The sequence below is a fragment of the Anguilla rostrata genome, chromosome 1 (assembly GCF_018555375.3).
Source record: "Anguilla rostrata isolate EN2019 chromosome 1, ASM1855537v3, whole genome shotgun sequence".
Lineage (NCBI taxonomy): Eukaryota > Metazoa > Chordata > Actinopteri > Anguilliformes > Anguillidae > Anguilla > Anguilla rostrata.
Genome location: NC_057933.1, coordinates 10887219 through 11009114, shown reverse-complemented (window position 1 = coordinate 11009114; position 121896 = coordinate 10887219). Strand labels below are relative to the sequence as shown.

Sequence of the window (121896 nt, the reverse complement as noted above, 5' to 3'; positions counted from 1 at the left end):
TCTCCAACCCCGTGAAACATAAAAGGCAATCATATTTAAATTCTGCAAATTTACTCTCATCCTATTTAAGAATGAATAAGGTGACTAATACCTCACAGTAACTGCAATTCATTTTTGATGATGATGTTCATGAAGGCTTTTAAAACAGTCTATCTGGGGACATGATCAGAAATATGGACAACAGTAGGCTACTTACTTCTTGCTTAAAGCTCTGGGGGCCACTAGAGAAATGAGTATGGTGGGCTGTACAATCAATGACTGTTACCCCGCACATTTCCAGGACCATGGAGCAGGACTAATGATCTAAAGTCCCAGAGCAGCAGAAAACAAATGTTGCATAGTGCAGAGGCTAAACAAATGAATGAATAAATAAATAAATAAAGACGACTGCTTTAAGCTATTGGTCCACTGTTGCCATTTATTGTAGGGCGTGCCAACCAGCAGTTACCACTGGGAATGTCAAGGAACGACCCTACAGAAAATCATCACCAAAGACAGACATTTTTTCTTCCCAATCAAATGTTTTTCAGACTCTTTTTTTGCATATAAACAAAACGGGTATTAACGGTAGGTAAAACAGTTTTACGGTTATTGGTTGCAGAGAGCCATGGATCCTCTTCTTTTCATAATAAGATTTCCATCTTTCCCCACCAAATTCCCAGCATTTGCACTGGGGGAAGGATTCCCGGCGTGGTTTACGTTACGCAATGACGTACGCGTAGCAACCAGCATGGCGACGGGTAAAGCTTTTTACTGCAGTGTAATATAAGCGGATAGGCTTTTGCGATAGCAATTACGGTTTTTCCAAGCATTTTAAAAGTCAGGAGTAACTAGGCAGTGCAACGAAGTAAAAGTGTGTCAGTTTATAGCTATACGCCATAATGATTTACAGTTCAAACTAAATAAATACTAAAATGATTAGCTCCGTTTACGATTATCTTGCTCGCTGGCTAACATAGAAGAGCATGGGATATATGAAACTCATGGACGCAAGGAAAGGTAACTTAAGCGTTTGTCCCCGACATAGACCATCGCTGCAATGTCCTCCCTTTGCAAAGTTAGCTAGGTAGCTAATTAATTTAGACTTGTCCGATAGCAGATTATCTAGCATTCTATAGCTAGCAGACAGACTGTGAGATTACGCTAGCTAGCTAATGATAGCCGTATAGACTAAATTAGCTCATTTGCTGAACTCCTATCGTCAGCTATCTTGACTGGCTATCTAGTCTTAGTTATCGAGCTAATGTAACGCTAGTTAGCTACTTAGCCACATCATAATACTTCGATAGCCTAGCACTAATGCAATTGTGGGCTCCATTAAAGTTAATATTTGCCTTTGTTTATTTTAGCTATGGTTAACTATATTTGTTTGTTTGTTTTAGTGAACGCGTCACCTGTCTCACGATACAGTCTGGCTGGGCCATTCAAGGGACATCTGAGCTTTAAAAGCAGCCGTAAGTAACTCGGCTCTAGCTCTTTACCTTGTTGTCATTTATTAAAGCTCTCTGTACTACCGGCTCGTAAATACAATCAGATACGCTGTCACAAGCAGAGATATGGGGGCGTTAAAATGTCATTTCCATAGATAATGTAAATATTTTTTGGGAAAAAAATATTTTTGGAAAAAAAGAGTAAATTGTACATTGTTTATGTGCTTCAGCTTACTGCCCCGGATCTTCAAGCAAGCTTACGAGCCAGTACATAATCGAAGATCATATGGTATCCCATTACAAAAAGGTGTTCTCGGCCAAAGGTAAGAAAATATTCAATCTCAGTGGAGTGCTGAATTAAGTGTTTTATTAACTGTGTGTATGCCCATACTACAGTTCTGTCCAATTGTGAAAAGTATTGACACTTTTGTAGAAATGTCCAGTAAAATGTAGTGGAATATCAATTGAAATCATAAAGGAGACTGTATATTGGCAGAAATCTCAAGCTCTGCTGATTTATGTAGTATATAGAGATACTAGTAAGCCATTTTGTCTATTGATGGTAATATATTTCATGTGTCATATTTTGTTAATTTTTCAGCTGCTGTGGACTCAACGGTGCCTAAAAGCTTGCTAAGCAGTGTGAAATGTATGTCAATCTCATTTAATATTCACAACAGATTTAAAACTGATTACTATTAATAGCATACCTTTCTCAGTTGTAATTCAGCCAGATATGTTTTTCCAGACTTGACTGAAATACAATCATTAATGTTTGTTTCTTGCCATTCATCTTGAGTGGTTTAATTAATGAAAGAGGAAACTAAATGACAGGAACATTTAGGGAAATCAGTGTTTGCTCCTTTCCCACACCAACACATTTTCATGTATATTACTTTTATGAATTGTAAAATATCTCGGTAGGTTTTAATTGTAATTGTACAATAATGTCATACGGTACTTAAAATATTCTGTGATAGTAGCATGAGAATTTCAAGTGTGATGTTTATTATAATGTAAAATAGTTGCCGAGTGTTATTCCACAATACTATGTTATACCTGAAGCACATGGGCACTTGGTTTATTTATTTATATAGCACCTTTCAAGCAAAAAACACTAGGTGCATTTAATTAATAGGCTAAGACCCTTGTTATGGCCTACAGCTCTTTAGCTGTTTTTTTATTGTTGTAGGTATATTTTAATTGATGTGTAATACAATACAGATAAGACTTTATGATAATTTGTTTACATCTAACAGACACTGACCAGCAGAGACGAGAGAGGTTAAAGAAGGATATTGATCGGAATGAGAGACGGTCTCATTCAGTCCAGTCACTGTCCCAGAAGAGCGTCAGGTCCGATACCAGACCCTCCTCAACTGAAGTCATCCAGGCAAGGGTTCACACCAGTTCTCAGGCTGCTCCACAGCAGCAAGTTTTCTTCTGTCATTTTAGATTGTGATTTGTAAAAACCTAGGTCTATTTTGCTTATTCAAACTATAATTGGCACATCCCCAGCACATTCCTACTTTCCCATGTAGCTTTCAAATTAATAATGTATTTGCCCTTTTGTGATTCCACAGTACCCTAACTTAAAACATTGTATTTAAGTTTTGTAAATATTAAATTTGAAACAGCTGTAGTTAAAACACCACCTCAAATCTCAGTCACATACTTTTTGTTGTGTTGTAACATCTTAAATTCTCACCATTTAAAACAAAAAAGTACTTAACTGAAAATAACTGAAATATAGGCTATTCAAATAGCGTATGAATGCCTAAATCACAGTTTCCTTTTCTTTCACTACAGAGTCATGCGTCTGTGCACAGAGGCCAGGACGTTTATCCTTGTCTGGGAAGCCCCGTGACGTCCACCCCAAGGCTCAACTCCTCTTTCCGCACCAAACACAGCGCCTATCCCTCCCAGATGGACCAGCTGTGGAGCCCACCGCACCGGTACCGCTCTGCCTCCGAGCTCAGCTACAGGAGCCCCAACGCCCACAGGCAGCTCTCCGCCCGCTCCTGCTTCACCTCCAGCAGCCACAACGGATACAAGTCCTTCCAGGATCCGGTTCAGAAGACCTACAGCGGTGACCTTCTGCAGAAGCACTCTCATCATTTCACCGAAGATAAGCCCTTCACGCCCCGGATGCTGAAAACTGAGAGCAAGTCCTTTCTGTCTCAGTACCGCTTCTACACCCCTCCCCGGGGGAAACAGACAGACCCAAAGCTGACTCATCAGGACACATTCCATGGAAGGTGCGTTGGAAGAATGATTCATATTAACTCACTTGCAGTGGTCGCAAGGTTACTGATATGTACTTCCATAGAAACAAGCAGATTAGAATCCTTTCAAGTAATTAAATCTGATTATACAAATTTGCTTCAAGAATATTTGGCCTATATGTATAAAAATAAAAACATTATTGGAATTTGAAAGCACACACATTCTATTAGGCTGCAACATAATTTGCACAAAAAATCATATTTTTTTATTTCTATTTTTCATGTAGCACACACTTCATGGGAGGTTCACCAGAAGAGGAATGGGACCTACCCCAGGCAAGTTTGATTATGAAATAACTGATCAAAAAACCCTGTGTCCAAAATTTTAATCCACATTTGAAATGTACTTACCCTTATTACCTCCACTTGGGAGTCCCACTTTAATTGATGCAACACCAACAGAGGTAGGAAGGATCATAGGAAGCTCATTACCCATTTCAGTTGTTTGTTATTACCATGGAGACATCCTGGCAGTAAATTATGGCATGGTTTTGCTTCAGTGTAATTTCAGGTATACCTTAGGATTTAGGCCAGCTGGACACATGCTGGTTTGATAATTAATGTAATTATTTTTTGCTTTCTAAGCAGCTATATCTGACAAAGCGAGGGAACTGTAAATATCATTGTCAGATGTGACTAGCAAGCTTACATGGCTAAAGTACAGATATGGAATCGCAAGTATTGTTGCTAGTTAGCTGACAAAGGTGGAGCTAATAATAGCATTAGATAATATGTCTAACTATGTTTTTTTTTAAATTTATGAATAAAAGGCTCTGGGCTGCTGTAGACTAATTGTGTCACCTTATTGATGGATTGGGCTTGTACCAAAAATAGCTATGTCTGTTGACTCTCAGGGATTTTATCCTTCTGAAGTTTAAGTGAGGTTTGTGAGGGTAGAGCGAATACTGAACTGAGGCTCAGCCAATGGTCCGTACCAATCTATAAATGTTGTCTGGAGTTTTTTCCCTCCCCTAATTGGGCCATCTTAAGTGCAATCTAAATCTGTGCTTGAAGGGAAAAAAGACAAGAGGAAGTCCATATCATGTTCAGTGGAAAGAAGTTTAATGGCTTGGAAAGTGAAATATTTATCAGCTGTACTCCTTGAGGTCGGATTGGCTGAGATTGCAGAAAGATGATGGGATTGTTCTACGAAATGGATGAGAGATTGAACAGATGGGGCATTTAGTGTGGAGTGTAGCACTATTGGACATACAGGAGCTGTTTGAACAAAAAATACCTGTGAAATGTCGTACAGTGATGGACATCGAAAATAAGCTGGGCAGACAGAACTACAGATGAACTGCTGAGATGGGGTGGGATGGAGAACTGATTGGACAGTTTTCAAGATGAAAAATGACCATGGATCAGATGTCACATGAAGGAGAAATAGTGAAAGAAGTGACCAGATAAAGCGGTTTATGAAATGATGGTTTAAGAAATGACTGGGGTTCTTACAGAATGGTGGTTCTTTTTTAAGCTAAGAGGACCAATTTAATTTAAGTGCCTGCCGAGTGCCTGTCATTGCAGATTAGAAACGGGAGGTACTGAATTTGTTAGTGACAGAACTGTATTAAACAGGGCATTTGAAATCAACTGTGGTGAAAGAAAAAAAATTATACCACCACTGTCCCCCAAAGGAGGGGTAACTTTGTTGTGTCACAATATATATTCAGTTACAAAAGCATAGGTGCATTGATGTCCCCCGGTGTACCCCCCCTCCCCCCCCCCCACTCGGGGGAAAAAAAAAAAAAGAAAACTCTTATCCCAACCTCAGGTTTCCTTAAAGAATTAATTTTGAGTGATTTCTGTGCCCAGGAAATTAGTAATGAGCATGAATGGTCAGATGAGGAGTCTCACAGTTTGAACCATTCTGACGTCGGGCTTCAAGTCAAGGAACAGAAGACCAGAAGGAGGAGCAGTGATCTCCACTCTTCATCTTGGTACTATTTGGTTATATCAGTTGCAAATCAACATCCTGTCATGTACACTGAAGTTCCCATTTATTGTTACTTGATATGTACAATATTTACAATGAAAACATTATTACATGTAGTGATGAAGTGTTGATTATGAAGCAGATTATAATGTACGTTTTGTAGCTTGAGAGTTCTATTACATTGCATTTAAAAAAATATATATATTTCTGTTTTACGTTTTATGATTAAACTAATATGTAAGATCCGTGTGATCCCGCCACCTATGTCTTTACCTGTCACCTCTCACCTGTGACCTTATACTGTAGGTCACCCAAAACCCAAGACAAAAACCGCACACTTCATCCTTGTAGCTAAACTCAAAACAATAATAACAAGACACACAAAATGGCTCCTACAACTTAATATTGGATTTTATCTTTTGAAGGGTTTCGCCAGATGGAATGAAGTCCCCTGTGATGAAGAAAGTGACTGCAGAGTGAGAATGCACCGTTTTTTCAATGCAGTGGCTAAATGAGTCCTGTATTCTTGCATAGCTACATGCAAATCATTTCTGTTATGCTGACCAATAGCATATCATTCAAAATCTTCAGAATAAGATTTGTATTACATTCTTGACTTTCTGAAATATGAATATTCTATAAATCAGTGTTTTTACTGTAGATTGATGTATATTGTGTTCTTTCACAATGGTCTGTAAAAGTAATGCCCCTCCCCCCCATTTTTTAAGGGAAGAAGAGCTGATGTACCTTGAATTTATTGCAGATGTGACCAATGACATCTTATCAAGGGGACTGTATTCTGACAGGTATCTGAACTTGCATCTAACTTGCATCTAGTTATTTTTGAGAGTGCTTTCCAACTGCTAACTTTCTGATGCTTGGTTATATACTTTTTATCTCGTCTTACCTGCATAAATGTTCTAATGGGTTTACAGATAGGTGGGTAGACGACAGCTTTTTTAAAGCTGTCTCTGAATTTAAATGATGAAGAATATAAGATAACCTTTCAACAGTTGCAGATACTAGCATAACCAGGAACTTGGCCAGCTGTCAGTTTGGTGATATTGTTGTATCCTGTTGATTTCCATTGCCGCAGGGTTTTGGAGCGTGTGTTTGCTCGTCAGATGGAGATGAATAAGCATCGACTAGATAAGGTAGGTACCGTTCCAAATTTAGCAATGCAGTACCTGTGCAGGCAAATTGCGGTTGTAATTAGATGATGCTGTCTTATTTAGTGTCTATTAAGGGATTGCATTCTGTTAGCAATCGCATTTGGATTTAATTTTGTACCCTTGGCTTATTATCCTTGAGTAATGGAAGTAGACATTAAGTAAGGATAGTCACCTATTACATTATTCGTGTGTTTGGTATGGTAGACAAACACAGTTCATAAACTTGCTGTCCTAAATTTAAAAAATATAGGTAAATTTTAATTATAATGTATATGTGTAACATACTGTGGACAGAAAATGCCTTTTTATTTTGCCTTTTCATTTTTTGTTTTACAGAATATACGCATATAAGAGCACATATATCCAGAACAATGTTTCGTTTGAATTTTTAAAAATGAGATTTAAAATGATGTTCGTTATTTGTGTACGATTTAAGGTACACTGAATCAAGGATTTTCACCTTATTTTTCAATAAAGGACAAAATGCGCCACCTTCTGGAAGTTCTTCGCAAAGACCTTGCAAGTCCTTCTGATTCTGTCACAAACTGCACAGAGCTTGGAGAAAAAGGAGGAAGTTATCTACCCCCCAGTTTCCTGTCAAGTCTGGGAAATGATTCCATCTCTGAAACCAAAGATAGTAGTGTCATTGCATGCACTGTGTTTCACAAGGACTGTGGAGAAGTGGTGAATTCAATTGACTCATCTCCCCCTCCTGTATCAGAGAACTGTGCTTGGAATAAAGATTTACCAGGACATAAAGGAGCAGAAGACTCTGAAGAGTCTAGTCCTTACTCAAACTGTGAACAGACACATCTGCCCGACTCTGAGAATAACGAAGAAAGTGTCCCAGACAATCTTGAACAATCAAAAGAGGTAGTGGACTTGGAAAGAAATTTGGCAGAGTCCTTATGCATGTCTGAAGATATCAAGGACAAGCATAAAGCTGACCTTACAGAACACTTTCTCAGCGATGAGGAGTTCTAATTCCTCTCATTTTAGGTCAGGCCACCATTTTGTGATATCCGTCATCTAATAAAATGGACAGTATTTTAAATGTGCTTTTTTTTCTTTTTTTTTACCTCCAAGTCTGAAATGCCCTTTTTTAAAAAATTTTTTTTAATTTTTTTATTTTTTTACCTCCAAGTCTTACCAGATATTCCCTGTCAAAACTAAATGTGTTGAATAGCAGTAGGTTTGTGTTGTTTCACTCTTACGTGATGCCATGTTTTCTTGATCGGCCTAATCTTTCAGTGTGATGCATTTGGACCAATCAGATCACTGCATGTTTTATGGAAAGAGTAAGACACGCCCAAACTTCCCTTACTATGGAACCTGCACTCAACTGATTTGTGATCAGAGGAAAAGACACACCGTGTATTGACATTATAAGTTAATATATCTTAGTTAAATGGCCGTAGCTGTGAGGATAAATGGTTGAATAGCTGTTGTATAAACTGTTAAAAACTGTGTAGCAAGCATAGGGTGGTTTAATTCCTACTTGTCCTCCCAGTTTCCTCAGATGTGATCAGATTTTTAAATTTATTTTTCTACCCTCTACCCATATATGAAGTTCCTGTGAAAGTTACAGCTGTTACAACCGATGTGCATTCCCATGATTTAAAACAAAAAACAAAACAAAAAAAAAACATTCAATTTTAAGTTGCAGGTTTAGCTGTTTTCAGTATTTTTTAAAATAGATTTTCTCTAACATGCCGTTTCTTTATACTTTAAATATCTGATGTGGAACATGTCAGGTTATGTTCTTGTAATCCATGTGGCGAACGTTTAAAAGAACTTTGTTTTTCTTCAGTTGCATGGAAAATGATGGAAGACTTGGAGTTGAGTATTTCAGTTATGTACCTGTAGGTTTATGTTTTGCGTTTCACTTTGTGAGCTTTGTGATACAAGTAGTTTTTGAAGTTTCAAATTATTTTGTAATGACAACATATTCCAGGTGATTCTTGTAGGTAAACAGTAGTGAATACTGCCTAGAAGGTTTGAGACTAAGTTCTTGCAATGCTGGCTATATAATGGAGTAGACTGTCACAAAAATGAATGTGAGCTAATGACCAATGATCGGATCAATTTCAGCCTGGGGACTACCGGTGCTGGATATGTCTGAAATGTCATTTACTGTTTTGCTATGGTTTGCTGTATTTATACATATTATTTATATGTAGGCTAATTTTTAGCCATTGTAGTTCTGACTGTTTACACATAGTACTTGAAAATGTAATATTCTGGAAAGCATTTATTATTTATTTTATGACACTGCAAATACCTATAGTTTTCCTTCTATTTCAATGAAATAAATTGTTTATTCTGTAACCTTATTTGGTTGTCTGTCTGAAAGAATATACGGGTGATTGTTAGTTCTGATACATGTAACAATATGCGATGCACTTTTCTGAATTTTGAATCAATTGATGAAGATTAAGGAGATGAAAGAGGATGACACACGCGTTCGACCAGGAACAATAATGAATTGACAACAGCAGAAACAAAATAATGCTTTCAATAAATATTAGATCTTATATTCAGGACGATTCAGCAGATTATAAGTGTTTACCATTTGGCTGCTGAAGTTCTATGTGGCATATTATTATTATTATTATTATTATCATCATCAATAATAATAAACGTTTACGTTTCAGTAGAACTTTAAAAAATGTGCGTGTGTGTAAATATATATTTAATCGCGAGACTTCGTGCGGTCTAAAATTCTGCTCCCCTCTCGGCAGTGGATGAGACAGCTGTCTCATTCCTGGCATTTTCGCTGCCTGGCATTCCAGCTGTCTGATGTAATGGACTCAAACCCGGTGGTGTTTTGTGTATCACGCCGTAAGCAAAACATTATTTAAAAAAACCTCCAAAAGTATTCGTTCAAATGAAATGATCCGAGCTGGATATGCGCTTAAATTAAATTCCCATTGTTCTTTACACAGCGCACGATTCAGACTGCTTTGTTTTGAAAATACCGGTCTGCTGTTAGTGGACGAATATTTATTGAGACAGACAAGGGGAAAATAGATCCGCGGATGTATACGAAGGCTGGTCATTTGCCTGTCGACAGGAAGTGAAGCGTGTTTTTAGTGTGACCTGTGCGGATTACAGCATGCCTAGTCTACTGTAGAAAGATACATTGAAGTTGACTAGCGAAAATTCAAAATAGGTAGCTAATTCAAAATTTGTTTGTGGGGAATTGTGTGTTGTGCAGAATGCGTGTGGTTTACAAACAGGCAAATTTCTTTGGAGAGGATAATATCAACAGGTAGGTAGAATATAGTGAAAATGCACTTTTTGATGCTTCTGCAGCCAGCTCCGGAAAGACCGATGTTGTCGTCGGCTAGCTAAATTATGCCCCCAGTGTAATTCAACATTAAACTGTAAACTAATGGTGTGATATTGTTCGTGTTTGACTTAAGAGACGCGGACTTTGCTAGTTAGTATGGAAGTTTAAACAACTTGTTGCTCATAATTAGCTTGTTGTTAGCTAGCTAACCTGTCGAATTTAGTCGTGAAATTAGCCTGAATTCGCTTCGTCAACTTTGTTAAATTCGCAGTCGTAGGCTTTCTGGCTGTATTTTTTGGCTGGTTAGTGAGCTCAGCTCGTGCTACGTGCTCTTGCTAGTTAGCTAAATTATCACGAGTTAGAACGTTGTAAAATCGCAGCCAGTTATGTCGCGAGCTAGATAATATTAACTGGTTTCTGATTTTATTTTGTTCGATAGGTAACATTAGGGAGGTACCACTAGCTTGTCAGCAATGTATTATCTGCTCAGCTATCAACATTAGCTAGTGCTATATAACGTTAATCAGATACTACAGTTGGTAGAAAGTATCTACCGTTAGTTGCGATAACTGTACAGTGTGATTTGTTTGCAAGCAAGTTTCACTTTAGACTGTCTAGCTGATGATGGTTTAGCTACGTTATCTTCACAAACTAGACTACCCGAAGTTTGCTAGCTGTCTTTAAATCACTGTTTCTCATTGATTTTAAGTGGCTAGCTTTTTGCTAACGTTGTTTTTCTGCCATCCTTGAGACGTGATGACAGAAGGCAGATGGATAGCTGCGTTAGTTGGCTACTTGCGTGATAGGATTAAATTTGATAGCTGGCTAGATTGGCTAGTTAACTAGACTAGCTGATTTATTGCAGATTGCAACGGCAAGCCAATGCCATGTTATTTATTTGGATATTGCTTTGGCGAACATTAACTAGCTAGCCAGATATCCTTAGTCAGCTAACGTTTGGGAAGCACAGTTGTCAATTTAGCTAGACTAGCTTAACTACTCTACTTAACATTATCAGAAAGTATTTAACGTTTTTAAAGACAACCAAGTGACGTATAAATTAATTATTGTTAGTACAAGATGCTGAAATTAGTAACGTTATATTTTGTCGGTTAACAAGTGAACGTTACTGTATAGCTAACACTTTTGACGCTGCTGAGCTTTAACTTCAGGCAAGATGGGAGCGTTGATCACCCGGCCATGTCACGTCCAGTTATTTGTTTAGCAAAAATGTTGAGATTCTACTCCGTCTCTGACTCAAAAATACTAACGCACTTTGCTAGCCATCTTTCCCACCTGCCACGGTAAAAGTTTGTGCCATTCTTTTTCTGGTCTTCGGCCCATGCGCACCGTACCTTAATTAGCCAACTTGCCTGTTTTTGTTATTATCTGAAAGCAATTTAGCAAGCCACTAATTTAATACTTCATATTTTAAACGAAATGTTATACCATTAGCTGGGTTTCAATATCAATCATTGTACTAGGACATATAAACACTTCATGAAAGCATTGATATAGCCTTTTAAGAAAAACAAGACCAGGTTAAAACCTAGTATATGGCTGGACCTAACACACGTGATCCGGCGACATAACTCGGCCGACCAGTGGTGTAACTTCATCAAGCACTCAGTCAGTCAGTCACAGACATTCGCGTTTCAGTAATCAGTAATTTCAGTAAGATCAGTAATCTAGGCAAGACTAGAGTTGTGAAGACGGCTCTTGTTGTCATTTGTCATTCATTTTTGGCGTTTGGCATAAATCCCCAAATTTACACACATCCAGTAGTGGAGGCCTGACACATGGTGGACATCCAAATTGTAAAATGTACTTTGAACCATGTTGCATGTTCAAACTCTTATCTTAATTCAATGTTCTCTTTAGGAACACATGCATCTGCTGTGTGGAATTCTGAATATCCAGTCACATGTTACTGGGTTAGGTTTTAGAAAACACGGGGACAGATATTTCTGGTCAACGGAGGGACGTCAGCAGACAGAGAGTGAACAATGCCCTTACCATTTGGATTGAAACTAAAGAGAACACGAAGGTACACGGTCTCCAGCAAAAGCTGCCTTGTTACGCGCATCCAGCTGCTCAACGGCGAATTTGTTGAGTTCACACTTTCTGTGGAGAGCGTCGGTCAGGAATGTCTGGAAGCTGTTGCTCAGAGACTAGAGCTACGAGAGGTATGTATTGGCCACTGAGGCACGCGACCCTTGCTTGCGCTTACCTATCGGTGAAACTGACTTCTTTGTGTACCTTCACATCCTTCTGCCACAGCAGCAGTCTGTATTACACAAGCCAGCATTGTCATTTGAGCAATTAAGTGTCACTGGTTTCAGCCACTGGCATACCGCATGCCCTTAGTCATGCGGTGACACTATGTGCCAGCTATGAACTCGAGGAACGGCCAGCGCAGTTGTGCAGGTCTGCATTGTGTTAAGCTCATTGCAGTGATTCAGTTTTGTTGACCAGTGTATTTTCCACTCCATCAGAACAAGGTACCTTATTTTATCTTGCGATTGTGAGGAGACTGTATGGTTCAAAAATGACTTTGGTGTTTATTAAAGACTTAAATGTGATCTTTTTACTTTTTTTAGCTTCTTAACTGTAAATCATCATCCTAGAGGAGCCTACTGTTCACCCCTCAAGTAATGCCAGTGACTGAGAGTGTGTGTAGTTGTCCTTGTAATCCTGTATTCTTCATGTTACTCTAATTGGTGTTGAACTATAAATGAAGCTGTAAATCTGGCAGGGAGGCCTGAGGGTCTAGATAGTTGCGCTGCTAATACACCAGGAATAATAAGTCAGGGATTCAAAAACGATTCCTCTGCCATAAGCAAGCTGCATCTGTTACCGTGAAGTAATATTTTTGTTGGTAATCTGTATTATCAAACTAAATTTTTCCAAGAGGGGACAAAAATGAATACAATGTTAAATCTGCTTTATAAACAATTTATTCCAAAGTGTCAGTGGTAAAGTTGGACATAACAATTAGAGCCATACTCCAACAACAGTCTTTCTTCAGTTTGACTTTTTATTTAGAATTTACTAGTATTCTATTTGTCAAAAAGACTGTTTTGATAGCTTTGTGGTTATGTTATGCTGTTACTTGGCTCTTAAGGAAAGGTCCGTTGCATCACTGCAGTTGAATGTTAAATATAATGGGAAAATATGCAGACACAACCATCAGCAGTATAATTTAAAGGTAATTGTACGATATTTGGCTGCTGAAAGTCAGGATAGAACCTTGAAAGGGGAATATTTACTCCTCAGGACATCCCTTAAATGTCTCTTAAGAAGTTCTGCTGATTGACAGAGAAAGTGGAAAACACCTGATAAGTAGCTATTTTAGAGGGAGGTGTGCTTCCATTGACCTGGTTTCACATGCTTCTATTCCCTGTTTTCATAAAGAAGCCACAGGTTGTCCCATTGCACTGACAAAGAAATTGTTACTGAAAATGAAATTGTTTGTCATCCAGGTGACATATTTCAGTCTCTGGTACTTCAACAAGCAAAACCAACAGAGATGGATTGACTTGGAAAAGCCGCTGAAAAAACAGCTGGACAAATATGGCTTGGAGCCCACGGTTTACTTCGGAGTAGTGTTTTATGTGCCAAGTGTGGGCCAGTTACAGCAGGAGATAACAAGGTGAGCTCCACTTGGTTAAAATATTCTTGGTGAAACTAGTTTCTGTGTTGCCCTGAATGTTGGTACGTACAAAGAGGAGAATCAGTTCTGCATGGTCATCCCAGTCTCACCAAGCAGTGACAAACCTTTAGAAAATCTTCCTGTAAAATGTTACTACATGATTTAGTGATTTGTGTTGTTGAATTCCTCCCAGCATGTAGCCTATATAATCTTACATAATCTTACAGGTTTGCATCTTTCATCTGAGCAAAGTAACTACACTGACCTCCTTTTCCTCTTCCTCCTCCTGCAGATACCAGTATTACCTTCAGCTGAAGAAAGATATCTTGGAAGGCCGAATACCTTGCTCCATAGAGCAGGCCATACGGCTGGCTGCCTTAGCTGTGCAAGGTAGCGTGATCTGGGACAGTAAAACATTTCAGATGAGCACATTTTGTCTGGGGAGTGGAGATTGATCACCAGCTCAGAGGCAGCGACACACCATGCTGCATGGTTATATGTTTCTCACTGCTCAGATGGCTTGTCAAAGTAAATTCTGTACTTTGGCCCTGCTGTATTGATCCCGAAGATGTTAACTGTGTACAAACAGGTCTCTTTTATATATGCTCCACCACAGTACGTCTTCTGAAGCCGCTTGTGCCACTTGTAGGAAGGATATATGCATAATGGAAGGAACCATTACTACATAGTGCATAATGGTACGGGTAGCATGTAGGTTTCATGTGTACTACAAGACGTGCTTTACAGAGCTGTAACTCTGGTGCGCATTAACTCTGGTGCGCAGTGGTATGGTCGTATGGTAACACGTGTGTATCCAGCATGCTACAGTACACACTTTACGGAGCTGTAACACTAGTGCCCGCGCTGAGCAAATTGAGATTCAAGCCATGACATTTCCAACCAGCCTTTGCTAAGGAAAAGAATCTCAAACACTGCTGGCAAAGATATATCTGGCAGCAAAAGTTACTGGCCTGGTGTTAACATAGCAGAGGAACTGAGATCACTCGCTATTGCAACCAGGTCCAAACTGCCGCTTGACGTGAATCACATGTCGGGGTAAAGAATGCCGCAGTTATAGTCAAGCTAAAATGGTGTTTTGTGCCATTCGCTTTGGGTGCATTATGTAAGGTTGCTTTCGGCTGTTTAGTCTGAAGATGTAGCCGCATCTATTTTTGCTCGTTGGCAGGATTGCCTATGCTGGTTTTAGTACACGGTTAGGTCAATAGTTGGAATGCCCAACATAGCTGTTAACATTTCCGATGGCAGTTTGAAATTGCTGTTAGCATTGGACCGCTGCAGTTTCAAACCGTGAATCGATTCCGTACAGTAGCAGTCTCACCATTGCTAAAATTAGCCTGTAGTGGTTGTCCAGAAAGTCTCTTGACATTCTAAGATTTCCGTTTCACTTTTAAGTTGGTGTTCCTTAATTGTATAAGCACATGTAACCTTGGATGAATTGATTTGAGGAGGATTGCAAAATCAAGAAGTGTTTTATCCTCAGATTGTTGCATATATGCCACCTTGGCGCATTCTGAAACTGAAAGAGTGGAGTTTGAATGTAAGGCAAGATTTATTGATGTCTCTGTGGTTAATTTGGCTGTTTATCTCATTTCCTATTAATTGTCTGGCTGGACTCTTAAAGAGCGTAAACTCTATTGAAATGAGTAGAGTACACCCCCACTCCCTCACTTAGGTGATACACAATCTTTACAACCAGGCATAATTGTCTCATTAATTGGGCTTTGATAGCAGTGCCATAAAAATATTGATACTTTGTAAAACATTCTGTTGTTTAAAATTGGAATGCTTTTTAAATTGAAAATATTTACTCTGATGCTTTTTTTCTTCCCCAGCTGATTTTGGTGACTTCAATCGCTATGAATCCCAGGAATTTCTGCAAAAGTTTGTGTTGTTTCCTATTGTAAGTGTTTTACCTATATGGTTAAGGAAGCATAATTGGATTAAATAAAATTTGCCATGTTTTTACATTTTTGCAAATGCATGTGTCACGATGCCCATGCTGTCCTGTTTTTCATTGCTCTGAAGGGATGGATCCAAGATGAAAGAGTGCTGGAAGAAGCCACTCAGAAAGTGGCCTTGCTCTATCAGAAGTACAGGTAAGAACATAGAACATGGCAGATCCGCTGAAGTGTAGATTTACCGTTCGTGTTTTTCCACATGTGGGTGGAACCCTCTGATCTGGCTTTAAGCAGTAATTCATCTATTGGAACTAATGCAGTAAAGATGCTCACACGATGCCATCATCTGTTTCGGTTTATAGTTTTGAGGAGTCTTTTGATGAATTGTCAGCGGTGATTTATATAGAACAGATAAAAGCGGAATCGCTGAACCTGGCTCATAGCCTTTCAAGTGCTTACCGCCTGCACCGAGAGCCATTTATCACTGATCAGAACCTACGACTTCAATATGATGCGGGACTGAAAATATCTGCCAGCCTTGGCACAGACACGTCTGTAAATTGTTTATATTATTCTTGTCCAAACAAAGAACAAAGGAAAGTAGCTCACTATGTTTTTTTTAAAAAAACGAATCGCTTTGTAGTAAGTTGAATCATTTTGGTGCAAGGTTGAACAGTATTGTGGATTGTGTAATAACAGAGCGCACTAAAATCTCAGTTCCCCTTTTTATCAGTATCGGGTGCGATATAGGACGATGACGTGTATGGTCCAGTGTGCGAGACAGGAACCCTGTGTTATGTTCTCATGCAGAGGCCTGCCAGCCCCAGAGGCTGAAATGCTGTACATGCAGGAGGTGGAGAAGATGGAAGGCTATGGCCAGGAGAGTTATCAAGCCAAGGTGAGAAGAGACCCAGTCAAACCACGCTAACAGCTTGACGCGGGTGGACTAGAGTTATTTCATTTTGTATTATTTTACTGTGCGTGGGGTTCACAAAAAGCAAACAAATAAAAACCAAAGGCATCATGTCCCATATTTTTTTTTTTTTAAAGCACTCAACCTGATTTTAATGTAAAGTTTAAAACTGTAGACTGAAAAAAAGTTAAAAAATCATACCTGTGGTCAGAAATGGGAAATTTGAATGCCAGCATAAGCTAATGTGAACATCATATAATTTACAATTTAAGTTGGAGTTAAAGAGTTTATTTTTATAGTCTGTTTAACAAAATCACAAATGTGTTCCTTTTACTTGTACATTTTACTTTCTAGTAACTCAGAGTGTGTTATGTTCAATGTGTTTTGTCCGTTGCTGTTGCCAGAAGTCTTTAGGGTTGCAGTGCTTTGTATGGACACACTAGTAAAGCAGACCTACTGTATCAGTACTGAACAGACCTTTCCATTCCTCAGTAATTTGGTGTTCTTGCTTAACAGTCCCTTACAGGACTAACTCAACTCCCCACTGTGGCATTTTCACACAGTTCACAAAGACTGTGCCCATAGTCATTTTTAAAATATGGTCTATGGAAAGCTATATCTCCACATAAAGCAGCTTGCTTGGTACGCACACACACTGAATATCTTGTGCTTTGGCAGTGGAGTTGTGTCATACTCGGCTTGTGTATGGCAGACCTTCTGCATGAATAGCTCTTTTGTTGACTGAAAACAGATCATTTTTACTTGTCTCACATATGCTCTTCATATGGCTAATTCACAAAGTCTGTTATATCCGATTGTCTTTGTCGGATATTTAAAGGCACAGTTCACTCAAAAATGGAATAAAGCTATGTTTCCATGGTGCTATCTATCCATCCAGATAGTTTTGCTGAGATTTTTGAAGTTTTCTAGATATCTGACACAACGGACCTCAGTGGGCAAAGCTTTTGTGGCAAAAAGTTTCATTCGAAAAACTCAACTGCAACATCTCTTTCCATATATAATGACATGGTTAAACACAAACATTGACAGCTGTTGTTGTTCATGGTTTCATTGAAAACTACTTTCTACTGAAATACACCAACTGTGCATATCTGTACTCTGTCTCAACTAAAGCACACCAATTTTCTGGAGTGCAGTGTCAACATTGTTAATACAATGCTGAAACGATGTTTTAAAACAATGAGGTCTGTGGATGTTTGAGTAACTGTCATTATATTTGGAAAGAGAAGTTTCTGTTGATTTTTTCAAATGTTAATTTTTGGCACTCTGAGTGCCTCGAATGTTGGCCCTATTGAGGTTTGTGCTATATGGGTGAGCTGCAGGGGATACCCAGAAAACTCATCAAATCTCAGTGAAGCGATCTGGATGGGTAGATAGCACTCCAGATGAACTTTATTGATTTAAACGTTATTATGTGATGTCATCAAATTGCCTGATGTTTATTTTTTACAATGCCTAACTCATCTGTTGAATTATATTGTACAGTGCATAACTGAATTTGTTTTTAGGCATTTTTGGTATCATGCCACAAGGTCTCTCCCAAAAGATTCTGAGGAAATATCGTATTCATTCATAATGTATTCATTTTATGTTTTTTAACGCCGCAAATAGTTTTGCAATTTGGCTATCATCAGTAGCTTTTTTTCAGATGCATTAGCACTTAGAATCAAGAAACATTAAGGGTGGAGGCACTCAGTATTTGATACTTGCCATTTAAGCAGATTCAGTGAGAGCATCATGCTTTTAATGCCCCTGCCAATTTGACCTGCCATCTAAATAATCAGATCAGCTCAAATGGTACATGGGCCTAGCTAATGCAAAGCAGAAATACCTGGATTGCATTATGGACAGTAATGTTATTAGAGCTGCTAAAGAACAGTAAAGGCTTCCAGCGAGCTGATGTAACGAACAGGGGAAATGCAACAGCTGATGTGGCGTGTCGTGCTTTCTCTTCACTGCAACAGGACAGCCAAGGCACTGATGTGCTCATCGGGGCATGTCTGGATGGGATCTTTGTGAAGCACAAAAACGGCAGGCCTCCCGTTATATTTAGGTGAGAACGTAAGGAACGGGAGCTCAGAACGGAAAAGAAACAGCCCGGCAATACGATATGCTTCTAAATGCGTGGGTCTCCATAAAGATGGGGACGTGTTATTTGTTGCACAGTTTATTTTCGCGCTTAATTAAAACTTTGGCCCTACCTGCTTAAAGGTCTGTGTGATGGGCTGCCATTAAAGGCTCGCAGCCTCTGTCACTCATTTCATTCAGCTTCACCGTATGTCCTTATAAGCCACTACCGCTGTTATATTAGGATGTGTGAAGGACGTCCACATTCGCAGTGTTTATTAAAAGGCTTGCATGGAGGTTTTCATGTCATATTATGTATTTCTAGCCTGTCTGTAATTGCAGTGTCTAAAATTGTAACCACATTTACCATCTTTTTTCCCTGTTTTAATTGGCTGTGTAGGTGGAATGACATTAACAACATGACTCACAATAAGTCTTTCTTTGCTCTGGAGCTGGCGAACAAAGAAGACACCATTCAGTTCCAGACTGTAAGTCTCCCGACTGCCACACGACACACATGCTTTCTCATCATTTATGTTTAAAAAATTATTTTAAACATAAATATATATTTTGATTTATTTATTTGTTTTCTTGAAATGAAGGCTGTGCATATTCATGTGTTAACTTGGTTTTTTTTTTAATGGCGTCATTAGAAGTTGCAGATGGTAGTTCCTTGTTTTGAGCCTCCTAGGCTGGTACAGTTCGATTTTGTTTGTCAAGTGGGAGTGAGTAATCGCCAGCTACAGGAACAATAAAAAGTGATGGTGGCAAGCCCTTGAAGGTTCAGCACATCTTAGACAGATTAACATGGCCCGCTTGTTACAGCAGGACCTTGCGAATGGCTTTTCTCACTTTTGGGTGACATGGCAGCTACAGAAGAGGGGTGCGATACTTTCACCTATAAAACAAAAATGCTGTTTAGGAACTGAAAGAATGTTTCATTAAGATTTGATAATATTTTGATGTGTTAAACCAGAGAGTGTCATACAGGGTCATGTTATGCAGGTTTTGTTGGATGTGTCTGTGAGGCTGCTGATGGATTTCCCCCTGGTTGGATAGAATTCATAATGCGCTGGGATATGGCATCAACCTGAGTGATTGTGCTGAAAGGAAAAAGCCATTTGGAATTGAATGCAGTTGATAAAAAATAGATGAAAAGAAGAAAGATTGCCCATTGCCCGAACTAGGAGTTTTTATGTCTCAGATAAAAATATTAAAAAATATTTGTTGCCATTTTCCCTTTCACGGGTTTATGTGTGTCACTACACTGTTTTTGCTTTCGAGAAATAAAATGAATAGGCAAAATAAGAATAAGCAAAATGAGGAAGAATGTGTTAAATTAATTTTTGTGTTTAGCTACAACTCATTGATTGTAGTACAAGGCCTGGTGAATTACACATAAAAGTAAAGAGCCGATATTTTCACTATCAAACCACAATGATAATGTGACTTGTGTGGTGTGAATTTAACAGCTGCGCCTGAAAGGCAACCAAATTGTGTCCATTTTAAATGTTTTTTTTTTTTTGCTTTTTTTGTTCAGGAGGACATGGAAACATCCAAATACGTGTGCCGGATGTGCCTGGCCCGGCACAAGTTTTATAAGATAAACAAAAGCAGTCTGTAAGTGTCCCCGCGCCCCGTTTCGCGCCCGTGTCTTTCGCCCGTGTCGCCGCTGTTCCTCTCGGCTCTCCTCACTCCTGTCCCTTTCCTGTCTCCAGAGAGGAGAGCGAAGCCCCGCCTTCTGAGAGCTCCCAGAAGTCTATTCTCACTCTTTCCTTTCCTCGCTTTCCAATGCTTTCACGTCCTTCTCTGCCTTCTATCAAGGGGTGAGCAAACACTCTCTTTCCATGGCCACCTAGCCTTGTGTTTCCATTCTTTAACTTTGTGGGTGTCACCAGTCCTGCTCACTGTACTGTACGTTCACTGAAATGTCCCTGTGCAGCCAGTGATCATTTTTTCTGAGGTAGAATATTTATAAAAAGCTTTTCTCAGTTTAGTCAAAGGTAAGTATGCAATAAAAATGGAGACTGAAGTGGACAGTTCCACCATAAGCCATTGCATGTATGTAAATTGAACCTGGTACCTACAGACCTAGGAGTTTCCCTGATGGTGACATTAGCATGAAACTGAGTGTTTATTATTAAGAAGTTACATACATTACAGATAAGGCCTGTCTTTGCTAATGGTGATGGGAAAAGAACAATAATATTTTATTTCAATATATATATATATTTCAATTCATACTGGAATGAAAAAAGAATAAAATAAGCCTGACTGCACCTCGTCTTGAATTCTTGAACAAAAGGCTTGGTTCATTTTTTTTTGTTTACTGGAAATAATAAAGTGCAGTGTGGTTACTCTTCTGGACAGATGTAGAATCAACCCAATATTTGTGTTCATAAATGCCAGCTTTTACTCAGAAATATGGACTCTACTGTCTTGTATTCTATTAATAATGATTTTAAATTGTGAAGTCACACAATTCAGTGGTAACCATGAAAGTAGTAAGAGTGTTTTTATATAGATCTGAATAAAGGCAGTTGATCTCAGGAGAGTTCTCTTTGGGGCTTCTGTCAGCCTAACTCCCAGTTATCTTTACCTACAGGAGATCCTGACTGTACAGTACAGAGAACAAGAGCCATTCATTTTCATTTCTAATGTTTTCTCTAGCCAAACTCAGGCTGCTGCCGTCAACCCTGTGAGACGAAGATCATCCACCAGGCTTTCTCTGGTAAATGCCCATTTTTTCTTTACAATTAAGCGCACAGATTGACAGACTTTAGAATTTCTGAAATTAGCGTACAATAAAACACTGGAGCAGAACAGCTAATTACTTGTCTGTTGATATATTTTTAGTCCTTACGGTGTTACTTAATTGTGCTCATTATGTTTGATGCAATCATTTTGTATTCATGTGACCCTGCAATAGCAGTAGCAAAGATGTTCTCTAAACAACCCCCATTCTCCCCAATTTTCAAAGAGACCACAATAACAAGGTAATGTTCTATTTAAATATACAATTGAAATGTACTGTTATGTAATACTGTGTTCTGTTTCCCCCTCCCCCCAGCCAAAACCTCAAGCGTACATGATGGGTCCCCCACAGATGCATTACAATGGCCATTACACTGAACCATACACGTCATCCCAAGGTAGAGACACGTTTTAGATGTGGATTTTTAATAAGTGTGAAGAGGGTTTTAAACTCCCCCAATACAGAATCTCCATTCCTGAAGATGTCCTGCCATTGTTTGCTTTTATATTTACAGTAAATTTAGCCTGGAGAAGTAAGCACTGGCCCTTATCCTCACCTCTCGTTTTTTTTGCTTACAGACAACCTTTACATGAACAATCAGAACGGCTACTACTACCACTCGCAGACCAGCCTGGACCGCTCGCCGCACGAGTACAACGGAAGGATCCGGAACGGCAGCGTGTACAGCGCCCAGAGCACCAGCTCGCTCAACAACCCGCAGCACTACCTGCAGCCGTCGCCCATGTCGTCCAACCCCAGCATCACGGGCAGCGACATCATGCGGGCCGACTACGTGCCCTCGCACCGCCACAGCGCGCTCATCCCGCCCTCGTACCGCGCCACGCCCGACTACGAGACGGTGATGCGGCAGAAGACCCGGGGCGGCCCGCCGGCCGAGCGGCAGAGCCACTCCATGCGCAACCTGAACATCGGCAGCTCGTACGCCTACAGCCGGCCCGACCCGCTGGTGTACAGCCAGCCCGAGATCCGCCAGCACGGCCAGCCGGGCCACTACCCCTTCCACCTCAACTACAGCTTCCACAGCCCCTCGCCCTACCCGTACCCGGGCGAGCGCCGGCCCGTGGTGGGCGCCGTCAGCGTGCCCGAGCTCACCAACGTGCAGCTGCAGGCGCAGGAGTACCCCGCGCCCAACATCATGCGGACCCAGGTGTACCGGCCGCCGCCGCCCTACCCGTACCCGCGGCCCGCCAACAGCACGCCGGACCTGTCGCGCCACCTGTACGTGAGCAGCAGCAACCCGGACCTGATCACGCGGCGCGTGCACCACTCGGTGCAGACCTTCCAGGAGGACAGCCTGCCCGTGGCGCACTCGCTGCAGGAGGTGAGCGAGCCGCTGGTCACCGCCCGCCACACGCGCATGCAGAAGCGCAACAGCATCGAGATCGCCGGCCTGGCCTACGGCCTGGAGGGCGTCAAGCTGAAGGAGAGGACGGCGTCGGCCTCGGCCGCCGAGGCCCCGCCCCCCCGCGCCGCCGCCGCCGCCCCGCGCTCGGGCTCCCAGCTGGACGTCTTCCTGGAGAGGACCAAGGCGGGCGAGGAGGCGGGCGGCAGCGGGGAGGACCTGCGCTACGGGCACAAGAAGTCGCTGTCGGACGCCACCATGCTGGTGCACAGCAGCGGCGAGGACGAGGAGCCGGAGGACGAGAGCGGGAGGCACACGCCGCGCTCCCAGGACGCCCCCGCCGAGGCCCTGCCCGCCTACCCCTACGGCCCCGCCCTGGACCCCGCCCTGGCCAGCGCCCTCACCTACCAGCCGCACCTGCTGCTCCGCGAGCAGGAGACGGACTGGGTGCTGGTGGACGGGCGGCCCCAGAGGAGGGAGGGGAACGCCATGGCGCCCTCCGTCTCCGAGAGCAACCTGAGCGGCCCCGTCCGGCCCAGGCCCAAGAGGGACCCCAACAAGAAGAGGCCCGTTTCAGACGGGCCCCCTGGCAAGAGGAACCCGCTGGAGGGCCTCCCTCCTACAGGGGTGAGTCACTGTGTTCATGTGCTCCGTAAGGTTCTGCTGCTATTCCAAATATTCGACAGCTACAAATGACATGTAAATACCTTCACTCAGAATGGAATGTTCAGAGTAAGCCAAGCGCAGGCATTCTAGTGGAAGATATGCTGTTTTCATATACACCTCTGTTGAGTAGCGCAAAATACGGTGTGAAGGCCTAATTCTGAATTCTAAACTGAGCTAAATTCTGAGCTCTAGAATCACATGCGCAAACTGCGGTTCAACCAGAACATTGTGGCTTTTGTAAAGAGCTGTGAATGGAACAAAATATTTATGTGTATTCAGGATACTGATTTCAAAGGCCCACATTTGGAATTCTACAATATTCCAAATAGGCTGTGCTCGTAAACAGTTACTGGTGCGTTATTCTGGCTGTGAGGGTCCTCTGTGTTCTGGCTCACATGATCCGATCACATTGGGTTAGTTTTAACACATTATACTGGGCTCTACCTCCGGGTGGTTTTCCCCCGAGCAGCAATACTCTCCTGTGGTAGAAAAATTGAGGTGAGCAGTGAAAATGTAACAGAACAAGAAATGACGGAGGATATACATTCAAAGACTGAATTATTATGCTTTCTTGGACGTTGAATTAATCTCCACAAATGCTTGAATTACCGGTTCGTCGTGGTTTTAGGACTCGTCATTCACGTATTCATACTTGGCTGTTTGTTTGCTCGGGATGCTGAAGTGCTGAGCCTTTCTTGGAGAGGTGAGCGGCTGGGCTGAGTAAGCCTGTGGCGTGCGGCTCATTGCAGTGAGTCACGCTGAGTGCGTCTGAGGAGACGGGGGAAGAGTGGCGGTGTGTTCGTCAGCGCGGACACACCCCTGTGTTAGCGTTCTCTGTGGATACCGGCTCGTCCGACCCGCCGTTTAACTTTCGTTCCTCGCTGACAACATGAGATCTGAGCAGATTTCTTTTAGTCAGCGCCACACAGCGGGAAACTTCTAGAAATTCTGGGAAGCCTCAGTACTCAGGAGTCCAGCGGTAACGCCGTGGGTGTCGAGGCGTCGCGGCGCTCGACATGGCGTTCGGGCCGGCGCGATAAGCCCGCGGCGCGGCAGACGGTATCAGGCTGAGGGATCGGCGTCTCCGTTTCCGCGTGGCTGATCCTGGGGCCCGTGGGCGCGGGCGCTGGAATGCGGTCGGGCCACCCCGGCCCGACCGGGCGCATTCCAGGCGCTCTCCTGCGCCGCGCTCCTGACGCCGGCTCTCATCCTCCACCACGCCAGGGCATGAAGAAGGGAACGCGGCCAGACTTCAAGAAGATGGGCCCGCTCAAGGTGGCGGCGCTCAACGGCCTGGCGCACTCCAGGATGCCCATGCACGACGAGGGCAAGGACGAGCCCGAGCAGGCCTCCAACGACGAGAGGGTGGGTGCGCCGCCGCCGCCGCGGCCGCCGCTGCCGTTTCACAGGCTGCTGCGCTGGGCTAGGCGCTAGCAGCCTGGCGTGTGTTAGACGGTGTATGTCACATTTGCTACAGTCGTTACAACACTTTTCCGACTTGATCGTGCTTTACAGATCATTTACTTTCTTTGACTTAAATGAATTGAACAATATTTGGAAGTTGTTTACTTGAATGTAGGCTAATTCACCGTATTTGACTTTAACCAGTGTTTCATGTGACGACATGTAAGAAGTGAAAGTGCTACTTACAGCAGTTATTTAAAGAATTTGTGCATGATAGATGTCTTTAAAGGGTAACTTTTGTCTTTTTCAACCCATTTTTATGAACTATTTCCACCATGCAGGTCGGTAACGATAGTCATTTTGTCACACCTTTGGTGGAATTGTGGTCACCTTGAGACCTGCTCCACACTGCTTTGCAGTGCAGTCGAATGGAGCCACCAAACAATCCTGTAAATACTCATTGCATTTCCTGCCTCAAAATAACTACATAGCCTGAAGGGAACTTTCAATTAAGTCATTTTCCGTCAGTTCATTACCAGGGATTTGACAGACTTGACAGATTTGATTATCTGTTGACAGACTACTTTTTTTAGCGGAAGCATACATTGTTCTCAGTGAGAGCTACGGCAGACAGAGAAGCCTCCTCAGTATTGTTGTAGTACAGTAGCCATTCAGCCATATTTGACGTTGTGGTGTTAGCTATCGTATTGAACATGTATACCAACACGCCCCACTGTGTGCATGGTTACAGCCTGCAAGTAAGGAAATGTTTCTATAGTGCAAAAAAATCATTAAAAATACTGTAATAATAAAGTTTTAAGTAATAAGTGTTCACAGTTATCTATTAGATGCATTTGTAAATGTTAAGCAAGCTTATATTTGGTGGAAAGCCACATTTAGAAGGCATTTCAAGGCTTGTTTGTGTAACTGAATTGCTACGCAGACTGGAGCAGTTTTCAGGGTGAGCTAAGCTCCACAAAGAACAATGTGACAAGATAACTATCAATACCGATCAGCAGGGTGTAATTAGTTTGGAAAAATGGGCCCAAGTCCAAAAAAAAAGAAACCTTCTATTTATGTTCCTTTGTGTCTTTGGGAGAATAAGTTAACACAAAACTGTCCAACCGGAACGCGACCGCTTTAAGTGGATATGCAGAGCGATCCGTTCACGCGCGGTCTGACCGTGTCTCAGTGTAAGGTCCTGGAGCAGCGGCTGGAGCAGGGCATGGTGTTCACCGAGTACGAGCAGCTGCCCAAGCGGCGGCCCGACGGGGACTGCTCCACCGCCCTGCTCCCCGAGAGCGGCGAGAGGAACCGCTTCCTGGACGTCCTGCCCTACGACGACACGCGCGTGGAGCTGGTGCCCACCAAGGAGAACAACACGGGCTACATCAACGCCTCGCACGTCAGGGTAGGCTGGAGCTCTCTGAGCTCTCTGAGCTCTCTGTGTGCTGAGGGGCGCTCCTGTCAGGAGACGGCTAAATGGGAAACGTGTGCGGTACTGGACATGCTGTGCGGTGTTAAGCACAGCACTTATGTGTTCAGTACAGAGGGATGGGAAACCCACAGTGTTAGAGAATGGAGCATTCAGGCCACATTAAACGGTGTCCTTCTGCACTGGTTAATTAGCAACTGGAGTGAGGATTCCTGGCTGTTGAGATAAGGAGTTCCTGACATTTTTGCTCTCCTCTGTGTAAATATTAAAGTAATATGTATTACCTGAGTTTTAGAGACAATGGTCTCACTTGGACTGTTTTAGCATTTTTTATCTTCAGACTATAGGATAGGTTAAATTTAAAGGTTTTATTGCACACTGAAAAACTGACAGGAATCATTTTTTATGTATGTATTTTTCATTTTATTCAAGTCATTTATTTATTATTTTATTGATCTTAAATGTGACTCAGTTTTATACAGAACATGAGTAAGTGCCGCTCAGTGTTTGTGGTTGGCCTTTAATGGTGTGTAAACAGCAGGGGGAAGCTGCTGTCCCTGTTCAGGACAGACTGCACAGTGTCCCTTCCTCCCGTTTTCCAGGTCACTGTGGGCGGGGAGGAGTGGAGCTACATCGCCACCCAGGGGCCACTCAGCAACACCTGCCAGGACTTCTGGCAGATGGTGTGGGAACAGGGCGTGGCCATCATCGCCATGGTTACTGCTGAGGAGGTACGCACCGTTTCCTGTACACTCACTTCCGAGCTTGTGAGACAAAGTGCCCAGAAGGAGCCCCTTCCTGCCGCCTCTCTCACCGCCGTTACTCCACATGCCTGTTCACAATGGACACTGCGATAAGATGGCTGGTGTACAACTACCAGAACTACTTGCTGAATGCTGGTTTTGATCATGCATGCAGTGTGCTCAGAAACGGTCAGATGGTTACAGTTAAGCGCATGGTGAGCTGCTAAGTCGCTCAGCTACATCCGTACTCTATAGCACTGGTTCAGGTTTACTTTTGTAGCATCGGAATATTAGTGTTAGTATCTTTCAGGGATCAATCAAATACACGTAGTAGCAGAGGCTAGTGGATTACAGACTCTGTATTTCACTAGCCTATTACAGGGCCCACCTCATACACTCCCGTGACCCATTTTGGGTTTTCTGCCGCCTGTTTATATTGTATCTTGGAAAAGCCCAGCTGTTGTTTAAAGCCCTCTTGTCCTGTAGGAGGAAGGGAGGGATGATAGCCCTTGTGTGACCGCTCCTCTGTGTTAAACGCTCTTGCCCTGCAGGAGGGGGGCAGGGAGAAGAGCTTCCGCTACTGGCCCCGCCTGGGCTCGCGGCACAACACGGTCACGTACGGCCGCTTCAAGATCACCACGCGCTTCCGCACGGACTCGGGCTGCTACGCCACCACGGGCCTGAAGATCAAGCACCTGCTGACGGGGCAGGAGCGCACCGTCTGGCACCTGCAGTACACCGACTGGCCCGACCACGGCTGCCCTGAGGACTTCAAGGGCTTCCTGGGTAAGCGCGCCTCGCCCAGAGCCCCCCCGGCCTCTTCCTGTGCTCTGATGAAGAGAGATGAACGCTGGTCACATGACCCAGTGTTACAATCACAGCAATGTGGGCTTTCTGTTAAAAGCAGTGAAGAGCCGTCTGTAGTTCTTCTTAGAAAGGTGGATTGCCCTCAGAGTAATTGGGGAATGGAAATTAACACCGCCCTCTCTGACACTGTAATTAGGGGCTTCCTTCTGTGCAATTTCACACTCCGGAGGATTTGCTTTAAAATGATTTCTGTTTCGAAGTTGTGTTTTTTGTCGGAATGGAAGTCACCGTTGCTGTAACTTTGCGTTGCAGCGTACCTGGAGGAGATCCAGTCCGTGAGGAGGCACACGAACAGCACCACAGACCCAAAGATCAACAACCTGCCGGTTCTGGTCCACTGCAGTGCCGGAGTGGGTCGCACCGGAGTGGTGATCCTGTCGGAAATCATGATCGCTTGTTTGGAACATAACGAGGTATTGGCGCGTCTGTCGTTACGATCTTGCGTACACGATGTTATAAAAGAGCCAGGAAGAGAGTCGCAAAGAAGTGCTGTCACACACATACCGTACATAATGTTTTCATTTCAGTCTGTGGCTGTTGTTTATTGTACAGTAGAGTTTTCACAGCAACATTGTGTGGTGGCAAGGAACCATGGACAGGCTCATTTTTAGTAGTGGATAAATAGTGTACGCTGATTAGCTGATATATGTAATCTCAACAATTGACTGTTGTCTGCTGTATCCAAAAAACAAAGATTGCCCACACACTGGTTTTAGCTACCAATCGTGATTTATTTTCATCCTGTAAACCTGGGAACTGTCTGTTGTAGCCTTTAATGCCTCTCTCTCTCTCTCTCTGTGTGGCAGATGCTGGACGTCCCGACGGCTCTGAACATGCTACGGCAGCAGCGCATGATGATGGTGCAGACCATTTCACAGTACACCTTCGTTTACAAAGTGCTCATTCAGTTCCTGAAAAACTCCAGACTCATATGAGCCTGTCATTTACGCAGGCACGTTTGGCCTGAGCTGAGGACCTGAGGCGTGTGTGTGTGTGTGTGTGTGTGTGTGTGTGTGTGTGAGAGACACAGTCAGCTGTGGTCCCTGCTTCCCCGCCTGCCACCAGATCACCTATCCTCTGCTTGTGTGACTCTGAGACAGTGGTGGGCAACGGTGGATCAGTGGTGCTGGTCTTTTTACAGCCAATAGCCCACTGAATCGTATTAAGTATTAGCGGAAGGAATAGACCTGGAAGGAGAATAAGGCCTAAATGAAGGAACTGCAGCGCGCTAGCTAGCGAACACATCACCAATGTGTTACCTCTCGACAGTGTTATATAGAAATTTTGCTGTGGGGTTTTACACTAAAAGCTTATTTTACAAATCCATGAAATATCCCAGCACTTTTTCTTTGGCTGTACATAGCAACGAATGTTTTTAAAGCCGCTCGTATACGATCAATGTGTAACACTATCGATCGCGGCACTGTTTTTATTACTGGTATTTTTGTAGATTTCTTTTTTTCAGTTTTAGCTACGAGGAAACGCGTGAGCAAAAGTAGGTCATCGGGGAGAAGGAATGGAATGGAATGATGATGAAGATAAATGTTCGAGTGAAGAAGGGTGTGGCAGTTTCTTTCAGAAGTATGCAGTGTGCACTGAATCTGAGAAATATAGGATAGTAACACTAAAAAAAGACTTTGGGTTTATGTTATCTACATCTTTATATATATTTTCAGTTTTCTGTTTAACAGGAAGAAATTCAATTATTCCTTTAAATTATGGGAAATTATTATTGGAGCAATACACTGATGTCTGAAGATATGAATAAAATGTCACTGTTATAGTTTTGGATCTGTTCTTAGATGACTGATTAAGGTCATTTATGATTAGACCCTATATTTATTAGGTCAGAACTAATGCCAATCTATATTCATGGTGCAGTGAAGGTGAAGTTATACCACCAGCAATTAAAAGTGACTCATGAAAAAAGGATTGTTATGAGGATTTAGTCACAGGTAAGCCTTTTTTATCTGGGATCCAATCTCCAATCAATCAAGATTTATTGCTATTTGTTAAATATGACCATTAACATTGAAAAATAAGATGTGTTTTTTTACTTAAAGAACCAAAAATAATGGACATCTTGAATATTAGAAAGGGGCTAAATTCAGAACTAAGTGATAACTTCCTAGGCTGGTTTTAAAGTCCTTCAGGACGAACTGACTGTTCACTGTGTAGTGAATTCAGCCCAAAATACCAAACAAAATGTAGCTTGTACAAACATAGTATTTTTGATAGCCTGCTTTCATCTTTAAAAAGACAGATGCTACAACTCGCATTAAGGGAATCCATGATCGAACTAACAGAGTCCACTTTTTTGTAATGGCTTTTATGGTATTAAATTACACAGAGACAGCAGGTCCATCTGTTGGTGTAGTAGGGGTAGGGATAACTCTGGAGTCCTTTCCATGTATTTGCCAAAGAACTGAGCTTTTAATCACACTTCTATTGCCATTGTTCAGGGATTCAGAAAATGTGTGCAATGGATTAATGGCAATATAAAATACACTTCCTTAGTGCTGCATATCAGTGTTTACCTTGGAATCAAGCTAACCTTTATCACGTCAGGTGAAATGTGTCATGATTTTACCCAATATGGTATCACCGCTTGTGTTTCTCTGACGCCAAATGATTGGTCCAGCCTTTGTTTAGTCACGGCGATGTTTGTGCTCTGAAAGTGTAATGGGCTGATTGGGTTTTCATGCTTTGTACACACAGTGCAGGGTTTCTCTCACATATACCCTACATTCCATTGTTGTCTTATCGGTGCGTTGTTAGCAGTCCAGCAGCATAGCTCTACACTAAACACGAGATTAAACTATTTAGAGGTTTTCAAAAGGAGAAAATGTTTCCTTCCTCATTGGCATCACCAAAAACAGACTGCACAGATACTTTTGATTTACAACCGTGCATTAGTGGAAGCAAGTTTAAAGAAGCATCAAATTAGTTGGATCTGTTACGGAGTGCAAATACCTTGTAAATCAAAGCCATTTTCCAACAAAAGTGCTACAGTTTTATTGGTAGTCTTGTACAAATAATGTACTGAACACACTTCAACAGTGAACGGTATGGTATGTTTTTTTCATTTTCATGAAAGTGCCTTTTTTCTAGATTTGTTTTATGAAGGAAATCAGACAGAAGTACTTGTTGTGGATGACAATCCTTTTAAATGTTTTACGAGAGATGTTTTGTCTCTCTTTGATACCATATACACAGGGGTGCTCTAAGGTTTAAACTAACGTAATGAGATGCATTTAAATGACTCTTGTACATAAGTGCTTTTGGCAGCGTTAAGAGCACAGTTAGGGACAGTTTGTTGGGCACATTTTTATAAGGTCCTGTACACGGCCACACCTGGCGCGAGTGCTCAGTGCTGGGCTTATTTGTGCTGAGTAGGGGCTCGTCGCAGGTTAACAGCAGTGAATGCGTGTCTGAGTCTAATGACTCAATTCTGCATCTGTGACACCGTGTCCTGGACGGGACTGTCGTTCTCACTCCAGTGACACTTTTAGATCTCCTGCTGTACGGGGAGGGACACATCCTGCTGTTGAAAGACAGAAATACTACAGTCACAGTAACTTGTTCCCAAAGCTACTACAAAGGGTCAGCTTCATGACACGCTTCGCACGGCTACTATTTCTGCATGTTTTGTTCAAAACTACAGAGATCTGTTTAAAAGGCTATGGAGTCACTACTGTTCGGTTTCTGGTGAAGGATGAACAATGCGTTGAACCAAAACCCTGGTAGGCCCAGTGGTTTCAGTATGTAGGCTCTGACAAGCCTCACAGTACAGATGGCTCTGAATGTTAAAGTGGTGAAGGAGACCAGTTTACTCCTCAGAATGGACATATGAACAATGAAGGATAATGGCGTCTCCTAAAAGAAACTGAAATAATTTAAGGTATGTCCTGGGCAAACCATACAGATGGAAGGAATTCAAATTGTGGATAAAATGTACGCCATAAAAATGACTGAACTGGAAAAAGGCATAGTGACGATGAGAACTATGAAATAACATAATAATCTGGGTCAGAAAGAAGGAAAATGGGACTGGCAAAGCTGCTTTTGGTTTTCATTTTACTTGCAGATGCTGGTTATATTGTTTCCAAGTCTTATAACGGTGGTTTATCTGAGCGGTGGGGGGAACAGGGCCGGAGAACATACAAACTGGCCCCGCCTCCTCAGGTCTGCAGATCTGCTGTATATCCACTCTTACAGTGTTCTAATCTTATACTGTACAATTTGTAAAATCTCTTCAGCTTTAAAGCTTAATGAAAATATTTGTAAAGCAATGTACAAATTGTATCTAATAAGCAAAAATGTATTCCATTGTAAAAAAAAAAAAACTGTTTAGAGGAATCTTTTTCTGCCATGAATAAAATATTGGAAATTCAGTGGGTTTTTTGTGCATTTGATTTTGCAATTGGACAAGGAAAACAGTATGCCTATTATTTTACCTTTTATGCCCTCTGCTGGAGAAGAGTGGAATAGCCTTCTTGATGGCTTATTAATAACAGACTACCAAGAAGGGGGGGGGGGGGGTTCATTTTGAATTTCTTGAATCCTCAATGCTTCAATTTAAATAGTCATGTACTGGCATATCAATGGTAACATGAGCAACAAATAAATTAAAATCCATATAGCTGAGGTCATAAGTAAACTGCATTTTCCATTAAAAAAGAAATCTGCCCAAACCTTTGAAAAATATTTAAGTACCTGTTTTTATTTGAGACTAATAGTTAACTAATAGTTCTAAAAAAGAGCCATGTTTTAAAAAAACAATAATTAAAAATAGAATTCCACATCCTGTGAAATGTACTTTCATAACTGGACAAAGTAAGCATGCCATTATCTTAAAAAAAATGTGAAGCCTAAATGATCAAAATGTGTCAGGATGTTTGTCATTAGAGTAGTCCCAATTTATTCACTCTGTAACTTCACACAAAACTCATCTAAAAACTCAAAAAGTTTAAATACTGAAAAAGGAATTCATGATTTGCAACTTTCATCATTAGTCTATGAACTACACACCAAAGGAAGCCCTAACTTCCTGCCCCTACAGAGGCAGCAATCTCAGTTGTCCTCTACTGAGACAAAGTGTAATACTCATTTCCGATTCCATGTTCAAAATGGAAAAAAAAACTGCTTCAATAATAATCTCCCCCCTTCCCCTTATAATATCCACTTCCTCCCCCTCCCTGGTGGCCCCACCCACCTTTCCCCCCTCCCTGGTGGCCCCACCCACCTTTCCCTCCTCCGTCGTTGCCCCATCCACCTTTCCCCCCTCCCTCTCGACCCCCCCAGCCACCCTTCCCACCACCCCCACCTCCTCGTCCACCCCCTCGTCCACCCCACCCGCCGCCTCTCCCTCCTCCTTCCTGCCTCTTCTGCCATGGGGGCATCTCGGGGGGAGGGGCTTCGATTTCCGATGGGCGTCCACCTCGATCGGGCACCCTGCCCATTAGGATCTGTGAGAGGAGAGCATGCAGTTCAGACCTCCATTCAACATCAGTATGAGCCGTGCCCAGGACAGGAATCCAAGGTACCAGAGAAGTTAAGACACTGACTATGCTACTAATACACAATGTCTCGCGTCTACAGCAGGGTTTCCTACCTTGTTAATAGCACAGGTGGTCTTCTCCCGACTTGAGCCACTGCTCGTTTTCACAACATTGCAAATGTCCTCTCTGGCAGCAAGCAGGTGTTCAAGGCTTACTGATGTCTTAATTTTCAATGAATGTCTCTTTGGCTGATAGACTTTAGCCATACTGTCTATCTGGTCCTAACAACAACAGAAAAAGGCCATAACACACCACATCAAAATTATTGATATACAAGACACATACAGTGATTAATCACAGAGTGAGTGACAGACATTTATAGGCATTTAGCAGATGCTGTCTAGAGCGACAGACAACTTTTACATTGCATTTACATTGTACCCATTTAGACAGCTGGATATATACTGAAGCAATACAGGTTAAGTACCTTGCTCAATTTGGTACAACTCAGGACAACAGCTCTCTTCGTGTACATGTAACTATAGAGACGATACATATAGCTACACTACTATGTGTCGTCTCCACGGATACATGAAGAGAGCTGTTGTCCTAAGTGATGGACTTGACAGAGAGAAATGGAGAGTTCAAAGAGAAATAATTTGCTTACGCACCATAGTGGCCTAAACACAGCGCAAAACGGTTGTGATGAAAAGCAAAAAAAAAAAAAAGTTAAAATGTCATAAAAAGGGAGACGCTGCAGAACTAAGGGAAAAAAAACAGCCACAGATGGAAAGCTTAAGTGGACCGTCTGATGCAAGTGGGCACAGGCAAACCACAGAACAATGTGGAACGAAGTCATAATTCACCCACCAACCACTGGTGCTCATCATAGTAGTGAGATACATGTAGTGAGATAACAATATGCCGTGAACCACGGGTGGTCTTCGGAGTAGTGAGACACATATAGTGACATAGCAGCACATCACGTAGCCCATGCTACGCCGCACGCAGTGCCACGCACTGCACACGAATCTCACCCAGGAAGCCCTGTGATCCCCGGGGCTCGCCTACCTTGGCTCTCTCTGACCAGCTGAAGGACTGAACGGTGACGTCCAGGCGCTTGATTAGCATCCTCCTTCGGCACTCGTACTCGGCAGACAGAACCGTGTTGATCTTCTCCAGCTCCGCCTGTTAACTCACAAAAGCAAAACGCGCAGAAGATGGTGTGATGCACGAGAACTTTCGGAAGGTAAATCATTACACAAGTGTAAACCATGAGATATGACAAAAAGGCTAATTTAGCCTAGTCCTCTACATGGCTCATATGCATGCTTAATGAAAAAAACCTTTCAACTACACATTGTATATGCTCACCCACTGTTCGCCACCGATGGAGGACTTCAACACTGGCTTGCCTATGTGCTCCTTTGGAATTCTTTCAAGAATATTACTTATCTATAACAGTAAGACCAGATTGTACACCATTAGCAGCAGGCCAAAATTCATGCTTGTAAAGCAGTTGAACTTCTGTGTAACAATTGGCCATTAACACCTGTGACTGATTGTATCTTGTAATGTGCAATGTACTGAAATCTTGTCCAGCGAACAAGAACACACACAATTACTATAATGAGTGCCCCTCTATTCTGTGGACACACCAATTCTCTGTTATTTTATGTATTATACTTCCTGCCTTGTTTCGTCTCAATCTTTATTCTGTTAGGCTTTACGTCCCCTATCTTGGCCAACTCTCAATTGCAAAAAAAATACAAAATCTTAGATACAATCATAGTAAAATGCAAGTTTATACACATTACTACCTAATGCAATGCAAAGTTGGCAGAAACTCACCTTGGTTTCAATGGTGGAAAATAACTGGGCTGGATCCAGACATTCTGATTCAGATAGACCGAGTACTCTGCAGATGAGCCTGAGATCTGGAGAGGCTGTGTTCTGTTCCACGCTGGTGCTCTCTTGAACTGACTTGGTCTGCATTACCTGTGCAGCCTGCAGCTCTGAACTTAAAAACACTGAAGAAATCAAAACACAAAGGCATGACTGAAACAACTGGAGTCTACAGCATGCAAGTCGCATATCATTAATGTAAATTAAGAACGAGTCATTTTCTGATATCAAAATTTACAGGGCAGTTATGAACATTAACTGATCTGTAAAAGATTTCAAGCATATCAATCAATCAATCAATCAATCAAATTTTATTTATATAGCGTATTTTACAACAGTTGTCACAATACGCTTTACAGACAGCCCTAGCCTAAACCCCCACAGGAGCAAGCCTAGGCAACAGTGGCAAGAAAACTCCCTGTGGCAGATGGGAGAAACCTGAAGGACCAGCTCAAGGGGAACATCCTCCTTGTCGGCCCGGTGCGACTGGTGACCAGCTGTCAGCCGTTATGCAAGATTATAAGTGATGTGGCTCAGATGATGGGTGGGGCCAGGTGGCGGTGATGGGGAACAGCAGGTGGCGGCAGATGTGGGCAGGGTGGAGGCAATGACGAAGGAGGGGCTGGATCGCAGAGGTGGGGGAGACCAGACGACTCTCGAAGCACTGATAACTCACCAAACAATTTCTATTAACATATTCACTGCCTCCAGCAATTATAAACAATCTGAAACCTAGGTTTGTATTAAGAAAATGAAATTGTATTAAAATTACCTGAGTATAAGAAATATATTTATGTTTACAAATTATATGCCATATGTAAACAATTTTTGAAGGGTATTCTGAATAGCTTTCATTATGTATGACATCTAGACTCACAGATCAGTTTTAGACAGTCATCTTTATTTTTTAGTCTCTGTTGCACATCCCCCGAGACTAGAGTTGCATATGGGCAGGACAGCTCTTTCAGCAACCCGCTAATCTCAAACTGAAGTCCATCAATGTCACCTGGGAAACGACAAAAAATAGTATTATAATACTACGACAATAATAATAATAAGAATAATACATTTGCCGCGTGTGTTTCGGCGTGTGTGACACACTGACACCGAAATACAAGTTTAGAAAGAAATAGTACTGCATTACCTGGGTCGGCAGACAGATTTTCTTCTAAGCAGCACAAGCGTTTCAGTCGAGAAGTTAACCATACGCACAGATCTATATACTCGGGTGAAGACAAACCGCCTTCGGATGCTTTTACAAGGACTTCTTCATTCAGCAAAGGCCCATTATACCTGTACACAGTGGAAGTCGTTTATTTGTAGCAAGGTATACTGAAAACAAAGTAGCTAACCAACAGTAGGAAAAAATCTAGCAACTAGAACTCACTGTGGACCATCATGTGCAAAGAACTAGCTAGCACACGGCTTTATTATTTTTGTTATGATAATCGTAATAAGTGTCCGTTAGCATTCTTGCTTACCCGAGCTGTTCCAAAATGTCCAGGATATCGTACTCCATTGTGGAAATGAGCTGTGGAAACACAAGTCTACGTCGATCTCATGTTATAGATGAAGGTAAATGCCTTCCATTTTTATACAAGCTGCTGAGCTGCAGTAAGTGGCGTGTGTGTAACTGGAAATTGAGTCCTAAGTGGAGTCAGAATACTAACTGATAGTTCCAAGGCAAACCGCTTGCGAAACGTAATGCAGGTGATACGGGTTCGTTAAATCCGCAAAAAATGATTCATTTAAATATCAAATTGATTCTTTGATCATTCATGGTGTTTGTGCTACTGTACAATCCAGTGGCTTTTTTCATATTCGCAGCGAGCAGTTTTGTCTATGCTATACACAAATTCAATAGGACTCTGCTATTTACTGCGAACGCGTATTTTAAGGCAACTGAATAGCCTTATCAAAGCCTGCTCTGAAAGTAAGTCTGCATAATAATAATAATAATAATAATAATAATAATAATAAATAAATAAAAGTCATACCACCTGCAGCCATACCACCGTGCACCCTGCTCCTGCCAAACGGCTGAAGGTAAGTAAGTGAGGTCTCCCATTCGTTGAAGTTGGTGGGCCAGTAGGTATTCCATCTGGCCAAATGATCCCCAGTGCCCCAGTGTAGCGATGGGGACACTTTGCTGTAGGACAGTGATTCTCAACCTTTTTGCCCCCAGGGCCCCCCGTGTCCATGGAAATATTCCAGGACTTGAGGTAAGTCACTGTACAATTCTTGTGAAGTGTGAGAAAAGCATACATGTATAAAAAGTGCTGTAATGTCTACACAGTGAAACCAAAATGTTTAAAAATTCCCTTTAATAAAAGCTGAGAATCTGCACTTTAACCATTTGAATTGATTACAAATCTAAAATTGTGGAGTAGAGATATGAATTGTTTGATTACAAATCTAAAATGGAAGCCAAAAAGCCAAGCGTTATGATCTCACTGTACATAATCAGTGTGCTCGTTCCAGTAGATGCTTTTTAAAGGCCCCACTCCTGTTCTTGAACTAGGAGAAAAAACAGCTTCCTACTTCATCCCATGCAGTCAAAACATCCTCAAACATGAAACAATTGTCCTGTTACACAACTTCAAAGCTCTTTTTCAGGACGTTATCACTGAAGTGCAACTTCTTTTACATAGTCAATGGGCTCTATTATTTGCAGTGTTGCTTGCATGTGTGTCAAATTATAAGTTCTATTTTTACTGTGTGTGTATCTTAACAATCTTGTTTTAAATGTACTACAAAGTTACTAACTTGGCCAGGTCTCCTTCAGAAAAGAGACTTTCAATCTCAAAGGACTTTCTGGTTATATAAAGGCTAAATAAAAAAGGGGTAAGCATTCCCAATACTCACATCATTTTTCATGGTAGCAGATTGTTATATGTCCTACCAAACACGTTTGATTGCTTGTTACATACCCAACAAGTAATTGTTGTCTTTACACTTCAGTTCCAATTCAGACTATTTCAATGTTCTTGTCTTAAAGTGTGTGCGTTGGACATGGTCACAGTAAATGTTGTGCAGCAAAGTATCCTTGAACTGGTCCAGTGCAGATCATTCAGCTGGTTTTGGAGACAGTAGGGAATGCTCATCTGCTGCAGTTATTTGGTGCTATAGTCTCCCATACTTTCCCCTTAAATTTTAGCCTTCCTACCTTAGGCTTACATTCGCTTACAGTACACTTTGAACTTAACTCTGAGAAAATGACTTAAGTATTTGGTTATTTTTGAATATCTACTAGACATACTCAGGAAAACAGATTAAAACTCACCATTTTATTATGATAATGTTATTTGATATGTCAATTACAAGTGTATGATGTAACATAAAAACAGTTACAAACATATATATGCATATTTACATTATATACTTAAGAAAAGTAACAAGCTACATCTGTATATGTATAAAGAAAATACAACTACGACATGAGTTATTGAACTACAAATTGTACATCATATGCTTGGTATTTTTAAACAATAATAAAAATACCTAAAATGTATATAAACAAATATAACCAGAACAAGAGCTGTTAAGGTTTAAATGGAAACTATAATAGATGTGAGGCACTTTTTTGAGGTCATCAGGGTGTGAAGCAAATGGCACTAAGAAACCAATAGATGTACAGTATGAAAAACAGGCAGTGTTTACAGAAGAATTATTGGAGTACCATTTATACTGCAGTTTCAAACACAAATGTTTTTCACTATTTAGAACTAATCACATTAAAGTTACATCAAGCGCTGTAAGAATAAAAAGCCTACATATATCAGTGCATCGAAGCATCGGAGAATTTAAGTAACCACTCAGCTGCTGGGAAATGTAACTTTTTTACAATACATTGAATAAACATGTTTATATAGGCATTCCAAAGTTATGCACAGTTATCTAGATTAAAAAATAAAATACTAGCAGCAAAGTGGTTAAGAACTGAAGTCTTACATATGCTAGTTAACAGATACTGTAGGTTAAAAAAAAAAATAAAGCAGACACATGTTGCGTATAAAATACAGTACATGACAAGGTGTTGCCCTGTGCTGGTTAATACAGAAACATGTTAGTTCAGTATTTTCCAAAATATATATACAAATTTTCCTATATTTTGCTTCTCAGCCAGCAAGTTTTAATCAGGTTCATCCAACCTTGGTTCAGCTTGCAATATGCAAAGCAATCAAATGACAAGATGGGTGGGGGAGGGGGTGGGGGAAGAGGACACGAAACGAAACGAAAAGGCGTGTGCACACAAAACTAAGACATTTGCTCCAGATCCTTGTTTTACACTGTATGAGAACTAGGTAATGTATTAACAGTCTTCTGTAACCTTTTCTTAACTCAATAGAATTAGTGATTGTTTCTAGCAGCTTTAGATATCAAACTTTTAAGATAAGTGGACTGTCACTAATGTACCGCATTAGCTGTCTCTATCCTTCTTTTTGCAATACAAAACTAGAAAGAAACTCTTTATTAAAAGCTCAATAGTCATTCCATCATGTACCCCCTCTACTTTTCAATGTGAAATAATACTCAAAGGTGACTTATATACATGATGCTGTCAAAGCTACAGTATATACTGACAGCAGTGATAAATACAGATCTATTTTTAAATTCAGAACGGGATTATTACCATTATTTAAATATAGTGTTACTTATTTACAAATGGTTTGAGTTTGGTACCTGGGCTAACATCTATATAACATATTAAAGTGTCATATCAGTGACTCAGTGTGGACAGAAGTCTAAGTATTTCTCAAGGTAAAATTGCATAGAAAGTAAAATAAAATAAAGACACTCATGCAGAGTGAGTTTTGGAAGTCATATTTTGGATGTTTTCTTATCCATGCTTCACACATACCCTGTGACAGGGCTAATTTCCTGCATAGACAGGAAGTGGGAGGGAATTTACCATGGCAAGGTATAGTTCTCTACGATACAGGACTTTTTAAACCTGATGGTTACAGGCCCAAATGATACGCTAAACGTTCAGTTGACGTGTGCTTGTGAGGCTAATATGCACCGGTTAAATTGACATTTAATTAAACCACTGCTAAACAAGGCTGGCGAATGTAAATTAGCATTCACATGTTAATTTAACATTACTATGAAATAGTACATGACAGCATATGTGTGTAGATACATGTGTATTTATAAATATACATATGCAAAAAACATGTACATACCAGTTTATATGCACATGTATACAGTTATATGTCTAAATATATTCATCTATTCACAAGGACCCCCAGACTGATCTAGGGAATCTATAGGGAGCTGTGAGAGGACACTCAAAAGGACTCAAAACAGTTTTGATTGGACAATAATTGTGGAATGTTTTAGCTTGTGACCCTAATATTATACAGCCGAGAGGACATAGCCATGCAAAACAAATTACTACTGTGTATTAATTTTCATTTGAATATATTAATTACTCGTATTCACTTCTGTATAACATAATATATATGCTCTAGAGTAAGTTATTTTGGACAGGGGCATCTGCAAAATAGCGAACACACACACACACACACACACACACACACACATACTGTATACACACTCACACAACCATATGGAGAGAGAGAGAGAGAGAGAGAGAGCACATAAATACGCACGTTAGCACATGTGCTGTGATTCATACAACACAATTATACACTAAAAAGGAGCAAACAAATGTATTTGGTGACTATGCTGGAACCAAAGTTTGGAAACCAGTGCTTTTAAAGTGGGATTTTCATTTCCATTACCTGGAGTATTTGAATGACCAACCAAAAGCAAAGAAATATTACAATGGGAGAGAGTGTCCAATTACTAACTTAAGTGCCTCATTGCATAGGGGTACCAAATACCCCAAAATGAATTTAAAAAACTTGCTGGTTGAGCAAAATGTCAGCTTTCAGTTTCCAGATAAGACTAGTCACAAAGAAAAATCATTTCCATGGGAAGTGGACTCAGAGGACTGCTATTATCACTAAAGTGGAATACCTGGAATTTTGCTGTCTTGGTCTCATGTTAGGTAAATCAATAAACTAATGTGGTAAACAAGAGTCCTTGTGTCGATTTTTCCCAAAAACGGGCGGAAAGCAACGTTTTACCTTCTTGCTTCTGCTTACAGAATGTATCCCTTTATCTTGGAATGCAACAACATGGTCCAAATCTCACGACCAAAAATAAAGGGAGGTTTAACGTTTAAATGTTCATTCATGAATTTTGGATGGCAATTTCTAACGGTACCTTCAAAAATTATGCTGTTATTTTTATTTATTTTTTTCGCATTCAATGAAAAAAAGAAAAAAAAAACATACACATCCACCACAGAATTATACACCTCAGCACTGTTAAGCAACAATTATAATGCTCACTGTTAATTTACCATTAGAATCAATGAAGGTTACCTTTTAAGGGAAAAAAAAATATCTAGTGCACTTTTTTTCTAATAATTACACTGTCAGAAAACGCTCGAGTCAAGAAGGCCACGGTCACCCAACTGCAAATTCACAAAAGAAAAGCATGAACATATCCCTTTTAGCATACTCATACAGCACACTCTCTGTACGCATCTTTTTGTATTCGTATCGTTTTTTTAAAATCTGCTTCCTGTACAAAAGACAAAATTCCTTCACAAAGTTACGCACTGTGTGTACGAGAGTCCGGTACGGTGGCCTGGATGTTTCATTTTAAATGTGTTTTTTATTTAATTTTTTTGAAACTTTGCGTTGTTTTAGTATCTCTGTGCCGTCCCTCGACGCCTCTCCTGTCGCTAAGCTGCGCGGCGTGTCGCCGGCGAGGCGGGCGGGTAAAGCGCAGAGCCTGCGCCGCCGCCGCGCCCAGCTCTGCGCAAAAACAAGACGCGGCCGCCTGGGTGGGCGGCGGGTGAGGAAAAAGAGGAAGCCGTCGGCGCGGCGCCGGCCCGCCGCCCGCGTCTCAGCCGTTCGCCTTGTGCTTGCCGCCGCAGCAGCGGCAGGCCTCGCCGCAGTGGTGGCAGGCGCGCAGCGGCAGGTAGCAGCACATGCAGGGCGCGATGAAGGACAGCGCCACCAGCGCCAGCCAGCGCAGGCAGAACTGCTCGTCGCCGGTGTCGCAGGAGCACGGGTCCGAGAAGTCGCCCTCCGAGTCGGACATGCAGTGGTAGAGCATGCTCTCGGCGCACAGCATGCAGCTGACTTTGTAGATGCACTGCTTGATGGGGTCGGGCGCGTCCTGGCACTGGCCCCGCCGGTTGTCCTCGTGGTTGAACATCTCGCGGCAGTAGATGCAGCGGGAGCGCTCGCCGTCCTCCCGCCGCCGCCGCGACTTCTTGCCCTTGAGCAGCGGCGACGGCTGGGTCTTGATGGAGTCCTTGCCGGCGTGGCCCTCGGGGCCCTCGGGGTACAGGTACTCGCACTTCTTGGAGTCCAGCTTGGAGAAGGGGGCCGTGAAGTCCACCTCCTCGCGCTCCGGGTCCTGCTTCCACATGACGGGGTGCCGGTAGTCCTCGTACCCTCGGATGAGGACGTCCTTGCGGGGGTTGATCCGCACGATCTCCTCCTCGTCCATGTGAAAGCTCACGTGGCGCGTCGACTTGAAGGATACCTGACGGACGAAAACGCGGAACGGGGAATGAGAAACGTTCACTCGCTGACGCAAACTATGCTTTAAATCGGAAAAGGAAACCAGCAACCGGCTTTTCTTTATCAGTGATTTATCTGCAAATGAATCACTTGGGCGCGTAACCGTGGTGATTTTTGAATCACGCACTTGTCTCTGTGAAACCACAAGCTTCCCTTTGTGCAGATAACTCTGTACGTGTTTGATAACAAACTTAAATCAGTCAGAAAGAGACGTATGTGGGAGGTGGAGGTTTCAGAACAGCAGCCATATTAATCACCACGGCTGCCAGAAGCCAATCATTAACATCAGTGAAAGATGTGCCTCTCCTCCTATTGGTGCTCCCTCAGCCAGAGTGTGGTCATGAATGTGGGAGAAAGCCATTGGCTAACAGGATTGCAGGTGATTAAGCTACAAGGCCTCCAATTGCACTTTCCCATGTTGTCTATGAAAACTGGACATGTATGCTGTGCACATGCATGATGTCAGTTCTAACACACTTTCTCCAGTGTACCTGCATGGACATCCTTAAAGGCAAAATTTGAATTTAGGTTTTGTGGCATACTTTGATTTGATGAGCTTGAATCAAACCTCAGCCTCCCCCTCGCAGTCCTGACGTATGGACCCACGTATTAAAAAAAAACATATTGAAGACTGTATAATAGCTATATTCTGGGTGTCTGGAGTGGAAAAGACTGTTATTTCTTTATAATAGCGGGGGAAGAAACGCCAGACCAACCGAAGCAGAGATGACTGTTTACTGCGTATACCTGAGAAAGGCTACGCTAAATGAAAAGACGACCTTGCACCGATGTAAAGATGAAAACAGAAATGCGAATGGTTCCGGATAAGTAGGAGGAGGGACAGTTCAGACGGGAGTACGCACTTGTGTGTTTGGGTGTGCTCTAAACACTACTGTCTGACACCTCTAATTTTTTACTTCTGCTCAGAATTTTACGACACTTTCCTGGCGTCAGAACAGTTGGCTTTTTAAAGATGAAATCTGTGAGGATTTGTACGCTAACTTGCTGATGATGTGAAAGCTAGGCGCCAGCGTGAAAATAGGGAAGTGTAAAAGTTTGCTGGTCGGTATCTGCTTAGCTGGTTGCTAGGCCATCAACAGCCACTGGATCTGCCCTAGATTGACACAGAAGCAGCACGTGCACGCGAGACATATCTCCAGACCCTCCAGTAACCAAGACACCCAGCTAAATGATCAGCTATAAGAGGAGCATTTACACTGCTGATAATGTTTCCACCAATAAGGAAAGGAAAACCCGTTTTGAAAAATGCTCAGATTTCTCGATAATATGGTTGCTACGGTAGCTCGATTTACTGAAATTCACCATTCCTTACGTTTAATATCAGAAATCAAAATCTTTATCTAAACATCATTTCCCACACCACACCAGTGTCGTCGGTGCGCCTGATGAGTATGGCTCGTGTTGGGGCGCGGGAGCGCGGCGGGGGGGCTGACCTGGGGGGGCACGTAGCGGCGGTTGGCGGTGGGGAACTCGTCGAAGGGCTGGGCGCGCACGTAGCAGCCCCGGCAGGGCTCCGAGCTCACCACGCCGCTCGGCGGGGAGAAGGGCTCCTTCATGGCCGTGCAAATGGAGGGAGGCTCGGGGTTCACCTGCACGGGGGAAAGAAGGCGGGAAACGAACCGCTGTTACACAAGACACGGTTCCAGCTCAGCTGCCATTTTCTCTAGTGCCTGTGAGTGAAAGGTAGAAATGACACTGATATTTTTTTTTTTTTACATTTCAATCACATTTTTAACCATGGTATGACTGACTGTGCCACCACCATTAGCCCTGGTAATAAAGCTTGCAACCCACAGATTCTGTTCCTACTGTGATGAGGATTTTGAGGACTGAATGCATGTTCTCCCTGCACATCCATTACAATGCCAGGTTAGAGGCCATGATGTGGTGGCTTTTTTATCCACCAGGGGGCGACTGCGATCCATGTTTCATGAGCCTCTTAATGACTCACACGCCTTCTGTTCAGAACACTAGGTTCCTATCTCCAAACTGATTCCCAGAGGCATTTTTATTGGTGTAGGAACTACAAACATGGGCCTAACAAACACTGAAGCTCTACTCCACTAGTGTCACGTGCCAAAGCAGGAATTCAGTGTTTTAAGATATGAGCATTCCGGTCCCTTTTCATAAAATACTCATTGGCAAATATCTTGCTTTTAAATTATGCAAACTCTCAAAAACCTGCCAACAAACATTCCAGCAAACGCACATCAGGGTCACTCCATATGAAATCTGACCTATTTCTTCACACCAGGGTCATTCCATATGAAAACCAACCTATTTCTATCCATCTCAGTTTCTCTTAAAATTTGGAATATATTTCTACTGTTAAAATAAGCCCAGCTAATGTTCTGCACTGGCACTGAATTTCTTTTTTTTTGAGAGAGAGAGATTAAAATACACTAGTCATTTTTCAAAGGGTTAGAATAACACCTCTCCAAAATAGTTTTTAACAAAAACCGAGATTCTACTTTTTCTCAGCTCTTGCAACGTGTTACAAAACCTTAATCAGGAAATTCATTTTTCAAAAATCCCATCTGTGTGCAGCCTACATGTTTTGTTGATACATCAATGCATATGAACAATCTAGAAGTCACTGTACGAAATACAGTACGGATCCTTTCAGTAAATCTGAGGGTTCTGCAGCCGTTTCACACAGGAAGCCAGGCTGTTCCGAGCCCATCTCGGCGCTAGCGCTGCGTGCGCTACATGTGCTGATTCAGACCGGACACAGGCGAAGGTGCCATGAAACGCACTAAATAAAGCGCTGTGAATCAGCCTCGCAGGGCCCCAGTCACGACCCAGGCCGCGGTGTCAGGAGTGGGCAGGCCCAGGCTCATCCGGCTGCACCGGGGGGGGGGGGGGGGCAGCACCCATTCACACGTGCCATTTAACCGCGAGCACACAGGCGGCAGCGCCCGCGTCACTCAGCATCACAAACGCTGACCAGCGAACGGCACGGAAACGCTCACAGAAATTACAGAGGCTCTAGTCTTTACTGCTGAAACTGTAGCACACGTTTATGCCACATGTACACAGGGCTCATGCAGACATGAACGTATGATTAAGCACATACACACCGTTCTAATCACTCACTCACACGCACACACAAACGCTCACGTACAAACTCACACACATGCATACACACGCACACACACAAACGCTTGCACAGTATTCTCACACACCCACACTCAAACGCTCTCACACACACACACAAATGCTCTCACTCTCTCTCACACACACACACACACGCGCGCACACACACGCACTCGCCGCCCACGTCCGAGCTCCTCTACCCACAGTGTGTGGAGGCCACTGCTGGCGCTGGTTAGCCGGTGCCGTGTGTAAAGTAACCCACGCCAGTGTTTTAATGCACAACGGAAATCTGGTTAGCTCCCAGCTGCTGCTACAGTAATTACTGTCCTACGGTTGCTAAGAGATGCTTCCTTTGACTTTTTTTTCACCCTCTCTCTGTTTTTTCCTCTCTCCCCCCTCAGACTGCCGAAGCAGTCGCGAGTGCGCGAGCATCGAGGCTGAAACCAGCTCCAGCTGGCCCGACGCAGCCCAAACTTAAAAGCCAGATGACAGCTGTGGGGGGAAAATGGGAGCCAGACGAGCGCTCCCTCTATGCCGCTCGCTCGCTCGTTCGCTCGCTCTTCCGCTCCGCGCCGTCTGAGATTACGGGGCCGTTCCGATCCCGCCCAGTGGCGTGAGGGGAGACGGACGCTCCGGCCACGACCGGGCGATCCGGCCCCTAGCCCCCTTCCCCTTCCCCACGCCCAGCGCCCGGGGGCCGAGCTCTGTGCTGGAGCGGAGCTCAGCCAATGAGCAGCCTGCAAGCGCTCAGACCGCCTCACATCCCCGCTCATTAAGAAAAAACAGGCTGCAGGAATCCACTGAGGATGGAGACCTTTACACAGAGGAGTGATCCAGAGCTTTCCCCCCGGGGGGGTCTGACGCTATACCGAGCGCCGGTATTCTGGCGCGTTCGCCACGAAGCGGCGCTAGCGTTAGCGCCTTTAACCGGCGAACGCGGAACGCGGCGGCGCACGTGTGCCCATGGCACACGCGCCGGGTCCCGCTCGCAGGTAGAGCGCGGCGGAAGGGGCGCGCGGGGTGGAGAGGAGAGGAGAGGATTACCCTCCTGCCCGTTCAGCCATGCTAGAGAGCGGTCACAGGAGCACAAGAAAGAAGAGCTCTTCTGCTCAGTGCACAGATCTGCCCATTAGAAAAGCAGCTGTTGCCTGGGTCTCCAATAATTCTACAGTCGCGCTCATCCATCTGCCTCCTGTTGCTAGGGAGTGTTTTTTTTTTCCTCTTCGTGCACTTAAAAAGGGTTTCATTCCAAATGGGAAAAAGCAGCTCGCTTTTCAGTATTAATACAGACACTGCTTACAGCAGGATGTTTTCATTTCTCTTGTGGATTCTTTCTTTTTTTTTTTTGTTGGACAAGACTTCCTTTCCTGTGCACAAACCCCCCTAGGGGGGTATTTACAAGCGAGCCTGCTCCAAAGCTCGGTTACAGCTAAAATGGCTGCAGTCACATAAGGAGAGATGACTACATTTCCCAGCAGCCCCATATCTTCCTGGCAATTCCATTCTCCCTAGATTTCAAGGGCTTCCCCAACCATATTCCCTGCGGTCAGCCCATTACATTTCTCCTTTATGTAGATTTCTCTTTGATATCCATTCAGCTTGTTTAAACTAAGTGGTTTGAAAACTACGCAGGACAGTACATAAACCAAGGTCTGTCCAATAAAATCTTAAGGGCCTAACAACAGATGTAGCCTAGGCAGCCACGTGTAGTCTTTCAGAGCAAGAGCCCTGTGACAAGAAAGGACATCTGCATTTAAGCACGTAAGCACCGGAATGGAGAAGTAGCACGCCCAGGAGAGAAACGTGTATGTGAATCTGCACAAGGCGAAGGTAGAGGCAGGGTCTGGGGTGGGGGCGGGGCTGCGGTGGGGTGAGGACAGGGGCGGGGCTAAGCGGGGCGTCTGGGGGATTAGGTGCAGCCTACAGGAAGACTGCGGTCTGCTGTCTGGAGGGATTGGAAGTGGGTGCTGAACCCCAGGGCAGGATGTGGTCGGCAGGGTACACAGCGACCGCCATGCCCTATCAGACACAAGCAACTGCAGGGCTGTGGGCCCAGCCTGGGACTCTACAGCCGGGGGGTGTGTCTTAACAGAGCAGGAGACGAGACTAAAACCAGGACTTCATCTGCAAATACCTGCATCCATATTTTCAACAATGCGCACTGTTTGCCAAATGAAACGGGTAAACAAAAAATTCCAAGCTGATGATTTGTAAAAAAATCGAATAAGTATACAAATAAAAACAACTCGTATCAACAGGAAATGTCAATTTAACAATGGTCTTGTGTCCAGACGAGGAAATGTAGCAAATGAAAACCGCCAATTTAGTTGATCAGATTTCATAATGTTTTAAAATAAGATCTGAGGGTGATTACTGGAAATGCAATGACTTTTCACCCTGCACGACCAAGCTTCTCTATCCTGAACAAATGTCAACATCTGAAAAAAAATATTTACATAGTTAGCTCCATAATGTTTAGGACAAAGACTTTTTTCTTGATTTGGCTCTCCACAATCTCCACAAGATTTGCAATCAAGCAATTCACATGTGGGTAAAGTAAACACCCGCAGGTTTTATTAAAGGATACTGTTACATACGTTTCGGTTTCAACGTAGAAATAACAGCACTTTTTATAGAGCTCACTGTACACACACGCGCACACACACGTACGCGGACACACACACATGCGCACACACGCACACATAAGAAATGAGTAAAACTGAAACTAGAATGGTTCTACTTATTAAAAATAAATGTGATTCTTGTGCCTGAGAGCAAGGGCCTCTGCATGATATAAGACAGTTCAAATTCACATACATTTTCCTCTGAAAGTGCAAGCCATTCCCCGTGTGTAACTATTTAGCCCATTGATTTTAAGACATCAGAAGTCAAAATCTAACTAACATCTGGGAATGGAATAGAAGCTTCTCCCACAAAATATGAATATTGAGCAGAACATATCTTGCATATGAAGGCTTTAACGTGAGAACAAAGGTGCCATTCATTTTTATAAGCTTTCCAGCACAACAGGTAGAGTAGCATTCAACTGCATTTTCATCATACAAGAGCCATTTTCTACCCAACATATGATGGATAAAAACCCATTTTACTCCTAGCCTTTTTTTCCCCGATTATGTGACAGTGCCAGACCTCTGGCAACAGCACGGGCCTTCATGCACTCCTGATACACCTGCCCAACACAGCTCTTCTGCTCTGCGCTCCGATTGGCCAGGTGGTCATGACTCGCCAAAAACTAGCCAATCGACACAGGGCCTGAGCCAGGCCTGAGCCCGAGCGTCACGGCGACCGGGCGGATTTCCCGTTCTGTGCTCTGGACGCGGCGCGCGGGACACGCCTGTCGCCACGGCGACAATGGGCGGGAGCGCAAGAGGGGACCGCGCGTCTGGATTACAGGAAGAAGGCGTTGTGTTTCGCCACACCCTGGGTCAATGCGCCCGCCGCTGAATGGGCCTACAGTGAGCAGCGCTCCGCACCTCCTCTCATCACACAGCCTCCATTTCACTCACCTGCAATCCATCTTCAGCAACCTCAGGCTCGCTGTACGACGGACAGCCTTAAACGGAAAGAGAAGAGGAAAGAAAATCAAACACCTTTCCCGGTGTGCACATTAGCTTTGCACAGGACGCACGCATGTGCACGCGCGCGCGCACACACACACAAACACACGTGCACACACGCACAAACACACGTGCACACGCACAAACACACACTCACGCGCGCACACACTCACACGCACACACACAAACACACACACACACACACTCACACTCACGGGCACGCGCACACACACTCACACACAACGTGTGCTTCATCACACGCCACCTCTTCAAAAGGAAGCCTATCAACATGACTAATGGATTGCACAAGCACACATACATTAAAATGGCTGCCACAGAGGTGATTAATCAAAACACTTGAGCACAGGAGGCGGATCAGCTCCTGCTTCAGCCCCAGATAACTTTCATTCTGAAGGCTGATGAATTTGTGCTGCTTTTCCATTCGTCAAATGCTCCGCTTAAATATTTACCACACGGCTCTATTTTTATTACATACCAGATTTCTCCTGCCGTCAAATATCAACCTTTTCGCACATTTGTTTAAATCATTAACAAAATTCCCTCAAACCAAAAATCACAAATCCTCTTAGAACTTTCCCCATGTGTGTAATCCGATTGGTTCACACCCATCCCCGCACACAGCCTGCTCGTTCTGGCATTTATAGCCTGTGCCGGCCTGCCTCAAACAGGCAGGCAGGCAGGCAGGCTGTGTGACTACGCGAATGCAAGGCCACGGTTCTGGTGGAACCATGTACCCAGTCGCCATGGCAACGCAGAACTGCAAAGTCGATGTATTGCGGTCCGGCGGCGGAGAGCCGTGGTGGAATACTGAGGGGCCGCGAGCATGTCGCTACGTGACGTCGCGCCGCTAGAGAGCCCGGACGGACGGACGGACGGACGCACGGGACCCGGAGCTCCGTAATGAATAAATTGCTAAACGGCTTGATGTGAGAGGAGCGCAAACGGCCCCGCCCGGCAGACTGATCCACGTCTGCGCTTCTCCCCCGCCGCTCGGCCAATAGCGGAGTAATCATTACAGCGTGCTGTCATTCACAACCCCGCCGCTCATTAGAACTAGCAAAACTTTACCCGCTATCAGGTCCCGCAGTCCCGCAGTCCCTCTGGTCCAACGTACTGAGGATATGGAGGCCGGGTGTTTTATGACAGCGAGTTGCTGAACAGGCTCCTTTTAATTGCAGGCCTGTGACCTTTGGCATTTTACCGGAAATTGGTTAAAGGAACAAACCCAACCTAACCAGGCTTGTTCCGGCGCCGCCCAGCCCCACCCTTCCCCGCCCCGCCCATCTCATCCCCGCCCCTGGGCCGGTGACCCGCGCGAGACGGGGCGGCGCCCGCAGAAAGCCGACACCGCCTCCATCGGGCCGCCCGCGGAGACTGGAGGTAAACAAGAGGGCCGGGGGCGGGCCAACGATCGGGGGAAACGCCGGCGCTAATCGGCGCGCGGGATCAGCGGCGGGATCAGCGGCAGGTCAGCCGTTACCGCGATCAGACAACACAGGCGCGGGGAAGGCGGAAGTCTGACGGAGTTACCCGCAGCAGGACGCGCCATTCATGCGTGCTCCCTGGGAAACGCCGCCGCCGCCGCGCGCTAAGCGACTGTACGTACTGGTTCCAGCCGTGCGGAGTCAGAGAAATTTTAATCTGGGGATGCAAATGCTAATTGCTGGCTCGGAGTCTCCATGCAAATGCGAGGGGGCAAATCTTCCTGGCTCGGCACGTAGGCGGACGCCTGCGTGATCTGATAAGCCGGACAGTTTCCGCTGGCGATCGCCACAAACGCCGCGCTCAATAGCAGAACCGCCGCGCTGGCGGAAGGGGGAGGGGGGGCGGGGGTTAGGGACCGTACCTTGGCTGATGTCCTCGATGGCTCGGCGGATGCCGCGGTCGAAGGCCCTGGCGTCCGCAGGACTCTGGAACGTCAGGCCGAACTTCTTGTCGTTGATCCTCCAGTGGTGAAATATGGGGTTCACCTTGTTGTACACCAGATCCTTCTTTAGAACACACTCCAGCACAACCTGAGGGGGCCAAAGAGGACTGTCGTTAAGGCTAAAGCCATCGCCGTCGGCAACCGCTCCGTATCCCTCGGTTTTGGGGGGTGGGGGGGGTGGTCCCTCCTCGGCTAGGTTTGCATGCGCGCCAGGAGAAGGACGTCAGTCTCCCGCGTACGCCAGCGCGGTTTTTCCCACACGTCGCAGTGAGAGCGTGGGGGTTACCTCCAGTTCAAACGCGCCTTTCCCTAAGCCCCACCACGACAGGGGAGAGCAAGTCATTTCCATGTCTGTTAGATACATGCAAACTCAGTGCACTCTTCTCAACTCCATTCTGTGTGAACCTGTCGATCACCTTAACCTGTGCCTTCTGCGTGCCACCTATCCCTCGCATGCTGGTACCAGTGTTACAGTGTTTCTGCCTGTGTGCTAAAGAAATATATTCATCACCGTATTGCAATTTTTTGAAGTTTCATCTCTTAAGATTTAAGTTGGATTTATTTGTATTATTCTGACAGAGCAGAATGTCTCTAGATCCTAGATCCCCTGGTAGACACAGAAATCTACCACAGGTTTTCACAAAACTTGGTGCAATTCAGTAATGGACATCTAAATATTTGAAATCATTGAAATGATATTAAACAATTTAATATTCTTTATAATATTGTGTATTATATTATGGCATTCTTTTTGAATACATTTTATAAAAATATTTATTTTCTTGAATAAATATTTTGAGTTTCATTCAAAATACAACTTGACATGGCACCTAGTACATTCCTAAAATATTACCGCAATTTTCAAATAACATGACATGAATCCAGCATACCAACCAACAGTAATATACCCTGTGTACTACTGACTGAAAATAAATAATATTGGTCCTATTAATAGTTGAGTTATAGAGCTGGGAAGAGACCAATAAGTCTTCCAGATGGGACTTGTACTGGCAAAAATACATAAGTTAAGCAAAATAAATACAAATTTACACAAATTCAAAAAAAAAAAAAAAATTCTATTTCAATATTGTTCTATTAAACAGAGGTAAAGTTGAGAAACTAGGCGTACACAAGCGCAGAGCAGTTTTCTGGAAGCCCATTATTAAATGGGCTCTTTGACTGAGCTCCAGAGCTGCCTCTCTGCAGATTAAATGAAATGAGAGATGAGCATTACGGGCTATGTGCCTCTGAGGGAAGTCCAGGGCCGCTCGCACCGCGTAGAAAAGGACTCGCTCAATCACAGCGCTTCAAACTCAAAGTCAGCGTTCAACGCAACTCGCCTGTTTGCGTCTCACCGCGGGAGTGACCTAAACACGGTGGGGGGGGCATTCTGCGGTGTAAACGGCCCCTGTCGGTGTTCAGTGCACAACTTACAGGCAAGCAGATGACCATAGATAGCGCCACGGTTATCGCTAGCTGTTCATAATTGTGCAACTGAATTAATAATAGAAACGGTGGGTTAGACGTTAAGACTGATGCGTGGAAGGAGGGGAGAAAAAGTCTCTGTTGCGGTGAACCTCTTGCCTTACGAAAGCAAAGACTGCGTATCTCTCACCAAAAACAGCCTGCAAATGGAACCTTATCCTGCGCGTGTACACATACCCAAACATTCTTCAGTCACAATAAAGAAAGCCTAACTTCCTGTTGAGCTCCCATACTTCCCTGGGGCAAAATGGGGGAGGGGGGATATAGCAGTGAGTCCTGTGTGTGTGTGTGTGTGTGTGTGTGTGTGTGTACGCTAGAGTGTGTGTGTAGGTGTGTGTGTATGCGTGGTGTGTCAGTGTGGTGTGGGTAGGTGTGTGTGTAGGTGTGTGTGTATGCGTGTGTGTCCATGCGTGTGTGTGTGTGTACGCTAGAGTGTGTGTGTAGGTGTGTGTGTATGCGTGTGTGTGTGTGTGTGTGTCCATGCATGTGTGCGTGTGTGTGTGTGTCTGTCCATGCGTGCGTGCATGTGAGGCTGCTGCTTTTTTATACCTCTCAAAACAAACAGAAACTGGCCCACTCGCAATCACCCGGGCCCTACTCCAGATGCTGTTAACGACTGCTTGTCAAACATCAGATCAGCATTACCCGAAAAGACTGACCATAACAATTACAAAAGAGCGCGCGGATCGGGGGGTTCCATTTTGTATGTTTTCAAAAGACACTGCGGTTCTAATCTACGCTGTGTGCAATACTTATCTGAATAGGGCTCCACTATTGATCAGTCTGACACGGGAACAATCAAAGCTGGCCAACACGCTTGTCTTCTGCTTCTCAAATATTGTGGGGAAAAATGCCAACTGCTAAACAGTGAATACAATAAACGTGTAGCTACCATGCAGTGAATTTAAGGAAACTTTTCATTGTGTTTGCAAACATGCTATCTAGAACAACAGTTGCACAGTAAAACAGGATAGGACTTCCAAGCTCCCTAGGTTTAGGTGTGCTACACTTTCAAATAACTAAACACAACCAAACATCACTGTCAATCAAAAAGACGGGAAAACGAATATTCACAGCAGGCTGACGCCATTCATTTTTTCAAATCTGAAGCACAGCCATGACCATATTTTTTTAAACGTGTATCACTTTAATTTCTGACAGCCAACAACCGGTCGCCGTTCCGGTGCGTGTGTTTACAGGAGCGAGTGTGTGTGTGTGTGTGTGTGTGTGGGACCGCGCCGGTATGTGTGCGCGTTTTGGGTGTTCCTCCTGAGAGAGGCGCAAGGGTTAAGCCCCCGTGTTTACCCAGCCCGACAGGCGACGGGAGGAGGAGGCCGCTGGCCTGATTGTCGGAGCGAGACTGAGTGGAGCCGGAGCGGGTAAGGTGAGCGCGGGCCCGGGAGAGGAGGAAGTATCGCCGTTACGAGGAAGGACGACACTCAACACCGCATTCCGCACGGCGGCGAGAGCGGGCGAGCGGGCGAGCGGGAGGGAGCGGGAGGCAGCGAGCGAGAGGGACGATGATGAATGGAATTCCAATTGAATCCAAACAGAATCGGGGGTTTTGGGTTGCTCCCCGGCCCCTTTTGTGCCGCGCGGCCGTCCCGGCCTGTTCCAAACAGATCCGTTACCATGACGAGGCCGTCTCGCGGTGACAGGGCCGAGGGGAGGGCAGCTCAACACTGAGGGAACGCGTACCGGTAGCGGCTCAACATTACACAGACACAGAATGTCCTTCTTTCTTCAGCAAAAGAAGAAAAAAAAAAACACTACTGGCACCAATAACTGAATAAAAAACCGTCATATATGATTTCCTTTAATACATTTATGCTGAAATCATTTGCACTGCGTAACAAAAAAAGGGAGTCTGAGACACGCACAGAGAAGTCAGATACAATAATTAAAAAGCCCACCGAAAGACAGTCATTCGGGGACAACGCACCGTTAGCAATTGCACGGCTCAGTAGTTAGCGTCATACAGACGGACAATTGAACAGGAAATGAATAGAACCGGGAAAAGAAGAGAAAAGGCTGTATGGAAAAAAAAAAAAAGGTACAGATAAAGACGAAAAACCACTCCTAAGATTTATTTTATCTGACAATTGGAAAAAAAACGCTGCAGCCAATTAAAATTCAAGTTGGTATTAAAAAGAAAGGCGCATCTGTGGCTATATTCGGTAAGAGCTGACTCACCAGTACAGTTTGTACTGTACCACCGCGCGTATGGCTGGTGGCTCTAGGATACTGCAATCGCAGTCTCCCTCCCTCCCGGCCTTTATCGCTACAGAGCCGAGAAAGTTACACGCGGCCTCGCTTCTCCAGGGTCCAGAAGTCGCCGATGACGGACGTGCCGGGGCATTCTAGCCAACCGTAGCACTCCAACCATGACCGGGGGCTGTCACATGACGGACACTTAAAGCCCACATTAGCACGGAAAAAGAGCTTTTAGATTTCTCCCCCCTCCCTCCCACCTCACATCTCTGTGACTGTTCCTTAAAGGCACACTAAGCGATGCTCTGCCGAGGACACAGGCTAAAAGAGTCGAGCCCAGAGAAACCTCTCCAGTTCCACGCACCGATCCCCGCTCCGCGCCTGGAGGTGAACTACCGTTTAAATGGGGCACAGTTACTTTTCTTTCCAACTGTACAAAATCTTCTCGTAATGCAAGCAGGAAATCCAAGTGATTCTCCCTCCCATCAATCCATCTCAAGAACGTGGAATAGCCTGTGTTAACAAGAACTTCAATCTGAGGCATGCAGCCATCGTAGCATTTCAGGAGTTTGTGTTTCTCTTTCCATGAGCAGACTAAGGAAATGCAACTGCAATCCCATACATAACTGACGTATCAAAAAAAATTAAAATAGGTGGTTAGTTTGGAGGGGATGTAGGTTAAATAACAACAAACCTTGAAATCACACTGTAGCCCACAGAATAGGCTACATCTGGCCCTATATACCAAGCACTATGCTTCTCATCCCTTGACCTCTACAGTATAAAAATAATCTCTGTTGGCCTGAGACTGATGGCTAATTGTGACTGTGTTTAATGATCTACAGTATCACGCATAAGACTTGGGTTTTACTCCACAATACTCTCTCCCTGCACTGCACTGGCCAACCGGCTATGGGAAGACCATAAACCACATTTTCACTTGTAATTGTGAAATGTTACTACATTAAATAACATTTTTTTAAATGTATATTATATTTAAAATGTCTACACTAGACTCACTCAAAATGTACATTTTAAATGCATTTCAGTCTACCTGAAGAGCGTAATGTACAACACAGTGAATGGAATAGAAACACCAACATAATTATATTTTCTACATTAATTTTCAATGACATCATCAGTCACCAAGGCCAGTCAAACGACAGCGGTTTATTTTTAGATTTCGGTCTTTGCGATAAAATTAATCTGATTCAGACGCAGCGTGCGCCAACTCAGCCATGTCGACCGTGCTTTAAAAACGCTATCTATCCGAGGAGGATGACAAGAGAGACGTTCAAGAAAGAGGAAGTAGGAACATGGACTCAATACGAAGATTCCGCATCCAGAAAAAAGTGGGGGGGAAAGAAAAGAAAATGTACACCTCACAGAAAAAGTCCCATATTGCTCAGTAAGGCATCTGTGTTTTAGAGTTGTTTGACTGGATTCCATCCCATCGCAATCCATGCCACTGCTTAAAAAGTGCCTGTGACTGTCTTACTTTTATCCATCTGCTCCACACCAACAAACCCACATACTTCTGTGAGAGCAAATGCACCCACATTCCCTGTGTGTGTGTGTGTGCGTGCGTGCGTGTGTGAACATTCAGTCCTTCCCAGTGATGCCGTGATTCATCATGCAGTGCGGTACTATTCCGAGCTACCTGCACAACAGGAAGACCAAACAGACCCATGTTTTTTGGGAAGAGAAAAACAGGATGACAAACACCGATGAGCTCATCTGGCGACCCTTTTCCGCGCGGATGCGCGGGAGCCCGCGTGACACTCGTGACAGGAAGGGATTGTGGGATTTCGGCGGTCCGGTCCACTTACCGATTTGTCTTTGAGCCGCTCCCCCTGGATGAGGAAGTCGGGGCACCCGCCGTCGTCCTGCCGGCTGACTTTGTAGACGGTGACGCAGCTGAGGCCTCCCCCGCCCAAGGGCAGCCATCCCCCGCTGGAGTCATCCCGAGTCATGACCACTGCTCTCACGCGCGCGTAACTGTCACTGCGGAGACGGGGAGAGAGAGCGACCGCGTTACTGCCACCACCCAGGACCCAGGACCACCACCACACATACACATACATTACTAATGTGGTGCCACTGCGGAGAGGGGGAGAGAGAGCGACCGCGTTACTGCCACCACCCAGCACTACCACCACACATACACATACACTACTACTGCGGTGCCACAGCAGGGAGGGGCAGAGAGAGCGACCGCGTTACTGCCACCACCCAGAACCCAGGACCACCACCACACATACACATACATTACTACTGCGGTACCACTGCAGAGAGGGGGGTGAGGACCGCGTCACGGCCATGAACAAGGACCATAACCACACATACAAATACATTACATACATTACTACCGCGGTGCCACTGCAGAGGGAGATCAGCGCTAACGACAGGCCGCATCACCACCACAACCCAGGACCCAGGACCCAGGTCCAGCACTACTGACCGGCCACATCACCACACACACACATACATTACTACTGCGGTGCCATGGTCTATCAAAGAAAACAGACAATCTAACAGTCAATACATACAATCATTTTGCAAACTACATTCTCATGAGATTAACACTGGGCTCTGTTTGTCCACGAGAAGCCATCACTGGCCGTTTTACATAAAACATCTTTTCCCCTGATATTTTTAAGATGAAAGTCACAACTCAAGGTCACTGCAGGCAAGCAGAAGTTGGCTTGGTTGCCGTGCCACTTGGTTGTGAATGAACGCACTCTGGAGCAGTCTCCTATGACTCTGTCCTTAACCCCTGAGCCAGAGAGAGGACGGGGGGCTACAGGATGAGATGGCACCATTTCAGCTTCAAAGTGAAGTCCGCTGTTGCACAAAGAGTACCTGCAGTTCTTATTTCATTCACTATCCAAAAATAAAAGCAAAAACAAATCAATCAACCGTGGCCTAAGGTCACAAAACTGCACATAATACAGCGTATAAGGAGGCATCTTGTTCTGAGGAGAACATTTCATAGTTAATGTTAGCGTTTGCAAACCATAAGGCACCAAGTAACAATTTTGTAACAAGAACAGCTAAACCAGCCAACATTTTCTTCAGCACCTGCGAGGATAAGCCAACTCACAACATCATTTTGTTTCGGGCACTTAATAAACAATCTTCAGCTTGACTGTAAAGATCAATAAATGTTCACTCTTCATGGTGCGAAGGCTGCTCCTTCCCCTTTCTCACTGTGAGAATGGGAGTTACAGGAGCAGGAATATGCCACATCAACCAAAAGAATGCAGGACAGACTCACATCTACACGCCCATCTGCACTGCAACAATGGTTATTCATAAAGGTCATTTCAAATTTGCTTTCATTTAAAACAAACCGAAAACAAAAACAGATATAAAGAATCGCAGGCCGATTGCATCAGCCTGGATGAAGAAGGACCCCACCCACCAACAGCGTTGCATAACAGCAAAGATTCATGTACACGGTCCGTGCCTTTAAACGCCCATTAATATCGCTGCTTTATTACCTCCTCAAAAATACCTGACGAGCACAAAATGGCAGACATCACACAGTAATGTCCAAAACTTTGACCTACAGGTAGTTAACTTCAGTCGCTCCCGATTATCGCCCGCAATCTAGCGAGGGCTTGATTAAAAATCGCATTCCGATCTGAAACCGGAAATTACAAAGGTCGAAGTTTGACGAAGGCAGCCCTTTATGGATCCTTCTAGTAACATATTAAGCAAAGAGGAAGATGGAGCAAAGGTGAGGGGGAAATGGATCGCAGAAAAAGGTCTCCCTCGATTGCCCCCCCCCCCCTTCCTCAGCCGGCTCAGTGCATTAACCCATTACCAAAGGAAAGGGTTCTCAAAAGCACCAATTCCCACAGCACTCCGCCGTGGCTTCTGAATGCCCCCTTTCCCATGGTCACTGCACCTAACTCAGCCCAGCACACAGTCTGCTTTGTTAAACACCTCTTAATAGAAGAAACACATGCTTTCATTTATCTTTAAAGCGCACACGTATTCCGTAACCCTTTTTACCAGGGCTGAGACACGGTACCCCCCCCCCCCCCCCCCCAGACCAAGCACTCCCCAGCACGGATGGGCATGCTATCGGGGTCACCTCCACATTATTTCATATGAATATTTGAGAGCGGTTGGCTGTAGCTAAAAGCCGGAGGTGGGTGCGCTCTTAAAGGTACAGAGCGCCTGAGCAGCCGACTGCCCTGCGTGAAGAGGAGGTCCGAGAACACCACCGATGATGAACATTTCTATGCAATGAGCGTTTCCTACATGATGGAAAAAAAAAAAAAAAAACAATAACATTCACCAGGTTACACTCTACTTCTGACAAACCACTGTAGAGAACGACTGTAGAGAACATAGTATGGCAAAACCCATACTTATCTGCTGTAAACAATTTCACAATGAACCAAATTCATCAAATTAATATAGTGATTAGAAATACATCATTAAAACAAATAATTAACTTTGCAAATATACCATACCATTTTATAACTGATGTGAAATTAAGGTAATATACAAGGAAATAGCAAAAACTAAATGATCTCTTCATAAGGCAAGGAAACACAGCAGCTTCCACCGTGTGGATTTGGAAAGCAAAAAACAGAAATACTTGTAATCCATCTCCACCTCTAATGACAGTTTTTACCATTTTCATTACTTACACATACCATCAAAAAAATCGAACTAAAAAATACTACATTTCAAAATATGCATCAACTTAAATAATACCCTTAGGTAATCTCCTTTATTTTTTGGGATTTCAGTCCCAATCAAAAAATAAGGTGACTAGAGGGCTCTGCTACAAACTGAATGAGCGAACATTATGCATTGTCACAACAACTGGCAAATGCTTTACAACCAATAAAGAAATCCAAAATCATTTACCTGAGCCTGTAGAGATAATGTCATAAACTAAAATAAACTCTCTATTTCATGAAATTCCCCATCAATGCAGAATGAGCTCCATGGTTAACTTTCCCACACCCAATTCTCTGATGTTGCTGGAAATGGCAATCGTGAAGCACGTTCCTATTTTAATTACGCCGTTGTGTGTGGGCTCCAGGACGGCTCATCCCGTTCAGGCTGTTCCAGCAGGTGGATGAGCTCGGTGGCCTGGTACAGCATTCAGACTGAGCCGCTACGGAACCGCCCATGGCTCCGGCCTTGGAGAGGGGCGCGTCGTGCCTCGCCGCGCTCCGACGACCCCCTCTGCCCAATCGGGGGGGTGCGCAGGCTGCCTGTAACGGGCCACACCTGCGAGCCAAACTCCTCCTAGTGTCTGTGAGAGCGTGGCTGTAAGCCTGCAGCTGCTGGGCATTAGCCTGCGTTTCAGTGGAGCCAGTGCTCTCTACAGGTTACACTGATGAGCGGGAACACACACACTCAAACATCCCATACTGGGAGGAAAGGAAAATGGGTAAAACCTTTTAAATTCATCAAATTTATTTGAAACAATGAGCATGTGTCCACCGAGCATATCTCCTGCCCGCCATCAATCAGAACTGTACACTCAAACACTTCCCTTTGCAACTCAACATTTCTTTGACAACTCAAACATGCAGAGTCACACCGCATCACACGCAGTTATTTAAATGCAGTTCACCTTTAAAAATTCTTTTTTTTTTTTTTTTTTTTTTTTTAAACGCAGTTATTATCCCAGCACCTTGTAGTCTAATGAGCAGCCTCGCTCGTGTCCTGGGAAAATTTGTTTAGTCAAACAAAATGCATCGTATACATTAATACAAGGGGTTATGATATTTGTAAATTAAGCAGGCCATTTGAAAAGCAAACCTCTCTGTTCCGTACAAGGCTAATTTGAAGGCAAATCGGACGATGCCTACGCACTTAAAATGACAGGCTTGACAGCACTGTTTTGATACTTTTGTCTCCACCTCACGCTGGTGGCCCCTAGCATCATACAAATAGGTGGTGAGTTCCACAGCCAGGAACTAAAGGATACTGCTAAGGGAGCACACGCCTTGCCTATCAGGCAGGACTGCTACGCCGTCCTTCAGGTTACAGGATTGCGCTCTCATAGACCCAGATGGGCATATCCCATTTCTAACAGAGAGGGGGGAGGGGAGTTCTGCTGCCATGTTCAACCCCAGCAACCTCACCCTACCTGATGACAACTATTACCACAATATTTAAGATGACAAACACAACAGTACCATTAGACAGAGTATGAATTTTGTCCATGTTCACTGAGGACACGGTAGTGTTTAGGCCACTCTTGAGTATGCAATGCAGTTCACCTTTGGTACAAGGATAACACAGATGCATGTGTGAAATGTCACATTGAGTCTGTAATGTACATCTATTACTAGCTTGGTACTAGCTTGGAGCATATTTTTCAGTATTCTGATAAAGATTAATCGGTTCCTTTATCAAAAGTAGGATGGTGTGACAATACATTATGCAGTATATTGTTTTTTCAAGCAAGGTTATGCTTGAGAAAAGAAAAAAAAGATGTGAAACCACAGAACACTGCGTCAACCATTTTAAAACTGCAGAGGCCTCTGGTTTCGATGCTAGCATTTGGCATGTACCCTTTCGCATGGGAACAGGGTTGCGCTCTCTCACATCCTGTCCTAGAGAAGGAAGGCAGGTCCCACTTCCACATCCTCACCCCAAACCGCCCCACCCCCCCCACCCCCCACCCAGCCGACACCAAGGAACCGTGCGCGCGCGGGTCAGCAGTTAAAAAGACAGAGCTCTGTTATCAGGCCCTGTGGTGGGCAGTAAAGCTAGGCGCTAAGCGCTAAACGCTGGCTGTTCCCAGCAGGGACACGGCCTGAGGTATGGTAATGGTGAGCCCGCCTGCTCTCCCCTCTCCCCCCCCGCAGACGGGGTCCGAAAGGAAGCGCCCGTCAGGCGGCGGCCCCGTGGCCCCGCGGCCCCCGCGCAGGGACAGAAGGCGGGCGTCGGCCTCGTTCAGCCGTGACCGAAGCGGGCTGACCAGGGCCTGACCCCGGCACAGCGGCCCCACCACGGCCGCTCTCCATTTACCCCGACCCGCGCCGCGCCGCAGCGTATAAATCACCGCGGAGCAGCGGAGCGGGGGCCCGGGGGCCCGGCTACAGCCCGCGCGCCGGCCTCACGCTCCATTTACAAGGGCCGAAAAATGAACTGCCTTCATGAACTTTCTACAGAGGTAAGTAAGAGGGGGGAAAAGGTTCCCCAACCATGGTTATTCCATCCCACTCTATCGTCTCTCTCCAAAGCGGTGTGGGAACCATGGACTAATCCACAGGCTCAACTTTCTTTTTCATGTTAAGTTTTCATGTTCATTAATATGTACAACTTGCTGTGGCTACTTGCACATTCGCTTTACATTACTTTATGTTTACTGCACACACAACATTTTGCCACTGTATTAGTTAAATACCATGCTTTAAGCTTACACATCATCTTGCTTAACATCTTGCAAAACCCATGTCCTGTTAGGATCCCATTGTCACATTTTCTACTGTAACAGAATGCCCCCAGATTCAGTCCCAAGTCAGATTTCACAGTAAAACATTTGCTTGAAGCAAACATTCAGTATCAACTGGCCACTCATCAACATCTCAAAAAATACGCTTTTAACAAACAAAAAGAGAGAAATAAGTCAAGGGTCCAGAAAACACAAAAAAAACAATAAAGTTTATCATTTTAATTCCCTGCATTTATATAGCGCTTTTGGCTGGCGACTCAGAGCACTTTACAGTGATGAAGGGGAACCCACCACCAATGTGAGGCACCCAACTTATCATTTTTAATATTATATTTAACAATCAGACCACTTCATCCCAACCCTGCCTGTACCTCCACCAGCCCCACACACACATAAAACCCACAATCTCCACATATGCTCACACACAGAGAAAGAGAGAGAGAAAGTCCTGCTAAGCCCCTACAAGCCCAATAAACCCCCCCGTCCCCCCCACCCCCAGGGAGGACCATACGCAGGCAGAGAGATTGGGATCTGTGCCCCTTGCAGGAAGAGCACAGTCCACTGCACACACAATGGGGGCGGAAGCGTATCAGCTGGCTCGCAGCACACAGCGCAAATTCCAAATTATTCCAAGTTATTCCGCTGGATGACTGGCTTCATTTCCGAAAAATGGGGGGGGGGGGCTGCTTCCCAGGACCCAACACTCAAGCTCATCAAAAAAACTGACAGACGGATTTTGCGGTTTCAAACTTTTCAACGTGCAGTGTAACCACAGACAGCATTTAAAAAAACTAGCTATTAGAAGGAAACCATGTGTGACTAAGGACGACTAAAAGCACATAAATGAAATGAGTTATTTTTTTAAGCATTCATAGCTTCCTGTGCCCAAATTATTTCTATTCAAACCAAAACCATCAACTGTGTAAATATGGGTCTTAACTGCTACATTCAGCATGACGATGTGGTTTAGTGTAACAACAAGCCATGTTTGCAGATTCCATACGGATACGTCCAATCAAAAAGTACAGTATTCAAGCATAAAAAAAAGCTACCAAACCACTAAACTAAATTCAAGTACTATTTAGTGGCACTAAACAAAAACATTTCCCCCCGCCCGACCCACCCCCGCTTCTGGAAGCCAGGCAGTTCCATAAATGGAGCAAATGGCGGTCACTAACGCATCAACCGTATTATTCATTCCCACGGCACCATCGCGGCATCGCCAACGTTTCCTGCGGAAGTTGCCCACGGTAACCCGTTTACAGCATCAGAACCTGCACACGGGCGCGTGTGATGCAGCGCATCCGTTTCCCAGAAGCCACAGGGGCTTGCGTGCTGCGAGAGGCCTCGGGACAGCCATTTCCCCCGATGGACAAAGTGACCGTTTGTCTGGGCTGGGCCCGCTGCCCACTCAGTGCAGGCATGCCATCATACACTGGATCAGACCCCGGGCTTCCCATCTCCTCAGGGGGTGTGAGACGGGGCGGGGGGGGGGGTGGGGGGGATGGGGGGGGTGCGCTGGGTGATGGCCAAGTGTTGCCCCGCCCCTCGCTCCCCTCTGCTCCAAACAATAGTGGCTTCTCTGCTGAAATTTCACGTTATTGGATCTCAGGCCGGGAGTTTTGTGCTCTCACAATATCCGGGCAGTGGAGCATGCTGCAGGAGGGACACGCTTTGCAAGTTAAGACTGGAAACGTCCTCTTTTCATTAGCATCAGAAAAGGGGGGGAAAAAAAGTCACCCCTCTCCCTGCACCCAACGGAGGCTGCCGATCAGGCCTCCCCAACTCGCCGTACATCCTGAAAACCCAAATCCGGCAAAGAGCCGCCATTTTTCCGCTTCGAACGTTATTTACGCGCTAAGGTAGAGGAAAAGTACCAGCAACAGCTCAAAAAAAAAAAGTGAAGTCAGCAAACCCTTGAATGTTTCAAGAGCGTGCTCTTCGTTTTACTCTGTGGAAAGGTCTAGGTTAATTTTATTTAATCTCTCGAGCAGGAAGCGCTGGTTATAGTTTCCAGTTTACATTATAAGTGACACTTTCTGGAGCGCTCGCAAAACCACGTTAGTCACATGGTTTTGAAAAAGGGGCAATGAAATAACAGGCAGGAGCAGAAGTGATCCTGCGCACTGTGGGCCAAGCAGGAGGGAGGCCTGTACGAGGAAGACAGCTGATCAGCCTGCGAGAGCTAACCAGCTGACATTTACAATCATCTGACCCAGCGCACTCGACTGCACGAACGGCCCCCCCCTCTACTTTCTCTTTAGGGACAATTTGATACGGCAGCACCATAGGGGTTCGGCTAAACCTTGTGTTCTAGACTGCAGGGTTGCAAGGTATCATTTTTTTCATACCCCGCTATGCTTTCTAAACAATACCCCGGTATATGGCACTGCCGGTATTTTTCATGAATCATAGGTTACGCATACCATGCATGCACAACAATTCGTTCCATTCATGATAATGCTGTCCATAACCTCACAGTGTAGAAAGCCCTATGGTGAAACACCCTTGTTCTCATTTAATAAAATGCTTACCGGTACACCCAGGAAGCTCTCTATGAGTGAAAAAAAAAATTGGAATGTGGAATCTCATAACTAGGGCCATCAGTTTGTCTTCCCCATGTGACCTTCGAGGATTTAAACTTGTATTTCAATGGTTATCCTCCAGTGGTCCCCATAGGCACTCCAATAGCACAGTCCAGTGACTAATCGTACAATTGAGTTTCTAAATGAGACATTCATAAAAACAATTAGTTGATCTGATGTGGGGAGAGTCAGGATGGAACATGAACATGGATGGAAGTTTAAAGTTACGAAAAGCATGCCTTTGAGCCAGTGGTCTGGAGCACCACAGGCACAGCTAGCTTTCCTTGTTGCACAGTTAACCCAAGTCACTGGTTTTCTTGGCTCTGAATAGGTACAGATCTCAAAGAAGGAACACAAACCAGAAGACTCTGTGGCTCTCCAGGACCAGGACTGAGTATCACTGCTGTAAAAAGAAAAAAGCATCCATATAAAGCAGGGGTGTCCAATAAGGGGTATCCAAAAAGGGCTGGTGTGGGTGCAGGTTTTTGTTTTAGCTCAGCACTAGGACACCTGATTCTACTAAAAGTCTTGATTTAAGAATATGATTAGTGAATTCGTTTAATCATTCATTAATTCTTTTTATTTCACTTTTTTGAGCAAGTTAAATCTCATAGCTCTCGGGAATTGTCCACTGCTTCTAAGAAAAGATCATTCCCCTGTACAACAGTTAAAGATGCCGCAGAATGTCCATGGTATGAAGTAATCTAACTAAATTTAACACGTGAATGTCGTTAGTAAAGGTCAACGTCAATCATCATCTGTGTTTAATTAGTGGCAATTACTTTATCAACTTAGATTACTGAGGTGGGGCAAATTGTTTTAGAAGTGGCTTGACAAAGAGGCTATCGCAACCTATAGCCTAGCTGGCAGAGGACTGAAGTACCATGTGAGAAAACGAGGGGAGACAAAATGGTGGCCCTACTCATAACATGTAGCCTAAATTCTGCTTTGTTTAATAAAGACACAACGATACTCTTTGGAATGTTTCCAGGTGATGTCTTTTTGAGAATCGCAAGGAAGCTGCAAGGCTTTGTCGCTGATTGGCAGCCTCATCAACACCCGACAGATGCCAGTTGCAATTTTTACATTTTTTTTTTTTTTGTTGTTATGTTTTGTTTTGTTTCCATGGAAGCATTTCATGCGGCATCAGTTTGGATGCTTACCATCACATCAGGTATGATTAAAGAAAAAAAACTTATGCAAGTAATCAGACAGGTCACATGGCGTTGATCATTGTTATCAAGCTTAGAAACATTCTATAATTATCATTGCGGTATAACGCCCAGCCCTAATCCAAAGAACCGCCAAATGGGTGAGTTTGCACTTTTTTTTGGAGACTAAGCTTCATCAGCATTCACCGTGTTTTGAGCTACTGTATGACCTTACTTGACACAAAAAACATCACCCATTAGAAGTCCATCTCTCTTTTTTATTTTTTTAAATCACAACTGGACTGCATTTTTTAATGGGGGGGGGCAATTTGGTAAACCGGAGTTGAAAATAAATACATTTGAAAAAAACAAAAGTTATACTACAGTATACGGTATTCATATAGCTCACACCCGGCTACTAACGTCTCAAACTGAGTCTTAACTCACCCAGTACTGACAGCTTTAACCCATTGGAAAAACAATGCACATAAAAACGAATAGTTCATAGTTTTAATGTAGCTTACTAGCTCCTTAATATCGTGGGTGACATCCCAGTCCACCCAGCCTCCTTCATATGTTCTGTTAATCAGATGTCAGCTTAGTGTGCTGCTTTTCTGTGAAGACTTACTAAATTTATGTTTGGTCCTTAGTCCCTGTAAGCATGCTAACATAGAAAGTAGCTAAGCTATCCAAAACAAACTTGAATCGTCTAAACTCTTGAAAACAAAATACCTAATTAAGGCCAATTTATGCCATAAATCTCCATAAATTTTATCAGCACGCTAGCTGAAAACAACCAAATGTACATGAATAGTTGGCAAGGTCACAAGCAACATAACTGGTATATTAGCTAACTAGCCAGCATGCTTCAAAACATTGTCAGCCAATGAGCTTTTTATTTTTACTCTATTTTATCAATTCACAATCAATAAATCAATTTAAAAATACATAAACAAGATTTTCTCAGATTTTATGGCAACAGCACATTTCTGTGTGCAAGCAATTTCAGAGACAACATTAACTGAAAGGGTTGAAGGGTTGTCTGTAAATAAATAATAGTTTGTGAACTGCAAAAGATTAATAAAAAAGCCGGAAATGTATAACAATGGACAGGTATGGAGCACACATAAGCATCTATGTTGCGAAATGTTCTTGAGATCCTAAAACATGCTAAATGCGTGCGAGTAGTGGCACGGCTTGCTATTTCACAGGTTGGATGCATTGTATGAAGGGGTGGACCCAACCGAGGGAGGGAGAGACTAACATTAGACTCTAGATTTTCAGTGCTGCTGGTTTACATCATCTGAGCGGCACACACTCAGGTCTAATAATGCATGATGAAAGTATTTTCATTGACTTGACTTTCTGGTTATTTAAAATTGGGTTGCATACCACAGCCAAATTTGGCACAAGAGCAAACAAAGTTTGGGCTGCATAACATTTACAAGACTGCTGATACGTGGACTCTAGTGAACATGTTTTGTTTTTAATATGACAATTTAAAACGTGGATGTGTGTGTGCGTGGGCAGGGAATGGGGGGTTCAATATACTTCCTTCATAAACAGTTCCCATAAACCGTTTTATTTGGTAATGCCACACAACCAAAAGCAAGCCTTGCTAAATGCTGATTTGCTATGGTGACCAGACAGATGTCAAGGCAGTTTTATTATTATTTTTTATTGGGGGTGGGGGGGGCTGTGGCTGAAATGGGTTTTCACTGCCATACCCTTCAGAAAGGCACTTGAATTGTGGCGCAAATATTCAGCTGCACAAACGGATAGCATAAAAATGCACGCAATGCACGTTGCCATGGATAAGTGTGCCTGCTATGTGAACAAATGGTTTTTATTTTTAATACTGAATCAGTAAACTGTAAACAGGCTCAGCGCAGGAATGCTTTCCAGACAAAATACTGTGCACAAAACCTCCAGAAATGCAAATATTTCCTTTGAAGATGTACATCGGACTCAAAGTTTTAAGTGACAGAAGATAAATTTTGTCTAGGTGTGTTCACAGCCCACACAATCCTAGACGTGCATATATGCAATTTCAGCATCAGATAGTGGCCTCCGGTATAGCACTACTGCACATAACTTTTCTCTACAATAGAATACAGATGTGCTCTAAATACAGAAATAAAACACAGATTGTCAAACTGTTAAGTAGCATCATTGTGTGCAATTTCATGTAGGAGCCTGGAAACTGTGGAGCTTGGAAAATAGCCTAATTATTTACTTGAAGTCAGACTCGGAAAGAGAGAGAAGAAAGAAGACAATCATCAGGCCATGTGATTCTAAGAAACTAACAGCCAGGCATGTTCTCTCATTCAGATTAATGAAGTCATTGTGAAATGGGAAAACTGCAGACACATCACATTTAAACTGTATAGATGGGCAAAATATAGGCTAAAACACTGAACTTTAGTAGGCCCAGAGACAAGCTAGCAATACTTGCATCAGTTCTACACAAAAAAATCATCTTTAACCTTTACACAAGTAAACTGTAAATATCATTGCTGTGCTACAATCAAGAACTAATGTAAATAAATATTATTATTGATCTGTCATATTCATTTCATATTTGAATTTTTATATTATAATTTCACAATTATGACAGTTAATTTGTCCCAAATATTCACACTCAAATTGCATAAACTTGGGAATCACACAGTCAAAAAATGTTCCATGTCTGATTCATTCTCACACTACTGGCTGCCATTCGGAAATAAATGGCCAGTGGAGTACTTCCTGACTAGTGTTTGACTGGCCACAAGGTTGGTAAATCAATTATACTGTTGTGAAGCAGTAGGCCTAACTACGCGACGTTTTCTACAGTTGCCCAAAGCAACTCAGGAATAATGGCATTCTTATATGTTAGCAACATGTTTAGTTAGTGGAACTGTATGTAATAAATACAAGATCTCCATAATGTAGAATGTACACATACAATGTAGTTAGCCATTTGTGAGAATAAGCCTACCTAAATAAGCAGGCCTAAAGAAATTAAACAGCAGAAGCTAACGTGATTGAAATTATGTAGCATCTGGCAAATAATTCGCTTTTTAGTTTAGCCAGCAAGGTAGCCTACCTGGCGATTACAGTGTAAAAACTAGCCTGAAAGCACAAGGATGCCAGCCAATCAAGCTGATGCCTCTGCACAATTTTACTAGCTCTCCTAACCAGGAAAGGTATTCCGGAATACTCTCTGGCTACTGCTCGTACATATGCACAGATACACCTCACTCTTACCTAAATAACCAAAAGTAGACAAGCGTCAATCAATTTTCTTGGCTGTCTGACTATTTTTATTTTACCCAACAGTGCATTCCATTCCATTGCTGATACCAGTGCTCCATGAAGCTTGCTTCTTATGACAACACATGCAATGGATGTAGGCCTACCTCATGCACCTCCAAGCAATGGTCATCTAGGAAAGACTAGTAGCAGTAAAAATACATATTATGTAGCACAACTCTGTGCCTCAAATAAAAATGACTGTATAACATTACAGCTCCAGAGCCATTCCATTAGACATTACACACTGGCACAGAAGAACCTAATTATAAACAAGTAAAATACCACAAGTAAAATTAAAATTTTTAATTGTATTATAGCTAACTAAATTACATTTTAAGGAACCATACAATAGATTATTTCTACCTCTGGTAGCCCACAGTCCATTCTGCCTGTACTGGACTTAGGACACCAGGGACAAAGCAGAAGCCATTAGCCACTTACTTCCCAAGCACAGCCCATACATTTCAGGTTGTAATGCAGTAATTATTATTATTATTAAGTTCAAAACACATTGCTTCACTGGTGTATTTTTGATGCGTGGTAACTAATCTTAGAAGTCCTACTTCTAGGCCAAAACACAGTGTTCCTTTCAGTGGTCCTGTGAAATCCAGAAATCCCATAAGTAATTGCTTCATGAGGTGAGAGCAAAAGCTAATTATACACAAATTAAATATAAGCCCACAAGATTTTGCTGCCTAGTCTGAGTTTACAAATACACTACTAACTGCACCATCTGACAAAAATTCACTACTATCCTTCATATGAATGATATTTGATATCATCCCCTTGCATTTCAAATTCCGTTCATGCCATAAAATTTAAACACAAAATCTTTCTGCTTCGGATAGATGTGTGCATTGTACATGTGACGTTCACAATTTACAATTCTAGGAAACTCAGCACATGCAATTGTTCCTGATGACCAGGTAACTAGGACTTAATTTAGTCTACACCGTTTAACAAAACTTGGCAAACACATTTTCTAACAGCACTCAAGTAGTTAAGCAAAAGGAAACATTTAGAAATGATCATCACCAAAATGTGATTCATAAGCCAACTCTGGCAATAGAAAAAATTACACCTACGTACGCCTGACATGGTTTAGCTTCGCGTTAGGTTCTTAGCTGTACTTAGAGAGCATTTGGGCAAGCTTAATATGCTTCTGCTTACCTGCGACAAGACAGAAAGTCAATCATAAAACAATAATAGTGGGGCAACTGTAAAACTGGGATGGGCTCCATAAAAATTTCAAACCATATAGGCCTACCTTCCACATATGTTTTATGTAGGTATGCTACTTTATGCACCCTGGTAATAAAATATTAAAACATTTATTTCACAGTATTCTCACACAGGCTAGCAAGTGTCTATACAAATAGCCTAGTCAGTACCCATTTTAAATAAATGCTGCAGTAATTTTCCCTTATTTAGATTATACACTGCATCCCTCATGTGCGCCTGTACATGAGCATTTAACTCACCAAAGAAATCCTAAAATCATTTTCCTTCAAGCACTAGGCTCCAGTGGTCAGAGTGCAGGTAGACTGAATTAAGGGAGGCACTGAAAAATGAAGCACAGATAGCCTATTTGATGATGAAATCTTTATTTAGGGATAGGACCGAAATTAAAATGCCTCTGAATTTTTAAATACATTTCACTTGCTAAGAAATGTAATGTTCGGTAAAATTAGGTTAAAACACAGGCATGATGCGCTGCATATGCAGCAGGGATTGGCTCGCTCTCCTCCCTGCGTCTTCGCATGGCAGTGACGTGTCTCACATCTCTCTTATTTCTTCCCCCATATTATCTAGCGGATGACTCATCTCCATCTCATGCATTTCAGCATGAAATATCCAGAGAACCTTCACACAACGCAGAAGGAAAACAAATTCAGTGCAGGCTGCTCGTACGTGGTTCTGCTGCTTGAATGGTAACAAAGAACAAACCAGTGGAGTCAAATATTAATATTATAATCCATCTGTACATGGACAATAACACTAACATGATGCAAATCAGTCAGTGGTTTGTCTGTTCTAAAGCTTATTCAAAGCCCTAATTTTCAATGACATAGCCTAAATCAAACCAATGTGAGGGCTATCTTCAGATATACAAGCAATTGATAATAGAACAACCCGTTCAATCGTAAATGTAAAAAAATAGAATACAAATCTCAAAAGCACCATTGTAGAGCCTAACATGGGTAGAGAATGTAGGCCTACATGCTAATTGCATGCATGTTTGATATAAGTATGAGTAGGTATTGTACCCACCAACAGCACAATAGCAAAGCCTAATGGATGACTATGCAAGTATGAAATCTGAACTAGAGTTACAGAGACCTAAAAAGCAAGCCTCTCAATACTGTTGGGGAAATCCATTGTTTCATGCACCATGCCTGAACTGCATTGCACTTTGCATATAGCTATAAGGAGGGTATTTTCCAGACTTTATATCATCAGTCATTACTAGGCCTCTCAACCACAGAGACCACTTGCCCTGAAGCTCATGACAGAATTCCCAAGCAGACCACTGAAGTCTGAGAAATTGGAGGCAATTTAAATTTGGGCAAACCCAATGCACTAAAGCTGTGGCCATACCTACAGGCACACTGCACTAAATAGAAGGCTGATGTGGACAGGTCCATGACATTTCAGTATGGGGAAAAACCATATATCTCTCAAAATCTCCTCATCACATGGGCTAAACAGCATCAAGATGTATTTTATGGAAAATAATTGCAAAAAAAATTGAATTAACATAGAAATAAACAAATTAAGTATAAATGACCTTGATGGGTTGACCTCACATCTCCAATGATCAAAAAAATTAGAAGATACATTAAATAAAAGGCAGCCAACCATGTTACCAAGTTTTATAAATTCACTGAATTGAAATTCAATTGTCACTGAAAAAAACAAAACAAATTTTTCACTGAAAAGGCTAAAGCAGAGCAACACATTTGTACAGCTTAGATAGCGAACAACCACCAAAAAAGCATATATGGTCCTTACCATAAAACATTTAAATTTTGAATAGACAGGGCAACTGAAAGAGTCTGATGGAGGTAGGCCCGCATAACATGTTTAACAAAACCAATACGGCAGCAATCATGTCTATTTTCAGTGAAAACAATGGCGAAAGAAAATCACAGCTACTAGAGCTAAAGACCCATTAATGGTCTTTAATTTGAGACAAACCGAGATCCAAGATCCGTTGTCCAAAAAGAATCATATGGTACCAAATAATCTCATAATCTGCTAATCCAATACTTCCCAGCCTAAATCACTTAGCTAAATCCCTGCCTCGGCACCTCATCTGACAGCTGGAGCATGCTGTAGAGCACGCTGGCTCCCCAGTACTCCAGTGGACCCAGTACTTCTCACTGGGTGCACTACTGGACAAAGTAGCTACATTACAATACACGTGAATTAGCCTACTTCCATCAATGCACAGCATTTAGAACACACAATATTAGCTATAACTGCTGATGCTTGTTGGCTCGACTCTTCATATTGTTCAGACCAAAATGATACTTGCCCTGTGGGTTTTGATTAATGAAAACAACCTATACGGTTCACGTGAAAGAAGAGAATAATAATCACGTCGCACAAATTGGGCTAAATTCCATGCAATGAACCCTCCATTCTAACAACTGAATAAACATCCATCCTATGTAGGCCTATAGCCTATAATAGTCCATACACTAGGCTAACTTGCTTGTCTGCTTGTCTTGTTCCAGTGCAATTAAGCAAGAAACATTCTAGTTAAAAAATACATTCCTTTTCCTTAACTGATTAAACAAAATTAACCAGTTCTAATGGCAGCCAATGAACACTGAATGTGACTGCATCTGTACGACGTTTATGTCAGAACACACAGGCTTACCATTTGATAACATTGTCTAAAAAAAAGTAAAAACAACAAATGCTACCCAACCCATAGTAGGCCATATCAATTTTAATATAAAAAAAAAAACATGGAAATTCTGTTTTATCTACCGTTGAAGAAATGTGCATTATATAACCCTATGCACGCACATACACACACACACACACACACACACACACAACACTGAAACGCACAATATATAGTATATAGCAGCACTGAACAAACTAATAAGTTGATAAAACCAATTTTCTGCATCAGACAGACGCTAACAACCCGTCATTACTGGACTGAGGAAACTACTCAAACTATGTTCTACTGCCATGTGCTGAGGCACAATAATACATTAAAGCATCCCATATGTGTATCACAAGCAGCCAACTATTCTCAAACATCAATCACACCACACATTAAGATGATCTCAATTCGAACCGCAACCATTTGGCAAATTAAAAACTTGAGCTGTGATTACAGAAAAGGGGGACCACAAATCTGGACTGCTGCAGTCATGGGGAGCTTTGAAGTAAGAGGAGTCTTTGGGGACTTGATTCAAATTACCAAAGCTGAAGCAGAATCCCGAACAGAAAGTCTAAGCTCACCAAATAAGACACTATCACAGCCAAGCGTGTTCCAAGAATCAGACTTTTGTGGAAATCCATTGTTCAACTCAATTATGAAATGTCATTGCAGGTCATAATTTTCAAAACAGAGTCCGTTTCCATGTCATGAGCACACTTCCTGCAAATTGGATGTTTAGGCTATTGGCTACATGCAACTGTTTTAAGGCAATACGAGTTTTATTTCTGATAAAGAAACCATAGCAACCCAAGCCATGCTATAACATAGCTAGGCCCAACTGACAAAGATGAAAGAAAGACTGTTCTATCATTTTTGAACATCTTCAGTCTCCAGACACAAGCTAGCTAGCTACTAAGTAGCATAGCATAAACTAGCTAAGCTAAACAACCCACCATGCTACAAAGATGCTCAATACTTTTTCATTTTTCAGCATGAAAGGTCCTTCGTAATTACATAATTTGCCAACCTGAATATGTCTATACATTACGTAAAAGCGTAAGTAGTTTACTGCAAACTGCTGGAAAACAGTTGGAAAAAAAAAAGTGGGAAATGGAAAATACTCATTCCAAAGCAAAGCCCGTTCACACTAAAACACAGTACAGTTTTGCACCACAATGCAGAACTCCCAATTAAATATAAAATCCAACAACACTGAGGTCTTACAGTACATGCCTAAACAGGGCTTTTCCTGGCTCAAATGGCAATGGAGGCATCTCCACCAAAATCATGTAGGGGTTGAGCGACAGCCACAATTCCCACATCAAGCATTGTCTTGAAACTCATTCGATTCATATAGCAAACATTCTGAGTAGCTACCTACTGCACCTGAGCTTTACTGTGCTAGAATCCTTTGCCTTCACACAAGAGCAAGATTTGTGATCCCCAGTTTGGAAATAAGGGTGGATGTATGGTAGTTAAACCCCAGCCACAATTCCTCAGGCGAATACATTGTCTGAAACGTCCGATTTCTAGCCTACAAGCCCAGCAATGACCAATGATGACTTCCAATGGGACTCATGCCATTGTATATAGTGAGATCAAATTATCATTAAATTATCATGGTTTTCTATGATTTTTATAAGGCCTAAAACTCTGAATAAATAAATAAACAAACAGATTAACAATAAAACCAAAACAGCAATTGCCAAGCAGTTAATCTATATTTTCAACTGAATAGAACTGAAACACAAAGCACTTTAAAGTCATAGTTTGTGCTAGCTTTCACAAATCTGCATTTTCAAAATGAAAATTTCTGTATTGAACAATTTTACCTGCGTTTTATAAAGAAATTTTAGCAAATTGAATAACCTAGAATCCTTGGCAGCACCAACCAGCTAATTAGCTACCAAGCTATTATAGCTACCAGGAGGAAGACTGTCTAGTGGTTACGTAGCCTATATGATGTCACAGCAGCTTGTTCAATAAAAGCCGGTTGCATCTGGAATGAGCCAGTTAAAATAACCACTGTTGTCCTCCTATAAGCTTTGTCTTAGGCAAGAGGACTTCAAGGCAAAATATTTCAATGTGCACATCAGCTCGTGACAAACGGTTTGACACTCAGCAGCCAGTACTGTAGATGCATTTTAATTTTTCTTGGACATTGTGACACGTGACATGAATGGCTGGGAGAGTCACAACAAAAATTGGAACTGAAAATTTCAAAAGAAAGAAAATCTGAATATCGTGTGCTGAGGTACAGAAAAACCTTGATTCAGCAGTTACTGTACAACACAATACACGCAACTGCACGTTTCTGGCATGTTTCGTGTAAACTTTGTGTAGATTCATTTCATCTTCCTTTATTCTGACAGACTTAAATTGTCTCCTCTGCAGATTTTTACCCAGTACCCAGAATTAAATAAATGTACATTCATCTCAACTGAACTGCCATTCATTATTTTATTGTGCAAAACAAAATACATATAGGGCTCCCAGAAATCAAGCTTACAGCAGATGTTGCATAAGCAAAGGATTCTGCATTTATTTTTTTATGCAGAAAGAAAAAACCAGGAAAAGAAATGTGTTCAGCATTCTCAAAATGCAGCTGCTTATCATAATATTCATATTCAATTGAGAGATGCCTGAATCAATTCACAAAAGCTGTTCAGGTTTGTAGTAATATTTTCAGCATCAGGCACAGATTGACATGGAAACACATGCACATAGCATATTGCAAAACACACAAAATGCATCTCTAGAAACACTCAACCACAGAAATAATGTTGATTGGCAGGCTGATTTCAAGTCGCATGCTTTTGGATAGTGACTGAATGTTGATAAAAACAGGCACACTAACCAAATGAAAGCTGTACATTGGGCAGTGCGGGGGGTATGTGATTCTATCTGAAGCAAGCAGCACATTTTTGCTTAATCGTTAAAGAATAGGCTACTTGCCAAGCTAATCAATTTCATTAACTACCCAAAATATTGTCCCACATCACTGCTGTTGTGTTGCCATTACAACATTACCTCATTATTAATGCACAAAGATGGTGTTGGTTTTACTGAAAATACGTATTAAAATTGTTCCACATGCCATGATTTATGTCCATTTATTTCAAATTAAGGGGAAATTCATGAAAACAGAAATGATCATGGGCTGCATTTTGGAAAGGCAGATTTTTGAGGTAATGCACCTTTACTCAGCCATTGTTTAAATTCCAGATAGAAAGATGAAATGTGCCTTAACAGTGCAATAATCTCATTTTAAAATATGTCCCGGTAAATATAATAATAATAATAAACCCCTGCTGTGCCACCCTCCCTTATTTCACAATACCAGATCATAATAAAGAAATTCTTATTCTAGAACATCCAACTATGAAACAACTGATGATCATATCGGAATTTTTTTTTTTTTTTGCTCCAATATCTATACTTTTTAATAATCATTGTAGGACATTAAACCGTAATGTAGAACAAGGTACATCAACACGTGCTTTCTGTGAGAAATGTAACTTGCTGGTAAGAGACAAATAATGGGACCTGCAATCTTTCTGAAGATAAACTGCTGCACTGTATCTGTGCTTCATGGATTAGGCCTATCAACATACATCCTGTAAAAATTTTCTTTCATGTAGCAGCTTTCCATTAATGAAAGGCCGTACCCCACCCCTGGCCCGCTACTAACCAGGTCAGCACAGCATGTCACTAGAACTTCATGGTTGGCATTTGATCACCTGGATAAAATAGCTAAAACCATGTAAAAATGGGTGGGGCCAAACTCATGCCAGGAAGCATGAAACTACATAGCCAAAGGATGGAGCAGACTAGGCCCAGCTGCAACTACTGACAAGGCCAATCTCCATTAAACTTCTCATACAACTGCAAACAGTATCATTGCTGCAGAAAAGCATTGAGAAATTTTCAGTGATGCTCTAGTTCGAGGCAAATTATGCATTAATAGGGGAAGACACAGTACCAAAATCAGAGGTTAAGAATAACCCTGGGTGTGTTTCAGCGCAGCTCAAAAATAATAATAATCTAGCCATCAATTAAAGGGAGACATGCTGTTAACATCGTGCCTTTTAGATACTTCATCATTAATTTAGCATCACTACCTGGCTAGTTGTTAGTTGAGTCGCCATTTTAGAATATAGAGAAGACAGGCCTATATTAACAAAGCAAAACAAAAAACCATTGACTCTGAAATTCAGACTAGCTTCAGTCTACTCCTAAAATATTTAGAGGAAGTGGTAACTACAAAAGGGAAGTAACTTGAGCTAAAATATATAATTTTGTGTCAGTCATGGGAAGAATATAGAATGCATGAGAACACACAGATGGAGAACCTTTTTGATCATTAAAAAGGCTGCACACCCTTAATTGCAATATACACATTACAAATAACCAAGTTCCCAAATAATTCCTCCATAGTACTTGGAAAAACAGTTATGAGGTATGAGGAGTAATTACATATTATGCAATTACTTTTCATCCGCATCTCATATTTGTGCACAAAAAAAATTTGCATGTACTGGTCACTCTGCTTCGTACTCTCAGTAATCTGAGAACAAAAAAGGCTGCACCACAGCATTGCTGGCTACACAAAATACAGAACCAAAACTCCACGACTTCGTACAGCTTCCTTCCCCCTCCCGTGTGAACAGAGCAAAGATAATCCCTTTAAATTCCTAATCTAAAAAAAAAAAAGAACTCTAAACATTTCAAAAATATCCACAAGCCCATTTTAAAACCCAAAATAGGCTTATGTCAGATCTCAACAAGCAGTTTTAAATATACTTTGAGAACTCTTTCGAATTAATTACAAGAGCAAAGAGACTGTCGTGATGATGGTCACCTCCACCCCAACCCCCCTGAAACACAGCTGATCAATGGCAAAATGTCAATCACACACAAAAAATGTGAAGCAAAGTGGGATATGGTGGTCAATAACTGAAGCACAAAAGACCACAACACAAAAAACATCTGCAATGAGAACTAGTCTCAGAATATGGGGTTGATAGGAGGCTAAAACTGCAAATGCAGAGGACCCAATTCAGTTGCCACAGTTTTTGTGCAACTAATGCAAGTATAGATCCATTGCAAAGCACGTCATAACTGAAAATTATTTAATGAGTGAAAAAAAGAAAAATGCTACTGTGAATAGAGAACAAATAGCACTTCCGTATTTGTAATACAGAGAAGTATTAAAAATTAAATGTGTAAAAATAATTCATGTTGCTTTAGTTGCATAAAACAACAGTCTGACTTCTGATGAAACAGAATAGCCTGTATTCCTATATTCACTACACAGAAACAAAGGCCAGTTGTCACCAAAGGCAGGTTATATTGTATTAATGAAGCTGGAGAAGAAACAGCCCTTTCCTGCGGTTTCCTGCTGCCACACCCTAATCTCTTGTCTACCTTTTGTAAGGTCATTTTGAGCAAAAAGCTACAACCGGTCCCCAAGCGCATTTCCGATGTCCTCTAGTCATTCAGCTCATTTCACTGCAGTGACAATAAACTGAAGTGTGTTCATTTAATTACCACATTCAAAATGTTCAAATTATTTTTTTCCTGACATATCTGTGAGAACCATGTTTATATAACACTTCAAAATATTTGGTGATGTACACACCATATTTTAACCATCATTGTCATGGACAGAATTTAAATACCAAATCTTGATGAATTATTATCCTCCACCACGTTACCTTAAGAATTATTATGTAAATAGTACATTTCAGCAGACCTAGGCTGAAGCGCTGCCTTGCACCAATAAAAAAGGACAAATCAAGGATACGCGCAGAAAAGAAAAAAAGGCCCACAAAGGATAAAATTGCTTGAGCCGTTCGGTAACTGATCATCAAGGCTGAACGTGTCCCTCAGCCATACAACTGACACATCCCCTGCATGTAGAACTGCACGGTGCATCGAGTGTGGCATTAAAATCTAATTCTACCTCAAATCAGGCACATACATTTTGTTTTTTTGTTTTTTTTTAAGCAAGAATTAAACGGGCCTTTTAAACCTGTCCATAAACAGTAACATTTTCCCTGTGGCGAATGAGAGAATGGAAATGATTGTGCGGATGTTGAGCAGCACTGTCGAATAGACAGGCGGAACAACGTCCTCTTCTTTTTTTCGGAGGGGAGGGGGGGGTGGATGGTGGTAAAAATCTATACATTTACACAATTCACACAAAAACCCTGTATAAATTAAAAATCTCTATGTAGTGTGCGAGTCGTTCTTTCCATATGAAAACAAACGGCAGGCCAGTAGCATATGAAACAATGTCTGACATATTGTAAATGAATCAAAATGGCATCCTCCCAGAGCTTCAAAACATTTGCTTCTTTGTGCCTGGTGCTGTCATCAGCCATATATGCTATTGCTAAGCATGGTGTAAAATGGTTTGCAATTTAAATATTGCAATAAAAACAAAAATGCATAAATATTTCAGTCTGGACCATAGATTTGCATTTGACTTACACTGTGTCCAGGAAGATATTGCATTTTATCCATCACATGTCCTCTGTGAAACAGAAAATGCTACCACAAAAAAATCTGAAATGACAAAATGCCTAGTATGTGAATTACTGGTCTGTGTATTAGGCTACAGTTGTGAAACCATTAAAGCCTAAGAAAATCTTCAAGGAGACATTGCCATATTGACATATTTCAACAATAAAACATCAATAAAAGGTGAGCAGAAGATGAAGATACGAACGCTGCTTAAATGCACACCGTCTTGCCGACACCATAAACACTACATCAACAATGGTCATTTAAAAAAAAAGCCGTTTTAAGGAGTGGCCGCTGATCACGTTTCCATCCCTGTAAAGCCGTTCCCGATTGCAGATAGAATCTTTGTGTGATCGCCTGTGCTGTGCTGAGACATTCTGTACTGTACAGCTTACTGTGAATGGGCAGCCAGGTACTTTATGAATGGAAGCGGTCACGTGACCGCAGCACCTCCCGAGCAGATATTTCTCACTGACTGTCAACAAGCGCACGCAGAGATCAGCCCATTAAAACAACACAGATTTCCAACGTGAAATACACGGACAGTGCATAAAAACGCCGCACCAAACGTTCGTAACCAGAGTAATGTTGCTTTCTGGACAAGGATTCAGCACATTTCGTGCACTGCAACGTTCTTTTAACATTTTTTATGAATGGAGATTGTGGTATGCAAATGAGTGTGATTGAGAAAAATATGGCGTCTTCGGCTTTTTTTAAGGCTGACATTGCAGCCAGCAGTATGCAACCACTTTCTGTTTGCTAAACAGCTCGCTTAAAGGCTCGGTCTGAACCATCATTTATGTTGAAAGAAAAGCAAAGCATTGATCTTTTATGAAATGTGAACAAAAATGGGAACAATGAGATCATTTATACCTAGAATATAGCATGAATCACAATACTGCCGATAGTTCGCTGTTATTAAATTATTTGCATGAAATAGATGCAATCAAGTGTTCTATCGCAATGATATCGTATAGAAGACTTGCATGTTTGATGTTTGTATACGCGACTAAATCGATTATCTGGATATCTAAATAAATAAAATCAAGTGGCCTAGAGACCATGTTAAAAATGTAGCTTAGATGGCTCTTTCTTTTCTTGCATTTCATTTAAGTGGCATCATGTTAAGGTGTTTAAGAATAGCAAAATAATTTAATATCAAACATAGATGCATGTCTACCATTATATGTAATGAGATGAATGGTTACATAAAAACACTAGTCAGATCATGCATTTCAACTGTACGATAGGCTACTGTCATCGGAAACATTTCATGAAGTTTTCCCTCCTCCCAAATGTAGTTTAAAAACAGCATGCAGCGAAATTATTACCAATAAGGGTTTGGATAACCCAAATAGTTAGCCAACTGTTATACATAGATTACAATATCAAATAATTGTTGGCTAACGGGCTACTGCTCTCAGCTACCAACGCAAGCTTGATGCAATGTGAATCATCATTTGGAACCTTCAAATACCTGGTTACAAGACGAGATACGTGAAGGGCATCCTAGCAATCCATCAAAAGAAAAAAATGATATACTTACTCGTTGTTTGGATTTGTCGATTCTTCGCTCATTTTTTCTCACGGGGATCCAAATCCTAGCAGTAGCACCGACAACGCAGGCACGGCAGGGAAATTAACCGCAAATATCACCATTTTCTTTCAGACACGAACGCCAGTTATCGGGTAAAAATAAAAGGTCTAGAATGTGAATGCATTACAGCTCTCTTTTGGAAACCAAATTGGACTAAACTGTGAAAGGGAATAGCAAATGCGGGGTCATTTTTTCTTGTCCAGCAATAAAATCCGAGTAGAACAGAATAAACATCTTTACCAATACCCAAAACAACGATTATTACACTCCAGCTCTTTGACAGAAAAATGTATATATCAAAAAGAAATATATAGCACGTTATTCGTAGCAATCCCCTCCGCAACTTCGTTGGACACCAGCACAGAAGAGGGCTGCAGTGTCACTCCGTCACGGTATATCTTCAGCTTCCGCAACTAAAAAATAAAGTTTATATCAATATACGCTTTGATACTGAAACAAAAATGAACAAAACGGCGGTAATGTTTAATGAGAAGTTGCAATGCATCTGCCTTCAACGAACTCCATTTTCAATTCGGGCAGCGTACATCGGAAAACTGGGCGGAAGCGTTGACCCCAGCTCTCTACTGAATCCTTCCGCGATGCTTCAGAAAAAAACATGTGGGAGTGCACATTTCTGCAATCAAGGAGCACGATTTATCTTACTTCCTCGAATAATAATGTATGAAAGATTATATATTATACTAATATATTGGTTTAGTGTTGAAGCGGGCTGTTTTCCCAAAGTTGCTCAAAAATAGTCCCCCACTTCCCAAAAGAAGTTACCTCTCAATCACTCAGAGTAGTGATACGTAGAAAAGGGAAGAGTCCGTGTGATAGCACGCAAAGTAGAGCTGAATCTGCTAGGTTAACTCTTGCCTACAGTATAGCAATGCCTTATAATTTACATAGTTGAGCAGCGTGGTTTAAAGCACGCTATGGTGAATACTGAACGTTCACTAGACAATCGCTTTAATTGGGAATGCACATGACCCAAAATGGTGGGGGTTCTGCAGATGTATTTGAAAGGGGAAACTGTGCTGTTTATCAAAAGGAATTACACCAGGATTCAAATTGACTTTATTCATGTAAACTGTTGGAAATAGGCTTCTAATGAATGTCACTGAACTTCCTATTCCTAACATGACATAAAATGCCTCATTCCAAAGGTCACTGACTTTCTTACATACTTGAAATGCTTTGTATTGAAACGGGGCAAAAACAAATGGAGCGTTTCTCGTTAAAGAATATTGCTGAAATACAATCGAAATATAATTTAAAATGAAAGTAAAAAAGTAAATACTATAAATATTGCTACGACACGCACAAAATACATACGAAACACCAGGCGAATGCTCATTTATCTTAACAGATTTAACTAAATACAAATTATCACAAGTTAATTTCCTTTATTTGCCATAAAGACCAATTCGCGACTAAAGCTGACTTCAGCTTCTCTAGTAGGGGTGACTAGCTGATGCATTGCAGGAGTCACATTTGCAAGCATGGATTTATGTGCCGTAATGCCTGTAAATCGATTAGCCATAGCTAGAAGCTTCTTTAGAATGAATAGGGTTATATCTTGTTTGTAAAACCAATATCATTACATCACGAACCAGTTTGGACACATAGAAAATGTTTGACGTGGCAGTTATAGCCACTTATTTTTGAACCAGTGGATTTAACTAAAGTTCCAGTGTAATGTACAGCCTAACACTCCATATGCCCAATATTAAATTCAAATATGTTCACTTTGAGATCAATTTGGCAGCATGTATCCATCCAGTATGCATTCATTCATGTGTCCTAGTCAAAGTGCATTTTCATATGCATTGACCAATGGTAAAATTCAGAAAGTAATGTGAAAAGTAGGAAAATTTTATGCACACAGTGTGTGCACAGTTTATATAGCCAAGAATCATATAGAATGAATGCCCCCTGTACACATAATGTGTATTTAATTGTAGGAACAATACAAAACAAAATATGTAAACGAGAGCACATTGGTAGCGTTTGGGGGAATCTGGCCTGTCACAGCACAGCCTCACATGGAAATCTAAGTAAAGTAGCTAATGGCTACCACAGAGAAACAATCTCTCCAAATTACAGCTTGACCATAAGTCTGTATCTGGTTTTGACCCCAGATGCTCTATGGCTTGAGAATCTGGAAGAGGAAGTTAAAGTTAGTGAGACTGGTTTCCTGCGATCTGATTTATTCCAGCAACTTTTAGCTGGCCTTATGCCCGACTCTGAGCAAAACCAGCTACGATTCTTAGTCAGTTTATAAGAATTTGATGATTAAGTGGTGCACTTAAGACTATGAGCAAGTGCAGAAACATTGCGGAATACTCAAGTATGCTGTTTTTCTGTTTTTTGTTGCCACCTCTAATTCGAGCCCCACCTACACAAGATCATGATTTGTCACAGGAAACTAGTGGCCATTTTTTATTATTCACAAAGCACATCACCTGGGCAGACTAATCAAAGATTTTTTTGTTTAATCACGCCTATGGTATAATGGCACAGTGACTGACAGGTATGGCTAGGTTGTATCTGACCATGAAGTCACAGAAGGTATGTTTCTTGTAGAATTAAAGTAAATATTCAACCAAAATATTCCTCCAGGTTTTCTATTTATGGTGGAAGAATTTTTAAGAAGGAACAATATATTTCAGGCTCAGGTGGACATGACACTAACCCAGGGTGGATTGTTGAGTATATAGTCGCTTATACTTGGACAGTGCAAGTATAAGAGACTCTTATGGATCAGTGAACAAAGGGAATTTCAGTGGCTTCATGGTGTGTGTGTGTGTGTGTGTGTGTGTGTGCTGCTATTGTGTCTTTGTTAGCAGTAAACATTAACATCATAATCAAAACAGTTTATCATTATACAAAAAAGATGTTCCAAAAGTAAATTGAACTGTCTTTTTTATTTGACAACAGTTTTCTTTTTCTTTTCTTTTTTTGAAATTCAAAAATGTTTGTTTTTCAAAGTAATGAGCTATCATGTTGGCCATTTTTTTCCATCTTATGTGCATTAGTTCAATTCAGTTTCTGTAAAATGTTGTTGGGCGTACAATATGTACAGGAACCAAGAGGGGAGTTATGTAAGAGTTTTATGTTATTGGATTTCTTTGCTGGGTGGAATGGAGATCGAGTTGAATGATTCTGCACGGTTGTCATAGTGACAGTATGTTGTGTGAGAAGTTTCTTTGTATTTCACTGGCTTCAATACATTCAGTGCCATGGTCTTATGTAGCAACAGAGTAGTGTATTCTCTGCTGATAATGTAGAAATATCTTGTACCTTAAATGAAAGGTACATTTCATTGAAACACTGTTCCTGTATTCAGGTGTTTAAGCAGTAAGATTCAGTCTTGTATAAGACACGAACGGGAGTGATTTCAGGCTGAAGTTAGTGGGAAACCTGAACGCCTACTCAGTTCAGAGATGATGGCAGCATTACTCATTGATGGAGTTTGCACAGAGCATTCTGGTTAGTGTGCAGATTGTATGAATATACATTTCTTAAAATATTGTCTTAAAAATGAGAAGTTGAGATAGACATGTTAGTGTTTTGAATAAATGATCTTGTCACAATTTCTCATCCAAAAGAGGATAATAAAATTACATACAGCTGTCTAGATGTGTGTAGAATTCAGAGAAATAGCTGAAAATCAATCCAATTTAAGTATTATTATGGATGGAAACATAGAAAATCATACCATGCGCTGTGTTAGCAAAATATATGCCTTCATAAGATATTCAGTTGTTTAAGAGTAACTTCAACCAACAATCTGAAATGTAACATGTTGTTTCTTACCTCAGTAATAAAAGAAATATGTATATTGAATAAAATGTGAAAATCTCATATTTGAAGTAGATCGTGCTTTGGCTAATACCACATCCTCACCTACAGTATGGTCTCAGAAAAGGCTTTGAGGATGCTGCAGTGATGTGACAGACCTACAAGCAAAAGTGGCCATTCCAAGTGGCAAGAAAATGTTTGCTGTTAAATGTACTGTTTGCTGTAAAAAATGAACATGAAAAAATGAACAAATGGAAAGGGGACTGAAAGACTCCCATACAGTGTTTGAAAATACAAATGTGATATGATGTAAAAGTTTTATATTTCAGCCACAGTAGTAATAAAATTCATTAACCTTGGAAGCAGCTAAACTATAACCGTGGGTAAATACAGCGCACAATGAAGATTATGGTTTATTAGCCATAAGAAAGGCATGTAAATATTGAGTCCCTAATTCTTGTTCATTGTGAGACAAGTCACTGTAATTGAGGTTCCCCATGGCGAAAAGCTCTGCCACCCATTTTATCTCTTGAAATTTTTGGAAACAAGGTAGCCAGCTGTTTGAGATGGTTAGGGACTCATAGCATAATGTGGAATAATAAGCTCATTCGGGTACGAAAGAGCCAGACCCGTTCAGTGTAGGAGCAGAATTTAAGTGCGCCAAATGTTCAATGGGGAATCTATCAACAGGAACTACAACATCTATCTACAACTATATTTTTATTCACTTAAAATAATTGCAGAATATTTTTAATCCTTCATACACAGTCTGACCTTCCAAAAACCACTTCAACAATCCAGTGCTGAGGAGACAGTGTCATACTCCTGAGAGTCAGGAAGCTAGAGACTAGAGACTATGTTAGTTTGGCAATGTTTTTATAAGGAAAAAGGTCAAATTGGAGATATTTTACATTCACATCTAAATAGTGATTGTGGTTTATATTCGGCCTACACCAAATCTTAAACTCCTGCTTAGTTAGCAATATGCATTTGTAACTAATTGTGTAATGATATCATTGTTGCCTGGAACCAAAGACATATCATTTTGCTCATTCTGGAATTTAGAAGCAAAGTTTGCATGTTGTTAGTGTCTTAAATGGTAGAATTTATCTTGGTTGTATTGACACACACAGTTACTTATCATCTGTGTAGTCATGGAAATTGATGCCATGCCTCCAGATAACCTGGCCAAGGGTAATATGTATAGAGAGATAATAGCTCAAGAACAGAACCTTGCTGGATACCATATGTCACAGAGGTCCTAGGACACCTCTTTGAGTAATAATAGCAGAAATATGTATTTCTGTTAGGTATGATCTGAACCCATTTGAGTTCCCTCCCCTCCCCCCACTCTGAACTAAACCAGCAACATTTCTTAGTCACTTTATAAGAATTTGATGATTAAATGGTGCACTTAAGACCATGAGCAAACACAGAAACATTGCAGAATGCACAAGTACGCTATTTTCAACTTTTAAAAGAATGCCTTGTAAATATGTTATATTCTATCTATGACAAGAAATATGTTATGTTACTCATATGTTGGTATACTAATATACTAATGCACCACCACTTACTGTATTTCTTTATTTTATTTTTTCATTTTTGGAAATGAAAGGAATGCTACACAATGTTGTTTTTTATTGTTTATTTTTTAAATAAGGGCTTCTTTTCTTTTCTTTACAGAATGAAGCATACTGGATGGAAGGGGAAACATGACTGTGCTATCTGGATACAAATCACCCTCTTAGCCCTTTAAATGAATGGCATGTCTCCTCTCCGCACCAACAAATATTGATGAGTTAGCCACAGAATTTAGTCGTTGTCTTTGCTCTCTATCTCATCATTGGTGAAAAGGAAAACCTGGGCTTGTATACCTCCCTGCTGGTTTCATCGTGGCTATATTAATCTATTCCCATCTTCTATGATTACCCACTCCATTCTTTGCCAAAATGCATCTCAAACTCGCTCCTCTCTTTCGCCATATCCCATGTGCATTTGTAATTCCTTCCTTGCTTACTTTGCTGATGACTATACCCTTTCTCTGTTGAACTCTACAGGGCAAAGAGCCTGGCTATTCAATAAAAAGTCATCCTGATGGCTTGCATCAATGCCCAGCACTCAAGCTACCACTCCTGCTACCTAAATAAAACATGAAACATGCTGCTCACGATAGCTTATTTTGGCACAAGACTGAATTTACTAGCACGTCGACCACCTACAACACCACTATATGCCACAACCTAAATATTCATGACCAGACCACAAGACTATATATTTTAACCTCAGACTGTGGTAAAACAGACCCATTTGGAAAAGGCCACCAACATTTACCTAATAAAAACCTCCCTGTCAAGTCTTTACAATCCACTCACCACATACTTACAATGTTGCTGGCACACCTTCAAATCACCTCATGTCTTTTTATCAATGAACACAACCAAATTGTCACATGATACGATTCTACTTTTCCTTTAATAGCCACGGCTACAGCTTCATAAAAAAGGATTATGAGATTACACCACCAGACAGTTAAACAGATGAAGCTCTGATGCATGTGGCATATATGCATGCAAAATATCAGGCAAAACACCTGATGCATGCACTCAGTATGATGCCCACAAAACACCTATAAATATAGCAAATATAGAATAGACTACAAATTTTGTAGTCAAGGTCACTCACATATTGGTCAAGCTATGAAATCACTTCTGGTCAAGACTTTTGTGACTATTGAAGAATCTTTGTCTCAGACCAAGTGGGAACCCTTCCTTCATTCTCAAAGCAAAGGGAACTACAACCATTGGGTTTTTGTATTTGGAGCATATATCATAGATTAATTCAGTTTCAACAGCTTTGGTGGGGTAGATTTAATGCCCACGTGCAGTGGCTTTATATAACTACGCCTAGGTATTCATTTGCCAATGAGAAGCACTACTTTGGGGAGTGAACATATTTTGATTCTGAATTTCAGATCGGTGAATCACAGTGCTTTAATTTCTACAATGACAAGCCATTCTGACAATCACCCAAGGGCATACACCAGCATGGCTGACGTTGCCAAGATGTACTGATGTTACCTCTCCTGTCCTTACTCTCTGCTCCTGCAGGGTACCTGGTTTTACCTGGTTCTTTTCTCTCCTACTTGACTAATCTCCCATATCACGTGCCTTTCTAAGGTTTACTATTCTTTTGTACACCAAGCCTCTGTTTGGGATTGCTTTGCTTTAATCTGTTGGGAATCTCATATTGGAATCTCAGTCTTGGGGCTTAAATTGAATCCCCCATCTCTCAGTAGTTGTTCATTACCTCATCTTCCCGCTGTTGACCTGGGGGGGTCATTCAAGACTCCTCCTTCTTCTTCATCACTTCTGAATTCGAGTCCTTTTGGTTAGGTTTATACAGACATATTTGTGAAGTGTATTGTGATTTCTCATCTTTGATATGAAAATTCTCCTCGGTTGACCTTCTCTCTTCTATTCTGTGTAACTATATCCAGTACAGAATTCTGCCGCAAGACTTCTACTCTTGTTAGTCCTCTTCTCCTTTGACTCACTGTTGTGGTTCAGATTAATATCAAACCCTTTTCTCCAGAGTGACTTAACAATAAATAATTTGATCACCTCTGACAAGACAAGTGCAAGCCTGCTATTATTGGATCATGAATTATTTAACTTCTTTGGAGGGCATACATTATAATCTGATAATTGGCCTGCTATGCTGCTTTAGACATTTCCAGTTTGTCCAGTGAGTTTGGAGCGTGCCCACCCAATACCTAATCAGTATCATAGTAACAAAACAAACAATAAAACAAAGAAACCCTAAACAGCAAAACCACAAAACTGAAATGCTATTAACTTGCTTTTACCAGGGGAAAATGGTATATTATGCTTTCCCTTGTAGTCGCAATAGTTTTTTTTTTTCTTCATGTTTCTGAAGGGACTGCAAAATTTGGAGTGTTAAAGTCTCTACAGTGTGTTCACAGAATCTGAGGATCATTGGATTTTTGGAGCTCATACCAAAATACTGTAGATGCTTTGTGGCGACATACTTTTTCTGAGGCCATGATGGTCTTCTTGGCTCTGTAGAGCAAATGATTCTGAGCCAGTGTGTGTACAGTCTGCCCATGTGGATCTATTTTATATTTCAGCCTTTTAGCTCATTAGCAAATTTCCATGAAGCCAATAATCGCAAGCAGTTTTTCAGGGACATTCAAATTCTCATGGTGACACTCCCTAACCCACAGAGCAGAGTGCATATTTGCCATTTGCAATTTGGCTGGAGGTGGCACTACGTAACCAAACAAGGTTGATGATGTACGAGAAGTCATCTAGCAAGTTTATTCACACAAACAACTGCAAATTAGGTAACAAGTATATTGCACATATATATCTGACAGCAGGAAATGCCACAGGAAATCTTATGGTCAAAAGTACATTTTACTTTCCTTATGTCAGTTTTGGCTTTTCTTTTCAGTGCAAAACATGCTACATATCAACAACCTGACTGTTTCTTTATTCTGGCCAGTCCTGAAATACGTACCTGCCATTACAGGATACCAAAACCAAGCTAAGTCATTTGTGATAGCTGTGACTCTTGTAATGTATTGTTCCCCTACATTCAGCGTTGGCGTCCCAGATGACTTCAAGAAAAGTGGAAAGTAGAGATCATCTGAGTTGCTCCGTGTTTTGCAGTTATTAGAGACCAAGTATAAACCCATATGAACCAGGCTAGAGGCTTCAAAACAATACACTATGAGTGGTTCACATCAATAAACTATTGATTGCACGTAATCCATTTTGAGGTTCCCAGAGCCTCACTTTCCAATCGCTAATATTGTGTATGGATGATGAAAGCTGGCCATTACAATAATGCAGGACTGTCTTTTTTCAGTATTCATTAAAGCTAAATTCTCATTAAAGTTTTAAAGAGAGAGAATATTATTTGCCCAAACAATTTACATATAAACTTGAAAGTTGTTAATCCCATGGATCAAAATGTGACACAGCTGACCGAGAGCCTCACCTTCATGAACGACACCTAAAGACAAATATGTTTTTGGACAAGTGTAGATATATACCAAATAATACAAATAATGTGTGTGTGTTTGTGTGGTTGTCGCACATACAGGACATTTTGCTGAATCCCCCTTATTATTTTTAAGGGCCTTTAAAAAAGAACCTTTAAATTTGCTTTTCTTATGACAAACCAAGCTCACAGGCCCAAATAGAGTGCCCCTTGTTCCAATTTCATTCAAAAACAATGAGCATCTTTGAAAGTTCTCAACAACATGCCTTTATCCTTTGGAGTATTCAAAGTTCAGGAAGTCAGTCCACTTTCTCAGCTCACAAATATGGATGTTTTAGTGCATTTCCTGTGTTGATCACAATGTGCAGTTTATTGAGCATTCCAAGGACAGGATGTTTAAATAAGAATGCTGCTTAGACTCCCCTCATAAACATTTAATAACACAGGCACAGGAGATGGCTTGCTCTTGTCCTTACCTCTAATAGGTATGCCAGGGCTCAATGTTTGTAGGTCACAGCACCAGGTTTCAAACCCATTTACAAAACTTTTCACCTTTCAAAAATTGGGGCTGTTAGTCCTTGAAATTATTAACTAGTAAACAGTTTAGTTAATGATTTCAACATTATGAGAAATCACAGGGTAATTCCTTATCAAAAAAATTAAATAAAAACCATTGGTTGACTATACTACTTTTCAAACATCTAGTGTATCCTGTCAAAACTGTACACTGAAGGTTCTCCACTCCACAGACCTGCAATTATGATAATACCACAGTTTAAAGCAGTAAACTGAGCGAGAGGAAATCGTTGGAGGCTCAGTATAAGGTGGTGGGTGTGGTGGTTGATTGTGGTGGTGAGGGCAGTATTTTAGACAAGAGTTGCTGAGCTGGCAGTGGTTGAATGTTATTGTTATTTTTCATTAGAATTATCAATAAAAATTGTTCTCAATAATAGGCCTATACGCTGGCATGCCCCACAGGTCATTGGCCACCCAGCCTGTAAGCATCGAAAAGTGTTTTTTAAGCAGTTGCTTAGTGGTGTCAGTTTACACATTAACTCTTCTCTGACTGATAAGGGAAGGGTGACTGATTTTTTTTCATTGTACCTCCTTGATTACTGCTGACAGTGGATCTGTATGTCAGGGGATTACAACACATTTTCTGTCGCTGTTTATACAAGCTCAGCAGATAATGAGCCTGGGCCGCAGCATTTCAGTTACCCTTTCCAAGATTGTCAAAAGCGCGTTCCTGCCACTCCGTACAGTAGCTTCTCTCGCGATGACACAGCAAGCAGTCGAGAAAAACAATGGGTGGTTCTTCTGGTTCTTATATGGCACCAGTCATCTAAACTGTGTTATTAGCAATGAATCCAGAAACAAGATACTGCTGGATCTGAAGGTAGAAAAGTTGAAGACAAATATTTTATATGTGTAGTATAACCGTGAAACACTTATGTTTGGACTACACTTTGGACGAGATGATACAATAACTTTGCAGGCCATTTTTTGTCTTTGATGCCATAAAGCTCAACAGTAAATTCAAAGTTCAATGCACTATATAAAAAACATTGTCCACAAAACCTATTATTTTTATTAAATGGAATCACAATTATTTGCAGATTATATTACTTATTATTATTTACTATTTACTTACTGGATTGAGAATAATTAACTGGCAAAATAATTGTGGGTTACAAAATTGAACAGCAAAAGTAAATACAATACACAATGTTGTGGGATTTTTTCCCCCCTTACCATTCAAGCTTCTCATTTATTCATAAAGTAATTGACTGAACTCATCAAATGACCATCGCTGGCATTCTTTTGCTTTTTGTTTTGCCCACCCCACGAGAAAAAACAACAGCAGAGGCTTTACCCCGGGACTCCTCGGACTCTTAGTGGGGTGTCTGCTAAACAGAGGGGACGCGAAAGCGAAAGGCGTTTACGGCCTTTTTCCGTCGGAAAGCACACGGACGCATACCTGCGATTCGCGGAGGTCTGCTTGTGGAAGCCGGCGGCCGTCAGGCATGTTAATTGCAGGCTTTGAGTGAAGGGAACAAGCAGCAGCTGTCGAGCGAGGAAGCGCAGGGCCCTGGGGCATGTCTGCCTTGCGCTGTGGCTGCACACACACACACACACACACACATGCACACACACACGCACGCTAGCTAGGGAGTGCACTGGCATGCAGGCACGGCGGCAGCACGGAGAGGGCCGCAGACGATCAGCTCTGTCACCGCACGGGTGTGGATACGAACAACAAGCAGGAAATCGCTATTGCGCCCTCACACGCAAGGAATCTCATCTCAGTTCAAGCAATGAAAATCATGGTCATACATTGATAAGGGAATGTATGTAATATATACGCATAAACATACACATACACACACACACACACATACACAGTATTATATTAGGAACTCATGGGAAGAGAGACAGGCAACTTTGTTTATCATACAGTATTTTTTCCAGTGCCAAATTTGATCATTTGGTTTTCAGATCAGCTGGAAGTCCCACAGGCATTATCCTGGCCTGGATTCTGCCACCCATAGCACCTGTGACTGGGGACAGTGGAACTGCGTCCTGCCAGTGGGCTTGTGTCCCAGACCTCTTTGCTCTGTAAATGCTCTACAGGCTGTGAGGCGTGCAGCTCTTCCTTGGGAAATGAAAGCATGAGTTGGATACACCGCGACAGTTAGCGGATCCCAGGGGATGAGTGGAATTCATGGACACTGTGGATGAAGTTCCAACCCTTTTCCACTTCTACGGCCTTTTAAAGCAGAGGGGAGAGTGAGGGAGAGGGTGAAAAAGACAGACGGACAATGGGAGCAGAAGAAAAGAGAGAAATGGTGTCAGGAAGAAGGAAGAGTGATAGTTTTTACATGTTAGCTATGTCATCAGAGCAGATATCATATGCCTCTGACAGTTCCTGATCAGCTTGGTGGCAAACCCCAAATATTGAGAGAAATAATATTTGTTTTATTACACATCAAAATAAACAACATAACGTAGTAATATCAACATCCTGCTTCTGACTTGACGGCTTGAACTCTGCAGGAGTTGGTCATGAGTTTGTCATGAGACAAAAGGCCACCTGGCTGCCCCAGTCTCTATGACAGACGGATGACACGCACAGAAGCAACTGCTATTTGCCTGTGTGAAATAATTCCAAATTATAAAAATGTGAAGGTTTCAGATTTAAAATGTAGAATGATTTTTGGAAGTTTTTTAGATGTATGCATTTGTCAATGAGGAAACAGAGGTATTTCTCAACAGGTTTTTCCTTTTATATATAAACACACCCACACATCCCACAACACTGTTAAACAGTATTTGAGTTCATGATTATAATCAAACAGATTCAAATATAAGGTGTGTTTTGTCAGACACACTTCATCCGCAATGTTCAGCTGTGTATTTCCCGGACACCAGCCCATGCTGGAACTGTCCCCTATGTGACACTGTGAAAAAGACCTCCCCACCTAAATCTGTTCCTCCTCCTTCAGGACAAAGCCCTGACATTGGCCTCAGAAACCTGTGACGAGGGGTCCCTCCTCCGTTCAGCTGTGTGGACCACCCCCCCCCCCCCTCCAGCCTCACTTCATCTGGGGGGGGGGGATTGGAGCTCAACGCCCCTCCATGAAGAGCTCTATTGTGCCCAGATTATTTTATTGTTTTCAGATGTTGGAACTTCCAACACAAAAGGGGAAGAAGCAGGCCGCTCAGGCTGCATGCGCTGGCCGGCCGCCGGGGAGTCCGAACTCTTTAAGGGCTGGAGGGATGGACACATGACTCAGGAAGTGACCCCTGCGACGCGGGATTACAAACAATGTCCTCTCACAACTTCTGCACTCCCGGAACGTACCACTGCCGAGACAGCTGAGGGGGGGAGGGGGGGCGGCGGCGGCGGTCGAGCTCTCGGCAACCTCACTTAAAAAGGCCGAGGCTAGCGCGCTAACGGTGAAAAGCAGCCGAACGGAGGTGAGCGGGCGGGAGGGGGGGGGGAGGCGGAGATCGCCCGCTCGCTCGCTCTCCGACCGCGGACGGGAGAGCGTTGTCGGCGAGCTGCGTAGCGCGGTAAGGAAAGGTATATCCCGGCACGCCGGCATAATGGGTCCGATTCAGGCTTTTCAGCCATGGAATCCCGTGTCTGTCAAATAGCATGTACCAGCAGACTTGTTTTGTGATGGCAGCGCAGTGCGGAGGGGAAGCAGGCTGACGCGCTGAATGGCTCCTTTGTTCTGGGCGCTGCGGCTTTTTACATTCTACAGACCCTGCAGATACGACTGCCACTGCATGAGAAGAGAATCAAAATGAGCTTCTCCCCCCCTCTCCTCTCCTCTCCTCCTCCTCCTCCTCCTCTCCCTCTCCTTCACCCCGGTCTCTTCCACCCGATCCCCCCCCCCCCAACCCCCACCCCCCACCCCTGGGAGAGATGGATGTCGCTTTGCCCCCCCCAGAGCGGCACCGCGGGGGGCGCCGTGTACGTTGCGCGTACGTCCGCGCGCGGCGTGGCAGTGTGGAGGAAGGATCAGCGATCTCGCGGCGCCCACGTGACTCCTCCGCCAAGCTTCGGTACGGAGGGGCGAGAGAGCGAGCGCGCAAAAGCCTGGATTGCATCCTCCCCCTCACGCAGCTCCGTGTGTGACTCACACAATTGCCGCACCGTGAGAACTCATAAAAGAACCTATCTGCACATTCTCTGTTTTCAACTCCGTTCTTTAAATAGCCATACTCCCCCATACAAAAATCCATGCATTAAAAAGCCTGAATCATACATGACTTAAAGAGACAGCACCTGTATCGCAGCGCTTAGATACGAGCCGCTGCAGAAAGGACGAGTGACTGTGGGTGAGAGTTGTGTTGCGTATATGTTGTGTACATGTGCATGCATATGTATTTGTTTGTTTATGCATGTATGTGTGCGTATGTGTAGCTACAGTATGTGCGCATATATATATATCGACATGTATGTGTCTGAACAGTATGCATGTAAGTATTTTTATGAATTAGTTTATGCGTGGTTGGTGATATCTGCCTGTGAGTAAGGCCTTTATTCATGCAAACATGTGTGTGTGTGTGTGTGTGTGTGTGTGTGGTTGCCTCGGGTCCACCTCTCTCTCGTTCCCTCCCTCTCTGTGGTGTTGCTCCTTCACAATGAGAGGTATGCACCTGGTTTGTCAGGCGGGGAGAGGAATGCTGCAGCCAAGCTGCCCCGCCTGAGGAAACAGGCTGGAATGTGGCTCCAACCTCCATTCACTTCAGACTGCACAGGAACCTGCAGGTTCAGGTACACATGTCTGCACTACCAGCCAGCCCTTGGCACAGGGTCAGCCGGTGGTGTGTGTGTGTGTGGGTGTGTGTGTGTGTGTGCGCGCACGTGTGTGTATGTGTGGGTGTATGTGTGTGTGTGTGTATGTTTGTGTGCGTGTAAGTGCGTGTGTATGTGTGTGAGTGATTGTGTGTGTGTCCATTTGTGTATGTGTATGTGTGCGTGTGTGTGCAAGTGTGTGTGTGTGTGTGTATGTGCGTGTGTCTATGTGTGCATACGTGTGTATGTGTGTGTGTGTGTGCGTGTGTGTGTGCATGTGCGTGTGTGTGTGTGTGTGTTGCGTGTGTACACATGCCTGCGTATCTGTGGGTGCATGCGTGCCGATGAACAAAATGTTTTCGGAGAACAACCTGAGAGCAATTAAATTTTCCTCAGAGCAAAAGCTGTATAATTTTCTTTGCTTCACGCATTGTTATTAAGTTGTTCCAACACACTGCAAATTCCAGCCAGCGAAAGGGGGCTGATGCTTCTTTGGGAAGCCGTCTTTCTGTCTCGCTGAGTGCCTGCAGCCATGTGCGGCCATCTCTGACAGCCTACCTCGGTTTCATCTGAGTCCGTATCCAATGTCAACACATTGGGGCACGTCCATGTGGTTCTGTTGCGAAAGTCTACCAGGCCCTGTGAAATATAGCAAATTCACATTAGCCACACGCTCACCTGTAACAGAACACACCGTATGCATATTGCAAATAGAGCAAAGAAGAGGAAAGTATGCATGTCTATCAATCAAAATATAGAGAATGCATATTGTAATTAAGGAGAAGCATCAATGAGCACATTGACACAAGGCACATGCAAATTTTATAGCGTCCTCCTTTTTTCAGGATGTACTGGAGAGATTCTGGCCTGCAGAACTGACAAAAGTCAGCCTTTTCCTCCTCCTCCTCAGCTTCTGCAAACACACTGAAGCGGCTATGCTCTGGGCCTGACTCAACGCAGCGAGCCCACATTAGAGGTAATTGCTGAACACGGGCAGTTAGCAGATGAAGGGGCTTCACAGACTGCGTGCCTGCCACACACGCACAGACACACACTGAAACACGCATGCACGCATACCGAAACATTACGCCTGTTAACTGATAAGAAACGATTAGTGAGTTTCCTATAGCAGCAAGCATGTGTCGCTGCCCTGACAAGAAAGATTATATAACAAAAAGCAGCCCTACCACAGCCTCGAACCCTTTCGAGAAAACAAAGTTCATCCGAGTGACTTCCATGCATTAGGAATAACACCTTTTCAGGCTTTTTTTTAAAGGAGGCTAAAGCAGCAAAAGTCTACTCATAGAGGTGTCTTTCAGGGGCAGTTTGGAGAATGGAAGTCTTGAGACTCGCAAAACCAATTGATTTCTGTGTTTTTTTGTAAAAAAAAAAAAAATCCCTTGTAGAAAGTACCAGGTTTTCAGGTTTCATTTTCTCAGATGGAACAAACAAACAACCTCTAGAGGAAAATGAAACAGGGCCATTTGGTTTCTATGACCAGAAGTATACTTGGTTTTACTTGTGGGCTATTTACAAGGCATTGACAGGGAATGAGCCTAAACTTCCTCTTTCACTTGAAAAAATAGGTACTTTGCTCTTGGAAGTAGGTGTTGGCTACATGATGTGAAACTTGATGTCATACAGCTCAGAACCTTTTGGTTCATGGCTCTGTCCCATCAAAATAAATTGCGGTGAACAATCTTTATGTTTGCACTGACAGAAGTGCACCCATTTACACCATGACCAGGGCTGGTATAGTAATATCAAAATTCTGGCAACTTTTTACATACACCTGGCAAATATGTTCTGGTCTTCTGGATTTTGGGTAACAGTTTCAACGTTACAGTGTCATCAAATAAATTTCTTTTTGGCCTGTTCCTTGCCTTATTATTGATTGGAAAACGTTTTCAAAGCAACATGCTTAATTTAATTTGGGGATAAATACTGTTGCTTATAAACATTTTATAAACATTTCCTGTGCTTCCCCTGCGTCTGCCTCCATAATGCAGTTAAGTTTTCTGCTATAATGAAAATAGTTCTAGAGAAATAACAAGGCAAGCCAAGGCAGTATGTTTTTTACTTTTATAAAACATATAGCATAGGCAGATTACCATGTGTTGCTTGCTGATGCTTTACTACATATCTGTACTATCTCATCATGCTCAGGTCAATAATAATTGCTCATTTTGATGTAATGTAAATACTTGAAAACACTTGCCTATTCATTTTGGGTCTCTCAAATATACGAAAGGAGTGAACTTGCATGAAATACTACAGAGCTGTAGCTGCCAGTAAATGTATTGAATGTATCGATTGAGTGTTACCAGAGATCCACCTCAGAGCTATCTGGTTTGAGCCCTAAGTGAAGTGTTATACATTTTGATAAAGCTCCCTGATAGGTCAGTCTGAGTGGTCAATGTGATGTGTGGGTGGCTCGTGGCAGGGTAGCGCATTCGCGCTGCACTGAAGGCAGTGTGTAAGGCAGCAATCATTGCTATAGCCAAAGGCAGGGAAACGCCAGCAAATACAACTAGATTAAAGACTCTGTGCACACTATGGTCAGTATTTATATAATATTGGACTTTTTAAACAATATGCAGTGTTTACATTGTTCTGCATTACTCCTGCTACTTTTCTCTTTCAAACTTAACCAGACAGGGATATACACAGATTTGACTGTTTTCTCAACATGACACAGCAAACAAATAACAATGATGATGGAAAAAGTCCATGAATTTTTCCTTTAAAACACCAGAGAGTGATTCCAGTGTTTTATTTCCCCTCTCATCCCGGAAGGCAGCTATTTGGTGCAGCAATATATTTCCTCCCCAAGGAAACACAGCATTACGATTAAAGGTTCCCACATGAAGGTTGTATAACCAACAATCTGACATTCATCGGTCACGATGCATTGCTATAGAATTATATATTCACAAAAATGCAATCAATCAATGAACAACAACAGTATTATTGTTATTGGTATGTGGATTATCTGAGGATTCTGTCTTTTGGAGGATGTCATGCACAACACAATATCCATTCTTGAGCTACAGAGTGTGTGGAACCCTCGAGATCACTCATAATCAAGCACATAGTTCATTAAATTTTATTTATGATTTATTTTTGTTGTCTTGTTTTTACATCGTTCAACATCTATCACCTACTATTTTAGAAACAATATATTTAACCACTTATGTTTGTAAATTTGTCAAAAATTCAATAAGCAAATGGTAGTAATAAATTCCCAACTTCCAGAAATCTCTGAGATGCTGCCATTTACTTGTTACATCTGTCCAGAGAGGGGTTATTGCATCGCACGATATAACCATGGCTCTCAATTTATCTAACACGCACAGAATATCATGAATGATTGTGTAAGAAATCATGAATAAATTTACAATAGAGTGCGTTCAGTACTGTGGAGCAGATCTACTGTGAGTGCTTTTATAAAACTACTGTGTACTTGCCTTTGGAATGATTCATTTTGTGGTTAATAATGACACCTACTGGACATTTTATGATTGGCTACAGAGATTTTTTCTTTTTTGTCAAAATTAATTTGATCAACTCATTCATTAAATATTTTGCCAAATTGAATGTGTTAAGTTATTAATTTTCCTTATTTATCATTACTGATTAATTAATAAATACCATGCCATCATGCTTATTATTGTAGGTATATACAGTATATGGTACAGGCCAAAATTGTTAGGCCACCTGTGGTTTGAAATAAATAAATAAATAACTTTAGGTAGAGAAGAATTCAGTCAATGTATTCATATTTACTGAAAAAAAAACCAGTGTAAACATTTTTTTTCAGTTTCTACCTACATTACGATAAAAAGATGAGTTTTACTTATAAAATAATCTTAGACACAACTTTTCTCAAAATATCTCACCAACGCTCGTTCTACTTAATCATGTCCAATCAGTCATTTGTCCTGAACATTATGGTGCCCGGAAATGGGGGGACTATTTCCTCCATTTGCTGTAATTTTTACATTGAGAAACCAAAATGTATACAAATTATCATGAATAAAATCTGGGATTGTGCACTTTGTCCACATGTCCACAAATCTAAATTTGTAGATCACAGAGCCAAATAAAAGAAAAAATATGTCTTTGTCCCAAACATTATGGAGCTTATGTATAAGTAGAAGGTGCACTGTAATATTTACCCACATGAGGGCATTAGAACGCTATTCATGTACAACAAAAATATGCCACTGCAAGATAAACGAATGATTTGAAATTAGTTATATATGTAGATACAAAAAATATGTATATCAGCCAACCACAAATTAAATAATTAAAGCATTTAATATTTTTAATTTACAATTTTATTTATGTATCATATATGCTCCCTGTTATTCTCTCCTGCAGACATGAATCAGCTGTTCTAAGATGAGTGACAGCCATAACAATTATCATTCCTCTTAATTCAATATGTTTTTTTCTCCTAGACTGGAATGGGCTGGCTGATATTTCATTTATCAAACTGCATACCACTACCCAGAGATGGCACATGCATTTCACAGCATCTGCTGAAGTACAATGCAGTAACTGGCAGCTGCATTAATATTGACTGGAATTAATCCAGAACTTCATAATATGCTATTTTCTAGAGATGACTCCATACCACTCACTGACTTCCATTCTTCATATAATGAGGTCGATATCATAAGACTATGACATAAGATCTAAGATATGAATAATCAACATTACTTTACTGATTAAGGAACTTTGCGATAACAGCAGAAACTCACATTAAATTCCACACTACCACAAGAACATAACATTTCCAGCAACTATCACATCATTAAATATGACCGCTCAAATGACAGATTCTTTCATTCAGCATCGTTGGCTAATGTGTAGCACTCACAGATGTTCCTGGCAACTGTGACAGTAACATATAAAAAAATAAATATTGCTGTTGCCAGTTGAATGATAACTTGGCAAAAAAAATTTTTTTATGATCATCCTATTCAAGCTACACTGGAAAAAGTAAAACCTAACAAGTAATTTCCAGGTTATAGAACTCAGCCATGTGTCCATCAAACAAGATTACATATCAATACTACTGAAAAGGTTGAAAATGACAAGTATTACTCATTAATCACAACTAGACCATGCAGATAGTTCAGGACATTGACAAACTTACAACGTGGCAGAACACATCGATAAGGACATAACGAACAAGTGAAACCTCCTGGATACATGTCGATTAACACTGTGGAAAAGGGTTGAGCATGACACAAAAGAAGTCGACGCCATCTGGTTCCAGGCAACAACATTGCAGGGAAACACAGACAGGAAAACACAGAACCATGACAGATAATGAATTGCTTGACTTTGAGTGACCATTTTCTGAATTGAAACTGTCAGAGTTGATGCAATTGAATGATATTAGCTCATTAGTATGTTGACAATGAATCATACATGAACTAAAGGGACAGACAACAGCTTTGATACTGGCCTCAAAGGGGCGCTATACAAGCAATACATGCAAAATCTGTGTGTGTGTGTGTGTGTGTGTGTCAAGTAGTGTGAGGACATCTGTGATTATATGTGGTCAAATGTGGATGTCAATATTTCACTAGGGGAAGAGTGATAATCTAAAAGACTGAAGTCTGAGGCTTCAGTTCAAGTTACCCACAATGCAGTTGGCCCTTTGTCTTTGAGTAATGATTTCAAATAACATTGCATTTCTTTCTGCAACATTTTTCAATAATTTTAGAAACTTCTAAACTGTTTGTAGTAGGCGGAAAATGTTTTCCAAAGGAATTCTAAGTTAAAGGCAAATTCTCATTACAGTTAGATTTCCTGATATAACTGAAAGTGAAAGCTGAACTACGGCATGTAATAGTCACCGTTCCCTTTTGACGTTTGTGTGGTTTCACAATGGTGAATCTGGCCGCTCAGACTGCAACACAGTTAGTGTTGCAACACACTAACACGCTGGCAAAGCAACCTCAAATCTTTAGGGCCCAAAGTGAATTACATAACACTATGTGGGGCCTTAAATATTTAAGCAACTGTTATGTAGATACTTTGTAATAATAATAATAATTATTATTATTATTATTGTTATTATTATTATTATTATTATTATTATTATATACAATCCTAATCATATTTTGGGTAGGGGGCTCCTTTAAACATTTCATATGCAATTGTGTGTGTTGTTTCAGCTGAGCCTGCCACTCTAGTTCCGCTGAACGTAGGGAGAAACGAGAGGGAGATTAGACAACTGTCAGTGTTGGATTTCTTCCAGAGCTGATCAATAATGCATTGTTAATTTGACCCCCGTTATCCCCTGGGTTCCAAAGAGCTGGATTGTTTTCTGCTCAAACCTCGCCCTTATGTCCTTGTCTTCGACAGTCATGGGATGGGCGGGGGACTTGTTCACCCCTGAAGTATTCTGTTTATAAACATCCTCTTGTAGACCGGTAGTTGACCTCCTCCTCATTTCACCCACATCGGACTTGACGTTCTGTTGTGGGTCCTCTTGGATTGATCCAATTTCCTATGTGTGGTGTGCTGCAGCATGATCAGATCCAGTCTTTGGTGTATCTCAGTCAAAGATGACCACAAGCTCCATGTTCAAAGGGAGGCTTTTCTTTGGTGGTTCACCTAGGAGTGCACATGGGGGGCCAAGCTTGACCTAGTTCCTTGGAAACAACTCTTATGAAATCCATATGACTGTTTTAAAATGTTCTCCCACTTTACCACATTCAAAACAAGTATATTCTTCTCCCCCATTCACCCCTTCCATCTCCTTCCTACCACAAGCATGAACAAAATACCAAGTTAAGTGGGTCTTTGGATATAAGCGTATTAGGATTACAATTTTCAGTGGTATTATGTAGTAATTGTGTTACTTACAGTATATATGGTGATATCATTTCAGTTTTAGGCCTGTACATACAACAGAATATGCTGACCTACATTGTTCAGCAAGGGAACAGTGTCCTAAAGCAATCAATTAGATTAGAGACTGTGTTTCACCTGAGAGCCCAGAGGTTTTCTGATGGGGAGTACCACAGCCACACAGCACAACAGCACTTAAACAGCCTCTTGGCCTGTCTTCTTTGTAAGGACAGCTTCCTCATATTAGACTGGTGAGGGATGCTTAGATAGTGAAACTCTGACTCACAGACAATAATGGAAACAACCTGGAACTTACACAGTACACAGTAAGCGCATACACAGTAGGCCCATGCAGTCCCTCGTTTGACTGGCTAATTTTCTTGGAACACTTCTGTTTGTTTCTTAATCACTTGTGAAAGGTGCTCTTTGTATGAAAAAGTCATCATACGCTGGTTTGCTGTCTTGCGCTGCTTTGAAGCTTTTCTATTATGAGACAAATATCCCTGGAATAAAAACCCTTATTTTGTTACTGGCGGCTAAATACAACAAGAACACAGTAACTGCCCTGTGTCTACTCCAGAGTTTCGCCGGGGCCATCCAAATGTGAAATAAATGCCTGCTTGCAGACAGATAGACACTCGTAGCTTTGTTCGTTGATGGTTTCCCACAGCCATGATGAGAGCGAGTGGACCTCCGCTGTGTTTTATTGTAGTTAGCTAACAAAAACAGAGCAGAATATTTTTTTAAAGAATTAAATGCAACTATGAGATAATAACCTCTCAAGTGCCTCAGGTAATGGCACTTGGTATGGTGCAGGCTGGGCCCTACAGCTGAGATGTTGCTGGTTGTCATTGGCTGACAGCTCCACTGCTAAGACACATTTGGCTTCATCTGGTCAGGGTTATTGGGCTTCAGCAACATTAGGTACCCACATGCTACCAGTTATCAGTGATAGATACAGTACGCTTTCCATCCTCTCGGTGCTATCTCTCCGGTAGTGCTGTGTATCCTGTAAAGGGTTAAACAGCCACTGTTGGTGCTCTAATAGAGGAGTGCACATGCTTCAGCTGCAGTGATCCTAGTGTGTGTAGCTTGGTGGTAACTTGAGAGGCACCGGTGGATTTCCATATTGGGGGGGGGGGGGGGGGGGGGGGGGAACGTGATAATGACAAAACAAATAGCTCAATGTAAAATAAATTAAAAACGGACAAAGGTGCCATGGATACATAGCAGCTATAGGACAGGGAATATGAAAAACGGGTGGAGAGGGATGTTGTTTAGGGCTCCTCACTCACATGTTCAACCATTTTTCCACTTCCCAGCTGAAGCTCTTCTTCTGGTTAGATCAGGAGCTCTCTGCCCTAAACTTACCCCTTCTTCTGCTGGTTCAACCCCCTTCAGCCACTTCCTCTTCCTGTCCTCCTCTTATTCCCCTTATCATGCCAACAAAATTAATTATTTTCTGTTGGGAGGGATGGCTTTGGTAAATGGTAAATGGACTGCATTTATATAGCGCTTTTATCCAAAGCGCTTTACAATTGATGCCTCTCATTCGCCAGAGCAGTTAGAGGTTAGGTGACTTGCTCAAGGACACTTCGACGCGCCCAGAGCGGGGTTTGAACCGGCAACCCTCCGACTGCCAGACAATTGGTCTTACCTCCTGAGCTATGTCGCCCCAAAATGTCGCTTTCCTCCACCGAGCAGCTCACAGGAGCACCAGATTTCTGTGCACTTTGTGTGTGTGTCGGCTCTTTTAAGACAAGCCCTAAGTTCAACTCAGCACACAATGAAGCTAACAATGAAAGAGTCTCTGAAGTCAGTCGAAGGTTAACATTAAAGAAATCCGCTCTTAGCTTGTGAAAAAAAGAAAACTTTACTCACTAATTGTTCTGGCACTATTTAGTACAGCACCGACTTACTACAGTGGGGCACTTTTTCAGAATAATAATACAGGATAGCCAGTATTTTACACATTTATTCTGTTGCATTTTTAATACTGATTCTATGGAAAGATGACAAATACATTTCTTAGGGGCACATTAGCAGTGTGCCACCTTTAAACCTGCAGTCTTCTGGTTTTGGAATGCTGGACTGGAATTCCATGCCAAGAGGCTCTTGTCTCTGAGCTGTGCTGTTGTTGTACTTCTGTACAGCATGTGTGCTTGACCGCATCTTGTCCTCTCTTCCTGCTTGTTTAGAGGGAGTGAGCCGCAGTCACGCACTCAACATTTACACACGAGCGCCCGCATTAGCGTACACTTTTTCGAACCTCCACCGCTGTCAGAGTGCGCAGAAAAACGCACGGATACAAGTACGCGTACGCGCACACACACGCGCACACGCATGAATGCGTATGCGCTGCGCAGTACAGCGGGAATCAGACAACGCACATGCGACCTCATCCCGCTCTGAAGCAGTACAATACAAATAGGCTTACGCTGGAGGCTACATTGAGGTTACAGAAACCGGGGTTAGCCTTTAATGATTGATTTGCCCTGAATGTTAGCTCTGATTAGCCCTGAATCTGTTTTCAGTGGTGTTTGAAAGGGCCTGTTGAGGCATGCAGGGTGCAGACAATTACCGCCATTCAGCAGAGAGAAGTCGGAGGACTATTTATAGAGCCGCTGCAGCTGGAAGTGTTAAGTGCTCGCTGGTTACTTTGGTTTGACTTTGAAGTCTGACTCATCCCGTGCTTGTTTAATGTCCCTGCGCTTCCATTCGCTGTTTCTCCCTCAAAGTTTTGCGCCGATTGAGGAGCGGCCAATTAACGCCACCGCCGCCGCACTTTTCCGCACCGTTCCCCCACAGCTGTCCGCCATCCCTTCATTCAGTCCCAACACGTCTGCTTCTTCCTCCTACCCTCATCCGTTCGTTATCCAGGTTGGTCCTTCCTTCTTCTCTCTATTTCTCTCCCCCCTCAAGCCATTTTAGAGCCTGTACCCTCTCGGGTTCACAGAGAGAATAATGGAGAATAAAAATCATCATCAGAACACTGTCGTATCTTGGTTTTATACCTGGTTGTAAAGCATATCAGATTTAAGCTCAGATCATTTCTCTTCTGTTATGAAATGGATGTTATTAACTGCCAAGGTATTTAATGGATGTTAACACCTCTCTCAATATACTGAACTTTAATGATATTTCATAAAAGATTACATGTCATAATACTAATTAATTTTAAATATAACACGTTAGAAAATTTGCTGTGTAGGAAAGAAGTATTTGTAAAACTTGTTTTACATATTGCTTTCCTGAAAAATCTGCTGATTTCTTTTACCAGACAGTACAGATGTATTACCACTAGAGGGAAGTATTGGCCTTCCTACCGGCAGTACAGTTGTCAGACTGAATTGCAGGAGGGAACAGTTGAACTTCCAGGCATCATGGAGGCTTGCATAGGGTGACACCTTACACTGCAACCAACCAGCTGCTTATTTCAGTTATTCTCTAGTTACATTTCCTAAAATCCTGTCTGTGCCCTAAATGGTTTTGGTGACATATCCATGCTTACTGTTACTTATCACTGAAAAAGTATTATTTTCATTAGAGCATTATTTAATTTAAACAGTAGCCTCAAGTGTTATTAACAGCTGTGGTCATGTTTTTTTTTTTGTTGTTGTTGTTGTTCTTTTTTTGATTGTGCATTGAGCTTGGAAATTTTTTTATTTTTACATTTGCCTACTGGTTGAATGCATCACATTAAAACATTCATACAGTAAGTACACACCACATCAAGAAGGGCCATGAAAAGCCAGGCACTGATCACACCAAAACCAAAACTTTATTTATAACCAGACGGAGACAAAACCAACAGCACAGGGAGACCCTGAACTGTTCCACCCAGGCAGTGCTGAATCTATTGTGGCTGACTTTGTGCACCCCCTTGCTTTGTGCACCCCCTGCGTCACCTTCAACAATGCAAAATCACATGAGCAGCTTCTCCTCTGATAAACACATATCTGCACTCTTCCCATCGGACCCGACGTCAGAGATCAGTGCCACTAAACACGCACTTGTCTGAGTGTGGGGACGACATGAAGGGGCGCTGCCTGGAATTCATGTATTGTCCCTAGGTTGTTCTTTTGAGTGCGTTAGAGATTTTAGCGAGATTCCTTTTCCCCCCCTTCTAGTTTTCATTAAAAGGCTCTCCAGACACGAGCCGTGCCTCACAGAATACATGCATAATGTGGGAGAATGATAAAAAAAGACACGTGTAAAGCAACATATACATATGGCGCTTGATATTGTTCCTTTCAGGTATTCTTTTGGGTGTTTTCATTTTGTTTTTGATTTTTCTAGTTGTTACACTCAAAGGAAGCTGCCTCGACTCAGCACTTCAAAGACACAGAAATCCCACATAGACAGACCACATTTCTGAGGAGCGCAAGATGCAGGAACAGAGAGTGATTTGGGTGAGATTGTATCTTCTCATTTAGAGACTTTTGTCTCCCCCACAGTCAATTGGTCCTGCTCCATTCCAGGTTGTCTGGACCATAGACAATATCTTTGTACAATATCTTCACACCAATGAGTTCAGAAGTTGATAGAGTAGACTGCATTACAACGCACATTTGTGCAAAATAATATAATTTCAGAATAATTTTTATTTGATCATTAAAGCAGGCCAGGCCTTTGTGTCCTTTTTTTTGCTGGTTGTTAATTAGTCAGTTCACATTATTTTTTGTTAGCAAAAAGAAAAAAAATAAATAAATAAATAAAAGAGTGCTGTTTGACGGAGTGTAGTGGGTTAAAAGTGGAAGCAGAAAACATGCAGCCTTTGCACAGACATACGCAATGCTGTGTTCATATTGGAACGCATACTTGACATCCCTCATCTAAAGGGGCACTGTCCCGCAACCGGAATGACACGAAATACCAGAGCAGCCGCCGGAACCCAGGGCTGGAAGAAAAGACCACTGTTTTGGAACATTCCCTGATTGTTTTAAGAGCTCAGATGTGCTCTTAGACAGGAACGGGAGTTCCTGCATGCACGTCTGTCAGGTCGCACTTGAGGCTGTCGGAACTGGGAGCGTCACGCGAGGGCTATCGCTGCGGTGCGGGCGACCTCTGACCCCCTATCGGCCCCGGTGTTTACATTGCTTCGCAAACCAAACTCTCCGGGAATCTCCGCTGCCTCGCTCGAGGCCCCACAGCTTTGTCAGGGCGGAGCGGATCTCAAACGCGCTCGCAGGGCCGTTCAACGACCGCGCCGGGTTCACAAACAGGAACGCACCGCAAATACGATTACCGGGCTGGGTAACAGCGTTTGGTAGCGAGCAAAGTTACTTTGCGAAGTCTGTGGGCGTATTTTATTAGCAAAGCTAAGGGGTGGTGGAAATTTCATTTCCAGGGTTTAATGGAGTGAACATCCAGGACTGTTCGTAAGCAGGGTGCAGATTTGTCCTTGAACTGTTCTCCCTCAGGGTCTCCACTCAAGTACAACTGGAAGATAATAATTAGCTGCTTTTCTCTCGATCGTCTATATTCTCCGTATAGCCGGGCAGGTGGAAGCAGCTCTGCTGCTGGTGCTGGGGCAGGGAGGAGAGTGTTCCTTTTATCGCTCAGCTACTTCTTTGCTTCTTGACGCTTGATAGCCACGTTCCCAGGGGCTGCTGAAAACTACGAAAATCCACAAGCTAACGCCTCCCGAATTAGGCAGAGCTTTGAGAAAAATAATAAAGTAGTCTAATAAAATAGTCAGTGAACCCTCTGCATTACTGTAACCGGGTCCCAGTGAACTGTGCGTATCGAGCACGGGGGGCTGATTGGTGATGCGAGGCAGTCGTTAAAACAGCATCCCCTGGCACAAAGCGGCGGCGGCACACGACAGCGCCACAGCCGGCAGATTTTTGGTTTTTTTGAGTGACACCGCTGTGAGCGCGCTCAAACCGTCGCCTCTTCGGGAGCAGCTCCTCGCCGTTCCTCGAATAACTATTCCTCTGAAGCTGCTCTCGTCGTTTCCGCGCGCGGCGAACAAAATCCGTAGCGTCCCGCGGCTCGGGGGCGGACGTCGCGCGCGCGGGACGGCGTCACGCGCTATCTGGGTCAGCCGCGCTCCCTCCCCGCGTCCCCGCGTCACGCAGGGGCGGCCGCGTGTCACCGGTTGACCTGATTTTTTGGGGGACTGCCCGCGACAAGGCTGCTCGGACACTGGGTCCAAACGCTGACCAGGCGAGAAGATAAACACGGAATTCAGCCCTCGCCAATGTCGACAGGCTGACGTCGTCAAAGATACCCAGCTGAATCTTATTAATCTGACTGGGGGGGGGGGTGACGTGGCACTGTGCGAAAGTGCCGCTTTATCGACTCATCTGAAGAATAAGCAATAAAATATATGCCGGCGATGAATAGAGTCTTTACCTTTCATCAAGGACACACTGCTGCTTTGAGTGGAGGCTGACTGTGAAAGTAGTAATGTTAACAAGGCAAAGACATATCATCTATATGTTATTTCAAATGAGAATTATCACACCACAAATAACCAAACATAAAAACAGAGTGATATAGGTAGGCGACTCATGTGGAATATTTGCAAAGATCATGAAGCTGTATAACAGTCAAGTGATGGTATAGTTTTAGCATTTATATCTGTCTGCGTGCAACCCAAGCAAATGAATGCTGTTACAATTAAACCAGGTAAGTTTACGCATTGCTGTAATCGTGACAGCTCAGTTCTTAATTATCTCTCAAAGCAAAGAAAACAATAGGAAGGTGTTAATTACCTCAGTAGCAGTAATTTATAAAGTTTCAAATAAATAGCATCTAACTAGTATCCTTTAGTGCAGTTTTTTTGAATATAAAAATGCACACGCACACACACACACAAACATATATTTAAAATCAGTATATTTATATTTATTGAAAGCCCCGCAAACAAATTATGTCACTATAATTGCTTCTTTAAAGCTCTCACATTATTGCCAGTCCAGTTGAAATTGCAGAACAAATTACCTCCGGAAACAGTAAATCACATTTGTGCATTTTCATGAGTAGTTTTATTTTTAGAATTTTAAAGCAGTACTTCCTTACACTTATTTTGTGTGTCTGTACATGCGTGCATGATAAAGAATTGCGTACAATAAAGAAAAACCCAGGTGAATGTGTAGATGTGTGTGTCTGGGTGTGTTGGGTGGTCTTTTGTGACTGTGGCCCTGAATTGGTCATTACCACTGCGAGTGTGAACAGAGAATGTGACGTGAACCATCAAGCAACTTACTGCACAAGATAAAAATTTTAAAAATCAGATGTTTTTCTCCAGGATTTATTTGAGTGTATTTGTCTGAATCTTGATTAGTGCTGTTTGATGTGTAGATAACTGGGCAAACAAGCTGACACACAGGTCCCCACAGTGCATTGTATGGTGTCAGTGTGTAAAGATTGTCAGCCCCTACAGAGCCCTTCATATCAAGCTGAGAGTGTGTGTATCTTACAGGTCAACAGACACTGAGAAACCTGGGTCTGCGCACTGTAGACAATAGCACCAAGCGCTGATCTCTACCACACCCTGTCTCACAGCCCTGTTCAGACTGCCTACAGCGACACAGTGGGAGCCTCCACTGCCCTTCCGCAATGTCACCATTATTTTGATGTCACCATTGGAAAATGAGGACTGCAGGGCCTGCATGAGTTTGACTGCATGAAAAGAGGTGGTGGCACATTAAAAAGGCAGAATCCCTCGAAATTCCCAATGCATTCCCCAATGTAATTCTCGATTCCTGCGTTCCCTTCAGTACATGTTGTCTATGTAATTCTCCTCTCACATTCCCGTCTGTGGACAGGGATCCCAGCAGTGGCACTGGTATCTGATGGGAAATAATCAACCAGGAATAATCCTCAGCTCAGGAGCCCTGGCTGTGTGGGGCATTAAAGCAAGACGCAATTTATTTTCAGCTCCCTGCAGTACCAGAAGGTACCACTGGATGGCAATGTCTGGCTGCGCTTGTCTCCCCTCGCCGGCCCTCCTCATTACACTCCGGTCTGCACCAGCGAGCAGCGGCCCCCTCCAACACCATCCCATAAATGTCAACACCAATGCAGCAGGGGACAGTTGGGTTGAACGTAACAAACACAGACGCTATGAAAGTCCGCTATGTGTGTCAAATCAATCACGCGTGAGGACCGCTTCTGTTTCACACCTTGGAAGAGGACCACCTCAAAACTGCATAGCGGACGGGCACATGCAGAGAAATGCGCATATGGATATAGGAAAAAATAATAATAACACATTGATTAATTGCACAGAAATGCATGCATGAGCACCCACAAAAAGATACACACTATGTTATAATTTAAACGTATTCGTGTGGACCTTAAACGAAATTGTGCAGACATGTATGTATATCCCACATCTTTACAGTATATACTGTATTTGTCTGTGTGTGTGTGTATGTGTGTATATATATATATATATATATATATATATATATATATATCAAATCACTGCATATCTGCAGCTTTGCACCTTTTTCTGGTCAATCTCTCTCTTTCTCCCTCTCCCTCCCATTATCAGGGTTGCGCTGCTGAGGCCTTTTTCCATTCCTTTCCAATTGCCCGGGCGAGCAGGTGGATGGGAGATAACTTGCGCTGCGCTTTGTTTTCGCCTGACACTGTCATTAATCATTCCTGAAGCTACACTTCAACTTATAATAATAAGGACTGGCTGCTTTGGGCCTGCCGCTGAATTGCCTTTCATAGTGCGATGCCAAATTGGAGGCGAGCGGCCATAGCCAGACACTGCTCCCACATTCCCAGTCTGTCTCATCATTTAGGTATTTATCCATCTCGGGCTTGTCCAAGGAGCGTCTCCCCGAGTCCCATGAGGCAGCAGATTGTTAGGGGAGGATCAGATTTGTTGCTCAGGCTTTTGGCTTTGATTGTGCTCCTATAAGTTTGGGATTAAAGGGAAATTTCCCACAGGGCAGTGCAGGATTTGCTGGCGTTTAACTGTTTAACCTGGCTTACACAGTGGCAGGGGAGAGCTTGGTCAACGGGCCAAGTGAGACACGGGGAGGCTAAGCCAGGCTGGTGTCGATAAGAAGGGGCTGCTTATTCCATTAGATAGCCAATACACCCCTGCGTCCTCCATCCTACGAAGGCCGCATAATAAAGTCGTACATTTAAATCATATAGAAAGAGTAATGATTTTTTTTTCCCACATTACGCAAAACAAAAAAAAAGAAAAAAGAAAAAAAACCCTGCACAACCTCAAAATAGAAAGCATTAACGCATGCGATAATTGATGATCTGTACAGACCTCAGAATTCCTCTTTAAAGTGGCATGCAGAAAACGATCTTTTTCTTTCAGAGCACGGCTGGACAGTTTCAGCCCTCAATAGCTGACTTTGGTAGATCTCTGAGATCAAAGAAATATGCCTCATTCATCATATTTGCTTAAAGACGTTTATACAAAAAATTTTTTTTTTGATGGATATTTCGTTTTTGTACAAATGTTATGAATGGGATTTTAGGGAGTTGTGACATAAATGTGAAATTGTAATTATGTAAAAAAGGTGCCTTGATATTAACGTGGACCATATTAATTCTAATGTATTCCATGCGCGATGTTGTTTATGTATTCAGTATATTAAAATAAAAAATGCATATATTTGACAAGAATGCTCCGTGATGTCTGGTGGTGCTTCTTTGAGCTGCGTTGGAAGTGATTTTGAAACTTCATTAGCCAGGGCAAAGGGGCGATGAACCACATGAACTGGCAATGTTCAAAGCAGCTTAGTGTTAAAGGGCAGGATAGGCACCCATTGTCCGCGTGTCCCAGATTGAGCAGAGTTCGGAACAGCAGGAAGAGCCTCGTCCTGTCAGACGTTCTCCGCTTGGATTATAGAGATTTTGGGGAGGATTCAACGGGACGACTCTGGAGGTGTGCTCTATCAGGCCCATCATCAGTACCCCCGCAAGCACAGCCCAGGTGTACACCTCCACCTGACCACACCCGGGCCCATCTGCCAGGATGTGGGCTGAGCATTGGACTAGGACAAGCAGGTGGCTTCTCTCTCTCTCTCTCTCTCTCTCTCTCTCTCTCTCTCTCTCTCTCTCTCTCTCTCATCCTCAGGAGGGTCTGGAACCAGCTGAATGGAGAAACAGTATGTGACATCAAGACACACATGGCAGTGAGAAATGACCATGTCACCCAGGCACAAATAATCACACACACAGACACACAGACACAAGCTGGCACCCACATGCACACACGCGCAGACATACACATAGACAGACACACACACACACACACACACACACAAGCTGGCACCCACATGCACACACGTGCAGACATACGCCCACATGGGGGCACGTTCACACACGCCCACATAAACACCCCCACACACACACACACACAAACACACACACTCACAAATGAAAGATACAAATGGTGTAAAATGACTTGGCACGGAGGGCAGCATTTTGATTGTCTCTCATTATTCAGCATAGGTACGAGTGCATCTGTCTCCTTCAGCGTAGCAAAATATATGGCAAAACAATATTGATCTTTAATTAAAAACTCAGCGGAGAAGCTCTTAACCTTGGCTGAGCTGGGGACCCCCGGGCACTGGAGCTAATTCATGTACTCTTAGTGATAATATTTGCGCTCTGCACGGGGGGTATATAAAAATTATCTATTGTATGGACACTTCATCAGTGCTGCGTTGTCCAAATGTTAGACTGTACTCTCGGACTCGTGCTGGGCTGTATTTCAACGTTATGGGGGGGACTCTCGTAATGGGGGGAGAGTAAATTTGTGATTGCGCTATGCGAAGCCGGCCTTTAAGTATTCTCGCGCTTAATCTTCGACTGGGGAAGATATTGGCGTCGGCACTTTATTCACTCATTCCTTTGGCCAGGCCCTTTTATTTACTCCCGGTGTCAGCCATCAATGTATTTTTACCGAGGGCATTGACACTCCACCGCGATACGCCGCGTCAATAAATCCTCAGAAAGACCCTCTCCGGTGGACTCCTCCGTCGAGCGGAGGCCCGGGATGTTCTGGGATCAAAATCGCATCCCGGTGACCTCTCCGTGGCGCGGAACACAAAAAGCCCGCATTGAACGGTTCCTCGTAAACACCTTCCTTGGGGGGTTTTGAGACTCCTGTAATATCCCCCCTCCGCAGGACTTATTGATTTCTTCTCAGAATGCAACTATTAACATGGCGTTCCGTTCCTGGAGATCTCCCCGCAGGTAGGCTGACTCACACCCCGCCGCTCTTCTGGGGAAACGGGGAAGCTGGGGCTCCATGCGTTTATAATCAGGGTCAGCTGGGATGCATTACAGCGTTTGGAGGTGTTAAAATCTGCCGTCCTCCGAGAATAAGTTGGCATTGCCCGCACTCGTAAATTAGCCGCGCACTCCCACTGTTGGAGGGAGTGGGAACCTCTGATGTGGGTTTTTTTTTTCTTCGTTTTTTTTTTTCTTCGTTTTTTTTATCGGAGACTGAAGCAGTTTAAGGAGAGGACCACACAGAGCGGCCCCACCCCTGTGACTCTGCCCACAGACAGAGACTCGTATCGCGACTAACAAGCAGCCCCACACCTCCGTCCCCGTCCCCCATACTGCCCCCTACAGGCGGTGCAGTGTACTCCTTCTTTATCGACACTCTAGAGATAAACTGGTGCCCTTTCCACAAAACTTGTGGTGCTCGCTTAGATGTGGCATATCCCTTTTAAAAACCAGCTCAGATATGCACCATACAAGTCAATACAATGTAACATTTAAAATAAATGAAATTTCTTATGCTCGATCTTTTATGACTCATTTTCCCCGTTTAGTTAGCTGTGAAGGTAAGTGAAATAATGACGAGTGGTTTGTGTAACCAGCTCTTTTCTCAGGCGTCCTGCGTTGATATCCTGTCCTGCCACTGAACCCAAACTGCAGCACAAAGACTCAAAAAGACACTGTAGGTAACCCCTACCTATTGACTTTAGCACCTGTGTGTAACTGGACTTTGCGGTGTGTCCGTGTGTGAGCAGGTGCATGCGTGTGTGTGTGTGTTTTTGTAGGCGCATGTGTTAACATGTACACGTGTTTATGAGCGGGCGTGTATGCACGTGCGTATGTCTGTATGCAAGCGAGCGCGTTATTGTTTCTGAGCATGTGTTTGTGTGCGGGTAGGTTTGTGCTTTGTGTGTATACGTGCATTATGTGTATGAGACGGCAGTAGCAGCAGCAGCAGCATTGGAGAGAGAAACTGACCCTCAGTAGGTACTCAGGTGCCTGTAGAGCTAATGACCATTTGTTGTTGGTGAGGTGAGGGACACACAGCGATTATCCATAGAGATTACTCATAGCGATTAATCGCTATGGCGAGGGATAAGTACGCAATGGTGTGGGGACATGTAATGTGCATGTGCTGTACGTGCGGTGAGGGGCACAGACGATGAATCGCTATGGTGAGGGACAAGTGGGGGACATGTATGCTGGTGTAGGGACATATAATGTGCATGTATGGTTTGTGGTAGGTGAGGAAGAGCGATTGAGCAGTATTATTTTCTTACTAATCGTACGGCACTCTGGTTGATGGTAGTCATTTCAAACGTGCTTTAGAAATAAATGTGACTTGACGTGACTTGACTTGACTGCTCTCTCAAACTGGGGGGACGGGGTTGGGGGAAACACAGACACAAAGACGGCGATGAGATTCGGCCTAAGGCATGGGAGGGGGGGAGGACTGGACATGGGAATCATGTACAGAGAGAGCGCTCTCAGTCTCAGGACGGGACAAAGGCCTGACAGACAAGTCAAAAAGTCAAGGAGATTCACGGATCCATATCCGTACAGAAAAGCCAGCGCTCAGCCAGTCATAATCCATTATTCATATTTTCATCGGACACGCGCTCTTGCCAAAAACAGATCCGAGCCCAATGGAAATTGTATTTATACACATAATAGGGATTTATGAAATTCTTGCTCTGATACTGCTCATTAGAACATTCTGGAAAGCCCCTGTAAAAGTTGAACAAAGCTCTGAAGGTCTCTGAGTGTTCCGTGCTGAGACCACTTCCCAGCAGCACGCGAGCGTACGTGTACGATTTCACATTTTTTTCAGTGATAGCGGGATTCATTCTTCCCTTGGAGTTTATTGTCAACACGGTGTTGCTTCGTGTCTTTGATAAACGCACAACAGAGCTGGAGTGTTGAATTATTCAGTTTGTGTTGACTATCCGGAGAACGACAGCTGGCCAAGGACACATAACCCTGACCGCCTCTGCCCCATCAACACCGCACACGGTGTGTTTGCTGGGAAAGAGGAGGAAAATCAACAGAGGAGCACTCTGTGACTGTTTGTGCTGAGTGAGGGAAAGCAAGAGAGGGAGGGAGAGAAAGAGAGAGAGAGAACAAGAAAGAGAGAGAGAGAGAGAGAGAGAAAGGAGCACAAGTGGAAACAGTGGGTCTCATGATTGAGTATGACCTCCTAACCCACAAAATGCATCACACTGTATGTCAATAGCAATCAAGCCAAAGTGATTACTTAAAAATGAGGGTATAACCTCCCCTTTGAGAAACAGGAAACGGCCTCACTCTACAGCGCCAATGGTGAAGTAATACCCCCCCTAGCCACTTCCCTCAACATGCAGGCGCAATCTACTACTTGCTGTAAAGCAAAACCACTAAGTTCACCTCGTGACCCGAACATCTGTGGTCATTCACCACACTCCCACCCAAATGAAATTACGAAGAATTTAAATAAATCAGAATAAAATTGAAAAATGGAGCTAAACTCCACTCACAAATATGTTAACCACTGAGGTTTTTTGAAATAATCCCAAAGCCTAAGAGGAGAATTCATTTCCTGGGGCGGTGAATGCAGCGACAGGAGGCAGAACGTCAAAGACCGGTTATCTGTTGTTCCCTACGACGGCGCATCTAATCAAAATCCAAAATGGGGCAGTGAGCGTACGGTAAAGTCTATGGGGCAAGAGTGATATGACCTCCATGAAATGTTATAGCCGCTAGGTAAATGACTAGCTCACAGTTAAATCAAGGCACCATGTCAGAGCTGGCAGGCCCTCTGATGTCAATCAATCACTCCCTTTTTTTCGGAGGGGGCGTGAGACAGCGGCATCGCCCTCTTCAAATGCAACAAGAGTCCCGTGGCCCGATGACGGACATACATCACTGCTCTTGCTGTTGCGAAACCCGGGAGTTGGTTCTTAGAGAGAAACAAAGAGCACCTAATGTTTGTAGTAAACACATTCCTTCTCTGTGACCTGAATAAGATTCGGTTTTTGTGTGTGGAAAGCCCAGTTGTGTGAGGTGACCTGGCAGGCTGTGTTTACACACACCTAGCAGGGGTTAGACGGGCCATTCTTTCTAAAGTCTCCTTTTGATTCAGCTCAGGGTTCAAAGAGTCACCTGCTCTATAGAGTCAGTTTAGCGGAAAAAGAACACTTCTTGTTTATAAAAGGTAGGGTGTGTGGTTTATAAAGGGTGAGGAAGTCATGTTTATCTAGTTAACAAAATATCATACCTGCCATCAAAACAGCCACCAGGCTTTCCATTAATGAATGCAGCAAAGGTTCGAGCGCAGATCCTTTGCACTTTACACAGCAAATTTACCCCTTGTTGAAACGATTGTTTAAATAAAATATTTTTCAGAATAAAAAAGTATATACGATAAATGCCCTTTAACCTGCAAGCACCATGACATCAGACAGAAATAGTTGAAACAACACTAATTTACAAGTGATCTCTGTATAGCTGAAATATCAAACAAAAAAAACTTAAATGATAAAATACGAATTATAGTTAACCACAATTATATTGTGATTCTTTTTTTCCTTTCGTACAACCAGTGAACAGCAGAAATGAAGGGAGGATTTTCTCTAACGGCTTTCTTCGTTGTCTGGGTGTAACACCTCCTTGAACGCTTTCGGGGAGAGCGCTAACTCAGCCGAACGCCGCGGAAGCGTCACACAAAAACCTGCGACGGGCTCCAGCTCCTCCCGCCACTCACAGGTGTTTTTATACCGGTATTTATTTGACCATTATTTTAAATTGTCCCCATAAAGCTTTCTTTGGCAGCCTCATCTTCTTATTCTCTCCGTGAAGCACTTAAGCATACCACTGGGGCCTGTGTGTTTGAGAGATCTAATATGCCTGCATTAGTTTATAAATAATCCCATTTTACTAACTTTTTTTTTTTTTTCAGGAAACCAATGAAGTCGTTTCTCCGTGATTCAGTGTGTTAAATGTCTTTACACATAGTGTTGGCCGACATAATAAAATGCTGCAGTTGTGTAAAGGGCCTTGTTAGTACACTTCAGGCATGCGCGTTGCTCGATGCGTCGAGTCATTCTCCTTTATTTCGGCTCTTTTGAATTCTCACCGGCACAGTTTACTGAGCAATGCATATTGAAAACCGGTTATAAATCATGCAACACATTTCGTGGTTTCCTCACGCATACAGGTACTTCAGCTTTGAAAGCATGCGTGGTGAACTAAAAATTATATGGATGTACTGAAGCTTGCAATAAATGCATTCATTTATCATCAGATCAAAAAATATATATCTGTTTGCCAGAATTTACAGCTTCAGTTAGAGCGAGCAGAGAAAAGGAAAAGAAATATGAAATTCATCTCAGAATTACACTTTGTTTTTTCCCCCACTTTGTTGTAAGCACTCAGTAAAAAAAAGCCAGCTTCAAGTTAAAAGGCTCCATAAGTCAAACAAAGTAGAACAATAACATTGCTCCATAAAATTATTTCAAAAAGTTTTCTGGAGAAGGAAGACTGTCAACGCTGCCAGAGAGCCTGTATGGTTCAGTTGTGTTTATACCCCAGTGTTTGGGCCTAATGGAGTGTTTGTAATCCGGTCAGCGCTGATCGTCACGTGGCCTGGGGTGCAGGCCACAGGCACAGCGAGTCAATCCCAGAGACTGAGATGTGCTCTATTCAGACCACCTCTCATCAAGGCCATAGAACGCGGGATGTTAGATGGCAGCCGGAAAATCGCAGCTGCGGGACTGTACACGGGCCATTATGCGTGCAGGCGCGGCGTGGGGTACAGTACGGCGATGGAATTCCGCGGCAAAAAAGGAGAAGCCGCTCAGTGCTTTACTGATCGGGGGGGAAAACTCCCACAATCCCACAGTAAAAGGGTTAACGATGCCTTGAGTCTGAAATGCTGCTAGGACCTGGAATGAGAGCGCAGGAGCTGTTAAGATCTCAGCGAAAGTGTAACTGTCGTAACCGCACCGTGAAGCAAATCAAAAAGAAAAACATATTAATGGGGTGCAACTCTGAATTATTTTTGTTGTTGCTGAGGCAGACTCTGCTGCAATGATCAAGCAGGGAAACTGAAGTTTCTCCACAAATTCCCTTGTTCTGAAGTTCAGAGAAACGCAGTTCTTTTGAGAGCTTTTTTTTTGGAGGGGGGGGGATATTGCACAACACTTTTTTTTTTCAAAAATTGAAGACGGGCCTTTTTACAACAATTTACACTCCCGCAATCACGCTGCTCCGGCAAAGATATAGTGTCACTGCTGCCTATTTAACATAATGGCCCGGTGCCCTTTGAGATGCAGGCGAAAGTGTATTCCCTGATTAATGGCAACTCCAGGCCCACCACAGCCCTATGTCTGGGGAGGAGGGAGTGACAGTCCCCACAGACTCTGGGGTTCTTTATGGAAATAGACTGCAAAACGTTGCCAATTAGAACAGTGTTATTTAGAATTACTTTCCGATGGAAGTGTCGTTTTCTCCCGAATAACGATGCCCAGAGACATCCAGTGACTCAAGAGTAAAAGGATGCGTGTCCCGTTCTTGCCTAGTTCTCAGCTCCTGTTTCAGCAGTGCACAGCCACGGTACATTTTATGTTATGAAGGGGACTATCACTTAATTACAAAAAAGAAAGCTTTCATGCACCACTTCATTCAAATTAGGCAGTGCCAAAATAAGTGAGAGACAACTTAATAAATTCTTAATATATGTGGTAAAAATGTCATAAAAATATGCAATATTTTTTACATCAGTGTCCAAAATATCCAAATTCACTTTATTGAACGGTACATTAAAAAAAAATTTCTGCATAAAAAAATCTACTATTCATTCTAATATAAATAATTACAAAGAAGTACTTTTGACATAAAGAAAATGGGACTTTGAGCAGCACAGTGTTATAAACTTTCCCAGGTTCAGATTTTTTTCCCAATAAAGTGAAAACAACCCAGGAATTAGGCGTTCGCATACACGTTTTTCATTCGTCTCAGAAAAAAATGTTAGTGCGATACGCTGTCTTAATTTCCCTTTGGTGTTTAGCAATGGGCACAGAGTGGAGAGCTGTGGCATTAGAGCGAAGAGGAGGGGACCTGTTTCTATGCGCCAGAATACACTGTGGAAGTTGCATGGGGCAGAGTCTCTAGGAAATCCACTCTTTCTTTGAAAAAATGTCACAGAAGAGATAGGAGATTGGCACCACAAAGAGCCCAGAATAGCACGGGCTGCTACGCATTGTCAGACGAGATTTGGGCTGAGACACTGACTTTTGTTCTGCGAGGTGTCTGGCTCTGAAAGGAAGATGGAAGGTGTAGAAATTGCGATTTTTCCTCTCCCCCTGGTTATGTGTGGTACACAGCTGAATAATGTATGCCAGGACGTCCGCTGGTAATGTCACAATTATTCATTGTCTACCAATGAACTCCGATATTCGTGTTAGAGGGACCGAGTATTATTTTTCTCCTTCCCAAATTAAGTGAGCGGCATCGCCGGTCACAAACGAGGCCATTCATCAAAGGTGTGGGCCTGGCCAAGGATTAGAGGCATTCGGCTGGGGTGTCTCCATTCCCAGAACTCGGAATGGACCCGCATTCAGCATTCCTCTATTATCCCTCCCCTACATAACAAAAGTCTCATATATTTAATGCAGGTTTGCCCCGGGCCACATAATAGGATTAGGAATAATTTCTACAAATTTACAAAAACAAATCACATGGGAAGGCTTAGAATTTGCTAATAATTTCTCCATAGCTGATAGATCAAAGCCGCCTCAGCGACCGGACCCGGGCAGTAGTTTGACCCTGGTCAGGCATTTTTAATGAAAGGGTTAATCTTCTCAAAGGTGACCATAGAGGTGCAAGCGGTGTGACCAAACGAAGAATTCAGGTCTGGGATAATCAGGGGAAAATAGTCTGAGGGCTTGGGTGACAGTGAGGAAGCACAGAGAGAAAGCTACACTGCACCTCCCTGTACAGAGCATAACTCCCCCAAAGCCTCTGAGAAAGAGGGCTTTGGCCTAACAACACACGCACCTGCACCCCCCATCGCCCCCATATTCGAGCTACTCCAGGCACACACACATACACACACACCGATCCACCAACCAGACACACACGCGCGCGCACGCACACACAATTTCATAAACAAAAAACTGGCTATCCAATCACACACACACACCGATCCACCAACCAGACACACACGCGCGCGCACGCACACACAATTTCATAAACAAAAAACTGGCTATCCAATCACACACACACACACCAATCTACCAACCAGACACACACGCGAGCGCACACACACACACAATTTCATAAACAAAAAACTGGCTATCCAATCACACACACACACACACAGCTGCAGCACACCATCCCGTACACTAATAATTCCACCTTCCATCCATGCGCACACCTGGAATTCAAGACCTGATTAATTAACCTTATTCTTTAAAAAAGTATTTTTGCTTTGGTGGAAATCAGAGTTTTTACTACTGGAACTTTGTTGGTGACTTTGTTGTTTACTGCAGTGCCGATTGCTACTGACAACTGCTGTTGAGTAATTGGAGTTGAATACCTTCAAATAAGTGGGGGGGAGGGGGGGGGAGATACTATTACAAATGTATTAAGCTTGATTGTTTAAACAGGGTTGACGATCTCATTGTGACTGTGGGAAAATGGACCTTCCAGTAATTAAAAATAAATGAAATCGCTTATTAATTAGCATGGTACGGTGTGAGTACTTTGGCTGAGTTCTAAGGGATTAATCAGGGAACTATTGACATTACATTGTACACAATTATCGTTTGTAACTTTTATAGTAATTGGCACATTTTTCACAGAGGAATTAAGGTGCCTTTTGAATATCAGCCAGTTTAAATGA

At 42.7% G+C, this 121896-nt stretch overlaps 4 protein-coding genes across 8 annotated transcripts; 2 read left to right on the top strand and 2 right to left on the bottom strand.

Annotated features, from left to right (window-relative positions):
- The first annotated feature begins 693 nt into the window (after nt 1–693).
- Nucleotides 694–9156, top strand: spata7 (spermatogenesis associated 7). 3 transcript variants are annotated; one of them, XM_064321849.1, is made up of 12 exons: nt 694–999; nt 1383–1454; nt 1661–1753; nt 2032–2079; nt 2690–2823; nt 3240–3688; nt 3943–3991; nt 5531–5655; nt 6077–6127; nt 6380–6457; nt 6748–6805; nt 7260–7442. In XM_064321849.1, exons 1-12 carry the CDS (start codon nt 966–968, stop codon nt 7266–7268), a joined length of 1200 nt encoding a protein of 399 aa, XP_064177919.1. In that variant the 5' UTR covers nt 694–965; the 3' UTR covers nt 7269–7442. The 3 variants fall into 3 exon arrangements, with proteins under 3 accessions (XP_064177919.1, XP_064177910.1, XP_064177901.1); XM_064321840.1 differs by having other exon boundaries at nt 7160–7442; XM_064321831.1 differs by having other exon boundaries at nt 695–999; nt 7301–9156.
- Nucleotides 9157–9782: 626 nt separating this feature from the next.
- On the top strand, nt 9783–32314 carry ptpn21 (protein tyrosine phosphatase non-receptor type 21). Of its 3 annotated transcripts, none has more exons than XM_064321793.1 (20): nt 9783–9995; nt 11997–12301; nt 13598–13767; nt 14060–14157; nt 15621–15688; nt 15814–15884; nt 16497–16584; nt 18585–18673; nt 19088–19175; nt 20228–20307; nt 20406–20513; nt 21358–21418; nt 21758–21839; nt 22021–23432; nt 24696–24836; nt 26068–26286; nt 26913–27041; nt 27605–27839; nt 28173–28333; nt 28727–32314. In XM_064321793.1, exons 2-20 carry the CDS (start codon nt 12122–12124, stop codon nt 28853–28855), a joined length of 3609 nt encoding a protein of 1202 aa, XP_064177863.1. In that variant the 5' UTR covers nt 9783–9995; nt 11997–12121; the 3' UTR covers nt 28856–32314. The 3 variants fall into 3 exon arrangements, with proteins under 3 accessions (XP_064177863.1, XP_064177854.1, XP_064177874.1); XM_064321784.1 differs by having other exon boundaries at nt 9784–10094; XM_064321804.1 differs by lacking the exon at nt 20406–20513 and having other exon boundaries at nt 9839–10094.
- A 308-nt stretch (nt 32315–32622) lies between these two features.
- Nucleotides 32623–36976, bottom strand: fam98b (family with sequence similarity 98 member B). The gene is made up of 8 exons (XM_064321818.1): nt 36808–36976; nt 36471–36619; nt 36204–36332; nt 35273–35451; nt 34796–34876; nt 34493–34609; nt 33535–33702; nt 32623–33388 (listed from the first exon to the last, which is right to left on the bottom strand). The coding sequence occupies exons 1-8, from the start codon at nt 36843–36845 to the stop codon at nt 33068–33070; spliced, it is 1182 nt and encodes a 393-aa protein (XP_064177888.1). The 5' UTR covers nt 36846–36976; the 3' UTR covers nt 32623–33067.
- Nucleotides 36977–38598: 1622 nt separating this feature from the next.
- spred1 (sprouty related EVH1 domain containing 1) lies at nt 38599–82357 on the bottom strand. The gene is made up of 6 exons (XM_064321772.1): nt 81728–82357; nt 57105–57279; nt 51499–51667; nt 49581–49627; nt 44391–44546; nt 38599–42898 (listed from the first exon to the last, which is right to left on the bottom strand). The coding sequence occupies exons 1-6, from the start codon at nt 81757–81759 to the stop codon at nt 42251–42253; spliced, it is 1227 nt and encodes a 408-aa protein (XP_064177842.1). The 5' UTR covers nt 81760–82357; the 3' UTR covers nt 38599–42250.
- Nucleotides 82358–121896: the final 39539 nt, after the last annotated feature.

Bases quoted from the DNA above. Each gene is read 5' to 3' on its own strand.
- spata7 (XM_064321831.1), top strand. From the start codon at position 966: ATGGGATATATGAAACTCATGGACGCAAGGAAAG. The intron at 3,992-5,530 runs GCAAGTTTGATT...TTCTGTGCCCAG, and splicing joins AGGAATGGGACCTACCCCAG to GAAATTAGTAATGAGCATGA. The intron at 6,806-7,300 runs GTAGGTACCGTT...TTTTCAATAAAG, and splicing joins ATAAGCATCGACTAGATAAG to GACAAAATGCGCCACCTTCT.
- ptpn21 (XM_064321793.1), top strand. From the start codon at position 12,122: ATGCCCTTACCATTTGGATTGAAACTAAAGAGAACACGAAGGTACACG. The intron at 15,885-16,496 runs GTAAGAACATAG...GTTCTCATGCAG, and splicing joins TTGCTCTATCAGAAGTACAG to AGGCCTGCCAGCCCCAGAGG. The intron at 16,585-18,584 runs GTGAGAAGAGAC...TCACTGCAACAG, and splicing joins AGGAGAGTTATCAAGCCAAG to GACAGCCAAGGCACTGATGT.
- fam98b (XM_064321818.1), bottom strand. From the start codon at position 36,845: ATGGAGTACGATATCCTGGACATTTTGGAACAGCTCGG. The intron at 36,333-36,470 runs GTAATGCAGTAC...GTCGTTTCCCAG, and splicing joins AAATCTGTCTGCCGACCCAG to GTGACATTGATGGACTTCAG. The intron at 33,703-34,492 runs GTAGGCGAGCCC...TGTTGTTGTTAG, and splicing joins GCTGGTCAGAGAGAGCCAAG to GACCAGATAGACAGTATGGC.
- spred1 (XM_064321772.1), bottom strand. From the start codon at position 81,759: ATGAGCGAAGAATCGACAAATCCAAACAACGA. The intron at 51,668-57,104 runs GTAAGTGGACCG...TGGCCCCCTCAG, and splicing joins AGCGGCTCAAAGACAAATCG to GTTGTGCTGGAGTGTGTTCT. The intron at 49,628-51,498 runs GTACGGTCCCTA...TTTCCGTTTAAG, and splicing joins CATCGAGGACATCAGCCAAG to GCTGTCCGTCGTACAGCGAG.